Genomic DNA, 144,179 nt, shown 5'->3' on the forward strand with positions numbered 1-144,179 from the left:
GAAATTATGAGAATTGATTAAAAAGGCTGGCGAGGAGGCAGGTGACTACCTCTGGTTTAGCATAGGTTGCATCAAGCACTGGGTCCCTCAGAGGTGTCTGTTCAGCCCACAGGTAAGGGTAAGGGATGTCACCTGGAGTGCTGTGTCCAGATACAGAGTTCTCAGTTGCAGGACAGACATGGACCTGTTGGAATGCGTCCAGAGGAGGGCCACAAAAATGACCCAAGGTATGGAAACATCTCCTATGAGGACGGGCTGAGATAGCTGAGGCTGTTCAGCATGGAGAGGGCTCCAGGGATATCTTATAGACCCCCCCAAAGGGGTCTATAAGAAAGAAGAGGACAGACTCCTTAGCAGGGTCCGTTGTGAAAGGGCAAGGGGAAATGGTTTCAAACTAAAGAGGGGAGATTGAGACTGGATATTAGGAAGAAGTTTCTTACAGAAAGGGTAGTGAGGCACTGGAACGTTGTCCAGAGAAGTGGTGGATGCCTCATCCCTGAAGACACTCAAGGTCAGGCTGGATGGGGCTCTGAGCAGCCTGGTCTATCTATAGTGTCCCTGTACATTGCAGGGGTGTTGGACCAGATGACACTTAAGAGTCCCTTCCAACTCAAATGATGTTCTAATTCTGTGATTCTATTTATGGCCAACCATGAGCATCAGTGTTTCATTCCAGTAAGGTGCACTGGGAGAATGCACAATCCCAGCACCCCATGGTGGGAAGGGCACTGTCCCCAAGGACAGGAGGTAGTGTCACCACCTCCATTTGAAGATGAGTGTCGTGGGTATCTGCTCAAGGCCAAAATGCTGGTGAAGTAAGGGGCCAGCAGGAGGCGCGGTCCCTCTGCACCATCAAATGGAAGCAATCCCCCAGTCTACATGGAGTGCAGGGACATGCTCCCAATCCCACTTTGCAGCATGTCTTCAGAGACAGGAGGAAGAACTCTTCTGACTACTGCTCCAGCAGTGGAGATGGCAGCACATGCCATTGGAGAGCCCACTGTACTTCTGCATGAGCCTTGGAGTGTACCTGAGCATCCACACTGCGAATCTGTGGTGTACTGGAACAGTGTGAGTGCCAGGCAACAGTGATTAAGGCACTAGCCTATTTCTTCATTCATTTTAAAGGGAAATTCGGCCTTAGCCTAGGTCAGGTAGAAATGAGAATCCAGTGATATGGTTAGAACAAATCAACAGAAATTTGGAATGAAAAAAATCAGCTGCAGCATATGAGCTCTATTTCCTTTCTGGTATAATACCTACAGTTTCTGACAGCTAAGTCTTAGTTGAGTCTGTCACTCTAAAAGAGAAGGGGAAACCAAGAGGGCTGCTGCCAGGAGGGACCAGTCGGATCAAGTAATGTAGTATTAGAACGAAAGAAAGGGGCACAACTTGGTGAAACTGGGATCTGGAGTGAAGGAGCAAAGAGAAACCTTCCACGCTTCAGCAGAGGTTCTTTTTTTGTGGTAAACCCTCTTTGTTTGTGTACGGCTTGGAAGGAGAGAAATGCCCCAGGCCTTTCAACTGCAAAAATAGAGCTCTATTTGAACGGAACATATGTTGTACAGAAGCTGTTACTCAATTTGTTCTGAAACAGCATAGTATAGTGAGTGCACAACGAGGCTTAGGGCCCAGCTCCTTGGGCAGCAGCAGCACTGCACACAGAGCAGAGCAGGCTTGGTGCAGGGCAGCCCCTCTCTGAAACCCAGCCACAGAATGATTTCAGTAGTTCATCCTTTGTAAAATACAGTGCTAGCAATGGGAAGCACTTATGGCATGTAGAGCTCCATCTTCCTAACCTGTCGCAGGTCACTTATAATCGAAGCAAGAATGAACAGTGTGCTGGGATGCTGACATCATCCCTTACCTGGAGCACTGCATCCCTTCTACCCACTCGCCGCACAGCTGAAAATGTGCTTTCCTACCTTTACCTTCTTGCTAGCAACAAGTATTTCAAAGGCAATTGCGGTGTTTATTTATTTATTTACAACACAGCATGATAAAAGCATTAGACAAATTTCATTAATAATAGAGGGTAGGACCAATAAATGTAAACACAGGCAAATAAGTTTATTTTCTTAAGTGACTCATTTAAGTGTACTAATATGTCAAGAAATAGCAATATGCCTTTCAAAATGATAAAGTAAGCCCTACTCACAAAAGAAGCGATTTGCTCTGTGTACCTGGTTTACCTTGGAGGGTGTGGTTACTACATTGTGTGCCTGGCTGGCAAGAAGAGCGGCTTTGTTCTGTAGCTGCTTTCAAGTGTGTCCTCCGACTGAGCTGCACCTTTGCACTGCTTTAGCAGGGAATCCAGCCTGTTGCTTTCCTTCTGTTTTTGCTCTTGTAAATGCAGAGTGACTCCACTGATGGGTTTTGATGTACTGTAGGTTTACCCTGCTGTACTGAAAGCAGAGTTCAACCCATAGGCCATAGTAGTGTCGCTCAGGGTAAACACGTGCTGATGACTTCAGCCACTTGTGCCGTGCTGAGCATGGCAGTATCTCACAGACACCCTCTGCTCCAGGTTACCCACTGTTAGTTCATTATCATCTTACAGTAATTCAACCTTTTACATGCTTACATTCCTATACTGCTCTCAAACCTTCTGAGTTCCATGAAGAGAAATCAGACCTTTCCTTCTGTTTTACTTTTCCTTCACACTTTCCATGTCTCTGTGTAGTCCAATGTAGGCCACATGGTAAAACTTTTCACTTCCCACCATGTTTGTTTTATACCTTCAGGCCCAATGTCATTCTTTTTTGTAGTAGTCAGTAGGAGGTGCCAAAAGATTATTGAGGAAAACAATCTTTTCAGGTCAAGACAAAATTAATCACCACCATTTTATACATTGCAACCCTTGTTACACACTGGTGTTTAAGAGCTGGTCAAATTAAGTTGGCAATAACCTTGTGTATCCAAATAATGCTGCGCTCCTTCCTGACTTTCTTGTGCCCCTCAATGCCTCCATCTCGTCCACTTAAGCTTCTTTCGTGTCACACCATCAGCTTTTAAATAAACTTATTGGATCCTAATTAGAAGACTAAGTGTTTGAAGAGGTGATTGCTGTTGTTTTACACAACTTTGAAGCAATTGCTGTGTTGAGTATTTGTGTCCAATATTCTCTGTGTATTTTGCTCAAAAGCACATTCGCAAAATGCTTTTTTTACAGTAACTCTGTGAATTGCTTGCAACATTGCATCTGCATTCATCCACTGGTTTTCCAGTGTTTTAAATGCTTTGGAGACCTGCAGAAATATTTCCTGAGGTTTGCAGTAAATGTTCATTGACCGCACTCAGAAACTTCTGGTGTGAGAGCTCAACCAAATAGGAAAAGGACAGCCAGAAGTATTGAACAGACAGCACACTCAGCTTTTTGAACAGAGAGCACCTGAACAGAGGCTGGGCACTTGTTTTCCTTTAGGGATCTAGCCTTGATTTTGAAAAGGAGTTACTCCAGGGAACCAGTAACATCAGTGAATAGAAAAGCAGGCCTGCTGCAGGACTGCCTTGCTGCAAGTGTTTGTTTTTTGTAGCTCCCTTGCACATAACTACGAAGAGAAATTCTGAAAATGAAAACAGTTTTAGAAGACAGGTGTCAAAATGGAATTTTCTGTGCTTTCCTTTACTTCTCCCTTCAGTGAAGGTTGGTGAGTTATATAGAAAATGATACTTGGAAGATTCTTTCATACATTTTCTTATTTAGATGCCCTAGTCTCTTGCTGTGCACCCTCTCACACGTGTAAGAGAAGACATTAACTTTTGCAGTCACACTTCCAGTGCTTTCATTATACTCATTACTACTGATTGCAATTTCTGGACACACTGGTGTTTGTAGCTCTATTGTTTAATGTTTTATTACTCTTATGTTGTATTTCCCATATGTTTTCGGGGAGAATTCCCTTCTCTCTTTTACTTGTCTTGTTTCTGCTTGCTCTTTCTGTGTATGCCAATTAATAATGAAGGCTGTGTGCGTGCTTCCCCTCCCTATGGCACAACGTGGTTTTCTCTAGCTCTCACTTTTTGTGAAAAGTAGGCCATCTACTGTTGCTTTCTAGTATGGATTATAGATTGCCCAGCACATGGCCGCATTACGCATACAGCTCCAAAATTGTACTTTGGAATTGGAAAGCATATTCTCCTATGTATACACAGTTACTTTTTTCCAGAGATTTTGTGGTGAGAAAATCTCTATAGGAAACTGAAATATGTATTTATTTATTTAGTGGTAACCAATATATTTGGGTTATGTTTTTCACTGGAGTTACAAGGAAGGAGATGACAAGCTAATGATATAGACAAGCATTAGTGATAGTTTTTGTCAGCTTTGCACAACTTTTTTTGTTTGGCTGATTGTTGCTTGGATGTGTTTTGTGTTTTTTTTTTCTTCTTTTTCTTCTTCTTATTTATTTATTTTTTTTCAGTGTGGTTATGAACAGAAAAGTGACTTTAAAAGCTTACTCTTGCAAATACACATATGTATTCTCCATATGTCTTCTGACTCATATCTAGATAGTATATTGACGTATACAAGCTCTAGTGCTGTCAGCACCATCAAGTACAAAGAGCTGTGAAGAGGGAGCTGGACCATCGTCTGCCTCTTGTACCTACCATAAGTTCACCAGTTGGTTTCTGATTTCTCGATTATTTCTGGAGATGCTATGGAAACTCTGGGGTGAACTTGCTTTGGGAAAAATGGTTTGCACATCAGGTTGATGGGGGTATGACTGCTAGATAAGAGTCAGATACAGCCATGCAGTTTTTCTGATCCATATATTCGAGTTGAAGGAAGATTTTTCTTCCTTCCCTTCCTGTGAAAACTGGTGGAGGGACTTGTTGTGCAACATTGTTATTGGAAAAAATTTCCTTTACTTAGTCACCTATTAGTCTTAAGTCTGTAATAAAATATTTACTACTTTGCTCATTAAGAATAAAGCATGAATGTATTAACTTTATTATGCTGAGTCCATTTCTTTGTTTGCTTGCAATCATATATTATTTCCTAATGCCTTGCTTCTTTTTATGTTTTCACATGGAACTTTCTCTAAAATTCTTTATCCCAGTTTCAGGAAATCACAGTTTTCAGGGATATTCCCTTTTCTCAGTGAGAAATGCAAGTATGATGGTAGCTCCTCTGAAGAGTGTTTTTTTTTTTTTTTTTTTTTTTTAATACACCTACTTTGCATAAACAAAAATTGCAGAACAATTCCATCTTCTTGAGAATCTGATTATTTTTAAATTGGTCATGAAAAGAGAGGCAGTCTTGCATTGAGTGCCATTTCTGTGGAAAAGAAAATGAGAAAGGAAGTAGGGAAAAGTAACTTTTGTAGCTCTGTAAATGCTACGATGAAGTGGATCCTTAGAATTTGTGGTTAGAAATGGGGCAAGTAGAGGCAACTTGCTTGTCTTAACCAAGACAATTAGGGAACCAGCTGAATTGCTGAGAGGTGCATATGAATAAATAAAACATCTCTCCTAACTATCTGTAGCTTGTCAGATGTTGCTTTAATTTGATGAGAAGGCCAATGTCTGTTTACACTCCTGCTCTCTGTCCAAACAGACAACTAGATAGGAGGACAACTCTTAGAAAGAAAGCCCTAGAAATACACTGTGGCAACCCTTCAACTAGGTGTTGTTATGGATCTATGACAAATAGACGTGTTTGTTAGACATGTAGGAACTGCATGATTATACTGTAATGTTTCAGGAATTAACCTCAGATGTCCTAAATCCCAGTGTAGTAGGCTAATGCACACACACACCCCCTGGGCTGGAAGTGTGATTCTTGAAGAGTCTGGACAGAACCAAGAAAGATTTTGAATGCTCCTAATGTAAATGATGAGGCAGTCAACAGTGACAATGTTTAAATGGCCTATCCCTAGCTTTCAAACTTGGCTGAATGAATGTCATGAGCAGATTGCACTGCTTAGAGCTGATGTTTTGGGATGCTTTAAACATGGGCACATTTCACAAGTTTCTTTGATTGCACAGCTGTGGGGAATAAAAACATTCCACTGAATTCATACACGTTATGTATATTTTCACATTTTTTCCCTACCAGAGGCTGCTCTTGCAGCAAGTCATGTAATTTTTTTACCTCAGACACCTCTAGGCTTTGCACTGTTTAAATGTGCAATTGTAGGCACTCTCAACAAAACCTGTAGTATTTTGTGTAGAAACATTATTATGTGGAGATAAATTTTCTTATGATTTTGCAGAAGGACTTTTACTCCTCATCCAAATTTCCATCTAAATCTAAATGGTTCAGAGACCACTGGATATCATAATATAGACTATGCAATCTCTATCTTCTATAAATAAATAGGTGGATGGATGGACTGACACATGACAGTTTTTCAAGAGTCAGTAACTGAGAACGCCAGTGCATCCCTATGGAGTCTGTTTTATTTAGCTGACATAAAAGGAGCTGATCAGTACATAACTGTGCCAAGGAAGGATCATCTTGTCTACACATTTCTTCCAGTCTCTGCCTTTGCTTCAGGACATTGAGGGCTGGTGATAATGCATTGGAAATTAAATCTTGCCAAAAAAGCTTTGAAACCTTGCTCTATAAAGCATGGTCCATTTTTTTTTTTTTTTTTTTTTTAGTAATAGTTCCTTTGGAATTCCCCTGTAAGAAAGCAGACTCTTAACCTTTCCAGTGACATTTTAGTTGTACTTTGGAACCACACAGTTCCAAAGTATTTTGGCTAATACTGTAGCCCAATTGGCTATTTCTCTCCCTCCTGTGCACAGAGATTGACAGCCACTTTTCTAGTCTTCCTCAAACAAAGCTGGCATTATCGGAAAATCACCCTTTTTGTACTGCTGTACTCATGTGTCAGTATTCAGAAGTTGTCTGGCTTTTTCATGTGTTCCAACCTTCTATGGAAATATGTTTGCTTTTTTTTCCAGCAGTTTCTAAAAGCCTCAGGGCCTTCCTGTCTTCTGTTTTCAGTTTCCTTTCCAGGTTATAGGGATTACCCAAACCCTTGAGAGGAATATGAATTTTGTTTGTATTTAGTAATTCTCTACTAAAAAGGCATAATGTTTTGTGACTTTGTACTCTATTGGGTTTTTATTGGTCAGATAATTGTGTTTTATTTGTTTTGACTTTCCCAAAGAACAATGGACTGTAGATTTCCCTGACCCTGTGGTGGCTTTGCTTTCAGCCGTGGGATAAATATATTTAGATTTTTGTTTCTGTAACAATACCCATTGTTATGAAAACTTTCTGTAGGACAATGTCACGCCTGATTTTGCAGGCCCAAATAGCCTATTAGTGGAAATCTTGTGTTAGAAACTACTCATGAAACTTTATGTGATTTCATATTAGATAGGAAAGAAAGAGAACTCTTCTACTCTTACGTGGAAAGGAGCAACATCAGGAATACTTATTCCTTTATAAGAAACATCTTTAGGCTATTTGGTTGATGAAACATTACTCTTCTTGTAGAGAGTTGGAAAAAACCAAACACTCTGTATTCCTTTATTTTTTTATACAAATGAGCTGATTGCAGAGAATGACCTCAGAGTTGCTACAGACAACAGTGAAACTCACAAAAGATTCATTTGTAGAATATTTGTCTTCATCTGTTCTCATTTCACAGGAGAGCAGCATGAAACCCACCAGGCTTTTTGCAGGCGGAAGATATTCTCCCTTAGTAGCTGTCTCCTGCTCTCTCTGAATTAGTAATGATGATGTAGGTCCTGGTTCAAAGAAACACTTTTGCACTTGCTAACCTTAAGGAAACACTCAAACCTCCATGACCTCCTTTTATAATTTATCATACATAGTATAGGAATACCTAAGACTTGAGCCTTCCTGAATTACCTTCTTGCCAGTAGCAGGAGAATAATTACATAATTAAAAGTATTTGCCAAACGGAGAAATTTGAAAGTAATTTTGAAAATTTGCAAATTGCAAGTTCTACCCAAGTCTACTTGAGATACTGTATCTTGGGGAAAAACATTTATCTGCCTGATTGCTTTGGGAGAGTGGTTACCTGAATGCATTGCATTCCTCTGAGGATTTAGCCAGTTTGACCTTAGTTTATACACATGCTATGTTGCTTCACCCTGCAGGACCTGCTACTGTGATGCTCAGATCTCTTGGCTGTCATTTTCCATGACCTTGTCAGGAAATGAGCTTTCATGCTCTGCATCACTGCTATCAGGACATTGCTACCTCTCCAGCATTTTGTCTTTCTTGCCTCACATGTCAAGAGACTCACATTCCTCCAGTGAACCCTTTGAACTTCTGCATCAGTAATATTGGCCTGCCATTACATGTTGGCTGAATATTAGCCTGTGACCACATACTAATCCCAGCAAATGAGGTGCGCATTATCTCCTCTGGCAAATGCACTTTCAAGGCCAGTTCTTGCCACTGATGTAACAAAGACGATGCTTGTGAATTTTAGCTTGGATTGGTAATGAAGATTCTTGTATACTAGCCCTGACAATAGATTTTAGTTTTAAAGCCTGATTAAAGCTCATATGCTTACCATGAGTCAGAAAATCCACTTTCTGGAGTTCATCAGAGCTACCAACACAAGCACGAGAGCCTAAGAATGGCCTGCATGCTCCTTCTTATTGCCTTTGGTTCAGCATACAACTGAAAAATGACCTTTCCTCTGGCATTTCCTACATCTTGATTTCTTGCACATCTATGGTCAAGATCAGTCTTTAAGTACTGCCTACTGCTTTGATTACATATGGTTGCAATGCTTTTCTGTGGCCTGCCGTTAGCTGGGAATACTTTTGCAATATCTATGCCTGACTTATTAGGGACATCTCTGTGAGGTTCTTCAGAGTGCCAGTGGTGTAGGACTAGAAAACCATTCATCAATCCTTCTAAGGGATAATAATTACCAGGTTCTCTTACATCTTGGCAAATACTTTACAGAGTCTCTCTTTGGCTACATTGCCAATTCTTGGAGTTTTATTTGGGCATAAAGTTATAGTTAAATTTCCTGAGGTTTTTAAGGGTTTCATCTTATTTTTTTCCTCCTTGAACAGGAAAACTATAATCAGCAAAAAAATGCTCTGTGTTTCCTATTCAATTGCAGTGTAGGGAATCTCTCCTTTACCTTTAACTGAGCTAAAACTTGGTAGCTACTTGTAAAAATTCCTTTTAGTCTGGCTATCTGTTAACTATGTCAGCATTTTAGTCCTTTGAAGTGCTAAGACCAGACTTAATTTTTTTGTCTTTACAAAGTTAAATCTGTAGAAATTGTTTAACTTGAAATCATTACTGGAAAACACATTAGTGAAAATAGTGTAAAACATAATATGAATTGAATTCATTTTATTTAATGCAGCTCAAATTAATTTATCTTATCTGGGATAAAATCTATATGAATTGCACATGATTTGAATAGATTTTACGACATCAGTTTAACTGAAAATTGTGTTAAAAAACTACATATACAAACTATATATAAAAACTGTATATATGAAACTATATAACTTTTCATACAGACGAGCCTCATTGGTAGTAGTAATTTAAATACACTTACATTTATATTTAAATACTGAGTTATTACTGATTTAGTAAAAGCTAAAGGCCAAACTACATGGGGAAAGTATAATATAAAGAGAAAAAAAGTAGGTGACTTCTTCTTCCTGTACTGGGGTTTTGGCATAAAAAGCTACAATTTAAAAGGCTCTCTTTAACTTCAGTATGGCAGTTTCAGAGGTGGTAGGTGAGGATACATAAAAAATCACGGAGAGGAGGCAAAAGGTATAATAACCAGGTTAGTAGAAAAAAAAAATGTGCACTTGTGTGTATCTATAAGTATATACATTAGTTAAGACAAACAGAATTGAGACACAGATGCAAAACTGAATTTAGTTCTCTGTTCTTTAACAGGCCCCTTTCATAATGTCATATGCCTGCTTCTGTTCATAGCAGCATCAAAAGGACTTCTCTAATAGTCTAAATGAGGGCAGGACAAAGCCCAGGACATGAAGCATGAAGCTCAGCCACGGACAGGATGATTTCAAGAGCAACAACCAGCAGCAAAGCACACAGGTACAACTTCATCAGGTGATCAAGGGTCCTCTTGGAATTGCTGAGGTCACCGTGAGGCTGAGTTTCAGTGCAGAGGACTGCATGCTACCATTGGCCTGCTGTGTGACCCAAAGCACATCATTTAGCTTAACCATGTCCAGCTTTCGGACTGTTACAAGAGGTAATATTTCCACTCCTTAGAGGGTGTTGCAAAAATTAGTCCATTAATGTTCATGAGAGACACTAAGACGATTGTGATATAAATCAAATGGAAAGTTACTGAAGCAAAAAGCTCTCAGAGAGATCTTTCTTTTAGAACAGTTTCTCCTACTCCACTTCCTTCTCTCCACACAGTGGGGGTCGGCAGGCTCAGACACAGCTGTATTGACTTTTCTCATCTCTACAGATTTTTATTAAATAGCAGTGAGGCAACTTTCTAAAAGGGGAGTCATACTTACGCCTTTTTTAAAGCCCTCTTCATCTTCAGCCTGAGAAAGTTCAACTTGGGTTTTTATATCAGATATTTAGGTCTGTTTCTTCCTGGAACACAATGAAACATGGAGGATAATGGTATCAGTGTCACCCATGCAAGTGAGATCCGATTAAAAAAGGTTCACCTTGTTTTTCATCTGAATTATTCTAAAGTCTTTTCTTCTGTCACACTTAATCACCACAAATGCCTAGACTACTTGTTGATTTTTAATATTCTTGTCTTTCTGTTGAGGCTTGAGATCTCTGAATACAGGGAGGGTTGCTAACAGGGGAACATCTGATATATAAAAGCAGAAAGAAAACAAAGTGAACAGAAATTTGAATGAAGTTTATGTTCTTTTAAAACAGCAGAGATAAACATACCATGCCATATTTGTTTTTTATTCTCACAAAACATGTTGTACAGCAATACTTAGAGCCTCTGTTGCAAACGACAGCAGTTGTAATATTAATATGGGACTTTATCTGAGACCTACTGAAGTCAGTTGAAGACTTCCATTGATTGCAGTGGATATTAGATCAGGCCCTTTCAGAACACATTCTGGTCAACTCTGGCCCAACCGTTATTTCATAGAGGAGAAATGAGTTTTATCTCCTTTGTGCACTCCAGGCTTCTATCAGCAGAATGCCATCCAAGCAGGGGATCCAAGCACAGAAGCCCACACTGCTCCCCTGGTGAAGTGCATGGGGTGGGACAGCCTTCAGGGAGCATCAACATGATACGTGAAAGAGAAAGGGAGGGCAGAAAGAGAGAGTGAGGGAAAATAAATCACAGAGAAGGACTGGAAAGTGAAGAGGTAGAGAGGTATGAAAACAGCTCTTCAGTTTTTCTAAAAGAAAAATAGCCCAGTCATGTTAAGACTTGAGCAGATGGGAAAGTACAGCTTCACAGCTTTAAAATTTCATATTGTCATACAGCTGTAACACAAAAGAGAGGCTGAAAAAAGTGAAAAATGTCCCAGCAAGTTTTGGAACAGGAAGGAGGGCATGCCAAATTATTAGTGATGTTCAGTCCTTACAGGTGTGCTTTCTTCCTCACTTTGGTGGGAAATCCCCACATTTAATCTCACAAAAAGCAGCAGAGTGATTGTAAGCACTCCTACCTGGTGTCCTTTTCTTCTGCTTTTCAAGCTGCAGTGAGGAAGCAGGAGTTAAGAGCCTGCGGGTTACGGCAGGTGGATGCAGTCACCCAGCCTCATGGAGCACCGGTGGCAGAGGGACGCAGGCTGCTTCAGTTTTACTTCATTCATATCTTTACTTTTTAAAGCTCTTAAATTAGCACTAGTATGATGTCTGTATTGTGTTTGACATTAGAAGAATAATAACACCTTGTACTGTCAAGCTGACATCGTGTAGCAGAAACATTCCAATATTTACTGTGTCAATACAGTTGTTTGGATGTTTCCACGCAAACCTGTAATACAGCAAATCTCAATATTTTGACTACTTGCTCCAAACTTGGAAATGTAATTTCTTCTTACTTGGTGAGCTTCTTGTCATGTTTTCTCTTACCTGTTTGTTCCCATTGTAATACTACAGCTGTAAAACCAAGATCAGCTCAGTCCTGTGTACTTGCTCTGTAGTATGAAATAAGAGCAGAAGTATTTTTTCTCCTTCTGTAGAAATTCAGCCAGGAATCTGACATAAAAAGAACCTTAGATAACTGGAAAAATACAGGGCCACATCTTACTCACATCTTACTTTTGTGAGATTGTACCTTTTCCCCCCTCCTCCTTTTTTTTTTTTTTTTTTGTTTGTTTGTTTAACAGAAAGAATGAAAGATGAATAATTCAACGAAATCTGGTAGTAATTATGCCAACGTACTGCAAGAAAATCTATACTTCACAATATTTGGTAGTAAGTGACATACACACTGCTACTCCTGCATGTGCAATGAAAACATAAAACATATTCCTTCAGCTCTGTAGTTAGAAAATGTGAATTCTCAAAGAGCTTTTTCCAAATACTAAGTAAAAAAATCCACGCATTTTAATTTATTTTCCATTGTTATTGTTTTTCACCATTTTTACACCAAATAAAGCATTACAGATGAAACGTTTGATGATAATGATCAAAAAAAAAAAACAAGCTAGAAAATGCCTTGAGAAAAAAAAATATCTATTAATTACTTTTTATTAATTTACACCTCTTTAGATTTTTACTGTGATTAAAGATATAGCTACAGATTTTTCAGTAAGGGCCTGATCCAAGGCTTGGGAAAGATAATAGGTGATATCACATTTCTAATAAAACTAATTGGCAAGGTTTCTCCATCAGGAATAGCAAGATTTTGAGCCTTATATTTTAAGATTGAAATTCCAGTTCATGCAAGTACAGCTTGTTAAAAATAATGAATGGAAAGTTGGGTGGAAATCTTGGAGTACTTGTTCAATTAAATAAAACTGTTTTTATGTGAATATACGAATTTTTGAAAAAATTTTGCAAGAAGTTATCAAAATAGTTTCTCATTTCAATAGTCATATTCTATATATTGATTGTATGAAATACACAGGGCTTTCAGTAGTTACTATTTTAGCTTTTTCTATCATAACATAAGCCAAAATCTTAAGGTCTGAAGTGATTATATTGACTTAACCAAAATAAGCATTTACATCATGTTCTAATCTGAAAAAAATCTAGTATTGAACATTTCCTCTCACTTTGGGAGGAAACAAAACATTGGCATCTCAGAGCCTTGTAGTAGGTGACAGCACTAACTTGCACATTGGCATCCTACTCTCTTTAGTCATACATCTGGTTAATAAGTTGTCTTATTGAATCCATTGGAAATTCTACCATTGTGTGAAATAAGATGATAGCTATGAATCTTACCTTCTTTTACTTTCAAATAGATACACACCTTCCTTAGCTGTTCTTTTTACCTTTCTGTCTCCCCTCCATTTGCATCTCCACAGAAATCTTGTCTTTCACAGGGCTATGGCCATTTCATATTTGACAGACCTTGTGCCACACAGTAACCAAAGTGTCTGGCTCCCAGCAAATTCTATCTCATTGCTTTGCCTCTTGGGATGTCATCTCTCTGTGATAAAAAATGTCCCTGTTGTTTTAATGTAAGCTGATTCTGACTAGCTGGGAGGAAGGACAAAAGAGGAAGGATGCTTGTGTGGTTGTGGTGTTAGCCAGAGCCTCTGGGGATGAAGGTGTATTTCCTTCTTCTGCCACAAATGGCTGTAATAAACTGGAGGAAATTACTTAAAATGCTGTACAAGCCCCTAAAATGGAACATAGGCAGCAGAAACACCTCAAAACCCCTGCTTCAGATGGTGATGGCTTGAGATTCATTAGTCCCTTGAACTTTTCTTTCCATCTATGTGAAAAAATACTATGGTGTGGACAAAAACAAACAGCTCAAAGCCTGGCTTGTATCTGAGCCTGCCTGGTCAAAAAAGCCTTGTCCTTTCTCCACCTACCATTCCCTGGCCAGGGACACAGCCTACTTGGCCAGCTTGCCTGTCACAGGACCATCAGGCTGAGTCCCATGCAAGGGCTGCTTGCTGCTGTTCCACAGGGCTGGAGGTGGTATATCCCCATGCCTGTGGAACTGATCCAGCCCTGTCCTGCCCAGTGATGGCCGCTAAATGATCTCATGCACTGCTTTCTCTGGCAGTGCATTTTGAAATGAAAGCTGTAAATGGGGGTTAAGGAGTACCTTCCTGAAGTCCACAGTTCAGCACATAGGTCTCTGGTTTCTGGGGACTGAACAGGAGGTATACTTCTTGACTTTAGCACTTGTCACCCAACCATCCCATAAGAGGATGTGCCCCCCATATCAATCATTCCATGCAGTGAATCCATTCCCTCTGAGCTGCTCTACTTGGCAATGTAAATACAGTGGTATGGGAATTAGATGCTCAGTTATGACCCTTTGTGTACCTAACTTTCAAGTGCTCTTTAACTCAGCTCTCCATTGAGAAGTGAAGATGACAGAACTTTTCTGTTTTATAGCATTTAGTTACTGGATTTCATCTTATGGTGTTATCTCCCTGGAGATTTGATGAAAATAAGATCTTCTGTCTCCTATGAAGGTAAACTTCAGGCCACATTCTGCGCTTAGTTAAATGCATAAAATAACCAAGATCTTAGAGTTCTCTTTCTCTGCTTTGCAAAAAGAGACAGAAAACCAGTTGATTTGTCCCAGATTTCCTTTAGTTAAAGGAAGACAAATACTGTCCTTTTTTTATGCAACAAGATGTCTGAAGAAAGATGGGAGCTCCACATTCTGTTTTTGGTGTTTTATGGACTTCTGCTGTTTCTTAAGTGATCTATTCTCTACACCTCCCTTTTCACAGGTGTATTTAACTGATGCACATTTGACCTTCTTTCTCACTCTCTTTGCCACTGTCAGGTGGTTAGTCCAACTTCTCCAAAACTGTATTTCTGTCTACACCATTAAAATCTTTTATTTTCATATCCTGAATCTCTTTGTGATCACTTTAAAAAAATACAGCTTTTCTTTTGTTAAGAAAATGGATATATTTCAAGCCATGTTAGTTAATCTTTGATAAAATTTTGAGAAGGAAAGAGAATTGGAGTTTTTAAGCCTTTGTAGCAAGTCAGGGGGAGCTAGGGATTTTGACAGAGCTGTAAATACAAAAATAGTTTAAGATGTTTTGAGTATTTAAATCATTTGAAATAAGTCTCTGTCAGAGCTGAAAACTGAGGTAGAAGTCTAGCATCAGAATACCTAAATGGCTGGTATCCAAGTGACAGTGATTTGTCAGATACTGTTTTGGCGTATGAAAACTCAAAACACCTTCCAGATACCAGTATATGATTATAGTTGGTTCCTTGGACATTTGTTGACTGAGACAGATTGAAGATTATACTTCCCTTAGTTTCAGGACTGTAGCATAAATCATGAATAAATTAGATTAAAAACAGCCTTTTTCTTTTCTTTTTTTTTTTCTTTTTTGTCTATTCCTTTTTAGAGAAGATGAGGTCTGTATACTAAGTAACTAGGCAGGTGCATTGAAAAGCAATATATAGTTTCAGTATGAAAGTGATCATCTCTCTTCAACAGCACCCTATAATACAAGCTTCATCTGGAAGTACACAACAATTTGGAATATGTTGTGATTGTCACTTCCACAGACTTTGGAGTCATACAAGCCTATCATGCCCTTCAGTAAATTTTGGATCAGGCTTTGGTTTCCTTTTCTGAACTGAGGACTGGCTCACTCAAAATCCTTGACCTCATCACCTGGGGAAATCTTTTCTGAAAAGTCCCCCACATTTTGGGTTCTTCTTTTTTTAGACAGCCTAATTTAGACACCTGCTGGTAAGTGTTTAAAGCCAGACAACCGTAAACAGAGGCATGCAAAGTCAGTGAATACTTTTGAGACCTTTCAGCCTTAACTCTGTATGGCTGATTAATTTCTGGTATGATTTGGGAGGCCCAGATGAGTTACATCAGGGCTAAATTATGAAATACATGTTAATATTTGGAATTGTTTAATTTTTTCTAGAAAAGCTGATCAAGGATTTCAGACTGTAAAGGCTAAAGGTAAGCTCTCAAAAGTTATCTATCTGCCTATGAGATGTGGCCTGCTTAGACAAGGTTCTGTGTCTGTGTTGACTAAAGGTGAACAAGACGTGTATCTGTTAGCTTTCATAACTTCAGGCACTTAAGACTGAACTGAATTGGTCACTTCCAACTGGTATTAGCAACAAGGAGTCCTGAACTGAAGCTTATATCAAAATTACCAGGACTGATATGATGAAGAGAAAGCATATTTGGTGGTTATCTTTTCAGTGCTAAGCTTGTCACTGTCACATGGAATTAAAAGCAAAATCAAGAAACAAAACATTGAAAACAGAAATCCACAAGATAAAGAATCTGACTCATGAAAGGGATGCCCTTACTTTCCCTACTGGTAAAAATGAATCACTTCTGTGTTTGAGCTAAGTGAAAAAAAAAAAAAGTAAAAAAAGTTCAACTCTAAATACTGCTTTCTTTTTCCTCCCTTTTACCCTGTCCTTGCACCTACAAGCTGTGGTTGCTATGAGAAATATATTACACTAGCTGAAATAATAGGTACAGAGGCAGAGTCACCATGACACTCACCAGCTAACCTGGATGTTAATCTAGCTTCCTTTATTTTGTTCAGTCATCCATGCTTTGGGTGGGATAATATGAGACCAATTTTTATGATTCAGTTCATCTGTCTATGAGTTTAAAGCCAGTATCTCACTGTTTGGGTATGTTTTGTACACAGCTAAGATGTAGGAGTGTTTTGCCTGAGCAGGCTTTTGAGACTTTGATGCAGAAACTTTGTTTGCCATTTTAGTTTATTGTGTTTGATCAATCTTTATGGTACCTTGGTCCCTGTGAATAAGCCTAACCTTTCTCTGTGCAGTCTGTAATAGTAAAATAAAGAGTTGCAGAACTAAGATAATTTGATTGCGCTGTTAACAAAAAAGTATGTGTATGATCCAGTGCATAATGGAGATCCTGCTCCTGATCTTGACTTCATTGGATGTTGTCTATGATATAAAGGCCTAAAATGGGCTATGTGCTCATGTTTTGTAAAACAAAAACCCAAGCAACACTATTGACTAGAAGATTTTTTTTTTTTCAGTAAAAGATCCCATATAATCCAGGAATATATATTTTTCTTTTTTTAAGAGATCACAGTAAAACTAAAAAACACTCCAAATAAAAGAGCACCAAAAATTCATTGACATAATATGGGCTGACACATTAATACTTGAACAGCTGGGGCCAGACCACTTATAAATCTGGCTAACTTATTTTTCCTAAGCAGGGCTATAGACAGGTTTCCCTATCTGAGAATCCTGCTTCTAAACAATCAGAGTGTATACGAGTGACGGAAGTGCAGCAACCTCCCCAGAAGACTATTGCCTCTGCAGCAAAAACAAATGTAATTGTCAGGTTATTGTCCAACCTGTACTTGAAATATATCCTTGAATCACCCTGACAGTGAAGTGACTAACGTCTTCCAGAATACGTTCAAAAGACTTCATCACTCACCTTCATACCAGCACATTGTCACTTGTATGAAGTGAAGTGGCCTTTGAGTCAGATACATAGCATTTGCTTTCTTCATAATACAATATGCCTCACCAAAGCTCTCCAGCACAGGCAATACCCTTCAATTCTCAGGATTTGCAAGAGGATTGAGACACAGAGTACATCTACTATTGCTATGGATGTGACTAGGATATTTCTGGGGGCCCTGTCTGAAATCTTCCCAGCAGAGAGTAAACTAAATTTTGCTTTCTGTCTCATCCAGTTTCTGATCTGCCACACTGCCCAGATAGTTTCTCCTTTTGTGTTGTTGAGTTCTGCTTCTATGTAGCTTTGGATGGGTTTCATCACTGAATTTCCGTTTGCAAATTTTTCACCATTCTTCCCATTTAAAAAGATTAATGTGAACTGTAATCCTTTTCACCAGAGTACTTGTGCCTGCCCACAAGATTTTTTTTCAAGTAGGATTTCTATTGTGCTGTGTAAATGATTATGGAAATATTAAATACAACTAGATTTGTGAGAATCCTGGCAGAATCTACTTGAGTTTTTTGTTTGTTTGTTTCTTGGGGAAACTGATAACTGATAAGTAGGTTTGAAAATGATTTTTTTCACCTTATCTACCTGATGGTGACCATACCTAGATTCTGCTTCAAAAACACCACGTAGACAATGACGAAATTACTGTGGTTGACATACAGTATATCTTCTCTTTCACCTTTATGTGTTAAACCTGGAAGCTATCAAAGAAATAAGTTACTTTGGTTTCATACTCCCTTGTTGCCTTTTGTTTAATCACTTTATCACCATCAAGATGATGGTGATAATTTTTCAGTAATTTGTTCAGGATTTTTATAGACTGATTAGTTTATAACGATTGACATCTTCACATCTTCTCTCCCTCTTCAAAAAGTATATGCCTTTCTTCATTTTCTGGGTCTTCCTTTGTCCTCTCCAGGTTCTCAAAGATTCATTTCTAGGGAAGTATCTTTGTAAATTCCAAAATCAGCTAGCCTGGCTACTTCCAAATTTTTCTCATATCTTTCTAAAGAAATTTTCATCGAGCTCTGCCAGCTAGAACATAAATCACTTACCTAAATCTTCTTCAAAAAGTAGAAACTCACTTCTTCTGTGCTTTGCCCAGTACTCTTCTATTTTTGTTAATGTGTTTCCCTTTAAATAGCTTGACTGCAATTTATCTTGAGTGTGTGAAAGCATGTTTGCTTTTGTCTTACATATAGAATTAATACATCGCTTGCCTCTCTTTCTAATACACTAATAGTTTGTTGGGTTTTTTGTTTGTTTGTTTGTTTTTTGCATTTTATGCTTTATGATAATTTAAGTCTGTTTTTCATCCAAGCTTTTCTGATTTTTCCCCTTAAACATGTTTGTAAATAATATTTGTTAAATATCATGCCTCTCAAGACTACTTGCTACAACTGTGGAAATCCTAATCTGAAGGCCAGGAAATAAAACTTTAAGTACTACTTACCTTGCAGAATAAAGTTTCAAAATCAATGAGAATTAAAGTGAATAAGAAACAGATTACAATCACTCTTCAGAAAGAAGATGACTTCTTCATCTGAATCAAAATTGAAAAACAGTAACTATATACTTTGTGGCATTATGAACTAACTCAAAGATACTGCAGGAATACTGGTTTTTGCCTTTCTCATCTAATATAAGAAAATTCTAGAAAAAAAAAATAGTGACTTACTAGGAAAACTGTGTTAAGTTATGGTATGTAGATATATTTTTAATACAATTATTCAGCTATAGAACATCTTATTGTAGATTCAACATGGGAAAACCATGGCAATATTATGAGATGGGTTTTTTCTAATCATATAGCTGACCTGAAAAGTTTGAAAAATATTGTATGTACTTTACATACATAGCTTCTGTTAATACTTGTCCCTTGAATGATCATGCACCTCTCTCTCATCTTTAGAAGCCTGTTTTTTTTTTTCCTGAAGAGGCTGTGTTTTCTTTTAAAAGCTGCTGTGATATACCTTTGAGCAAATTTTATTTGCTGTTTTGACTGGCTTGACTTTTCACTTCAACAATGCAGCTGAATTACAAGTCTTGCATTGATTTTAATTCATCCTTTTGATAACATTAATAAAAAAGAATTCACTCTTATCAGGGGTAAGAATCAAGGAGGATTAAGAAGCTAAAGCAAGTGGAACAGAATAGGGTGTGAATGAGGTTTCCAGATGGGAAATGAAAAGATGAAGAGAGAAGAGTATGGAGAAACTCATGAACTAGAGGAGGAGGATAAAATTTGGAGCAGAATGTTACTGTGAAAATTCAGGACTTGTGGGCTATTGGACTTGCCTTCAAATATCTGAGACTTTTCTTAGAAGCACTATGATAATAGGCACCAGAGTTCCGATGAGTTCCAATACTAATTACAACAGAATAGGGTAGCTAACTTTGTTAGTGTACTGCATGAAGTTGGGAGCAGATCACACATGGCTGCTATGGCGAGATCCTGCAAAATGAGTCTGTGTGGGGATTTGAATTGATTGGATTAAAAAAAAAAAGGCAGAGGAGGTTCAGATGCAGACTGCCCATGACTGAGTTCCATGCCCTTTCCCACCCATTCCACAGAGCTACAGTAGTATACCTGAAGGAGAAGTTGCCTCAGCTCACACCTGTCATCATAACCTCCTTCAAGATCCCCCCAACTATTCTTTGGGAATATGTACCGAGGCTTCTTACTCTTGTCCACACGCAGATTATTTTATGTCACCTGAAGGAGCAGAAAAATTGGCTGCTATACATGAGTATTAGAAAAGGCAGGGAGCAGATGGGTCATGAAATACTGAATGCAACTGCGACCATGTTACTTTAAAATAAAGAGACTGAGTTATTAATGTATTACTATTCACAAGAGAATTTCCAAACACTGAGGGGTACTTGGTGCATTGTTTGTAATGAAGTCAGTGAGGGCTGGGCATCTTATTCTCAGCTGTATCTTCCTTCTAAATCACCAATTAGGGTTGAGAGGAAATAAAATTAGGAAAGAGAGAGCCTATGAAGTGTTGTATGAACAACTGGAAATGAGGAAGGAAAGAAAGGAAACAACAAAATTTACCCACATCTTGGTCTTAAGGGAGTAGTGCATTGATGGATTGGCAATCAGCAATGGGAAGTATGTGAGGCAGGAAAATACACCTGCTTACATCTGTAGAGAGAAGTATGCATCTATCTAGCTATCTATTTTTTTAATTTTTTTTTAACAAAAGAGAATTTCATGTAATTGCAGGTTTTGTGTGTTAAAATCAGTCGTTTCTTTGTTAGAGCATTTGCAGTGTGGCTGGTCAATTTGTATATATATATATAGATATCCTCTGGAATTCAAAAAGCTTTTCTCTGACTTTCAGTGCTCTGTTTTAAATAGAACTATGGCTGTTACTATAACACAGCTTTATCATATGCACTACTTAAGTCTGCCAAAATAAATAGGGATGTAAAGGAAAGAGAGGGACAGTGGCTGACAGAGTGATGTTCAAGCTGTCAGACTCCTTATAAACAAATTAGCTAATCCTAATCTAGTTGACATTGGGAAACTGTCCAGAATTTTTTTTAATATAAGATGACTTTTTATTGGAACTGAGACAACTGCTTCATTGACTCTCATTACATCCTTCCTCATCAGAGTGCTTAGTATGGATAGCAGAGAGAAGTCTTAATCCTTGTCTTATCCTTCCTGCATGTATATCAATGCAAAGGGTTGGGGAAGGGGATAAGGAAAACTTCTTTGTTGAAGACAACCTGGAGAAGAAACCTTCAATAGGCTGCTGTTGATGTGAGAATGCTGAGGCATGGCTAGAAGGATAAAGCAGAGCTGAGCCATTCCACCATAGCATACCAGGAAGGCCTTTGTTGTGGTCATTCGCAAATGAGGCCTTTCCTTTTCCAGCTACTTGAAATAATTATATGCTTGTAATTTTTCCTCCTTGAACCCCCCTCTTGGAATTGAGCCCCCAACAACAAATGCAAAGATGTGAAAGACTTCTGTTGTTGAGTTATGCAGGTGAACTGTGCCAGTTTTCAGCTGTCATGGGAAATCTTTTGCTGCATGTATGATGTGCTTAAATGTTGTGCTTGGGAGAGCTCTTCAGAAGTCTGTTCTTCAAGTTCTGTTCCAGTTCCAGCAGGCTGGTCCACCAGCTCAGCTTTCTGCTTGAAGAATGAACAATTTGTTACTTCAAATACCTTTGGATTATAGATTAAAAGTGAGGTTTGGCTAAGTATCAGTGGATGGTTGCTGGATACTGGGGAACTAAAAGGCCACAACCAGAGGGAAGAGAAGGAATTTCACATCTTCTGTGCAGAAACAAAGACACAGGAAAAGAAAACCCTTGAAAGGGGAAAATTAAGAGTTACAGCAACCACATATTAGAGCTAATTGCCCGGACACTTTACAAAATTTTATTTCAGTAAGGGGGGAACTTAATTTGCTCTTGGCAACAGGGCAGAATGCTTAATTCAACTTAACAAAAACACGTTTTTTGAAAGAGGAAACAAGACTGACAGAATTTTGGCATGTCAACAAAAGGCACAAATACAAAAAGAAAAGGATTAGTGAAAACGAAGATCAAGAAAAGATCAAAAATATATTGGCTGGAGTCCAGGAAACATTTGTTACATTTTATAAGCAATGCTATTCTTCCCAAGTGTGTAGAACAGAGGAACTAGCTGATCTTTACCTAAAGCGATATTGGCCTCCCTGCGTGCTAATGAACAGATGTCCCCATAGGAATCAGAAAAGCGTTGATCAACATACTGTAACTGAAATGGAGTAAACTGCCAGGTCCGTGTGCACTAAAAACAAATTGAAAATTCAGTAGAGACTTGCACAGCTATACTGATTTCTATGTAAATATTAATGCCTAATACAATATGACACAATAAAGTGGTTTTACACTTAGTCGAATCTTTTCTTGTGTTCTATTTCTTATAACACAAGGACTTGAGCCATGCTAAAAAATTATCAAGCAGCAGGCTTAAGTGATGGAGGATATTTTTTTCCAGGTGATGACCAAGTGCTATGGGATAGTAAGAATGCCAAAGTATGGATAAATTAAATGAGATCAGACAAATCAGTATAGAACATCTCCATCAGGAGGTTTCAGTTTTCACCAAAATTTCTTATAGCTGAATGCTAATAAATACAATCATCATTCAGTACTTGGCTTTGTTCCTTTAGCGTTTTTGCTCATGGCTGATGCATGTGTCAAATACTGAGCTAGATCAGTATTAGGTCTGATCCAATATCAATATTTGTGCGGTCTTACAGTCCAGCCTTGTATTCTGCCCTGTTTTTCTGAAAAATAATTTAGGAAAATCTCACTCCCAGCTGAGATTTCTGGCTGAGACTTGGTAAGCCTTCCTTTAAGAAATCAAAATAGCTCAAATCAAGCTGAGAGAGGTTTAGTTGGCCTCTGCAATATTGCACTGAAATGAACTAGGAGCATTCACATGGTGATCAAGGATGTCTCAACACAGTGCTCAGTGATTAACACAAGACCAGCTTTTAGTTCATGTGGTTGCAATCACTGATGTATGCCTTGGAGTAGAACAAAAATTTGGAGCAAAATTATTGAAAGAATTATCTGACTATTGATGTTTCCCATCTGAAATTTTCACATTATTTCTATGTAATAAGATGCAGTAGAATGAACAGAATCAAGAAATTTTTCCTGCAGTCTTAAGTATGAAATGTATCAATAATTTATTTAAATAATTTATCTGATAAGCAGATTTAACTTGAACCACTTTTCAAAACTATTCAAAGCTATTCCAAAGCTGTATAATGTCAATTTTCAAAGCTGTTGCCTGCCCAAATTGTCGGATACTGTGATTGCTGGGAGAGTTTTTAACATGCCTAAATTCATATCAAGCAACTGAATAGGTTCAGGACAGAACACTGTGAAGACTGTCAGGTGCACCAGTACTAACAGAGCTGAATCTTTCACTGCTAAACTCTGTTCACGTGGTCTTTGCTGAATCTTTGCTGAATGTGTTAATTTACTTCAATTTAGTTTGACTGTCATTTTCTGATATGGAAAAAGACTTTTTTTTTTCAGTTTATGTTGTGTCATTTGGAAAGGGATTTATGCTTGACTGGAAGAAACATTCTCATACCTGACAGAATGTCCATGGTTTTATTTCTATCTGTGAAATGATACTGGTGTAAGCAAGTGATTAAACATTCCTGCATAAATAAAGTATGAGTCATTAGCTCAAACAGAGGCCATGTCAGCAACCAAAAGATAAAATAAGATGGCATTCCAGTGGTCTACCAGCATGAGCTCTGTTTCTTTGTTCCTGTTTGTAGGAAATGACCATCAACATCAGAATTAAGAGTAATTTACAACTGGAATTGCGGCAGTCAAGTTCTTAATGCACTACACTAGAAATGGACTTCCAAGATGCAAAGAGCAAGAAATGTAAGCAATCTTAACCTACTACACCCACTAATATGACTAAAAGAAGAAAACTAAATTGCAGTTTTGTGATATGAAAGGCTGCCAAAGCTATTTGTTTGGGAAACTAAAAAAAAAAGTTTTTGGAAACAACTAGAGATTGTTATCAGAGTTTTAGAAAATGGCAGTGAATCATCAGAAGTCACTTGCAATGACTCATAATGTGGTCAGAATTTTCACATGCCAAGCAGGTATTTTTCTTAAACAATACCTTTTGGTTTTTCTTTCTTTCTCCCTCTCTCTCTCCCTCTTTCTTTCTTTCTTTGTTATTGGTTTTGTTGGCGTTTTTTTCCCAGTAATTCTCAATATCATTTAGTATTTCATCTTCTACAGCAGTTCATGCTACCAGGATGGTAGCATTGGTTCATTGTGCAATACTATGTTCTCTACCCATTCTAGTTCAACTCTTACATACACTGAGTAGTCAGAGTAAAGAGCTGAACTTACCTTTGGATTACAGCAATTTGAGAGAGCAATGTGCAGGTACTGATGACTGTCCATTGCCACAAGAAAGCTTCTGTGGGCTTCTCCCCCCAGGCCCCTAGTGCAGCTTCTGTACCCTGTGCAACCAGGACCTAATCCACAGCCCAGAGAAGCCCACTGACCTTTGGATCTGGGTTCTTTGTATTGTTCATTGACATTCTTGCCAGGATGATTTTACTTGTCATCTGGAGCAGTGTTAAATGTCTCAGAGGGATGTAGTTGTGCTCCAGACTGCTTTCTTAACTCCTGACTTGTTAAGCACCTGTGCAATGACAGTTCTTAGAGGTTCAACAGCAGCTAGGTGGGTAGGATTTCATTTTCCTGTAATGCATGATTTAGTATGTACCATGTACTTCCTTCAGGATATTAGCCTAAAACCACTTCACCCCATTTTCAAAAGCACCTGTTAATTATTCAGTCTATTTTTTTATTTTGACTGTACTCAGTCTCTGGGGAAGATTTGTGCTGCAGGTTTTGTAGGTGTTTTTCCATTTGGCCTGTTATATAATCTTTTATATCATGTATGGCATGCTTATCTTTGGAATTCTCCATTTTTTTTTAACAATTAGTGCAGAACTGTACCTAATAAATACGATCTATGTATGTTATTCCTGATACCTGCAGTTATATCTAAAAGATGTGAAGATGTGTAATTGCTTTTCTCCACATTTATTTATTTACTAATTAAAATAAAAACAAACACGTGTAAAGACGCTGAGCATAATTTCAAAGATATTCATTGTGTGTTAATTTTAAGGTACCTCATTTTAGAGTGGGAGAAATATTCTTCACTGTCAATATATATTTTTTTTAAATACAAAGACTCATCCTTTATGCAGGTTCAATTTAAAATCAGTAAGATTAAAGCTGTAATGCAGTTTTGCCAGTAGGAGACCCCACGCTTCTCCCTCTTGGCATTCTTGGAGTGAAATCCAAGGATTTGCTGTAGGTGGAATAAGAACATCTTGGGGAACAGTTCCTGGGGGCACCATTGCATCTCTGCTGGGCAGAGCGGCTGAGAGCACGAGCTGATCTGCAGCAGTGACCAAGCCAACTCCCTGCTGCCCTTGTTAATGCTAATCTCATTTGCAGACAGTTTGCCCTTTTGTCCATTTCAACAAGGCCGGCACTGAGCGGCACGTGGCTGGATTTGAGAAAGCAGTCATTTTGATTCTCCTCTTCTGGCATACCGAAATAAAGCTGTGGAGGCATGTGTGGAATAGTGTGGTCTATGAATGTGTTATCTCCTTTCTGTTGTTTGACAGACTTTTGATCTCCTGCTGACTCATACGAAAAAGAGTTGGCAGAGAAGACAGGGGGCCATGTGCCCCTCTGGTGATAGCAATGAAAAAACAATGTCTTGGCCTGAAAGTTTGTTTCAGCTCTTGTTTCAGAAGATATTTCTCATTATCAGTCTTTGCTTTGAAACATATACTCTTCCAATTAATTATATTCAGTTTTGGTTTTGTACTGGTTTTAAAATTATTGTTTTGGCAAATAAAAAATTCTATACACAATATGCTTATTGCATAAATAATTGCATAATTTGACTTACTGCTCTAGTCAAATTTCTTAATTTGACTTGATTTTTTTTGTCAGCATTCTTTGAAGAAAGTGTTAATGAAAATGAAATTATAATCAAATTTTTGGGTGCTTATATTACCGCTGCACTTATACATTGTATTTGCATATTCAAGAAAACATTTGACTGTTTAGAATTGATGCATAAATGTATTAAAATATTCCTTAGCTACTTTGTGTGTAGATATAATGACATTTAAAGATGCATTTGAGATACTTCTTAATGAATACACTCATTGAAAAAAGTACAGCATGCTGAATTTTTTTTTATGTGTAATTAATAGGTGGTTCTAAGCAGAGGAGTTGCTGGCTTTTTACAGATTTTGATCCCTTTTCTCTTCAACCCTTTCCACCACAATAGCCTCTGCTCTACAATAATTCCCTCAAAGGGAATTATAAAAAAATTTCTCTAGTGAGGAAATATTGGTTCTGTGCTTGTCTTGATTGCTATGCTTGTTAGCCAGCCACTTACATCTGGGCTCACTGGCCAACGAGGCAAATGTTTTTTGTAACTGCTGAGTTCTCCTATCTTGTGCTCTATTTGAGTATTGTGGGATAATATTTCATCTAGGAGATAAGTTCTATGAGACACTTAGGATTGTTAGTATCATTGAATGCTGGCCACACTTAGAAATCTATAGAAACTGGTCAGAAAGAAACTGGGACAGAAAGATGTCTGTACAGCACAAAGTGCTGTTTTCTTAGGAAACCAAGCTAAAACAAACAAACAACAACAACAATCAACCAGAGAATATATGGTATCTGACTTAGAGTACTTTCCCCAATATTTCAATAATTCTGAGACCAAGTTTGCAACAGACAGCTGTACAGCTGCCCTGGAACTCAGATACTGAAAAAAATTTTCACTGAAAAAGCAACAAATTACAGTTTTGTGCAGACTTAGTATTGTAAGAGAAATCTCCAAAGAAAGAACAGTACATAAAGCTTTTTCTACTGACTTCCATAAGGTCTGGTATAATAGAGTAGGGAAATCCTACAACCACGTGAAGTGGCCACAAATATAATGTAGCATCTTACCTATTGGTACTTCTGATCTAGCCAGAGTGACCTATAATTCTCTTGGCTTTGGTTCTTTCTATCTTGAAAACAATTTTCAAAATTTTTAGTGCTTTTCTAGTCTCTTGGCATAACTTTAGTCTTTTTTTTTTTTTCTTGTTTCTAGTCTTCAAGGTCTCTTAGCACCTGTCGAATGTCTCATTTCCCACACTTTGTGTCATCATGTGATAACACCAGCTGAAGGGCTTCTTCTAAAACAACAACTACAGAGGCAGTCTGTGGTTTAGAGAAAGGCACATCTTGCAGAGGGTGATATCCACCACTGTTGTGATGCCACCTGCAACTATGTTTGAAGCAGACTCAAAAGAAACATGAATCATGTGTTACCGTATAAGTTCCAGAGGTCCAGTGTAGGACCTTGAAAATAAAATTAGAAACAAGGAATCATAAATCATTTGAGTTGGAACAGTCCTTAAGGGTCATCCAGCCCAATTCCCCTGTAATGAACAGGGACACCTACAGCTAGATCAGGTTGCTCAAAGCCCCTCCCGTCTGACCTTGAATATCTCCAGGGATGGGGCTTCTACTATCTCTCTAGGCAATCTGCTTCAGTGCCTTAATACCCTTATTGTAAAAAAAAAAACTTATATCCAATCTAAATCTCTTCTCTCTTAGTTTGAAACCATTTCCCCTTGTCCTAACACAAGAAGACATATCTCAAAAAGGAGGCAGAACAAAGTGGCCAGGGATTTTTTGGTACAGGCTTTAAGCTTTTTTTCTGACTTTGAACTATTTATTCATGAGATTAGGATAAAAAATTGCAGTCTAAATGCCATGCATGAATTCATGTAAGAGCTCATTTGAATAGTCTATGTAGGAGGTCAAGTTATGTGATAACAGCAGACTCTTCCTGATTTATAATCTTCAAAATGATCAGTATTCCTCGATGAGACAGGAAAGTTTGTCAGAAAGAAGTAATAAACTTGCAGAGAAAACATGTATGTGTAGGTTTCATTAACATGAAGATGATAGTTGCCTCAAGTTTAAAGATAGTTCTAGTATTGCTGAAAGTGATAGCTGAGTAGAATATCAACAAGAACTTATCCATGGATCATAAAACATAACACAGGCATCAAATATTGTCTTCTAGCTCTTACTGATGTTACCAGGAAAATATCACTGTCTTCGCTGGCTGGTGAATGAAACCAAGTGCAATATTTCTAGTAAAATATATTGCACATATTATTCTTGATATGTTGCCTTCTGTCTTTTGTATGTAAACCAGAGATTTAATTAATTATTATGTAGAAGTTTTCTTGCTTTTACAGAGATCAGTGTTTCCTTTTTGGATTTTCTTTGAGAGGAGACCTTTTGATTTTGCAGAATCAGGTGGGATGTGAGAGCAGAGATGGAAATACTGAAATAATCTCATTTCTATTTCTTATTGAGAGGCCCACAGGGAACAGTAAACACAAATTTGCTCAGCCCAGACAAGCTTAGCAAGATAATGTGAGGTGAGGGTTGAAAAATTTTCTCTGACCATCTGCAGGCCAGGGATCTGATGAGCACAGAGTAAATCGATGCTGTACAAATTCTGCAAGAACGATCACACGCAAATTGCATATCTAACCATTCATTGTTGAGAACAGATGAATGGGGAATCTCTTTAAGAAAATATTGTTATGTGAGTTCTCACATTCATGAACCAAACAGCTAAATAATGTTTATTATATACAGCTATACATTTAGCTTTTTTTCATTGATGGTGGCTTAGTTGCAATTCCTGTTTCGAAGGGAACGCCAAGAGTCATGGTTGCTGTCTCCAGGTCACCTTACAGCCACTAAAACCAGCATCTGACCTTAACTTCTTCCTCTGATCCCTCTTTGACGCTCCCACTGGTGAGTCACAGAACTGTTTTGTTCTACCTCGAACCACTTTACCACTTGAAAAGCTCTGTGCAGGCTTCACTTCCTGGTTTTCCGGGCTAAGTTTAGTTCACGAGAAGCTGCTGAGCTGCTACACACAGGTAATGTTGAGTTGGAGTTCACCACAGTTGCTAAGGGTGAAGATAAGGTCACCAACAAACAGGAGAAAATCACCAGCTGAGAGAGCTAATGGTATTGACAGAAGACCTGTTCAACACATGGGAATGTACCTGTAGCTATACACATTCACAGGACATGGATTCTACATGTGCAGTCTGCACAGTGCTCTCCTTGCTGTCCTAGCACAATATGAGCCTTTTCCCTGCTGAAGACATCCAACTCTGACCAGCAGAAAGCCTAATAGGGAGTAATTGCAAGCTAATATTTGCACACACTGACAATAGAGGTCTATATTTAGAAATATATTCTCTACTCATCTGCTGAGCTATGGTTGTACAAATGTCCATAGTTTTACACTGGACATTTATTCCTTTTCTCAAGTCAAGAATAAACAGTAAAAGAACACTGGCTACATATGTACTGCAGAGAACTGGTAGAAATTATTGATTTTTTTGTAATGATTTAATCAGGTGGTTTTTAAAAGGCAATTATTTAAAGATTTGGAATCTTTGTTAATACAGATGTCCTTTTTCCTTGGAGATTTCGTCATGGGGAAAATGATAGAAGCATCCATTATTCCCTCCTTCCCTGGGGCTGCAATTATTATGTTAGGCCAGATAGTAACTATTACCTGCCTGCTTCCTGTTATTTTTGGAAAGATCTTCAACGGGGTGAAAGTGCTTATTTAGGGTGTGGGAATAGGAAGGTTTTATTTCACTTCTCTGAATATAAACTCTGTATTGAGCCTGTATTTTACATGACAAGCTAAGGACCAAAATCCATTGAAGTGAGTCTTACGATAAGATCAAATAGATTTGGAAGGGATCCTGAAATAACAATACATATCCTGTGAGGATCTGGAGAACACGTTGCATTATCATTCTCAGAAAATGCCGTACACCATGTGTCAGACCCTGCAAACAGCATTTTTTTTGCATAACATCACAGAGTACTGTTCACGCAGTCAGGAGTGTTAGGTCTGTATCAGGCTTAGTCTATAAATAATCACATTTGCTTCTACCTTGAACAGATTGTTTGTTTGAGCATTCTCAAATTCTCAAATGAGAATAAATCTCATTACATCAAAGCAACACTTTCCTGCACTCATCAGCCAAAACAGAGTAACTTTCTCTTAACCTTGCTGATGTTGAGATCGAATTTAAACTATATTAAAAAGTCTGTCTGTGTTCTACTTTTTGCTACTAATACAAAGACATGTTTAGCTTCCAGAAAGATAGGATAGCATAAAGACTGGCAATTTTGGTAAAACTTGCACAGACCTGGTTTTCCATATTTTGCCTGTTCTGGAGGAAATATATGCAATCATTTTGACTTCACTCAATTATTATTTTCTTTTCTTGATACATACATCTATTTTGTGGCTACAGTTTTGCTTTCCATTCTCATTTGTTTATTTCCCCGTTTATCCCCAAGAGAATCTAAGACTTCATCTTGTACTTTGGCACAGCTCATAAATCCACTGTATTTAAGGCTTCTTTAACTTACATTGGTGAGCAGTTTGCTTTTCTACCACTTCACACATAGCTTTGGATACTTTTGGAATTGTTACCTGCCAACTTACAAAACACTCTTAAAAAAAAAAAATTCAAACTCATGGATCGTAAACAATCTTTTTCTTCTCTTGGAAAAGTTAAAATTTTTCATGATATGCACTCAAAGGCAATTTGCAAGTCTGCTTTAAAATACTGAAAAGCATCATGTCTTTATTCCAGGGTAAAGGAAGTCCTGTACAAGCACACAGTATGTGCTAAGCTCCTGCATTTTTATAAACTGGCAGGCTGCCTCATCAGCCAGGTAAAAATCCAGCACCACACCCAAACCTCTTTTCAGCCCTTTCCTCAGGCACAGTTTATTATCTGAAATGCAAACTTTACCAAGCAGTACAACACAAGGTTATTTCCCCTGACTAAAACTACACCCAAAGGGCCCCCTGACCAGTAGTCATTGGGTCCAGCCAGGTTTCTTGGGTCTTGTCAGGACCCACTTTATGCCTTTCCTTGCATCGCTCAGGACTGGCTGATTCCAGGGCTCATTTACCATTCTTCTCTGACTCATAGGGACAGCCTCCATTGTTTGCCTCCTCTTTGCTATCTTCTACTTTTTCTTTTTTTTTTTTTTTTTTTCACTCAATCTTGTGTTTTCACAGATAACATCCATTGACATTTTCTCACTGCCTGAGAACACAGATAAGAAATTTTCTATACCTATTATTATCTTTTGTTGCTCAGCTCATGGTTCCCTTAGCAGTAATAGGGGCCTCTCTAAAACAATGTACTCCACTGGAACTCGATGTACAATTTTGCAGTTTTGTTCTACCAAAATCCTTTCCTTTATATGTTTTATTGGTCTTTTAATGTCAAAATAATTCATGAAAGCCAATGCAATTATCTCAATTGACTTTCATGAGGTTTGGACCAGGCCCCAAATGCATTTCTATAAAAAGATGGCCAGATTCTTTTAGTTGGAGAGTATTAGTAGAATTCTGCTGTGACATTTATTGAGAACAAAATTTAGATTTCCACATAAGCATAGCTGAATTAAAATGAAGTAGAAATATTTTTTTGTTTCTTCTGCTAATAAAGCTTGTACTGATCTGATCCTCCTTGTAACATTGCAGATCATTCTAAACTTTAACAAAGTTAAGCTATGAATACAGAATGCTGGCATTGCATCCCAGCTATGAACTATGATATCAAAATTATGTTCTGTAATCCAGCAAAACACTTATGCATCTCTCTAATATTTCAGCAGAATAAGGTTTCTGAATGGCAAGTAGGTACTAAAATTTATTGCCATGGTATTAAATTTGTACCTGATTGACTTTTATTGAAGTCAATACTTCCATCTGCCTTGCAATATAAATTACCCTGCCTCAATTCCTCCACTTATCATACTGCTAAGTATAATTATTAAACACTGAATAGAGGTAATTTCATTATTTCCTGAATATCCTATCATCAACTTAGGTAATGTGGATAGACTGTGACTATTTATATTAAATACTTCACACTCCAGGAACAGTTTCTGCCAAATGAGACAAGTACTCAACAAACAAAGAAATGACGAAACGCAGATTCTTCTGCACTGTGTATGTTGTAACCCCGCTGCCCTTCACAGCCATAACTGTGGAGTCTCTGCATCTCTGTAACACCATCATAAGGCTCACAATGCTGCTAACTTGAAACTTTACATGTATAGAATAGGTAGCAATTCAATTCTGTATAATTTTCTGTGTGTTTGAGTGAGCACTAATTTGTGTCTCTCTCTTGTATCTTGCCACAGCATTTTATGAAGATGGGAGGATCATATGATAACTCTTTTTCTATAAGCCTTCCTAAGGTTGTGAAAAACAAACAAACAAAAAAACAAAACCAACCCAGCCAGATTACTGACACAAAACTTAATGGACTTAATTCTTGATTGTCAAGAGTGAAGAGCAAAGAGAGACTTTGTTGCTTCATGGATCAGCTCTGTTCAAAGGTGACGGTGTTATCGATGTGTTAGTCCCTTCAGGGGCTGTCTACAAGAACAATTGGTGCAAGTTATGCTTGATTCAGCATGAAGTCTTGTGGGGAATTATTTTATCCACAAAAGAGAGATATAAAGAACTATTTATTTCCATTGTGTCAATGCATTTTTTGAGAAGATGACTTTAGCTTTTAAGGAATTTAGCTTACACTACAACAATGTTGTGTCTTTCAGCATTCACTGCATGAATACAAACATTAAAAATATGAGGACTTCAATGCAGTGGTGGAAGTTCACATCTTTTATCAGCAACAAAATCACATAAAGCAAATTATATTAAGAAAAATTTACATGTAGTTAATCTATGCCCAGCAATGGCTTAGAAAGTGAGAAAATAACCTTTTCAGAACAGAATACTTTGGAGGTAGAGCAAGATGCATCAGTTAAATATTTGACACCAGCATTAAAATATTGATTCATTAAGCCTAAACCATGTCTGTTTTTATAAACAGTGTGGGTATAAAACTGGAGAGATGAGTAAGACATCTCCAGTTAAACTGCCATTGCACATGAAATAGTTGCTGTAGCAATTTAATACCAAAGGTTTATATGCTCCTTTTTGTAATATACAATGCACAGACTAGAGAACTTCGTACTGGTACAGTTGTTTTCAATTAGTGTTTCTCCTTTACACTTTGTGGCTAATGTTTTCCTATTATCAAGGTCTTGCATATTTTCAGCACCCACCCAACTCTGTGGTATTATATGTAATTTTTTAAAGGTCTGAGTGACAAGTACATTGATATAAGTGAATCATCATTTTGCAGGCATAAAATTTTATCAGATTGGTTTTCAAGTAGATTTATGTATTTGAGAGTCTGCATCTGCCATACAAGATTAGTGCATGGAAGATAGGACATTTGTTGCAATAGTGAGCGATAGAATTTTATATTTTAAACATGTGAAGCAAACTTGATAGTAAATTAGCATCTTGTTAAGTCGTTCCTGTTTATCAGATACAGTAACAAGAGCTGAACAAAAAGGATATTATTGTGCAAGATCAGGACAAGTTTCCATTCCCCACTAATGTCACTGCTTTACATTCAAGGATGAACAAAATATCCTAGGCTGGTAACCAGATGACAAAACAAGAAAAGTAAAATAAAAGACCAGCTGAAGTACAGTATTTCCTTTGAGTGTGTGATGAATTTGCAATATGTGCTATAGGATACTAGAGACTGCAGCACATGAGAATTAATTGAGAGAGAAAAAGGCAATTTCATACAGAAGTACTTTAAAATGAAGCTTTTTGGGGGGCAGAAAAATCAAGACTTTAGGCAAAGACTAGAGTATATTATCAATTTGAATGTCTTGCTTGTCTAGTGATGCCCTCTATCACAAACCATAACACTATGTAACTCTTTTCAGCCTGAGATACCCAAATTATACAGATTTAGCAACATGGACACATGCCAATGCTTCGTGGTACAGAGGGTAGCAGACAGTGCAGGGTCTGCTGTGCTTGCCACCCCACACTGCTGGTACTTGAAATGAGCCTAACGACATTGTGTAGCTGAAGTTTCACTTTCAGGATACCCTATGACTTGCCTAGAGCCCTTGTATGAGTCTGCACTTCAATTAAAACTGATGTATACTCAATGACTTTGCCAGAGCCACAATTAATCTATGACTATCAAATAGTAATTCTTCTGTATATCTTCTAGAAGTCTGAAATTATTCTTCTGCTGGAAGTCTTTGTTACATTTTCCATGTGTTAGCCAACATTTTTTCCCTTCTCAGACAGCTTATTCGTTTCAGGACAATAGCAAGAAAGGACAAAAATTAAGTCTCTGAGAGATTGTTGTATGGACTTTCCTTAACAACACAATCAATCTGTGCTGGTTGGGTTTGTATAGTTGTGATTTCCAAAGACAGGTCCCAAAAATTCAGAAGTGCACAAAAAACACATAAACACAGAAAACAAATTCAGAGTGATTATAAGACAATGACAGGCCATCCTCCCAACAATCCAGCTATAATTATGCCTCTCACAAGCACGCAAGTGTCAACATTTCTTTTCAATTTAATGTATATATGTCTATAAGAAGAGATCAGTAGTGGAACGTCCTGGTAAGATTTGTACGATCAATGGTTCTATCAAGAAAAGTGAGGTACTTTTCAAACTGTATTAATCCTACTTTGATTTTACAACTATGCTACTTTATCTAATTTCCTTATTCTTTTGAGGCAACAGAATAAGATTCCACTGGTTTTACTGGAATTTAGACTGCATCCCTACATTTAAGAAATATATTGTACCACATATGTATTGGTGAAGACATACCGTTTATAATAGCAACCAAGACCCACAATAAACTTTGTTAAGTGCTTGCTAAATTAATGTATGCAGTCACATACAAGAGAATGCTGCTACTACGTATTTGTGTGAATCATTATAATATGCCTTATCGCAGACATGCATCTTATTTAACCTTGAGTCATGACAGCCCTCTGTTTCATCTCTTCCGTACGTCTGTAGCTCTCATTAATTTATCCTGTCAGTTCCCTCTAACAATTAAAAGTGGATTGAATCATTAGCATGAAGATTTCCATCCCTTCCAGAACTTTTATATAGGTTTTAAATATTTCCTGTGAACATGACTAAATATTTATATCATCTACATAATTATCTAAACTTTTTGAATTGATAACTTTTTGGTCTTGAACATTTCTTCTGGAAGTGAATTTTACAGTCTGGTTCTGTGGTGAATGAAAATTGTTTGCTTTTATAAGTTCAAATTTTGCCTCCTTTAAGCTTCAAGAATTCCTTCTTCTATCGTGAGTGAAAAACAAAACAAAAACAATGGCTATTCTGAGCCATTGCCTACTATATATTTTGCTCCCATTTTATGCATCTTCTCTGTAAGACAAAGTCTTAATCCTTTTAATCTTCATGTAAGAATTTGCCCGTGTGCCTGATGATTTTTATCACCTATCTCACTCTGTAAGGACAGTACACTTTGTAAAATTCATAAAGAAGTGAATACAACTCTCTGTTGCAATCATGTCATATTTTTATTTGCATTCAGTGTTAAAAACAATTAAGCTGAGATTTTCAGTGAGTGCTTCACAGTGCCTAGATTTACTATGTTTGCAGCAACTGTGCTTGAATTCAAACTCCTGCCTTTGTAGCTGTATGGTTCAACAAGAGCCCCCTTCTTGAGAGGCTGAACTTCCGTTTCTGGGCCATTGGACTCTTCCTACATGAGAACCAGAAGAGTGGCAGATGATTACAGGGAAATTTAGGATTGAGCCCAAAGTACTTAGAGAAGTACAGGCATAGCTAAAGTCACTTAAATAATAGAATCATAGAATCGTAGAATGGCCTAGATTGAAAAGGACCACAATGATCATCTAGTTCCAACCAACCTGCTATGTGAAGGGTCGCCAACCACTAGACCAGGTTGATCAGAACAACATCCAACCTGGCCTTGAATGCCTGCAGGGATGGGGCATTCATCATTCATTATTCCTTACTACAAAACTAACTTTATGTATTTGTGAAGAACACAAAATGTTGGTTTTTTTGTTTGTTTGTTTTTTGTTAACCCATTTGAACAGTCAGCACTTCCACATCAGATTGACATTATATAACTTACTTGTCTAATTTTGCTGGACCTGTTGAAATTGTATAACATCTGGACTAATGTATATCATATCATCTCGCATGCAAAACTTGCTGTTCCCCACATTGATAAATTCTAAAAAAAAATAATATGTTTAATAAGTTCATCATACTGTGGAAAACTGGAGACACTTGCTATTTACCACATAAACAAAATGATCTTTTATTAATACTCATTGCATTCTTAGTCATCTCCTGATCTACATAGCATCATTTCAAAAATTAGACTTATTTGTTGTTTGCAGTTCTTTTGCTTTAGTTAAATCATTTATCAGCTGGAAAAGTACACAGTGATATTGATAATATCTATACTTTAAAACTTACCCACATACTGCATAGTATGGCATGATATCTGGAATTAAGCTGCTCTTTTCCAAACCATGTACTGCTTAACTTTGGTTGAAGAGGAAGCAATATTGAAATAGACAAAATATATTTCTTTTAACTAAGAGCACTGCAACTACTAAAAATCTGGGTAACTTCACATTAAGAAGAAATAACACTATTCACAAGATTTTCTGCTAAGCAAAAGTATATGATTAAAGTTATTTTATTATGGAATAGCATGAACATCCACCTCTGACGTTCATACAGTTTCAGTGGGCAGGAAGGAAATAAACGCTCATAGTGCTTACCAGAAGTGACCTGGTTAGTCATTTCTCTATCAGAATTACTGGAGGCAGACTGATATGGTCCCCTGCTAGAGAAGTAATTGCTGCTGAAGGAGTAATATGTAGTCAGACTGCTTTGCTATTGAGTGAATACCTTTCATGAACCTTGCATTCACTTCCAAATAGTAGTAACTGCTAGAGGTGGGATTGAGAACTAAAGCTTATTTTTTCTTGAACGCTTAAACAGTTGGTCACTTTCCCTAAAATTAGAAATAGAAGAAATGATCATGATGTGTTTATGACTTCTCAGAGACAGCGCTATAATATAAAACAAGTGCATTTCTGTATCAAATTATTGTTCCTGGCTGTTTTTTTTTGTTTGTTTGTTTTGGTGTTGGCTTTTTTGTTGTTGTTGTTTTTTGGTTTGTTTTTTTTTTGGGGGGGGGGGTATTTTTGTAGGTCTTTATATTATATTATATTATATTACTGAACTTCCAAATTTAATGTTAATGCTGTGGAAAGGCTATACAGCATATTATGTGCAACATTAGATAATCTTTGTAATTTTTAATGCTATTATCTTTTTTTCCTTCTTTTAAATATTATTTTTGAGCTACTGTGAATAACTTTACATTTGAATATCAAGCAAATGAAATGTAGGTCATATCTGCAGAGGTCACAGTAGCTGGAAATCCAAACTGATAACATAATGAACATGAACATAAAATTCAAAAATGAAAAATAATTATTTGATAAGCAGCTGGAGATTTGTGTAAAAGGCATGATGAGGAAGACTAAAAGAAACATCTTTGCAATTCGATGATCTGGTTTGAAAAGAGAAATGCTACTATTTGAAAAAGGAAAATATGTTAAATTTACATGATTAATACTCACTGCACATTCTAACATTTCAAAAATGGGAATAATTCTGGAGGTTGAAAAAAGTGCAGTTTCCAAGTTAAAGCTGCTGGAGGCAGACTGGCAGAATGTTATGAGGGTTGTAGTGGTAAAGGGTTCTAATTTACAGTGCTAATTTACTTCACTAGAGGACCAGATTGCACACAGTACAATCAGTTTTGAATTTAGAATTGTATCGCCCAACAGAAGATACTACCACAGCTCTACATGATGTTACACAACTTTACAGCATGCCCTGTTCGGCCCTGCATTTAGGAGTTTTCTACAAGCACATCCACTGCAAACTTATTTTGAATTTATCAGTCTGACTTCTGCTGTTAGAAGCAATGGGAATCAGCTGTTTAGAAATTTCATACATTTCTGCAGGGAATCGCTACGGTTACAAATGGTTTGGGTACATACTTGTCATAATCCTTCAAAAACTGCACTTGAAGACACTCAAGAGCTTCTAAAGACTGTTTCGTGCCATGTGGCACTTAACATTTAGCAAGGCTGTAATATTAAATCATAAAGCATGACAGCAGTTCTGCATCTTTGACCCATATCAAGAGACTGGGACAGATAGTGATCAATACAATTTCAGTCAAACTCCGCGGCGGAGAACATTTATTTATTTCTGTCAGTGAAGGTCAACAGTACATCAACGTTAATTAGATATTTTTGTTTCCAGTTCTAATTTAATTCTAGCACCATATGAAAGACATCATATAGATCATAAGTTTGTGCAGCTGAGTGTGCCATTCTGTACAAACTGATTAGAAATATGCAAATAACACAAGGAAACAATCTGCACATTTGCATACAATTTGTACATGAACACAAACTCTGGCTTATGTTTAACACACCCTGCCTCTGGCAGTAGTCAGGAAGGATATGTAGTTGCAGATAGAGACAGTTTTTGCTTTACCAGCCAGGACAAGACAATAGGTAAACACCTTTTCGACAACCAGGCTCTGTACGCTTGATGGGATGCATGGCTGGAAGTGAGCTGAGGACAAGTGGGCTATGCAGGTTGCTGGAGGAAGCTGGATTTGTGACTGTGTCTGGACAGGACACAGAGAAGATAAAGAAACTATTAAAGGTCTTGAATGGAAGATAGAGACATCTGACTTGAGAAATACCGGAGGGGCCACCTGCCTAGCAATCCCTGAACAACTGCAAATGTCTGGGGAAGAACTAAGTCTTTTGAGCTGAACTCCAGCGCAGGGAAACCTGTAGCACTGAGGCCCTGGAGCACCAGTGGGCCTATGAATAGAGTTGTCACACTTCTCTCTGCTGCTGCAGCTTTCCAGCTTGCCCTACTCCCTGACCCAGCACGATATGAGCTGCAGGCACATTTCTTCATGACCAGGCTTTCAGGTGGTTCTCACCTTAGCATGGCACTTAAGTGAAAGCAAGACCTCCACGAAGCTTAATAATTCAAAGCCTGAGCATTTAACACTGCCAACAGCCGTGCTAATCAGTACAGCCCATTTATCAGCCACCAGCCGCAATGGCTACGGGTCACCAGCAGCCCGGTCACACCGAGCTGCTACAGTCCAATTGCTGCAAGTTTGCAGGGTTCTTCAAATGCCTTTCTGACATTACTGCTGTCATACCACACAAATACAGAAGGCATTTTCGAGTCAGTGTTCCTTTCAGCAAACTTAGGCCAACTCAGAACGCCATGCTGTCTTAACAGATGTGATCACTCTGAGATTCAGTCAGGTTAAATACAGACGTTTATACATGCGAACATGGTTGTAGCAGTTCTGTAATTTATTCACTTTGGGCTGCGCTCAATGGCTTATATACACAGGATTACACTTCAAGTGCCATGAGGACGCCTCAAGCCCGACGGGCCGCCCAGCACCCCTCCCGCCCGGCTGAGCTCCTCCTGCTGTGAGGGCGGATTCGCCGCTACCCCGGCGCCACGGCTGCCGATCAGCACGCGCCGCATCTCCCGGGTCGCGCTGCGCATGCGCGAAGCCGCGGCGCGGCCGGAAGTGCGCTCGGTGCGCTTGCGCACAGGGCTTCTGCGCGACCCGACGGAGACCAACATGGCGTCCTAGGCCCACCGTCCCACCGTCAGCGGGCGAGCGACGCGGCCGCCGCCATCATGTCCCGGCACAGGAACGTCCGAGGCTACAACTACGACGAAGGTAGTGGCGAGCGGGAGTCGGCGGCCGTGTCTGACGCCGTTCCCGCTTCGGGCGTGCCAACGGCCCCTCCCTTCGCGGCCCGTCACCCCTTTCCCGGCGGGTCCCTGAGGAGACCGCCCGGCTCGAGGCGAGGGCGCGGGGGATCGTCGGGCCGGTGGGAGGGGAAAAGCGGCTCGCTCCCTTCCCCTCCCCTCCGCGGGGGTTGGACGACGCGCCGTGGGAGGCCTCGCCCCGCTCCCCCCGGCCCCCCCGCCGCTTCCCGCCCGTGGCCGCGCTGCCGCCCGCCGCCGACGTGCTGCCTCGTGGTCAGCGTGGGAACGCGGCCCTGGCAAGCCGAGCTGCCCGGCCCGGGGCTGCCAAGGCTGAGTGCCTTTCAGAGGCGTGGGACTCGCTTAAAGCCAGTTTGGGTGTGACTGAGCCTCTCTTGAGTCTTTTGGAAGTTTGTGGGCCCAGTCTCAGTGCAGCAAGTTGGTATAATGTGGATAAGCGACAACATCTGTGGAGTGGCAGCACTTCTGTGTAGGAGAGGCATAGTTCTGGAAGATAGAGTTGAGCATCTAAGGAGGAATCAGATATTTCTGTTATATTGTACTAAAGTTTGCATGGAGTGAATGAGATCTCATGTAAGAATTTGGCTCATGCTTACAGTAAAGTGGCTTTCTTTATGTCCTGTCCCATTAATACAGGCAAACTGTCCTTTGTGCTTTTTTCTTCAAGGGTTTTATTTGTGTTGGCTTGCCTTGTGAAAAAATGGGCACACTTCTACTTTATACTGGTGTTTTAGATAACACTTTAGCATAGAAGCAGCTACTTTGTTGCCTAACTTTTTGTCGGATACAAAAAAATGCAGGAAATATTTCTGCCTGTCTCTGCTCTTCCTGTTGAGTGAACAAAGTTCAAAGATAGGGTTTTGTGCCATGAATTTGGAATTTTGAGAGAAATCATTTAAATCTATGCGCACTGTTACCTTTGTGTGATCTGTCTTGCTCTTCAAGTTTACGTATAGAAGCCCAACCTTAGACTCTGTTGGGAATTTTTGTGCTGATTTTTTCAGCCTTTATAGGCATTGACTTCATTGAAGATGTTGGCTGTAATCTTGGTCTTCACTGAACCTCTGTCCTCTGTGAGTAGAACTGTAGAACTCACTTTAGTGCTTGTACTTAGATCAGGAGTTCTTTTAACTGAGTTTGCTGAGATGCATTGTAAATTGATGTAACCATATGAGGCCTATGTTGCTGTTGCTACTCTGAAATTCTACTGCTGCATTACACATCAGATTTAATTATAGGTATGTATAAGTGTGGTCTGTATACTTCCGCCATATATTACTTTTGTAGTCACGTGCAATCTTGCTACATTACTTAGAATATATATATAGCTTTTTTAGGCTCAATTATTGGTTTTCTAAAGTAAATATCTGCAGTGGTCTCTTTTCATAGGAAGGCTTCTTCTGAGCCCTGAGGAAGGATTTTCAGCCTTCATGTAACTGTATTCTGTTTCTGAGCTCTTTTTGAGGTAGTGTGTTCAGAGCTGAATGAGTTCAGAACTGAAATCTGCTGAATTCCTGCAGAGAGTATGTTGGCAAAATAACTGTTGATGCTGTGGAATGCACCTCTGGTCTCTAGACTGTTTTCTGTCAGATTTTAAAAACTAATTAATTATTATTTTTTTAATAAAATAGTTTAATAGTTTATTAAATTCATTATTAGTTTAGTAATTGCAAGTTAAGTTGACATTGATTTTTTTTTTCCAGTTTTGTATTGAGAGTAAAACTAACCTTTCACACCTCAAATAATTGTTTTTTGGATGGATACATTGTTTATAATATTCTAGTTCTGCGGCCTTTAAGATGGTATCGGAGTATCAGATTTCTGTGTAGCTGCCAGCTACTTTTTTCTCTTGCTCTTGGAAAAAGAAGCAAACAATATTTGTGAACTTGTTAAGCATATGCAACAACATCTTTAAAAATATTTCATTATTCTATTATGTATTTCATTATTCTTGGTGAAAAGTGCAAGTTTATTTTTAAGACCTGTGTAATGCTGGGGTATGCGTTTATTTTTAATTGAGAATAATTTACTTTCTAATTATGTTTCCTGATGATTGATTCTTGATATGTTTTTTAAAATTTGAATTGATAAGGTCTATGGGTGTCTTTGAGTAACTGTATAGGATTCTTGTTTTTTGGCTGAAACTGCTTCAAACTTCAGTTGAAGGAAATTTTGCCTTGCTGAACTTTGAATTGTGGAAGGTGGGTGGGTAAAGAATAGATCAGAGAAAAGAAAGCTGAGAAGTAGGTAAGTATAGAGTAGAAATCCCAATCTGAGCTACAGGAGTGAGGATTGTAATAGAACAGTCTGTGGTTAAGGCTATCGAGAGTCAGGCAGAAATATCAAGAGAATCATTAAGGATAGAAGTTGCTAGAACTGAAGAAAGTTAAATGATGAGGGCAGCATTGCAGAGGAGATGGTGAAGAATTGCAACTCCTGAAATTTTTCTGCTGAGAAATAAAGTTCTGTATTATTTTAATATTTAATAGTTACTACTAGGTAAATGAACAGAACTTATTGTACTTCTGGAATACTGGAGATGTAGAAGATCTTAATACCCTACAAAAAAAAAAAAAAAAAGAAAAAAAAACCACAAACAAAACAAAAAAAAAAAACCCAAAAAACTGTCCTTTGAATGATTTTATGATTCTATTTAAAAGTTGTGCAAACTAACTTTTTTTCTTTTCACTTCATAGATTTTGAAGATGATGATGTGTATGGCCAGTCAGTAGAAGATGATTATTGCATTTCTCCTTCCACGGGTTAGTTCAAATAATTACATGTAAACATGGTTAACGTGTTCAGTCATGCCAACTACATTACTTTGGGGAACAGATGGTCAGAATGTGCTTCATATGAATATCTGATTTATAGATATACGTTGATGGTGTTAAAATGTTGGCTGTCTTTAAAAAAGTATTAGTAAGATCCATATGTGTGCAACAATTGTGATTCTGGGTCGGGTTTTTGATATCTTTTACAAAACTGAATGTACATGGGGTAGAGAGTCTTTGTGGGATGTGCCACTGGCCCTTGCTTGCAGCTGTTCCTCATGCAAGTTGATGTGAAGTTAATAAGCTTCTGATTATTTGGAACATGGCAAAATAGGTGCAAAAATTGTGATGCTGTGTGCTCAGGTAAGATGCCATTGGAGTCGCTTGGCCTAGCTGAATTCAGCTTAGCTGTAATACTACTAGCTTGTATTCATCTCTGAAAGATGATTAATTCAGGGTTTGCCTGGATTTGGTGGCGGTGTTTTTAGAGCCAGGTAGACCCTAAAAATAGTATAGCTGATGTTCTGCAGCTGTGCTACTGTGGATGACTTGTCTGGTTCTAAATCCAAAACATCTGTGATGTAGTTTGTAGCATCTGGCCATGGTAACTGAGTTAATTGGATCCTTAAAACTCTGGTTCTCTGTCATTCTTTTTAGATAAGCTAATCTAGATATGTATTTTTACTAATTGTAGTCACGTTCCCTGATTTAAATGTTAACATTTTGAATTTTTAAGTTTAATTGCTAGTCTTTTTTTGACATTTTCTAAGGAATAAGGTATTTTTTCATTTAGTGATGAAACTTGTGTGTACTTGAAAAATAGTTAATAGTTAATGGTGTGACAGTGCAATACTGTAAAAGCAGTATTTATTTGCATGCTAATTTTTTTTGTCACTGAAGTTTAAAAAAAAAAAAGCGTGGAATAAGATTATGAAGACATCAGGCCATAGGAGGTAATTCAGTATAGAAAGTAACTTTTTCAGACCTGGAATATTTTTTTTCTGTTTGAGTACTGAACTTGTAAAATACTTAGGTGTGATAGACAGATACAAAAAAATATTTCCCAATTTGTCTTTTCACTGTGGTGAAAACAGTTCAGCATCCTAACTTTTTTTTCTTGTCATTTTTGTTTTTAATACTTACATATATATATATATATATATTTAATACTTTAATTTTTACCTAATGTAGCAGCTCAGTTTATCTACTCAAGACGAGACAAACCAGCAACATTTGCCGAGCCATTGGAAGAGGAATATGACTATGAGGATACAGAAGATACTGCTGATTACTTTACGCCCAATCATCAGTTGACTGAAGTTGATAGAGGTAATGATAGAAAAATAATAATACTCAGACCTACCCCATGTGATTCAAAGTAGTAGACTAAATAGTCTGAACTGAGTATTATACAACTGACTTACCACTTGATATTCTGAAATCTTGTATTAGAACTACATGTTTCATGGGCAGTAGCATCCGTGGTGACCTTTTGTATAATACTTGCATCTTGCTTGCTTACATTGGAATATAATATATATAATATATACAAAATACTTTTGTAGCAGTTTCAAGAGTGATAGGGTAGAGGGGCCCCTTTCTTCCCTTTTGGTGTGAAGGAAAGAAAAATGACCCAATTAGGGTAGGGAGAGATAACAAATTCACTACAAATAGTAGAAGAATGTAAGATAATAATAAGAAAAGAGAGTTACAATTAGTAATTCATAGGAGAGAGAGGAAGGCCAGAACTGTGTTGCTGCTGGCTCCCAGAAGAAGCCCCCATCCCTGTCACCTGGAATTGGAGATCATGTGAAGGCTTTTGGGAAATGCAGTACATCTTAGTGATCTTCCTCTTGGGGAGTCAGAACTCACGTGAGACTGCTAGACAAAATCAGAAAGTACAGCTCCGCAGTGCACTGTGCTTCTGCATCCACCAGCCTGTTGCTTGATGTTGTGATATGGAATAGTGAAATAACCAGGGAAGCTTTCTTACTGGAAATATTTAGATTTGATATGAAATATAAACAAAAGAATGTCTGTGCTGTTTTAGATCAAACATCTGTGTAGCTTAGTATCTTTACTCCACAAATGGAACAGTCTTTTGCTTATATTGCATTCCAAAAATGGTAGGTAGTAGTATTTGGGAGTTAAGAAGTGATGCATTTCCTTGAAATGATGTCATTAGCTACCTATATCCTCTGCAGTTTAATGGATTCAGTACAGCATTTGATAAGTCTTTGATTTCCACTTGATCCTGTAGCTGTAAGTTCAATGAAAAAAGCCCAGTTCCCTGTGCTGAATGGTGGGGGAGAGAATACTTGCTTTTGTTTTTCAAACTTGCTACCTAATATCTTAAATGTTCTGTGAAAAAGATTTACAAGTTTCTTTCCTAAATACTAATAGCTAACTTTTTGTTTGTAACTTTTTTGTAATATTGTTATTTGAGTTATTTTTATGCTAGTAAACACAAAATATATTGTTGAATGAATAGAAAATAGAAAGTATAAATGAAATTTGGTACTCAAAACATTCATTGCAGAAAATTCTGGAACAGTAGACAAATCTAATCAGTTAATATCAGTTGAATGTGTAGAATTGATGATAATGCATATACATGGCTAAATATGATAAATTGGGGGTGTAATATGCTTGGTAGCAGGAAGTGATGCTGTAGAAGGTAATTGGAAAGAGCCAGTCTGTAGATGCAGTTATCTCAGGGCTGGAGCACCTTTCCTATGAGGAAGGGTTGAGGGAACTGTGCTTCTTTAGCTTGGAGAAGAGAAGACTCTGGCATGACCTCATTGTGGCCTTCCAGTATTTGAAGGGAGTGTATAAACAGGAGGGGGAATAACTGTTTATGAGGGTGGATAGTGATAGGACAAGGGGGAATGGTCTTAAACTGAGACAGGGGAGGCTTAGGTTAGATATTAGGAGGAAGTTTTTCACTCCAAGGGTGGTGACACACTGGAACAGGTTGCCCAAGGAGGTTGTGGTGCCCCATCCCTGAAGGCATTCAAGGCCAGGCTGGATGTGGCTCTGGCCAGCCTGGTCTGGTGGTTGGCAACCCTGCACATAGCAGGGAGGCTGAAACTAGATGATCATTGTGGTCCTTTTCAACACAGGCCATTCTATGGTGATCTAGACAGTGCCGTAAACTGAGTTTTGATAATACTTTTGACAAGGTCCATCAGTTATTAAGAAGTGATGTGAAGGAGGAAACTCATTCTGGGCATAAAGGAAAAAGATGGAAGGGAAAAGTAGCAATAACCATTTCCACTGTGAATTCAGCAGTGGTTTTTTCATAAGACCTGTTTTATTTTGGTATTGTCATAGAGCACTTGGAAAAGTGTGACAAGTTGGCCATTAATATAAGAGTACTGATTGTAATCAAGCTAGGAGATTATTCATCCTAATTGACAGGTAATTAAATGTTCAACTAAGAGATTGTCCAGGGCTCTACCAGTACTTGTTCTGCGTCAAGACAGCTGATGTAAGTAACCATGTTGAGTTCTGTAGTGTTGGATTTGCTTAGCAGAGTTCTTTCAGTGTTGCCATCTTGGAGGAGTTGTTCAAATAAGGAATTTGCAGTTTTCTTACCGTTGTTTTAATGGTCTTCCTGAAACTGGCAGTAACAGTGATATTCAAGATATTCTTCTGTTCTGTTAGGTTTTTGTCTTTGAGATCAGCACGTTACTTCCATTGAAGTGATGTCTTGTTAAATTTTTTGTCTCTAGCTTGTGGGATGTCAGAACTTAAGAAACTTATCTTAGTCAAGATATGTATTGTTGTCAGCTTTATTGGCTACTCTAACTTGAGGAAGTTTGCTTACTAAGTTACAAAAATATTTATAAAATAAAAAAAAAGTCTGGTGAGAGTGATGGTAATTGTGTCATTGGACTTAAATTGAAAAGTGAAAGATGTCTGAGGAAAAAACACTTTTTTTTTCTGAACTATTGTGAGTGAATCTTTAGTGTAATTTTTGAACTGTGCTCAAATCCTGGAAAGTGAAAATAACTTCTTCATATTTTTTAACTTTAGGATTTGATTTTGTAAGTTTTCCTTTCATTTCCCTGTATGTTTTGTAGTGTTTTTCACAGGAGTGTAGGAATATATTATAAATAAAATGGATTTTATGAACCAAAAAATATTTTTTGATTCTAGGAGAGGTAGTTTGAAAGCTTCTGCATTCATCCAGATTTACTAGTATTTAAACTTTTTCATTTTTTAGGGCCTGAGTGTACCAAAAACACTGCTTTACTTTTGATACAAGTTGTAGCTCCTGTAAACACTAGCACAGAAACCCATTTAACAGCATTTTAACTTACTAAACAATTTTGAGTAATTTTAAGGTGATTACTTGTATTTCTACTCTGCATTTAGTTTTATAACGTTGAAGTATTACAATGTTGAGACTTTATTATAGACTAATAAATACATAGTAGTCAGTGATGTGTTCCCTATTGCAATATTTGAAACGAATTAAATATTCGCCAGGCTTTCAGGGATAAAATTTTACTCTGAAAAGAAATGAGATTAAAATTAATTTGTGAAGGTTTTATCTCTTACGGTGATATTTCTCTCCTGTTTTTGTTAATCAGATGTGTGGTGTTTGTAGTTAGGCTGATTTGTTAAAACTTTAGTTTGTGTCGGTTTGTAACAGTAATTTGTTTTTTATAGCTCGTCTTAGTTCATGCCTTGATCAAATGAGAGAAGTTTTGGCAGAGTCTGTACCAGACCAAGCAATGGTGCAAGCAGTACTGGATAGTAAATTTGATGTACAGAAGGCTTTGGATCTTGTGCTTTCACAAGACAGTAAGCAAAATGTGAAGACCAAGGATGAGGATGCTGTGGTTGTAAGAAAGACAACAAAAGGTATGCTACTATTTAATTGTTTGGATTCAAGATGTTTCATTTGTATATACGGTTTAATTTTGGCTTTACAGGCTATGAGGATGATTATTGTAGCATTAGCAATTTATTGGAAATCATAAAGATGCCAACTGCTATTTCTTTGTCCTGAAAATGTTTAAAGGAAGCAGTATATTTCACTGGTGTAACAGTCAGCTTAAATTCAGGATGTAAGCAACCATCTGCACTTCATAGTAAATTTCTGAATTTTCATGTAAGACTTAATTAATAAAAATATGTCCTAACTTGTACTTTCAATCTTTGTTTAGTAAACTGACATTTCACAGTGATATCTTTTGTGTGTGTGTGTATAATTTGTACAGTAACTTTCTTGTTTTGATTTCTACTTGAATCTTTATAGTCCTTACTGGCATTTCTTTGCTGATTTGTGAAGTTGTGTAGGGATTTCAGTAGATAACAATAATTTAGTTGTAGAACAGCAGATATCTTTGAGTAACACTTTGTAATTAAATGCCTTTTCATGTTTCTTCTTGATTTTTTTTTTTTTTTTTTGATGCTGCTCTCTACTTACTTCATTGTGGCTGTTCCATCTGAAAATTTTTGGCTATTGTAAGGTAAGGAGACTTACTTTGTTTTCCAGAATTACTTACTAATAAAAACTGTTTCTCTTGTGCAGTAGAAAATGTTGACAGCTCCAACAAACCAGAGCTTGGAAATTTGACAGCCAAAACTGATTCAGCTTGTTATTCCTTAATTGCAAATGATAAAATGCTCCTTAATATTGCAAAAACTGGTATATATTCATCTGGAAAGAAAGGATCAGAATCCTCTTCATTTGCTCTGTCTTCTTCCAGCGATGATATCTGTAAAGGATCATTTTGTGAGCCTATGAATGAGACAGAGAATCAGCTATCAGAAAGTGCAAATGTAGTAGGTTCAATTCCTGACAGTGAAGATGCTTGCTATAGGATAGGAAATAACCCATCTGGAAATTCTTCATTTAAGAAGTTGAAATGCAAGGAAGCACAGGACTTGAAATCCTTGCTGATGCAGAATGTGGCTTGTGATTCTCTGAGTCTTAAAGACAGTATTCCATTTATTTCCTCAGAAACTTTTGATGGCAGTAGTAATGAAAATTTTTGCAGCCCTTGTGTAACGAGAGCTTTAGGAGAACTGGCTCTTGATAATGAAGTCAGTCATACTGCAAATAGAAAGAATGAACTTGAAAATTTTTCTTCACTTGTGCAAAGTAGAAAGCAAGAAAGCCCCTCGTCAGAGATGGCTGCATTGCCATTGTTAAGGTCTGGAAATACATCATTGGCTGACTTACTTCAGGAGCACCAGGAAAGTGGTGCAAGCCACTGTTATTCTTTGGCTGATCTTTATAGCCAGGCAGCAGCAAGTATCACAGATGAGAATTTGGGAACCTCATCGTTATCACAACTAGTAAGTCAACCACAAACTTCAAGTCTGATGCCAGAGTTAACAGGATCTTTGTCTTCTCTAGCCCTCTCTTCAGTTTCTCCACTAAAGGAGGTTGAGAACTTAACGCTCTCTGATTTAATAGCAGAGGCTATTGAAGTAGATGATGCTCAACAAAAACCAGACTTTTCTGTATTCAGTGTAACTGAATTGAGGCCCTCTAAAAGAACAAACATTGATTTAAGTGTCCTTTTAAAAAATGCGAATGCACCTGCAGAGCAAAATGTGATAGAACAGTCAAATGTCTTAATTCCCGAAACAAAGCTTTTAAAGGCAAAGCAGGGAAAATGTTCTGGCTTAGGTAAAACAAATAAGAACAGAAGAGGGCTTACTTCTAAGAGGCAGGACTTGTCCCATTCATGGATGAAGGCTCTGCGTGCAAGACCTTCAGCTTTTGCTTTAACTCTGTGTCTTCCATATCCTCCAAAAGGTTATAAGCGACACACAGTTGGTATGCATAAAGCTTTCCTGTACAGTAGACAAGTACAAGACGTAAAACCTAAGGAAATTGCTCCTAAAACAGCCATAACGCCATTTGACTTCAAAACAGCATCTCCTGATGATATTGTAAAAGCTAATCAACAGAAAGCTTTTACAAGAAAGTAGCACAAGGAAAAGGAAAAGAATCAATATTTTTATCTTGGTATGTTGGAAAAAGAAATACATAGGACCTATTTACAGTCCAGAATTGAGTTTTTAAATTTTTTTAATTGATGTGACAATTCTCACTGTAAGATTGGTAACAAATTTGTATGTGAACTTTTTAACTGTTGCACTGAGTATCTTTATTTTTGCTTAATTTTCACTTACAATTTAACTTTTTTAACTTTTATGAAGTCTCAAACTTTAGTATATTGATATGACATATACAGTATCTTATAAACCTCTTTGGACTTCTTGAAACACCTGTCTAGGGGTATGTGTATATATGTTTCATTGGGAAGAACACTGAAGTATTATTTTTTGAAATAACTCAGTTTTGCTATTTAGTATGTAGTTTGGGGTGTGGGAACCTCAGTTTAGATTGCATCTGTTTTATTTAATGCTCTTAAAGCTTAATCTCCTGGTAAGGTATGCTGTTAAACTGCCCCTCTGTAATCCATTATTTCTCCTCAGTGTCACTATTCTCTTTATTGTACTTAGACCGAAAATCCTTCATTTTTAAAAAGCCTCACTAACCTCAGGTTTTGATTGAAAGTTGTAATAGGACATGTATAGTTTTCAATAGGACCAAATTTGTTTGGGAGCAAGCGCTTACATTTGAAATTGCATTCCCTTTCTTCCATTCTCCAGTCATCAGTCAATGTGGTTTTCAGGATTTTACTGTAGCTGTTTTGTAGATAAATATGTGGCACATGTTTCACGAGAAGTTTTAGTAGAATTCTATCATTTGTTTTCAAGTATTTTAGAAGAGCATTGGATTAACTTCTAACTTTAGCATGGGTGTCTTTTCATAGTGGAAGAAAATGTTTCAGATAAAAAGCATAGGTGCTGTTTATATCTGCCTCTTGTCTGTTTTGAATATAGCTTCCATAGTGGTGTACACATACTGTTTCTACTATTGCCACCCATCACTGTTATTTCAAAGCTTTACACTGAAGATCGGAATTGGGACATCTAGAACTGACTTTTTTTAGCTGATGACCAGATTCTGGTGCCCTTGTTAGTCAAGTTAGTGACGCATGTATCTTTATGTTGGTATACATTAGTATACATTAATTTTTTTGTTATACTTCCAGTGTCAGTGTTTTAGATTCCAATCAGCAAAATGTGCAATAAAGGTACTGCTGCAATTAAAAAAAAATACATTTGTTCGGGTACTGTAATACGTTTATTCGTAAGAAACTTGGCAGCTAGTATAGAAAAGTAGATACAGTTTTAATCCAGTTTTAGTCTGTTTTTCATTTACATGTTATATCAAAAGATACGACAAAAACTTAAGTTGATTCCTGACTTCAGGTTGCACTATAATTTTGTTTCTAAATAAAAACAGGATGAGTTCCAGTGTGCTCAGGTATAAATTTCATATTCTGTATGTTTACTTGTTTGTCTTGTTGATGCTAGCTGTTGTTTTGTAGGACTGTCAGCAATTTGACCTCTGACCTCTCGAATGACATTCATATTTCTAATTCTTACTAATAAAAGTTATATTTAATAACAGTGCTGACGTGTTTATATTCTAGATTACATGTTAAATTTAGTCGTCTGTATCCTTGTTTCAAGTGCCTTAAAACATTGAAGTATAAGCAATACAATCCAGCATTCACACGGTGTTCTTGTAAGCTCATTAGCAGGAACAGAATTGTTGTACTTCCTTTGCCTTTAGGTTGAGGATCTACCTTTCTTCAATAAATTAACATCCATGTAGTTTCTTAATCCTTCTTAGATTCGTATTCTTGAGGAAATTAGGTCCTAGAAGTCTATACAGATTGTACACTATTTCACTGATCAGTTTTAATAGCAAATTGTACTTTTTGAGCCGCATTAAATACTTTTTATAGCTGTCCGTTTCTCTGTAGTTAGTATTAACTTCTCACTGCTACAAAGTTCAGATGTATTTCTCCCACTGAGGCAAAATGTCCTATTCGGAGAATTTATTGCTAAAATTAGCAAGTTTTTTTAAATGGTTTGTATTCTTCTAGTAGATAAATTTTAATTTCTCTATGTGAAGTAAAAGTGGAAAGCTTGCTAAAGACGTGCCTGGCTATATATTGGAGATCTTTTTGTTTTCTTATGTTCCATATACTCTTGGGGCTCTAATTAATGTTTCTATAGGTAGAGATTTCTAACATGTATATTTCTAAACTTTTCTTGTAACATTTTTTTTTTCCCTCTAAATCTTTGTTGTGTTGAACTTTTCATTATTTTTGGTCTGCTTTCTCAGTTTCTTGTCCACTGTTCTTTGCCTGAAATTTCTTAGCATTTGTAATAAACTTAGAGCCAAGTACTAGGACATACATGGGAATATATATCTATGGATGCATTTGGAAAGCATGTGCAAGAAGTAGGTGGCATTGTGTAGTACTTAGAACAGTTTTGCCATGGGTTTCATGCAGATGAAACTTTGAATAAGTGACTGAAGCCCAAGGCCAGTATCATATGTTTATTGGGGTTCTTACTATGGAATTGATATCTTAATTAAAAAAACTTTGGATCTTGTTTGGTAGCTAAATTTTCATGTATAAATATTTTTTCATTTGCATGTATCTCAGTATTGCCAGTGATCTTGAAGAAACAATGCATGCTTTTCTGTGTACAAGGAGTGGGGGAGGGATTTTTCCTCAGTCTGTATTCTGAATCCTGAAATGAGGCTTGAATTAATACAAATTAGTAGGCTGGGCACTAAAAGGATGCCTAAATGAAGAATAAATCTGATTTCCAATTAATTTTCAGCAGAGGCTATTTCAACACTTGCAAAATTTTACTTTTTTTTTTTTTTTAAACCAAAGGTGTTACTGTGTATGCTTTGATGTTACTCCTTAATTTCTTTAATCTCGTTAATGAGAACCAGGTTTCTTTCATCAGTGATGGATTTAATTGTCTTAGAATACTCCATAAATGTAATGGTATATGGCATTTTTGTATAACAACTCTGTTTCTGCCTGTTTTATGCTTAAAATAATCTTATTTTATTGGTGTGTATATATAACTTTTCCCTTCAGATTGCAGCTACTGTGTATTTTTGTCTAATATGGGTTAGTTGTATTTGTTTTGGAATACACATTAACATTGTAAAGTACTTGTGTCTATGTTGACGTATGGACATGTAAAGATAGCGTCAAGCTACATAGACATATGGCTTCTGGTATTTGGACTGTATAATACTAAAGTACTGCCTACATTAAATTTATTTTGCACGTTATTCTTAATTAAGTGGATACTGATTTTTTTTACATGAAATTATGTTTTGGATATTGCTTTATATGCTTAAATAAAATGCATATTTGAAAATGCAGTGTTAATTACAGTTTCTTGTTAATTTCTTCATACAATTAGAGTTGTGATTAAATGTTCTGTAATTGCTTCTGTTGTGGGAACACTGAAATTCATGCCTAGATTTGCACAGGAATCATTTTTTCAATGGAAGATTGCCTTGGAGAAAGTAGGGTGGAAACTGGCACATGCTAACACAGCTTCAGGTCTTATGTTCAGGCTCCAATTTGCTTTTGGTTTGAAATGGGTGTTTGAAGTTATGCTGATAATTTTGATAGCATTTTAAAACCATATTAGGGTCTTAAAAATGAAAGGATATCAGTGAAAGAAGAAAAAGGCACAAAATAATACTAGCTTTCTAGATCTTTGTTATGGTAGAAGGTACTACAGTAGACTAGTAAATAAAGATTCTGAGCATTTCTTCCATTTACCTCTTTTAGGCTTGTTTTTCTAGCTGATTTTTACCAGAACGTGTTTTGGAAAATGAGTGTGAATTGACTTTGATTTCTATTAGAACCTGTTTTGGAAAATCAGGGCAAATTAAAAATAAAAATAAAATATGAGAAGAATATGAAAATAACTCCCAGTAGGATTTCTAAAATGATTGCTTCTGCATACTCTTTAATGTAATAATATTTACCTGTTTTTTTAAATCACGTCAGAAAATTTCGTGCTTTTTTTCCCTCCAAGCTTATAGGATGTTAGGAGCAGAAAATTCCAATTTTAAAACAGAGAGATCAAAACTTCACATAACTGTTATTTGTTTTTTTAATTCAGAAATAGCTATTTGAGTAATTTCTGATTGAATTGTTCAGACAATTCTTGGGATCTTAAGAAGCAGCAAGGTACTTCAGTTTCTGGAACTGCTGTACAATAATATTTTGAAGAGATCAGTTGGTGCAGAGGGGTGGAGTTAGCAGTTTTTGTTCTGACATTTTCCTCCAGTCATGTGATTTGAATTCATTTTTCATTAATCAACGATTTCTAAAAATCAACACTTATGCAGAAAGTTTCAGAGCAGTTTCTGCAGAAATGAATAGCTATTCAAAATAGTTCTAAGATGATAGGATATGAATTCTTTTTATGGAGTATGTACAGTTAATGACAGTATATTTTATATAGACAGTAGCTTAGTTATATACACAGTCAGTCATGTCTGAAATCTAAAGTGCCCAGTTTTCTAAAATTGTTGTAAAAACAGTCTTTATATTAAACATTGATTGAGTTGTGGTATGGAGGGGAAAAAGAAAAAACAACAAAGCCCACCAAATTTGATCAGTTCAATAATTTTTTTTTTATTCTATGAATTACAAAGTACTGAAAAGGTGAGGGTTTGCTGCTTTTTTTTTTCTTTGAAAACGGAGATAGTTCTTATTGGTAACTCTTATTTACAAGAAATACAGCTGGCAATCTCTGAAATAGATTTTATGTTCAATTCATGAAGTTCAGTCTTATGTTCAGGTGATGAGGAAGTGTCACTGCTTTAAGTTGTATATACTTTTGTGTGTCCTAATGGTTTTGACCTTACAGCATTTTCTGTAGGGAAGTTAAGAGAATCATTTTTTGTGTGAAACAGATGTGTTTTATTCTATACTAGAAAACAGATGAAATAAAATCCAAAGCCAATGATGTATTGTTTATTTTCAGGGTGCTTTCCCCTGCTTCACAGACTGCTGTCTTAATGGGGCAGTTCAGAGGGAATGGGGTCTGTATTTTAATATTACCGTGCTGTACAACCAAATTACTCTTTTATCTACACATTTGTTGAAGTACTTTTTTTCCCCATTACCAAAAGTCAAAGCTAATTCAGTTTGTGTGATTTTTAGGTGATTGTTGAAATGAATGATTCTTATGAAGGTCTTTGTAAGTTTCTGGTGTCTGTCATTAGAGGAAGTATACATTATTTAGTTTGTGGAAACATTACATTGTATACTTAAAAATGGCCTGTTAAAATTAAGCCTCTGACTTCTTAGGTATGTTTGTAGTCTGTTGGCATCATTATTCCTTTACGGAATAACTCATTGTCCTGCTCTACAGCTTTCTGGTAGTAAAGTGACTAGAACATGTAAAATGATTGTGAACTGAAAAGATTAAAATGATGTCTTTTTAATGAGAATTCATCTTCGTGAACAGTTTGTTAAAAATTTCAGATTTGTAAAGAGTCTTTTTCTTTCCTATTACAGTAGGAATATGGATGTTCTGGAGGAGAGTTTTACTAGTGAAGTATTTATTCATTGTCATGTTAGCAGTAGATGAAGATGGATCAGTATTTAATTTGGCCATATTGAGTCTGTGGATCTATAAAATCAAAGAATGAAATCTTAATATATTTTTTTAAAGCAGTGACATTCGTCATATATGTAGCACTGCTCAGGTGTCCACTTTTTTCTAAGCAGTGGCTGTTAGTGCTGCTCAGATTGCACTGTGAAAGTGCACTGTTGCAGTATGATTGCTCTCACTGTTGTCAGAGTGGCTTCTCTAGAAGTTCAAATTTCTGAAAAATATTTATGTAAAAATGGTGCCTTAGTCAAAAAAGATCTGCATTCTGTACATACTCATTTCATTTCTATTTGCTTTTTCTGTCTAAACTACATTTTCATCTCTTGTTACCCTTGTTAGTATTACAGAACAAATACAGATACTGGTGAGCGAGCAAGATTCTATTCCATTTCAGGCGCTGTTAACGGAATTGTTAACCACTTTATGACACTAAGATTTTTGGTTTTAGTGATGTGTGAGCAAGAAGGAGGTCAAATCTCTGTAAATGTGCACTCCTTGCAGGAAATAAAAAAAATACTGTGAACTGAGCATGTTTGGTTTGGCATTGAGGTAGAAAGGAAGAATCTTTTTCAAATGAGTGCCACTGTCATAGTTGAACTGTCTGTGTGGGAGACTGGCTATTTTGTATTATGTTAGAACAGGGCCTTCATAGTGTTATATGTATAAATATTTGGTGAAACACAGTAAAAAGGCTAAATAGGAAGTGAAGCACAGGAAGTTGAAAAGCCTTACTCATGATGTGCCAGATAATCTAGGAATAGAATGTAGGTCTGTTTTTCCAGATGTTGAACTGTATTGCTTTTCTTGTGTCTGTTAATAGTATATTTATCATACTATATTATAGCAAGTATTTTTATTATTTAGGTATTATTATATACTACATTATAGCAAGTATTTATTCACTGACATTTACTGTTGATTTCTGATTTTTATTAATAATGCAGGTACTCAGGTTGTTGATATGAAGGCAGGACATTTTCAAGAATATGACCCACAAGCAAAACAAGTAGATGCTTAGCTTGCGTTTACTTAACATTATTTATGTTACCAATTTTCTAGAATTCATTCTTTGCCTCTTCTGTGTAAATACCTTCTTTCAATTTTGCCTTACGCCAGAAGCAAATGGAAATCTCAAAAGCATTACCACAAAGTGAGTTAATGTAATTAGCTTTTTCTTATCACTCAATTGAATGCAGCAACGCTTTTTTTTGATTCTTAACTGTGCTTTTTCAGTCCAAGCATATCTGATTGTTTTTTGTTGGCTTCATATGATGCAACTGGGCACCAATATAAACAGGTAACTTTGGCCATTTCTGCTTTGTTATTGTGATTAGGTGATCTTGGAAGTCTTAACTGAAAAAAAAAAACATGAACTGATATCTTAGGGAGAATTCCGAAGAAATCTCAGAAGAAAACATTGTGAAGTTTGATCGTGATGTCCAGTATGCTTTCATTAGCCGAGAAGTTTTTACTTCCACTTACCGTACTCAGCTCTAATCCCTTGATTTTGCCCATTACAAAATCAGTAATTTATACCTGGATACTGAAAATAAATATTTTTCCCAACTTCAGTTGGCTTTGGTCATTATCCAGTAGCAGAATTTCTCAAATGCCTGGTAAGAGCCCATTACATCTAGTGATATTTGGGTACAACATATATATTCAGCCTGTGGCAAGGGGAATGCATTCTTTATTGAATGGAAATGTATGAAATCTGACATAACTAGCAATACTACTTTCCATGATTTAAGATATAACTGATAATGTAAGACTTCAGTGTTTTAGGTAAGAAAAATGTATTCACATACTTCAGGAGAAGCAATTCAGTCTTGACACTAAGGTACTGTGTGGGTTTTAGAAAGGAAGTGGCTTATTTCAGGGAAAAATGTGTCATCAGTATTGAAAAGCTTCTTAAAATCCTTTGAGATATCTCTTTGAGCTTCTCCTTATACATACCATACACCTACAATGGAAAAAGTGACACTCCAAGTGTTTTTAGAGTTTTCTTTTGTAGTCCTTTAACACTAGTACGATTTGTCTTTTTCAGACAACATATAATCCGATACAAAGTCAATCATTTTCATAGTTGCTGCATTGTGTGTGAAAGTTGAATGCTTTGCTTGGAAACTAAGAGATCTTATATAAATAACCATTTTTAGTTTTATCTATTTTAGAAGCTTAAGATTCCAGAAAAAAAGCAGTGATCTTGGGGAAACAGTAGCTCTGCTTGTTCAGTGATGTTGTATATCAGTCCTTCTCAGGTCATGGTAAAGATGGTCATTGTTCCCTTTTCTTTGTGTCCTTAAAAGGTAATGTGAAACATTTTCAGAAATCTCAGATGTGATTGCTGGAGTGCTGGGAAGGTTTGGTTGAGAGTCATAGTTTTTAAAAATCTTCTTAAATTGAAAATTTGGTAATCCATTCTCCATTGCCAGTTTCGGTAAAACATGTATTTTTCTGTTTTGTGTGGCAGATTCTTATGTGATTTTTCTTTGCTAATGTGAGAATTATCTATCTGTAGATTTACTACTAGTACTGAATGGCAGTTTTCTTCCCTTAAGATTGTCATTTGAAGTCAGTGTAGCAAAAATGGCCCAGTACATCTGTTTGTTTTTTTTTCCTCCTTATATTACATTTTCTCTGTGTGAACCAAGTGTTTAAGGTTGCTTGATTAACACTTAACAGTCAGTGTTGAATGTCCTTTATCAGTATGTCACACTCAGGTTTGGATAAATATGGTGCTGAGAACAGGAGTCTTAATACTAGTTCAGCATGAGCATTCTGAATCAAAATCATCAAGCAGATTGGTAGGAGAAATGCATATTGTAATGGTTGTAAGATCTGAAATGCTAGAGAAGTCATGAAAAAGTTATTGTCATGATAGATTTTCAAAGCTCTGAAAAATTGTTCTAGAATTGCTTGTGACCTTGTAAAATAAACTTGTAAATAAAGGAAGAATATCTTATTTGAAAACATTAAGGAGGTACTCTTTCCGTAACTAAGACTACAGTAAAGTTATTTTACAAGTTTTTATCAAGTCATCTTTCTTAGGTTTTTGTTTGCACTGTCTATGGGAAAAGATTTTTTTTCTAAGTTACTGAATTGATAGGCTGAGTTCTTCAATAATAGAGTGATCACTTCACCATTCCTAGCCAGCACTTTCCCTGCAGAAGGAAGCAAAATTCAATTACATTTGCATTAGTGGTTCTTTTAATTTAGAAGCAGTTTAATGCTGGCTGTTAGCGTTTTATCTCTGTTTTCTGAGGACAAATACTGTTTTTTCAGAGACAATCTGTCCTTTGCAGCATGTATTATTTAGCAATTTTACGGAGAAGTAATTGCTGCTGTAGTGCTAATGTATTATCAATCTAGAAGCTGTAACTTGTCCCTGACGTTTGCATTTGAGTGCTCAAAGCGAGGATGTTGACTAGACTTAAGCCAGTGATATTTCACACTTGTGCACTTCAGCTTCAGAAGTTAGTGTGTCACCTGAATGTTAGAAGTATGGGTATATCAAATTCAAAATTGTGGGAGTTAAACAACAACAACAACATCGAAAGTAATTTAAAATATATCTGTTACCAATGAAAAAGTAGCTTGAGCTGCAGTACAGAACATGTAGAAGTTCAGGAATGAAGTTAAAAAGCAAAAGCCAGGGTGATGTTAAAATACAAGAAGAAAATACAAAATTACTTTATACTGTCTTTTTTTTTATTCTAGGTAACTTAAATTGCAGATAATTTTATTTCTGGTAAAATTTGTGTTATCAGTACCTACCTTATCTCTGTACTGTCTTCTGAATGTGCTTTTGCAGTATCATGCATTTTTTACTCTGTGTGGTTCAGTATTGCTACAAGACTTGTCAGTTGTGTGCTGTACTGTTACGTCATACAAATGCCAACAGAAATGTTGCCCACTGGCTACTTGTATACCTCTGTACCCAAAATGTTTTGTCCTTTGGTGACAAAATATTATCCATTTTTTTTAATCATCTCAACTCCCTTCTATTTCCTTTCATGATAAGTGATATGTTTTAGTGTTTAGAGTTGAAATTACAAATAACGTAAGTACCAGATTCCTCCTATCTTCTGTTAGACCTGTGCTATGAAGCTTAAAACTCTTGAGGTTCCTGTCAAAACTCTACAGTATTACAGTAGAAATTCACACATAAAAAGCCAAAACCTTTGAAAAATAATGTTGCTAGTAATTTCAGTGTGGAGGAAAGCCGTGTCTGTGGAACATGTGATGCCCGGGTGACAAACAGGGAGGAACTGTGACTGGTTGTTGCTTCAGTCATTCGTCCATGTTTTTACTGCATTTAAAAATCCAGGTTAAATGGAAACTTTATATCTAATTAATTCCAAAATATAAGTTGAAGTTGTTTTGAGTACTCCTTGAGTCCTCGTTACTACCTTTTTGTGGTTTTAGAATCACATTTTCCTATTTTTAATGTTTTCCTCTTCCCTGTTGCAGGCTTACATAAATAGGAAAATGACTAACTTTGCTTGTCAGCTAAGCAGGAGGGTGAAAGTGGGTATACGCAAAGAGCAATTCAATGCCTAAGTCAAAGAAAAGAGGAAAATTGCTTCTTGAAGATCTTAAGTAAATGTTTTTCAAGGCAAAAATGTGATTTATTGTATGATTTTAATTGTATTTTTTGATATATGTATTCTAAGAAACTTGTAAGGTTGTGGTTGTGATCTGTGTGCATGCAGTTAATGCTATATATATGTCTTAACTTTTCTTTCAATGCAACAAGGAAGAAGAAAACATGGAAAAAAAAGAACTTCAGACTGCACAGGTTTCTCTCTGAAGTCTGGGTAGAATGAAATGCACTTCTTCAGACTGGCAAATGAACTTTTCTCTTCCTGGTATTCATCATCATTCATATCCTGCATCTGATAAATCTTGCAAACTTACTTGAAACCACATTGTGTTTTACTATATTCAGGTTTTATTCTAGACTAGGGTACACAGCTCTTTATAAACCAGTTTTGATCTCTCGAATAGTTTCATCAATGAACAGTAGAGCCTCCTATGCTGGGCTTCATGTCCTATCTATACACAGGATGTTTTCTAGATAATGTATCTCCCCTGTTCAGAGTATGGTAATGTTCGGTCTCCCTTTTTTTCTAGACTTAATCAAATTTATGTTTGATAACTCTGGGATCTTTATATATTTGGCTTGGGGCAGAGGAGTTCTTAGGAAACTGGAGAATAGTTAAATTCTCAGAGGGATGATGTACATAAATTGTGCAGACGTAACGTAGATAATGTAAAACAGGCTTCAATTACAAAGGGAAATCTTTATGTAAATTAGGAAGTTTCTTATACTGAAAAGTAGGACAGTTTTTATAATATTTTCCTAAATTTTAATGCAGAACAGATTTTAATGTATCTTTTGCCTCTTAGATCTATGTTACTATATGTGTCAAGTAGATTTTGCCTTGCTTGCATTTTGTTTTGATTTTTGCATGACCTGGACCTCTTCTTATTGCAACAGTTCTCTTGATAAATAGAATTACTACCTAATACTAGGATTTTATCAGTTAGCTAGTGAAAGCCTTACTGTCAGCTTAATATTCTCATGTTAGGTTCACTGACTTGCTAATAAATATTCAATGGTAGCATCCACAATGTATTCCTCATGAAATTACATCTTCATTATCTGTATATTGTAGCAACATTTGTACAGTGTGGTATATAATGGCTTGATATTTGTCTCTGAAGTTGTAGAGATAGATGTGTGAACGTGTCTTTTTTTTTAAAAAAAAAAAAACTTCTGTCAGTTCTTTTTTCTAATACTTGTTATGACACTGTGGGAGGTTCTTGACTTCAGATAAATTCAGTGTGCTTGATCAGCCAGCTTCTTTGATGGAGCCTGTGTTTGTTTTGCAAGTTAAATTCTGAGATCTTTAGCAGTTTTACACCTAGCTTTCAAAGATCCTTTCTCTGTAAATGTGTTGCCACTAACACATTTGTGTAGTAAAGAACACTAAAGTTTTTATTTTTCAGTACTCTTTGTCTTTTTTAATAACCGTTGCATCCTTTGCGTTTTGTCCTGTCTCAAATTTTTGCCATATATGAACAAGGCAAGACAGCACTGTGGCAAACTGATTGTGTTTGCTTTGGGAATGTGTAGGATGCTAAATTAGAATTAAAGGAAGCAACAGGAGTAGATGTTGAAGCCTGCTGACTTGACGGTTGAGGCAACAGAAAAATTAACAAAACCTGGAAGAACTCCTTTGTAAAATATACATCAGTAATAACAGCTTGCTTCTCATTTTATGCCTGGAGAAAATGTGATTGGCCTTCAGTAGGAATGTTTTTACTAATTTTTTTGTCTTTGTTAACAGTTGCTGTTTAGTAGGTATGTGTGCAGTGTATTGAACTTTCATCTCTGTAGCTCTGAGGACAAAATTGAGATTGTACTACTTTTTTTCCCAAATGAATGGAGTTGCTAGGGTTTAGGAAGTACGTGTATGAACAAAGTTCTTTACAGCACTGAAGTATCTGGAAAATGTACCAGAAGAGAAGTGATAGTGATGAACCTATATCAGACGAGTTGTGTCTTGAGCTTTAAACCCCAGTATAAAGAATAGAAATGCAAATTTGCTAGTATAATTTTATAGCCAAGGACTCATTCAATAGAAGAAATTGAGGTGGAATAACGCTTTTGTATCCTCATTGATAGGTTGTTCTACCAAGTAACGAATAGGTAAGAATCAGGCTGGAAGGGCCCTAAAAGATTATCTAGTTCCAACCCACCTGCCATGAGTTTTCATTCAGTCTGGCTTCAACACTTTCAGGGATGGGGAATCCACAGCTTTTCTTGACATCTTGGCAGTGTCTCACATCACCATCACCATGACTATTTTAGGCTTTTTTTGTTTTGTCTCTTTTTGCTTTTCCAATATGGTTAGAAAATAGCATTAAGGAAAGGAATGAGACTCTGGGTAATAACAGAAAGCTGTTCTGGCTTAGTGTTACTTAATATAAATATAGGGAGAGTGCATCCCTGTTAATCCCTAATATTAATCATCAATTGATAAATGTAATCTATAGTACTAAATTAATAGGCATGAATGTATTGTAGAAACTTCTTGTTTCATACACATATGGCCCTTGTTTTATTTTTCATACGGCATAACAAAATTCAGTTAGTATGAGGAAACATTAAGTGTTTTCTCTTGGTGTTATATTTTTAAAATTGATGTTGGATGTCTTCACAGAATACTCAAACTGTTCCAAAACTTTTTAAAAGCCGTAATTCTTTTTTAATTGTTCTAAGTTGAATAATGTATAAGATAATAGAATATCCTGAGTTGGAAGGGATTCCGCAAGGATTATTAAAGTATTGTTTATTAATTTCAACTTAAAAATTGTAATGCAGTAACTTTTTATTTTTATTATTTAAAACTGCTTAATATTTTGCAGTTAAGGAATAATGACATAAACCACCTCCCCTTAACCTAAAATCGTGGACTAATGAAGGGGTGCAAAGAATAGGTACTTGATTAACATCAGCCTCTAATTTGGAGTTTAAAAAGAAAAAAACAAAAACAACCATACAAAACACCTTGTTAATTACTTGATTTTAAAAAGCATGTGTGTTTTGCATCATTCTTTTACATTTAGTCCAAGTAAAGTGAGTACTCTAAGAGGTGTATGTTCACTCAGCAAATTTCATTTGAACAGATTTTGTGTGAAATGTTTAAATTTTACCTAATTTGCATGTGCAAAGGAGAACAGTGCATTTTTAATGTGTTTTGTTTCCCACTCATCCTTTCTTAACATTTATTCTGTTATATGAAGAATGATAAAAATTTCAACCTGTTAAACATTTTTCACTTCAGAATAATTGCTTTAAAGTAACTTCTAAATGTGTATATTAAAGTGTTCCATTCACAGCTTTTTACAATCAACTTAGTACATCATTTCTTACAAGGTTGTACATTTCCTGTATCATCTTAAGTTTGGGGTATAAGAGAGTGGTTGCAATTACAGAAGAGGCAGGATTTTCAAGTTACAATTCTATCTTTGAGCTGTGCTGTTTTGTAAAATCCTGTAAAATACCATGTATGAAGTACTTCTATTCAATCCTTATTCTTTCAGTATGGTTCTTTCATCATCAGGGGCTTATCAGTGCTAGGTCTGGAAGTTGTGTGGCTTGAGATAATCACCTGTGAGGACACTTTTGCATTATTCGTCTATATGCATCATTTCATCAGCAGTATCATTATTTCATGTAAGCATTTTTATTTTTTTCTCTAAAAATTCTATTTACTGTAAGTGGCATCCAGAAATAATACTTGTTCTGAAAGAAATGACCACTGTCTTAAATGCTACTCTGCAAGATTGCCTTAACATCAGAGCACCTGCCTTGAGTGGTAGCATGTCTCCTATTTCCCTTCTCATTTTTGTGCCTTTGGGAGCTTTCTTCCATCCGGATTAGCAGGCATATCTTACTCACTGAGCTGAAGGCCTCGCATAGAACTTTTATTTTCACAAAACAGGCAGATTTTTAGAAGTTCAGTTTTACCTTTTACTGCTTTCATCTTCATGTGGCCATGTCTTCCTGAATCCTGGTTGTCATTCTTGTGGATGCTGTCAGCTTCTTCTGTGTCAGTTTCCTCAATTAGTTAAAATAGTGAAGAAATGGATGCAGTAAGCATACCTTTTTTTCCAGTTTCTGTTTTGCAATAATTGAGAAAATGACCGTGTCTAATTTATTAATTAATGGTGTCTTTTACTGATCCTTATTTTGGGGCTTACGGTAGCACAGTAGTTTCCACCATGTCATTGTTCTTGTTTTTCTTTTTTGTTTCCATTAACTATTCTTGTTTATGTTCTCTTGTCTAGCTATAGTTTTCATCATAGAGTTGCTTTACTACTTGGTGAAAGTATTTAATGTTTGTGTATATGGGTTGCTCCAAAAGCATTGTTTCCTATTTATTTCCATGGAAACTACAAGAGATACAAAGATAACACAATAACACTACTTGTTAAACAAATTCCCAGCAACAAAACACTCTCAGCACAGCCACCATGAGCTATGCGCTTTTTCTAATGGTGAACAAGAGCCTGTGTGCTGTGCTCATAAAAATCTGTACCAGCGGAGGTGACCCAGTGTTGCTGTTGTCACTGCTGAAATGCACCACCCGCTGCCTTACTGTGCTCACATCCACTGGTTAGTCTCCATCAGCGCTTAGCAAATGTCAATGAATGTCAATAGGTGCAATTTTTTTCCACATGGAAGATGCAGTGGAATTGCCACGTCACAGCCTGAACCAATGGTTGAGCACCAGGTGAGAAGACATGGCTAACCTAGTGAGCTCAGGTGCAAGCTGTGCACCTGAGTGACTGGAAGGGATGGAGCCTGTGTCTGCCTCCTCTCACCCTCACTTAAGGGTTAGCAACAGTGGGAGCAATATCTTTTCTGATGGAGACTGTGCTCCTCTTGAGCCATCACTGGTCATTGGAAGGGGTGAGATGATGTTACTCCTTGTCATCTTCTATTGTTCCATAGTGCTTATATCTCAGCAGAAGGCAACCATCATCTTCTTTTGCTATAGTAATACAGTTCCACACATCTGCCTCATACACACTTCTGTGTCAGATGCCATTGTGTCTGACTGCTGCTCTGCTGCCATCTGTTGCACAGCGAAAAAAATTAATGGAATATTGGCAAGAAGGTTCAACTTCTACTGCCATACCACTGACACTGTGGGCTGTAATCTGTAATTTTGTTAGTCTTTGAGCCATAGTATTTTCAGTAGCAGTTTTCTGCCTTAGGTAAAGCAGTAAAATGTTGAGCCCTTCAGGCCTTTCCTATGGTTATGGAGGGAGGAGTTTATTTAGCTTTTAAATATTTGTACCAAAAATTTGATGTTAGTTACAAATATAAATAAATACTGAGCTTCTCCCACAAAGATGGTCTTCTTTTCCTTTGAGGCTTATGTCCAAATCTGTTTAGGAGTTCATAGTAGAATAATTTATTGATTAGAAGATTGTAGCTTGCCAAAGTGAAGGGAAAAAGAAGTCAGTCAGTGTTCTGAACACATACTATATTGTTGATGGATTGGTATGTAGTAAGTTTCTGTCAATTACTAGCTGCTGACTTTGCAACTAGTTTTACCCAATTCCAGAGATAATGCCCAAATTACAGGTTTGGGAAGGTTCAATCTGTCTGTGGAGTGGTGGTAGCATGATGAGGATATTCAAGAAATCAGTTTTGTCACAACACAAAAATTGTTGAAATACCTTTATTCCACACACTGTTCTCCTATCTTCTTAGCTCCATTCCTATAGACAAACCCATATCACCATTTCTACCATCTCTGAGTTAACCTTTAGTGAAATTCTAATAAATTCTATCATTTCCTTTCATCTTCATTTTAGGTAAGCTTTAAGAATTGGAGTCTGTTGCTGACTTTTTGTAAAATATGTGAGTACCTCTGTCTTTTGCCTTTAAAAATACAAATAAAAAAAGGCACATTTGTGAGGATTTACTGTTAAATTAGCATAGCCTTGCAAGCACAAATACAAAAGTCATTGTCAGTGAGTTATTGCTCTTGTATGCAGTAACTGTTTGTGTGATTAAATGCATTTGTGTGTCAGTTTGCTGTGGACACTGTATATGTTTGTTTATATATATGGTTTTCTGTAGTTGATGAACTATTTCACCTTTATATATTGAACATTTAGATTTTTTTACAGTAGTGTCTTAGAAGCTGTTAAACTGCTTTTCTTTCAGATGATGTTGGTATATAATTAAGTTATTCTTTTGGTCTTCTGAAGCCAGCAATTTTTCACTCTGTAATATACTAATGAGACTTATACTGTGACCTTGTGTAGTCTCTGCTGCCATCCTTTACACTATGCAATGAGGTCAAGTAAGAGTATTTTCCTCATACAGGGCTGACTTGCAGAGAAATAGAAATGTGTATGTGTAAACTAAAATCTCAAATTTTCTCATAAGAAAGTATTAATTCTCCCATATGTCATCTTTCTGGCCCAGTCACGGTCTAATATGGTTGCTAAGTCACCAAAAGAGTAGTAGAGTTGAAAATTCAAAGGACATAAATTGAAAAAAGGTTTTAGCTAATCCTACTTTGAAAGTTTACACTGCACTAGAATTTGACAAAACAGTTTTCTGAAACTTAGTGAAAATGGTTGCAGCTTCAGCATGCTCAGTTGTGAAGGACTACTGTGCATATGTTTCTCTTCTGATGCTTTGAAAGGACACATTATTAAATTCTGGGGAAAGTTTGTAGAGTAGCTGTGGAAGATCTGAACAGATACAAGATGATTCTACTTTTTGTGTACTGTCAATTTGTCTGTATTGTTCTCTTGTTATTATTCTCCTTATAGTTAACTTCTGCTTCTCACTGAGGATATTTAGTGCATAAACAGAAGTTGTGGATTGGGAAAGTTTTCCTTAGTAAAATCTTGACAGTCCTGTGCAATCATTGAGAATGTCAGTGTGTGTGAAAGGCATGACGTTTTTTTCTGAATTAACTGGAGGATGTGCAAGCAAATAGCACCATCCTCTGGCATTATAATATTAATTAAGAATTAAACCTTGAAGTTGCTGTCTGTAATTTTGGGAAAATTAATTATAACTTCAATAGAATGTACATATTGTACTTTCAGTTTTACATACTCATTTTGGGCCAAGCTTTTAACAGAAATTCTGTTCATTTGCATGGCCTATGTGTATTCTACTCAATTAACTGAGTAGCAATAGATAATATCTTTTTAGGGTTATCCTACACATGGTGCTGACTCTGCTCTTTACATGACCATTTATGGTAGGAAGTTGCACTTCAGAAATATCGATCTGAGCGTTTTCTAAATCACAGTGAAAGACAATTCACAGTCATTTAAGAAAAATTCGTTGAATTAGAAGACACCACCAACGATTTAGTTGTTTGTGTGGGAGAGTAAAGGTGCTGGTACGGAGCAACTGCAAATGTCTAATACGTAAATTATTTTTACAGCAAATTGTAGCTTTGGTTATGGATTAAGAAGGGATGTCATTGGCATTACTCGAGAGTAGTGCAAGAAATACACCTACCAAAAATATGGTTTCAGTAGTTACAGGATGAGTTGCAGTGAGTTACAATTATGTGAAGGATTGAGTTTTAGCCCATTTAGCTATAAGTAATAGGTACAATAGACATGAGAAATACTGCAGAGACATTGCTATCTAGAACTTGACGGATGAGTAAGTCACTGTTTTAATAGTTGTGAATTTCTATTGGACCTTTAAATGTTTACGTATTGAAAACATCAAAAGGAGGCAGCTGATATTTGTGTAATCTCTAGAAGACAGACATCCCCCCACAGGTCTGCTTTTCCGTATGGTAGACCTCTGCTCCTTTTGCTCCGGAGGTGCTGGCTTAATGAAACTGGAAATCTTGAAATGAGAGTTTTACTCCAGTGACAATGTTTTCCTTTCATCTAGTCTGGTTTACATTCACAGTTTGCAGACTAAACAGCCGTGTCTGTGAAAAGGCTTAATCAATGGTCTGCATATAGAACTGAACTATGGGTTCCGTTGTTGAAGTGCATTGCTTAAACACTACTTCAGGGTACTCCACTTGCTGATTGGGGTGTCACATTAAACATCTGGAAACAGGGAAGAGTTTAATCTACCAAAGCTCTGAATATTCACAGCTGTGATAGAGGTCAGTAAGAAATCTGACATATAAAATACATTATCCCATTCTGAGACGTTAGGTTTTTCTGGGATGTCAGATATTCCAAGTTGCTTTCTCAAGTGGAATAATGACATTGTGAATAAAAAAACCTATTAAGGTGGTGAAAGGAAGTTGCTTGTGAAGCCTGCAGATACAATGGCAGTGGGTACAAAAAAAAACCAAACACATAATTTTTTTTTTTTTTTTTTTTTTTGGTCAATTTAGCAATACTTGAGTATTTGAATGCACACAATTTGAATATAAAATTCACAGTTAGTAAAGTTCCACTAGAAGGTACTTCTTTCTGGTAAGAAGGGCAAAAGAATATATCAGTAACTGACTGCTATATTCTTCATCATTTGGGTTCAGTTAGAGAGAAAATATTGATGGCAAGGCTACAGTGAGACTCCAGAAATTCCGGCTAAGGTCCAGACAGGAAGGATAATATGTTATTGCCTAGTTAGAAACCATTCTACTCCATCCACTTCAACTCGATCTAATTTCAGTGTGTGTGTTGTTCTCTAATTTGTTAAGTCATGTTCAAAATTTTTTTGTTTGAATCCTATTTCTGTTTTAAACACGTTTCCTCATGTTACTCTGAGTTTTTCATATTTTCCATTTTTTACACTTCATCACGCAGAGGGTGGTGATGCGTTGGAACTGGTTGTCCAGAGAGGTTGTGGATGCCTCATCCCTGGATGCATTCAAGGCCAGTCTAAATGTGGCTCTGGACAGCCTGGTCTAGTGCCTGGCGACCCTGCAGGAAGGTTGAAACTAGATGATCTTTGAGGTCCTTTTCAATCCAAGCCATTCTATAATCTCTACAATATCTGGCTGTTCATAGTCCCCCTATTTTTCCAGTCATTGCCGTGTTTTTTTTTCCCCCCCATAGCTTGCATCACTTTTCTGTTCTGATCCTCATCTGCTCCTGCTGTTCTGTGTGTGATCTGTCACCCAGTATGTTTCCTCTTGCATTCTCTGCTTCCAGTACAAGTTTTCCACAATTTAGGTTTCTAAATCTCAAATTTTTCTTTTTCACTGTTGCTCTCCTCTGTTTTATTAATGTTTGATTCTTTTAATCCTTGTTTTTCAGGAAGTAAAAAGATCTCTTGAATGGTTTAATTTTGGCAAATTATATTTTTTTGGCTGCCCTTTTTGAAAGTAAACTTGTGGCCGCTCTTTTCCAGTTTCCTCGTTCTACCTGTATCTGGAAGGAGAGGGAAAAAACTGACCTCAGGAAGATACTTTATTTGAACTCATAGTTGCAAAAACTCATTTGTTCAATTAGCCAGAAGCTGTTAGCTTTGAAAGCGAGCCTTGAGCAATGTCTAGTGCCAGCTAACTGTTGCAAGAGAAACTGCTAGCCCCTCTGATAGTGCCTGGTGCATATGCAGAAGTGGCAACTGGCTGTAGCAAGGCAAGCTGTTTCTGCACCTTCAGGGTTGGGCTGGTAAATTGTAGCAGGTCTGTTTTTTTGTTGGGGCTGCAAAGAATTGGCCCATGTTGGAGGTAGAGCAAGCTACTGATACTCCTGAGTATGTCCTCCCCCTCCCCACACGCTATCAAAGCTTAAAAATGAAGCAATTATTATAGTCAGACATAAGTAAATATTTTTATTTTCAGCATTTTTCAGTGAAAATTCCTACTACCAGTTTCATGAAAAAAGTCATATTCACCATCTGAAACTTTACAGAGAAGGCAGTACTTGTAACAGCTAGACAAAGTTACCTGGAAACCCTGACTGTGGTTTCTATTAGGAAGTAACCTTTCTTTTAAAGAGAAAATGTTAAATGTTCTTGTTTGAGGAATTGTTTTCAGTATTGGCTTCAGAATGGATGTGTTTAAGTACTGTAAAAGGTAACTTAGCATATTGCCTTTTTTATTTTTGTAGATCGTATTATTTTCATGAGAGTGAGAAGTTTGTTAACATCTGTTGTTCATTGCAGTTTATAATAGTATAATGTCATACTTTTCCCTAAAATAAGTATCTGAGCTGATATAACTTAAATACAGTGGAGTGACATTTTCTTTTGAGGTTTTGACAAATGGCAGTTTTATTTCAGTCTCAGACTGTTCCTTAAAGGCAACTGAATAATAGAGGAGGAGAAAAGACTTCCCTAAATCATTGTTTGTTTGTTTTTTTTTCCTTTCCTTATTACTCTTTGTTGCTTCAGATGCTTGCTTGCGTAAGTAGTAGGAACACGGACAGAGTCCTGGAGTTCTGGTACTGTTCCCAGTGCTATGATATGTTGATAATACTCTGTACCACTGCCACCAAAGATCCAGTGCATGCTTTGGCAAGCTGACCTATGCTGCAAATTCTAGGTCATTTTATAGAATTTATGAATTTCGAATAGTTTAGGTAATTATAAAAAAAAAAAAAAAAAAAATTACTTTCAGTACTATGCAGCTCTCTAATGACATTTAATATATATATATTTTATCATGTTATGTGCTGTGGAATTTGAATGGAGAAAAATACAGTTATTCTGTTTTTAAGGAAACTTAAAGGCTAGCAGCCGCTGAGGTTTTATGGTGTCCATGAAGGAATAGAAAAAAATTCAAGCATGTTGTAATCAGTATTTTGAAATAGATTATTACAGTGATGTTTGTATGTATTAAATGTTAATGTAAGTCTGTATATGTGTGGGCAAATGGATGATAGATTCTTCAGAGCAGGAGATTATATGTAATCACACTGGCATCTCTTCATCAGCTGTCTCATGGAAAACCCACAGTTGGAATTTTTTTTTTTTTCAATCTTAGGGCCTTAAATTTAGTTTTAAATTGTAGCATATAGGAAGGAAAGTGTTATTGTGATGGAGATCTCAGTTATTAAATCTGTTTTTCAGACAGAACTGTGTCCTGTCTGTACTGGTGTTACTGCTAATAAACTCAGGTGTACCACCAGTTAAAAAATAAATTGTTTTCATGACTCACTGAGTCATGAAACACTTGGAACAATCTCTTGATGTGATGGTACAAAGCACAATGCCAGTGTACTGTCTTTTCTCCTTTATGAAATTATTGAATGTTGCTGTATAATTGGTAGGTGAAGGTTAAGTGACTTGCTTGTGGTTATATAGAAAGTCTGTGGCAGAGGGAGGGATGCAAACCATATCTCCCTAGATCAGAAGACATGGTTACATGTACGTTTTTCCATGCTACTGCTGGTTTACACAGTACTTAACCCCTTCCCCCACTATTGCTTAATGTTTTTGTGTTTTGTCTCTTTGTGTGTTTATCTGGAGTGGAAATAATGCAGGTTACTGCAGTTTATTGGGAAGTTTGCAGGTAGAATCTCTAATTTGCTGGATAAATACTAGAATTTAATACACTTTTTTAATACATATCATACTAAGAAAAATGTTTTGAAATACCTTCATACAGAAAAGTCGTTTTCTGATTCTGACTGGTACTGCACAGAAATAGGAAAACTGGATTTTCTTTAGTATTAGAAATATTCATTTTTTGTGACAAAAAAAATACATGTGAATTTATTGGGATTCTTAAGAACATGTAGTGTTCAGTATAGGGAGCGCTCAGCTTTTATGTAGAAGTGTATATCAGAATCAGTAGTTTTAGTAATTTCATGAGACGTGCAAAAACCTGAGTTTTAGACCCTTGTTCAAGGAAAAAAAAAAAAGCAGGCTATCAGTAAAAGAAGAGGATTGCATGGATGCTGCATTTATTATGTGAATAAGCTAGATCTGCACTTTCAGAATGACCTTCATATAAATGTGTAGCACTTCTGCTCATAAAGTTGGATGACTGAGGGAGGATGTGCTTAAGTAAGTTAATTTTGTTTTTCCTGGCAAAGTGAAGTTCAAAGGTTCCTGTCTCTTGGTGCTAAAAAAAAAAAAAACAAAAATAAGCCCCAAAGCAAAATAAGCAAAAGGCACAAAATATTTTCTTTTAATCTGCAGGTGGTTGAGTGTACCTGGATTTATTTAAATAAAGTTACCATCTGAGAACCATGGATGTGAGACGTGCTTGACACCTTGATATACTTCCTATCTTCTTTTTTTATTTTAGTTCAAGCATCATAAAGATTAAAGTTCATCTTCTCAGAAGTGGGGTTCACAGTGGAATGATACAGTGTAGTGTAAGGTCTCAGTGCAGTTACCCAATTTAATGGAGGGAAGCAAATTGGGAGGAGCAGTCTCTGTGCACAGGATTTGCAAAAGGTGACATTTTGTTTCTGTTGTTAAAAAGATCCAGTCATCTGGATCATAGGAGCATTACTAGTGCTAGTGCTCATTTCTACAGTATCAGTGCAAACACTTTTTCTTCCATATTTCACTTCTTTCTTATGTTTCTTGAGATAGCAGATGTTTAGCAGACTTATGTTGTTTATATATCTCTAATCTACCTGGGAACAGAGCAGACTGACATTTGATGTTCCAAGTGCTAAAAAATAACTCTTCCATGCCTCCAACAGAATTAAAGATCAATTTTTACTTTCATTGAAACTAACAGAATGGTAAATACACTAAAAAAATAAATTCTCAAATCTTTTTTATTTGGTAAAGAAGGTAAAATAATCTTTCGGTTTGTTTGTTTAAATCTTTTCCAGGTAATCCTTTGAGCCATTTTTACAGAGGAAACCCAAAATCTGGGAAGTTGATTATGGTAAAGGAAGATGGTTGACTTGTCAGTGCACTTCTGCTGTTCCGCCATGAACACCCTGAGAGGCTGTTTTCAGTTTTAAAAACTGCTCTGATGTTCTTCTAGTTGGTTGCTGTGTGTGTATGTCTGTCTCCTGTTTTTCAGTCTGCAAGTACTCCGTTATGCCATCAGATTTCAGGGTTGTACTACTAATAATTTTCAAGTTGCAGCGGATGTCTCTGGTAAGACTTCTTGACCAAATCAAAAGGCTTGTCAGCTGGAAGACCATAGGGCAGTCACAGGATAGGGAAAAGCAAAGAGCATAAAGGGAAGAGATGTTTGTTAGTTTTGTCACATACTGTCACAGTTGTACTTGAGTAATGTCAGTGCAGGTCTCCCTGTTCCCTTTGGTATTGGCTCATCCTAATGTAAAACTGAAGCAAGGTGCATCAATGCACGTTTTACCTTGTAATACTGTTTGACCCATAGTTATGGTTTACTTGTAATGCAGGTTCAGAGACATCAGTGTAGTCTTCAGTAGTTAGTATCTGAAAATTACTTTGCTTAAAAAAATGAAACTGTTCTAATATTTTAAAACATTCTTGTGATGACTATCATATTGACAAGCCTTTATATTTTTCTAATTTATAAATGACTCTCATTTTTGCTTTTCGTATAGCTAGAGTGAGTGAAATATTGGAGCTACTTTAGGACTTCAATAAAGAGTCATTATTAATCTCTATTTCATATACACTCTTGGTGTTAGGAGAAACATTGTCACTGAGTTGCTTGGGTTTGCATTTAAGAATGTCTAAGTGGCATATGTTTAGAAGAATGTTTATCAAGCTTTTCTTGGCAAGAAGTTTATCTCCTTTTCCTTTGGAGGTCAATTTTCTTGCATCTGCTTTTATCCTAATCAGATTGGGATTACTGCACCTACACTTTTTCCAGGGTTGTAGCACATTTACTTGCCTTAGGATACTTGTTGATTCAGAAGTCTTTCTTTTGGGAATTATATCAGCATTGCGCACTGACTTCCTTTTAGTTCCAAGGTACAATTTAAGGATTTCCATTTGATCTGTTAAGTGTTGAATAGCTTTTGCTTTGTCTGCTAAAGTGGATAAGGGTTTATGGTGCAGTTCTCTGTAATACTCGATAGATTAGATAGTAAAGTATGCTCTGTTCCTAGGCTTCTGTCCTTCGTACTGAAGCCTGTAACTATTAATCTGTAATGGCACCTGCAATGCACAAAATCAGACTTGATCCTTATCTTAAATGAGCTGTTTGATTTTATTGTACTTAATTGTGAAAACAGTGGAGTGAAAAAATGGTGTTTGACATTTCTACCAGTGGTATTACTAATAGTTCTTGTGTGATTATTGCATTTATTTGAATGTTGCCTTTACAAGGTGGTCCTTTATGGTTTGGTTCAGCCTTGTATGTGATCCTGGTCTCCTTCCTTACTCCAGCTATGTTGAAATAACAGTGCTTTTTTTTTTTTTAGTGACAACAGAATCTGTCTGCTGTCAGTGAACAATTATTTTACTTTCTCTTGCTCTTTGCAATTTTTTTTTTTAATCTTTGTTCACCTTTTAATGTTTCTAATGTCTAGCTTTAGATTTCAGTCTTTGTTGCATCAGTGTTTGTTTGTGAATGCTTCAGGCTTTAATTCTTTTTATTCAGCCCTGTTTTCTTAGCTGTGTTTCAGTGCTAAGTGTTCTGCGTATGGAACCTTTTCTCCTAACATAATCACTTGATTGGTGTGACATGTTTCTTCTAGGTGCATAATTTAATGCTTCAGTTTGCAGTAAATATTTTAAGTTGTGTATGGCAGTGAGGTAGTTCTAGTGAATTTTGTTTAGTCTTTTAGATTTTGTCTAGAGAGTGAGTAGCATAGTGCTTTTGAAGGTGATTATTTAACTTCCTTGAAATTAATGCTAAATTCTAGATTTGTGGAATATATTTCATCTCCTGGTACCTTTAACTTTGGATAAATCTAAAACACACTAACAGCTGTACAGATTGAAGCTTAATTTATAAATTGATTAGAGAATATAACTTTCTTTTTTAAATCTGGTGACTTTTGGTATTGTATCAAATTTAACAACTATTCCTAATGGATTGTAAGTGATATGCAAGGTACACAATAACAAATATTTTCTTTTATTGATTTCTTTCAACTGATCTCATTTCTTTTTCATTGTGGTTCTAGTCATTCTTAGTTCCCAGCAGCCTGATTTCAAACATGATGTTTCCTGAGAATTAACTATAATTCACCTTTCAAATGACCTGTAAAACATTCATGTCTAACCGGGAGCTGAAGGCGACTGAAAATTGTTTCAGTTGAAATGGGGAAAAAATACATAACTTTTCTGAAAAAAATTTTACTGTAACTCAAATAATTAAGTTCTCATTAAAAATAAAATAGTGCAAGGGAACTGTGTAAGTGCTTGAATATGAGAGAAAATCTTTGTGATTATCTGTTAGTCCTTGCCCATTATTTATGAGAACTTTTTCTCTGCTTTACTATTTGTCAGTTTTAAAATTTTTAGTTTTTGTGAATCGTAATTTGTGCTGTTGCCTTTATTTCTCTTGATAATGTTTTTCCTTATTTGGTGCAATTGGTTTGCAGTTAGTAATAGATACGCATGCAGGCTGCTTCTTCCAGAGATCTCCAGGCTACATATAACAAAAATAAGTATCAACAGATAAGGTAAATGAGGGAGATGAAGTTACATAAGAATTCCTCAATCAACAGTTGTTCTTTTGCTTTAAAAAAAAATTCTGAAAGGTTGTGCAACAGCTTTTATGGTGTGCTATTACAGACGTGTCTGTGGTATTCCTTTTCTGTACCTGAAACAAACCTTCAACAGGCTTGACCACAACTTTACATACAACTTGTACAGAGCTATGATCGTGTGGTTTTAGAGGTGTAGCTGTCATACTTCAGGATGCAATAAAGAATTAATCTGAATGAACAGGACCAAATGGCTCCAATAGTTCATTTTACAATAGTAACCTAAAATACTTAAAAATTAATTTCTTATTCAGAGTGTTCACTTGATTGTGCCTGTCAGAATTTGAGTATTATTTGAAGACTAATGGCATTTTTCCAGTTTTCAGATTATTGTTTTTCTGCCCGTGTATATAACATCTTTGAAGAGATGTAGTCATTGTCACTCCAACTGTAAAGCTGAAAGTCTTTTCTCTAAAAAGAGGGAGGAGGGAGTTACTTAGCATGTTAAACAGGGAATTGTGGAAAGAAAAGAACTAGTTTATTATTCTATTTATGCTGCTCATCCCCAAGGTAAATAACTTCTTTAACAGCTTCCCAAGGAACTGTGCTTTTAGGTCTGTTGAATGTAGTTTCACAGAATTCAAAATCAATCTTACTGTATCTGTGTTTTCATGTAAATTATGGTAAAAATGGATACCTTTAAGAGGGAGTAGGTTGTTCAATTCTGGTTTTCATTCCATAATTACCTTTAAGTTAGCTAGCCTGAATGTTGCTTGGCTTCTTTGATGAAGCTTAGTTTGAGCCTGCAATCTTTACAGGTATGTGGGAAGGCCAAGTAACCCATCTGTATTTTCTGCTGCTGTTAGCAGTATCTGAGGTAGACACCTTTTTTTTTTTTCTACCTTGTACCTAAAGGTTCAACACTATTGAGACGAAAGAAAAATTGTAAGAAAGAATTAATCTGATTGATTAATGAGCAGTTGCAAAGTATTTTCTTCATCCTTGTGTTTTCTGTTGTGTTTCTGTCATTCTGCAGAACTACCGCCAAAATAGCAAAGCTCTTAAATGGTGTGGCTGTCACATCAGTGCTTGGAGATGCAGATTAGGTATTCAAAATAGAAATGTCTGTAGATCAGTTTCTTACTTATATGACACATCTATTCAAATTGAAATGTGAAATTCCATAATTATCACGGACTGGTAATTTTGGGTGAAAGAGAAGGATTGTAACCTGTTAAACTTCGTATGTAACACCTGTTAGTCATGACTTTAAGTTCAAACCTACTTTTTGTCTATTACCAGGAAAATCAAGGGATTCCCAGTCAGCCAGAATGGAATCTGAAATTGTGCCGAAAATTACCAAAATGACAGTGTCTGGAAAGAAACAGTCGATGGGATTTGAGGTTCCATGGTAAGCCAAGCCCACTTATATCAAGGTACATCAGTAGCTCTTCTTTCAGACTGATGCACCTGTAGCAAGCTTTCTTCTTCTTTTATTTCTATTTTTACAGCAGTTTTAGTGTCACTCTCCAGAACAAACCATTTCAGCTTCTTGTTTGACTCACAATTACTTTCAGAAGATGGTACCTCACGTTTTGAGTTTAACAAATCCTTTCACTATGAATAGTGTAGAGAGATATCAGCTATTCAGATTATTTAAACATCCGCTTCATAGAATACTGAACATTCTTGGGGTTCGTTTATTTTAAATTTAGTTCGCTAAGTGGAATTATGAAATCAATAAATCTTAACTGTAATTGCTTGTTCTTCAAAGGAAGTAATACATTTAAGAATGATTTATGGGGAAAATAATCACTTAAGACTAAATTGTCTTCCTCTGCAGCTTTTATTAACTTTAACAGGTGTTCAGGGTACAACTGTTGTAGAGAAGAAATCAGTCCTCCTTATGCTGAAATAATGTTGTTGAGTGGTAATTCTAATTTTACCCTAACTTGGAACTGCTGGGGAGATCTCTTGTTAAGAGTGCAAAAACATACATGCTGAATCAGAGTCCACCTACCTACAACAGTAGCCAGCAGTAAATACTTTAATGTAAGGACAGGTCAAGCATGTTGGGAATATGTTCTATGAAATGTAACATTCTGTGGCTCCTCCATCACCTGCTTTTCCTTTTGGATCCGACTGGTTTCTATTAACAATATTTAATGCAGTTTTTGTGTTTGGTTATGCTTATTGTGATTTTGAATTCAATCTTATTGTAGTCACATACTCTGTGCCAAGAAATAGCATGGTTATCCTCAGGAAGATAGTTCACAGGCATAAGCAGTGCCAACATCCCCACCTCAGCTGCAGTATTTGCAGTTCTGATCTGGAAAGCATTTTGAGGAGCAAGAAGATAGCACGGTTTTTATTTTACAGTACCTTGAGCATGTTTGGTGTAACTGTGTAGAAAGTAACCAGATGGTTTTACCTAGTTTCTTAAGTGCATTTAATACAGGGATTCAAGGCTGATATCATTATATCCTTAAAACTGTTACATGCCATTGCTGAATGAAATTGATGTCTTTCAGCTACTTAGATACAATAAAATGTAAACTAAAAATTCCTGGGATTTCAAAATCCTCTTTCTGTGCTGTTTGGGATTTGCAATACATAAGAGGAAACACTTTTCTTCCTCTCATCTTTGCTGATTAGTGACTGTAATGACTGATTCGTATTAACTCAATGGAATCTTCATCTTTGGTGTTTCTATTTCACTGCTTAAATAGCAGTTCTTCATAAGAAGAAGATGACGTAGATATAATTTTGTAAAAAGTAATCATAAAGAAGTGAAAAAAATCAAAAGATCTGCCATTTAATCTTTCAGCAGCTGAGTAGGGATAGTAGTGATTGCATTTTTAGCTGTAATAAAATAATGGCTATATGAAATGTCTATTAATAAGAATAAATACAGAATTCAGTCTCTCTTATTTAATGACTGCCCCACCTTGTGTAAGTGTATCTACTTTGTAGGGAAGGATGAAGTAGGAACGTTTTCTCATGTGTAGGCTGGAGAAATTCTTGGATAGGCTAATGGTGACTCAGTCTCAGAGGAAAAATAGTTGTCTCTGCATGGTTCTTAGCTGCTCTGCTTCTCTTTAGGGACTCTGACATAGTTTGTATTGTGCTTCCTTGCATTATAGTAGCATACTTTTTTGTGACAGAAAAAAAGAAACTAACCTACTACTGATATCTTCAGGTATAAACATCTTCACATTACCAAAGATTTATTTAATTCACTTAACTTGATCAGTATTTCAGCAATGCTGCTAAATAAGAACAAGCCTCTTTTTCTCCACCCTTTTCAGAGGGTGGTGGGTACAGTCTGCCTGGAGAAGCTGTGGGTACCTCTTCCCTGTAGGGATTCAAGACCAGGTTGGATGGGGTCCTGGGAAGTCTGATCTGGTGGTTGGCAGCCCTGCCTGTGGCAGGAGGGTTGGATCTGGGTGTGCTTTAAGGTCTCTTTCAACTCTAATCATTCTGTGACTCTATGATTCCTATAGAAATTGTATGGATGTTAGGCATTTACTTTTAAGCTAGGATAAATAGGAATGAAGTGGTTTATTGAAGAATAGAATGAGATTTTGAGAAGAACCAATCAACAAATATGGCAGAAAGTCCGATTGAAATTGCAATGTTATCTGCATGTTGTAGGAATCACGCTTGTAGGAACCTGCGATGACCTCCTTTGTTGTCTATGGACCACTGGAGCAGTTTGACATGCAGAACTGTGGGAGGTGGCCTTGACCATATCTTTTCTTCTCTACTTAGGACAGTGTAGCTTACTCTGATTCCTAACAGATGGAGCCTGACTTCCACTTTTCCATGGTTTCTGTGTAAGATCTATGCTAAATATATTGAAGTTACCTGAAGCACTAGTGTTGCCTTGCAAGCTTGTAATGACTTTGTAGCTTTTGTGTGTCCACTTCTAAACTTGGAAAACAAAGGAAAACCTTCCCTGTCTCAACTCCTTAAGTATGGGAGTTTTTTTTCTTACACAAAATCTGCTGGTTTCTTGATAATTTATATAAAGATGAATTCTTGGGGAAAGCAATAGATTTATGCTTATTAATGGCTAAGAAGGGTTTTAACATTATTTTTCAGATTCTCTTTGCTACTTATGCACTAATAAATGTGCTACAGAGCGCTTATAGTAATGCATATTTCTAAGTGCATAGTTTGTATCTCTGACTGAAAGCACTCTATTAGAAATTGTTCATGGGAGTTTTGATAAACTTGAATTCTAAACCAAGTGTGATTTGTTAGCCTTTGCAGTTTGCACTTCATGCTCTCATTGCTAAATATTTGTATGCTGTTGGTGCAGTCACCATTCCAAGGTGATTCTACAGTATGCTAGTTATTATTGTCAACTTTTATGGAATTTTAAAGATAATTCATGGGCCATGTTTTTTAAAAAACAGTGGTCTAGCATTAACAAAACTGACTATTCTTTGAATAGCTACTCAGTCTTTATGGTACCAATTTTGTTATGATGCATGACCTCATAATAATAAACAAACCTTCATTAAAATGTGAATAGAGTCTTAGAAGGCATGAATTACTCTGAGCATTGATTGCCTTAGAAATTGTCTATGGAAAATGGAGTTTGCTCACTTCTGACAAGCTGTTTTTCTGGTGCTTTAGCAAGATTAATTACTGGGCTTTCTCTTGTCAAATCGTGAAGGAAAACAGAAAAAATTGTGAGCAAAAAAGGGTGATTATTTTAACCAGCCTGACCAATATTGTGTAATTAATAATTTTGAAAGGGGAAATAAATGTAGACGTTCCTGTAATGACTCTGTGTACTCCGAAAGAGTCGGTTGTATAAAAATAGTTAATGAAGCATCCAGACTTGAAGATTGAAAATAATACTTAAAAGCTGAATCTTCAGCAGGTAAACTTTCAGGTTCTTCTTTGAATGTCGGTAGTGTGAACCTCAGTAAACACAGTTGAAGATGAGTGTCTTTTAGCATGTTTTATAACAGCATATGTTGTATTTCAGAATTTCTTGTTGTTTTCAGAAAACAGTGATGTAACCATAACATTTTACTCAATTTAATCTTACGGTCTGTGTTGGCAAGACAACATAGGAAGTGTCTTACCTGGCAGTCCTGGTTTCTACTAAATGTTGAACTTTGCCAGGCATTTGTCTTCTGATTGCTAAGAAAAAGCTGTGGTAAGAGCTTTGGACATCTGTGGCTGAATTGATGGAGGTCAAGCCTGTTTTTAACAAGTTCTTATGCAGTGGTGCAGGCAAATGGTTAGGAAGTGCTCTTCCTCCAAATAGAAATGGCAAATCTTCCGTTACCATGGAAAAGGATGTTTTCAGATTTCCAGAACGTGGTAGTATCTGAAACCTTTAGAAGTCTAGATGGAGTAGTCTACTAACAGTTTCAAATATTTTACCCCTGAAATAATAGCAAGGCCTAGTGGCTAGAGTCATGTTTCACTCATTATTTCACTAGTACATTATCTAGAGCCTTTTCCTTGAACCACCCAAATACATACTCATTTTGGCATCCCAGAGCAGTGGTAGTCACACCAGAAGGTACTTAATCATGAGGGAGTAATTGTTTAGTTTTGTCTCGATTCTTTGAGGAGTTGTAAGTGGTTTGAATTCTGCCATTCCACATTTTGAATTTGTACTGACATAGCCTTTGGCTTAAGGGAAAATCTGAGCTTCTGAGATTAGAAAATAAAATTATTACTTAATCAAGTAAGTAGAATTTAGAAACTTACTAATAAATTGTCTTTCAAAATATGTTTTTGTTTTTTAAAAGGCTTTGGAAAGCTATAGGATAACATGTTTTTGGATCAAAACCTCAAGTTTTATCTAAATGTTTTCTTTTTAATGTTTTTCATTTTTGAAAAAAATGCTTTTGGAAGTAATGCAGACACTGCAAAGGAGAGAATACTGGATTGCTGAATGCAAAGGCTGTTTTTGTCTGCCTGCTTCTTTCTAGAAATCCAAGTGTTAGGATGCTAAGAAAAAATAATGACACCAATGTGAAATACCATATTTGTGTTGTACTGTAACTTAATATTAGCAACTGTCATAATGCTTCGGTGTGAAAGTGATAGATGTTGAGCTGACACTGAATTGAACTTCATCTTGGGGGAGAAAAAAAGATAAGAATCGTAATCTTGTTGGAAGGCATCTAATACAAATAAGTTTTAAATAGGTTGATATATGATTCATGCCAAACTGGTCTGGTGTGCTTTGTATAATTAAGGTGTTTTAAATATGTTGTTAGAATCTGTACAAAACTTTGTCTCTGCAATTCTGCAGTCCTATGAATTTTTGCTGTTTTGATTGTTTTTCAGTCAGTTTTAATAAAGTATCTCTGAAGAGAAATTAGAGTAAATACTTGTGCCATTGCAAACTAGACTTTTCAGTTTGAACTTAATGTACTATTTAAGGAATTTTAAAAGCAAACAAACAAATCCAAATAAACAAGTATTTTGTTCAGACTGATAGAAATGCATTTTTCTTTTACCAGCAAAAGAAAGCACAAATAACTGTAGTGACTTATTTTTCTATGCGATAGCTCACTCCCTTTTCTATAACTGATGAATCATTAGTTTTTAGAGTTTAGTAAATTAAGTGCATCTTTTTATAAAGAATATTTGGCTTATCACTGTACGATGTTACATACTGTAGCTCATCTAAGGCCATAGTTGATGACATATTATGGCTAGTTTCCAGGTGTCATAGGATCAAAGGATCATAGAATTGTTTGGGTTGGAAGAGACCTTTAATATCATCTAGTTCCAACCCTCCTGCTATAGGCAGTGACACCTCCCTCTAGACCAGGTTGCTCAGAGCCCCATCCAGCCAGGCCTTGAATACTTACAGGGAGGAAGACATCCACAGCCTCTTTGATCAACCTGTTCCAGTGTCTCACCACCTTCACAGTAAAAAAATTTTTTTCCTGATACCTAGCCTAAATCTACCCTCTTCCAGTTTAAAGCCCCTCATCCTGTTGCTTTGTGCTCTTATAAAAAGTCTCTGCCCAGCTTTCCTGTAGGCCCCCTTCAGGTACTGGAATGCAGCTATAAGGTCCCCCTGGAGCCTTTTCTTCTCCAGGCTGAAGAGCCCCAGCCCTCCCACCCTGTCCCTGCAGGGAAGATGCTCCACCCCTCTGATCATCTTTCTGGTCTTCCTCTGGACTTGCTCCAACAGCTCCATGTCCTTGTGTAGGAGGCTCCAGAACAGTATGTAATTCTCTGGGTGGGGTCTCACAAGAGCAGAGGGACAGAATCACTTCCTTCAACTTGCTGGTCATGCTTCTCTTGATGCTACCCAGGATACTGTTGGCTGCCCGGGTTGCAAGCACACATTGCTAGCTCATGTCAACCAACACCCCTAAATCCTTCTCTTTAGGGCTGCTCGCAAGCCATTCTCCACCTACCCATATTTGTGCTTGGGATTGCCCTGACCCAGTAGCAGGACCTTGTACTTGGCCTTGTTTAACTTCATGAGGTTGGCCTGGACCCACCTCTAAAGCCTGTCCAGGTCCTTCTGTATGGCATGCCTTCCCTCTAATGTGTCAACTGCACTACTGAGCTTGGTGTTGTCTGCAAACTTGCTGAGAATGCCCTCGATCCTACTGTGCATGTCTCCTATAAAGATGTTAAGTAACACCAATCCCTGAGGAACAAATCAAAAAATGTCATGAATGTGTGACCAAGAGCAGTATACTGATATTGTTTTCCTTTAAATGGTTTACAAAATTTTAATAGGATAACTTCATGTAAATAGACTTTCAAAAGAGTTGTATATCCATTTTGCAGCAGCATAGATACTATCCAACTCCTGCTACCCGCATGACATAAATCACATTAGGTGCTTAGCTAATTGGAGAAAATGGTGACTGTCTATCAAGTCTTGATGCAGCATCCCACCTTTAAGTTTTGGATTAGTAGCCAAGAAACAAGTATACATATTTTTGCTTTGGGATCCTCACAATAAAGAGCAAGAACTTGGCTTTGGCCCTTATAAAAAGGTGTCAAAACAAATCATTCTGATATAGTCCTTGTAGCTAGACTCTGAGTTAAAAAAAAAAAAAGGGGGGGCTATAAAATGGCCATCGTAGCTTATGGCTATAATTAGAGGCTAAATTTCCATTCATTCTGAACGTTTACTAGGCTTAACAGTTTAGGTTGTAATGCTTGAATTGCTCTGTTGAGTAGACTAGTTTGGCTGGACTATGTTGTTTCCTGAGAGGAAATGGAAAGGAACTAATACAATGCAAATACTCTTATGAGTGCTGATACAGACAGAAAACGAGAAGTAACGTTGCACTGAATTATCAAAAAAAAAACAAAAAAAAACAGAGATACTGTGACATGGGATTCTGAAGTACCATACCAAAATATGTACTTTGAATTATAAAAATTGAAAAGAGGAAAACTGAAGTTTCCTTCTTGCTGATATATAAATGAGATGTGGAGAGTGAAAGATTAACTCTGGAAATGATGATAGTTGTGTTAGCTTTTGGTAGCACTTCTGAAAACCTGCTAGGATCAGTTCTACAGTAAGTAGCCTGCACCACAGTAGATCCTCATTGGAAAGGATTTCCAGTTTTCCAGGGGAAGAAGCCCCTTTTCCTTGTAGGAGCAAACAAAAACAACTTTTTCAATATTGATAAATGTGACTTCACATAATCACAGAATTTCAGGAGTTGGAAGAGACCTCAAAAGATTAAGTCCAACACCCTGCTAAAACAGGTTCCCTACTAATCATGCAGGTAGGCATCCAGATGGGTCTTGAATATCTCCATAAAAGGAGTCTCCACAAGCTCTCTGGACAACGTGTTCCAGAGCTCCATCACCCTTACTGTGAAGTTCTTCTGCATGTTTGTATGGAACTTTCTGTGTTCAAGTTTTAGGCCATTGCTCCTTGTCCTATCAGAATACACGACTGAGAAGAGCCTGGCCTCATCCGTTTGCCTCCTACCTCCCTTTAGATATTTATAAACGTTAATCAGATACCCTGTCAGTCTTCTTTTGCCCAGGATGAACATATCCAGGTTACTCAGCCTTTCCTCATACAGGAGGTGTTCCAAGCCCTTTATTACATTTGTGGTCCTCCACTGGATTCCTTCTAGAAGATACCTGTCTTTTTTGAACTGGGGAGCCCAGATCTGGGCACAGTATTCTAAATGTGGCCTCACCAGGGCAGAGTAGAAGGGGAGGATAACCTCCCTCAACCTACTGACTGTACTCTTTAATGCACCCTATGATACCATTGGCCTTCTTGCCCATAAGAGCGCATTACTGGCTCACTGGCAGCCTGTTGTTCACCAGAACGCCCAGGTCCTTCTCTGCAGAGGTGCTCTCCAGCATGTTATCTCTTAACCTAGGCTGATGCATGTGGTTATTCCTTGCCAGATGCAAGACTCTATACTTGTGCTTGTTAAACCTCATCATGTTCCTTCCTGCCCAACACTCAGTCTGTCCAGGTCCTGTTGAACGGTAGTACAGCCTTCTGGTGTGTCAGCCATTCCTCCCAGCTTTGTATCATCAGCAAACTTGCTGAGGGTGGACTCTACCCTTCATCCAGGTCAGTGATGAAGGTATTGAAAAAGATGTTGACTTACCAGTTATGATTCTGTGTAAACATTGCACCTTAAATTGCAGCTCTGATATGCTTTATTTCTACACTCTCTATATTTGGCTAATGTTCTCACAATGGAACATCACTCCATTCAGCTGTACTTGTACTGTAAATGAAAGCTAATTTAGGATGCCTCAAAGCTCATTTAGGTAGCAGTCTCAGTTGTAGTCCATGTTAAAAGTCCTCCATGTTAAAAGTGGCTGTGAGAAGCTTTTGTTTACCAGAGTTTCATGAGTTTTACAAGATTATTTATCTTGCTTTTGTGTATAGTACTTATCTGACAAGATGTTCAGAGCTGGTATTGTGAAGTTTGTATCCAGTTGCTTATTACTTCCACCTTAGTGGACTTGTTATGACTTACCAGATAGTCTTCCCTTCCTTATTATATAAGCCTCAGAAAAATACTATTTTTCTCCTATATTTCTATATTTTCTTGGACATTTGCATTCCCTGTGTTTTCTTTTTCTTTTTTTTTTTCCCCTATATAGTATGGTTACTGAAGAAAATGGCCATGTTAACACACCTCAGAAAGGACTGCCAATTGAAGAAGCCAGTGTAACTCCTGGGGTTCTTGAGGCAGTATCAAAACCTGCTCTTTCATCCCATGTAGTGCAGGTTTCAGAAGAGCAGAATACCGTGCCTACTCCAGTAAAAAAATCAAGCAAGACAAAACCACAAATAGATGTGAAAGCAGAGTTGGAGAAGAGACAAGGAGGAAAACAACTACTTAATTTGGTGGTAATAGGTAATAATGTTACGTTACAGATATAGAGGTCTAAAACTCTGTTGATTGAATCGGGAAGTGATAAAGAATGAAAATTGTCGTCTCTTTATCATCATACACTTTCAGTTGTATCTGCTTGACCACTGCTATTGGGAGAAAGTACATTCAGACTTCCTTGGCTAGACCATGAGGTTGAGTTAACTTGCGTTTGACAGACTAGTAAGATCTACTTTCATTTTGTTTTGTTCTTGGCAGTGTTTTCTTTTTGTACTAATATGGAGATACTAGTTGGCTGTCAACATTAAGTACCTATTCCATTATAGTGTCTGCCAGTACTGCTAAAATCCTGTGGATTGCATGAAGGTTATCAGTGTATGGGATTTTCATATATTTTTATCTATTTCATGTTGTACTATATTTAAAATTTGTAAATCAATAAAACTGGTGTTTTTCCTCCATAGGACATGTTGATGCAGGTAAAAGTACTTTAATGGGTCACCTACTCTACCTCTTGGGAAATGTGAACAAAAGAACTATGCACAAATATGAACAGGAATCAAAGAAGGCTGGCAAAGCTTCATTTGCATATGCGTGGGTCTTGGATGAAACTGGGGAAGAAAGAGAAAGGTAGAGTTATCAATTTAATGGGAAATTAATAACATTTTTCTGAAATAGCAACATTTGTTAGGAGATCTACTAATAAGGCTTTGATAGAAGCATTCTAAATGCTTACAGATATTTACTCAGTGCTTACAAGTAAATCTTTTGCTTTGTTGAAGTACATATCAAGAGAGAATTAATATACTGGTATGATTTCAAAAATGTGAACAGGAAGTTCAGTGTTTCTTCACATCTATCTATGCTAAGGATTGTAGAGTGGGACCAAAATGTACAATGCTAAAAGCCAGTTTTCTTTAAAGCTGCCTTACTGGTTTATTACTGCAAATTTTCTCTCAACTTGATTATTGTTGTGTGGGAAAGCTCTAGGTTAAATTGTTTGTATGAAAGGGAATCAGAACAGTAAACTAAGCACTAAAATTTTGGTTCACACCTGACTTACATTACATTGAATATCAAGTTTATCCTAAGAAATATGTATTTATTTTACAGAAATTTAAAATTAAATCTACCATATTAAAAAAGCATGTAATAGTGAAGCAGTGAAGCTAATTAAAATATATATATATGGCCTTTAAGAAAACTGAATAGAAAGTGACATATTATGTTCAAAAAAAAAAAAAAAAACTTTCCTGTGTATGTGTGTCTATATCTATCTATCAGGTTGCTCCCAAAGTAATGCCTCATATTTATTTCCATGTAAATGATTGCAGATGCAAATTTAATAGAACAAATTTTCAGCTACAAAACACTGTTTTTCAACATAGTCACCACCATTAGCTATATGGTTTTTCCAGTGATGAGCAAGAGCCTGTGTGCTGTGCTTGTAAAGATCTGCACCTGTGGAGGTGGCCCACTATTTCACACTTTCTTTGAATGGGAAATTCACATTACCACTCACTGGACTGCCATTTTGACTCTGGCTTGTAGTAGTGACAGTGTGTCTTGCCACTTGTAATGGTGTGATTCAGGAGGCTTTCACCTTGAGCCTGGTGTTTGTTCAGTAGGTACTGACAAACTTGCACATGGTGTTCTTTGTTCCTGCGCATACATTCATGGCAGCCATCTGACACAAGCTTTATGACTTTTTAGCGTCACCACCATCATTTCCAAAGCATTGAATCTGATACTCAGTTCTTTTCAACTCTGTACACAGTCCCCTGGTTGTCATCTGTTCTGGATGAGCTGATTGAGACGCTCTTCATTTTGTGGTGTGACAAATGTGCATGGCTATCACACACAGAATATGGTTTGTCTTTCACACTGTTGTTGCTACCACTGTAATGCACCACCTGCCACCTCACTGTGCTCACATCCACTCTTCGTTTTCCTTCGGTGTTCAGCAAGCATCAGTGAATGTCAGTGAGTGCCGTTTTTTTTTCTGTGGAGGAATTCAGGGACACACATTTGCTTCATACGCACTTCCATGTCAGATGGCATTCTGTCAGTCTGCCCCTCTGCTGCCATGTGTCACACAGCAACAACATGTAACAGATTGTTGGTGGGAAGGTACAGCATTTTACTGCTGCCTTTGACTTTGTGGACCAGTGGAATAACACAGGAGGCATTACTTTTGGAACAGCCCTCATATTTTCCTTATAATCATTAATCCATTGTTCTACAATATATAAACTCCTCTGGTTGCAAAGATAAACGTAACAGAGTAAACTGCTGCTGTAGAACATCAATTAGACTGATGGCTGTAGTGTGTTTACCTTTGTTTTAAAGGCAGATACACATCTGCAACCACTCTGTATATAACTAAACTTTTGCATATGCAACTCCTTTCAGTTATGAAATGAACGTAGAAACCTGAGTAGGAGTGGGAACAGGGAACTGGGGGAGAATATCCAGAAGCAACTGAACTTGATTTTCAGAAGAAGCCTGATGTGAGGGTTTCTAATCTGTATGGTATTGGTAGTATTGTTGTAATATTCATCAAAGTACGTAAGAGAGAAAAAGCTGATGGGGAGAAAATGTTAATGCTTGTAGATGTAACTGGATTAGAACAGTAATTATTTTCACTGCTCTGTAAAAGAAAAATTAACAAGTTAACTATATTATGAATATAAGCTGCTTGTGGTGCAGTGTGGTCAAGATGATAAACTAGAAATATGGTCAGGTATTTATTATCTATGAAAAGTAAAATGTTAACAGCAATTAAACTCTTCTGGAAAAATTGTTATGAGCCCTAAACTTGCATCCCTGATTCTATTTTTTTTTAAAATGTTCTTTTTTCCACTTTCTAACCTTTATTCACTTAGGTATCAGACATTTCTTCAGAAGATAAATTGTAATTATTAAGGGAAAATATCTCTAAACTGGTATTTTTGCTTGATTTTTGTTTCTTATTGACAAGACTTACATAAAGATAGCTCTAGAGTCTGCTTTTCCAGCAAGCAAATTTCTTTCAATTTTTTAATGCAGAGTGATTCAAATGAAATTTATTACCTATATAATTTCATGATTGTGCTTGTAATAGCTTACTTTATACCTCTGTGAAGCTTTCAAAATGGTTTTAATGATCTGTTCCATGTATGTCTTGTTTAAGGGGAGTAACAATGGATGTGGGTATGACCAAATTTGAGACGAAGACTAAAGTAATTACTCTGATGGATGCTCCAGGCCACAAAGACTTTATTCCAAATATGATCACAGGAGCTGCACAGGTAGAGATGGTTTAAAAGTTCTTTTCCAATAGTGTTATTTATAACTTTTTAAAATTAAATTGGCTTTCTTCTTATAAAAACTAAGATGAAACGGAATCATTGATGATGCTAAAATAGCTTACAAATTTTCTAAACTTTAAGATGGAGTATATTTGTTTTAATGTTAAAGGCAGCTTTTTTTTTTTAATTAACTTTTTGTTATTAGGGAAGTAGATTGAATACTGAGCTGCAGTTAAATGGAATCAGTTTTTCAAATGTGTCATTTATCTACTCAGGAATCTCTGTGAATGTAGTTTTGTAGATAAAGATTTTTAAGTGGTTTTGAGCTTAAAGAAAAAGTTTGGTTAGGCCAGCAAAAGGCATTCATGTGTTTAATGCATTTCATAATGTATGACTAAGCACAGATAAGAGTCCATGTGCAATGTATCTGTTTTATTCACTGGAAGCTTTGTGCGGACTGCATGACTCTGTGGCTTCGGAAGCAGTAGGTAAAATCCAAAAGCAGTGGGCATTATCATTCAATTTGGTATTATACCTCCCATTCTCTTGTAGGCTAGTTAGTTAATTTATGATAGTTAAATAGGGGAGAATAGTATGCTGTTAAATGAAATAAAACGGGTGATTTTTTTCCACTTGAAAATGCACCTTTTTTTTTTTTTAATAGTAGGACTGATTCCTTGAATTACAAGAGTTAAAGTACTGTGACACATACTGTGTAGAGGTTTGTGTTTTGTGTATTGCATTATTACGACCTGAAATATGAGTTTTATTTTATTATCTCAGTAAGGATAGGTACTATTACTATGGTTTTATAGAGAGTGTAACTCTGCTGTAGGAAAGCTGTTTGCTCCAAATCTAGCTCTGTAGCAGGGGCTGGGTAAGAATTCAGGTATTGTGACTCAGTGGTTAGGCTACAGGACAGGCAAAGTTCTCAAAGTGTGGTGAAGGGCATGTATAGTTATATCGCGAGACATACACTGCAGAAAGATCAGGATTTTTGAAACCAGAATTACTTCTTTAGTTTTAGATCACTAGAAAATGTTGACTCAACCACGTTATTTTCTTTCAAATTTTGATTTAAAGTGCTTTGTCATCTTTGAAAAAAGTAATGCAAACACAAAGTGTTAAGATACAACTTGCAGACCTACTAGAGGTTGCCTTAGTTCAGCAGAAGACAAGGCTTGCCAGCTAAGGCTTGATGCATTTCTCTGTTCCCTCAGGGCAATTGTGTTCTGAAGCCTATTAAGGAAATCACTGAAACTATAAGCTTTTGATGCCCAAGTAGCCTCAGCAGAGAAGAAATGGGTTGAAGAAAGCAAGTATAGCCCCAATGCCTTCATATCAGGGGAAATTTTGTTAGTGTGAATCCCCAACTGCTGTTGCACAAAATGAAATGAGTCTTATCAGAACCAGGATCTGGCCTTAAATACATAGTTAATTCACTTAAATTCCAAGGCCATTTTTTTCTATGTAACTTTTTTTAAAAAAAAGAAGAAGATACATTTTTCTGTAGGGAGATGTCTACCACTATGCACTTCTGAGGCTCCGAGCAGTGGGGAAATTCATCCTCCTCTCCCTTTCATCATACTCATGCATGCACAAGCCTCCCTATGTGAGATGTGGGGAATTTGCATCTGGGTCAGTGGGAGAGGTATTTTGGACTAGGGCACCGTGATGCTGGCTTTGTTTCTTCTGCTATCCTGGAAGCTTACATATGTAAAGAATATGAGAAAGCACGTCTTTTCTCTCTTTCTGTTGTCTAACTGGCTGTTACTTCTGAAAGAAGTGAAAGTTGTTTTTTGATTGCTTTCGTTATCTGATTTTTTTAATAGGCATGTTATATAGCAACATGTAAGGTTGACAGCTAAATCCATCCGTTTTCCTTGTGTGCTGTTTTTTCTGCAGTGCTATAGACTGCGATAACTACTTGTCTTTAGTGTCATGGCAGAGCGTTTGCCTAGATGATAAAATATGCAGTAGAGTACTTGGTCTTTTCCAGTTCCTGAGTCTGGCATGCTCCTTTGTGCTGAACAGATTGTGAAACATCAACACGCAACGTGCAGCAGTTGTCTCTGGTTGAATAATACTTTCGTTAGTTGAGGTCCATTCAACAAAGTGGGTGCTTTGAAGAAGACAGGTTCCTCAGCCAAGTGTTGGCTTGTGTTTAACATAAAATAACGGTGGACGACATGAGGTGGTGTAATGCCACGATACGTCAGTGAAATGGGCACGAAGCAAATCAAATAAACAGTTTCAGTTGCGTTTGAAGCACGTCCCTTCTCTGTAAAGTGCACTTGTGTGGGGTATTGCTGATGAACGTGTTTAGTCAGATTATTACCATCTCATAAGCAGTTTTAATTGTTTGGGATATGTTTTTTTGCTTTTCTTTTTATAATCCAGGCTGATGTGGCTATTTTGGTTGTGGATGCCAGCAGAGGAGAATTTGAAGCGGGATTTGAGACAGGTGGACAAACTCGAGAACATGGATTATTAGTGCGCTCTCTTGGAGTCACGCAGTTAGCTGTTGCAGTCAATAAAATGGACCAGGTACTTGCTTAACTTTCTCAGTTAAATGAATGGGTTTCAGCTAGGACTGTGGATCGTAAATTTAAGGATCAGTATTGTGAAACTAATAATAAAATTGCTTCTTTCTTTGTTTGATTTTCAGCCCTTAGTCTTTTATTTAGGCTATACACTAATTTTCTGTTTGATTATATTTTCAAAGCACACTAGAAAGATAGAGTATTTAAATTTAAATTTAAAATGAGTAGAGGTGTGAAAATTTGGACTAAGGTGCTAATCCAGTGGCATCTGTAAGGGCACCTTGGTGGTCAGTCAGGTCAAGTCCAAGAGCTTTATTTAAATCTATAAAGTGTGTTACATATTACTTGCTGTGTTTTAGGTTATTGCTGTGATATATGATCTTCATGAATCTAAATTTTGTCTGAACATTTAAAAAAAAGAAAAGCAAAAAAGGAAGAATGAGATGCTGTTCAAGGACTAATCAAACTAGAGTCGCATACAAATTTGTGTTGACTGTTGTCATTATTTGTTAAAGTGTTTGTTTGCTCTTATGTATTCAACTAGTAACCCACCTGGAAATCTTGTATTTACATCTGCAGGTGCTGTGTCTGAGAAGCCCAATTGGTACTACAGACTTAATGATATGCAACTGTAGATTTCTAACACCTTAAACAACAATTTACTATCACAGTCTGTTTCTATTTTAGGTCAATTGGCAACAAGAAAGATTCCAGGAAATTACCAGTAAGCTTGGCCAGTTTCTTAAACAAGCTGGCTTCAAGGTAACATAGACTTCTGAAGTCTTCATTGATTTGTTCAGGCATTTGGATAGGATCAGTGGTTGTTGTGGTCAGGTTATTTTATATCACTTTTTTGCTGGTCATATGTGCATGAATTACTGCAGATTCCTTTTCTTACTGCTAGAGTGTTCTCTGACCCTTATGTAAGGTTAATCAGTTCTTTAATGCTCTTTTTGTCATCATCTGTTCTTAGGTCTGTTGAATCTTTGGGGCATTCGTATTGTAGTCTCTTGGAATTGTTTTCTAAAACCAGAATAGACGAAGGATTGCTGAAATGTTCAGTGTTATATGAATTACAGTAGATGCTTTTATATTGGAGCAGGTCTTAGTAAGGATTATGAACTAAAAGAACACTCTATTTGCCATTCTCAATTCTATTTCTCCCATTTTCTTAGTTCAAACTACTATCTATTTGAACTGGTTGCAGCCTTCCTGAAATCGTTATGCATAGAACAGCAGCTCAGACTAAAGCATGCCTGTCTGATACGGAGTTTGTTACCTGAAATCAGTTTCTAGTTGTTAATGTTGTTATCTTAACTCCTTGCTGGAGCACTGTGACTAGGAAAGATAAACAGAAAGGAAATGGATTCACCAAGTAGCCTGCCTTCTCTAGGGGAAATACAAAATAAAGCTTAGAGGTGTAAAATTGAAAAATGCACCCTTTGCTTTTGCTAGAAGGGTCTTTTAACAATGTCTGATTAACTTCTGTTTATTTTCATAATTAGGAATCTGATGTGGCTTATATTCCAACAAGTGGTCTTGGTGGTGAAAATCTAGTCACAAGAAGTCAGTCAAGTGACCTCACAAAATGGTATCAAGGGAAGTGTTTGTTAGAGCAAATTGGTGAGTGCAGCTTTTCTCATTTAGAAACAAATATGACTCAGTCTTGTGCGTGTCAAAATATTTACTTTGAGGAAGATGTGAGACAAAGTCTTTGGAATGCAATGTGGTTGATTAATTCCCAAGTGAGAAATTGTTGAGAGAGTTTTTTAAATACAGATATTCTAAAAGGTCTTACCATTTTTTTTGCAGATTCTTTCAAGCCACCGCAAAGATCAGTGGACAAACCATTTAGATTGTGTGTTGCTGATGTTTTTAAAGGTTGGTTATTTTTCTAACGTTTTCACCAGAGTGACACCATTATTTTAAACTAATGTTGAAAAGATGTAAAAACAGGTGTTAAAATAGGAGCTTTATGTCTATCAGGACATTGAACAGGAATAGTAATCTAAGTACTGTTCCTTTTAGACACTTTGGAATTTTAGACACCATCACTGAAGGAGAAACCTATTGGAAAAAAATTGAAGAAGAATCTAGGTGATTTCCTACCTAGTTATGTAATGAGTTGAGGGTTCTGTGGGACAGTATCTGGGAGTCTTTCTTTTCCAAACCGGTTTTTGTTACCTAGAGTACTGCTTCTCTGTCTTTGCAAGTGCAATTTCTAGGCCTTTTACCTTTTAGTCCTAGATTTAATTTAAATTTAAAAAAAAAAAAAAAGTGTGACTTGTTTATTTTATGTTCATTTTTTATTTTCATATAAAGCCTGGGGAGGGAGTAGAAGAAAGGCGGTGGCTTGGTGAAGCTGTGTAGCCAGCCAAGGATAAACTGAAAGGCTCCAAGCTGCTCCTTAGTGCTAGTATAAATATGGACAGCCAGTAACTATTATCTGTTTTTGTTGCCATGGCCTGAAGAAAATGGAATGCTGTGAGCGGCTAAGATTTTTGTGAGAAACTTGATATTTTCAGAGTTAAATGCATTTACATTTAGAAATAATTTAGAAAATGCTTTAAAAATAAGGTAAATAACATACCTAATTTAAAACTCTGAACAGTTTCCTTTAGAAATGTTGTAAACCAAATTGCGGCATGAAAAAATCTTTTAAATCGCTTATTATTTAGATCAGTATTTTAAAAGAAATTTGAATTTAGGTATAGGCTGTTTGTAGGGGACATATGAACGAACCAGATTGAAATACTGACTGTAATTGGAAAAATCTATTCTGAGGCGTTCTGATTTGGGTCTTCAAGAAAATACTACTTGTTACAAATGCCCTGGGATAGCCTACTTAGCATGCTGAAGCCGTAATACTAAATATTGAAACACTGCATGAGAATTTGCCCTGGTGCATTACCACAGATTTCATATTTAAGGTTTTTTGCTATACTTACTTTCAGTTTGTGAGCTGTGGAAAGTTTTTTGGAATTTTTGATTGAGATCTTTCAAAATAGTATTTTTTGTTGCAATAATCATTTTTGTGTTGAGTGATGTTTCACTAAATGAACAATTTAGATTAAATCTGCTCTCTGGAAGAAAGATTGATTTTTGCTAAACTAAGCAAACCAACAATGGTTTTGGAAAGAAACTCAATTTACAAATACAGGGTTCATTTATGAATGTGGCCTTTTAGGTGCTTTTTAGGTTGTGGGTTTTTTTTTTTTTTAAACATGAGATATCAGAACTTAATTAACTTGGATGCCATTAGAGGAAGTAACTGCAGATACCACTACAGAAGCAACAGTTATTCTCAGCTCTATTCCAACGTGCATGCATATGCAGGAGAAGCAGGACTGCTTCTCCTGCACTTTGAACTGAGCAGAACTGTGTAAAAAGTGAGAGCGCTGCGTTTACTCTTATGCAGCTTGGAAATCCCCTTTCTTTATTGAGGTTGTAATGCGTGTGTTTCATCTACCTCGGCCTGGTTTTACTGACCTCCATAGGCCTCCTAATGTTCTCTCCAGGCAAGCTATCTCCTGACAAGAGCTGTCTGGAAACACATTTGCCTTCACTGCAGCATCAGTCCCCACTGAGCTCCTTATAGGATATGACTTGACCTGACTTGAGAAAAGCATTGATTGCCAAGAGGCCTAATCCTGTGAATGGTAACTGTGACCTGGCAGAACCGAACTAGCATGATGTGTAGAAATCAAGCCCTTTTTTATGGCCCAATTCTGACCACCACTATGCATTTTTGTATTTGCACTGATCTCATGGGGAAGTGAAGGAATTTGGCACTTTTCAGAAAGAAGTCAGCATGCATGAGGCTTCGAACAGTATACTGGCCTACCAAGGCAGGGAAGGTGATGTAGTGAAAGAGTTGTTTTTTGATTATGCTTGGAGATGGCTGGGAACCAGGAACCAGTTCATGATTGTGGTTGTCTGCGTGTGCTTACAGAGCTAGCTTTAGGTTCTTTTTGGTACAGCGTTGAGATATCATGGTACATAATCTATGTGGATGCTTTTCTAGCAGTGATCTACTTCTCCAGGTTTCATTTCTTTTGACATCCTGTGTCATCTGTTAATTGACTGTGTTCATCTTGTTTGCCAGAATGAGTAGAGGGGAGATTAGCTCACAGACATACTGGTAATAATTTTCCAGCTAGCTAGATGGAAACATTCATCAATAACAGTTATGAATGCAAAAAGAAGTGTTGGAGGTATAAGACTCAAGATTAATGTGGTAGAAAAAATACTAATATGTTTGCTGATTACTGCCTTCTAATATTCACCAAAATGTATGTTTGTTATTTGTGTTGTCTATGTAGAATCACCTCAGATGATTCTTTTTAAATATCTCCATAAGCATTTGCTGTGGGAGAGAGGCATTTCTTAAGGTGTATATTTGTAAATGTGCATGTGTGGCATCTCTTTTAAAAATAATTGATGAATTGTCCAAGTAATGAGCAGGGTATCAGTTAAGGATGTGGGCATTCAAGAATTAAAACAAATTCCATATTGTCTAGTTAGAAATAGTTAAGTCATTTGCAGTTATAAGAACTCCTCATGTTAAATAGGACCAAATCATTTATTGATTTTTTTTCTAGGAGTAAATGAAATATGCAAACGGAGCATGTAGAGCTCTGACTCAGTTAAACAGTAAATGACATAGGAAGTTGCACCTGCGTGTATGAAAATTGTTATGACTGTGGTATATTTTTTATCTGTAATTAGAAAATCATTAATTAAATAAAATCCCTAGAAATGAAGGGGCTTAATCTAATACTGCAAAACTAAAAAAATATTTCTTCATGCTCCTACGGTTGTTTAAAGAAGGATATTTCTCCTTAGTTCTGAAAAACATAAGATCTAGAGGTTTTGAATTGAACGTTTCATTTTCACAATGATGCACAGCTGGCTGTCTTGCAAGTACTGAATTCTCTACTGGGGAAAAAGTCTTTATTACATTACAGACTTATCTGTGTGTTTCTGAAGGGCTAACTTGTGATGGGAAATTGACTTTATGAAGTTGTTTCAAATTATTACTATGTTTATTGCAGACCAAGGATCAGGATTCTGTGTGACTGGAAAAATAGAAGCTGGCTATATTCAAGTTGGAGAACGACTTCTGGCAATGCCTCCCAATGAAACTTGCACTGCAAAAGGTACAATCTTCAGAAGTGTGTTTACTTTCAGGTCAATACTGGGCTTAGAAGCAGTTACTGAAATGGTAACAGACTGTCAAACTGATACTAACTGTCAAACATAAAATGTGAAAGCATAAAACGAATTTCTTTAGATGTGACTGTATCTGTATAAATATGTCTGTGAAGAGTATGTGAAATCTTACTTTTTTTTTTTTTTTTTACCTTTTTTTGCTATATCAGATATTCCAAGTGTTATGGCCTCTTGACTTTGTTTTATGAACTACCTATTAAAAGAGAACCTTCTGAATTGCAACAATACATATATATCTATTTTAAAATGCAGTACAATAATCATTAATATTCAGGTTTGCTGTGCAATGTAACTGCTGTTAGGAATGATTAAGATGTGAAAAAGCTTGAGAATTATGTCTGTGCTGTTTTTTCATGAGATTTATCATTGATCCTTTCATTAATACACAGACTTTCAGGATATAAATGTCCTGAGCACCAACAAAATACAAGAAAATTGGATTTAATATTGAATACATTTCATTTCTGAAAGAAAGAATTGATAAATCAAGACATTGAGTATTTAGCTGTTTTAGTATTCTGTTCTTGAAACAGGATTGTTGAGCTTACACCAGCGAGTTAAAAAATATGACCTTGAAATAAATAGGTTTCAGTATCTAACTATTTAATCTGAATTCAGCAACATATCAGTACGACTGTTGTGCTCTGTTCCAAAACCAGATTTCTCTTACTTTGAGAGGCTCTTTAGTGTGCATGTTTGTACTGTTGTACATGCGTTGTTAGCAGTGCACAAGAACATTACAGTAACATGGATGATAATGGATGATGAACTGCTGCAGTCAATCCTTTGTTTTGAGAGAGGCTGGGAAAAAGATGGTTTTTTTTTGTCACATTCAGTTTGAGAATACCTAATTCTATGTACAATTCTGTGGTTCCCTTGTGTACTATCTCTCATATGTCTGAAACACTGAGTGAAAATTGAGAGTATTAGTTCATTAATCATGGAATCAGAGAATGACTTGGGTTGGAAGGGTCCTTAAAGACCACCCAGTTCCAACTTCCTGCTGTGGGCTGCCACCCACCAGTTCAGGCTGCCCAGGGCTCCATCTGACCTGATCTTGAGCACCTCCAAGGGTGAGAAAGCCCACCGCTTCTCTGGGCAGCAGTGCCAGTGCCTCACCACCCTCTGAGTAAAAGAATCTCTTCCTAACATCTAATCTGAATGTATAATTTACATTTAATGTGAAGAAAAGATTATGTAATTCACTATAATATATTAATTGTATGTAGTGTGCGCAATAGAATGAGTTTTTCATTTTTGAAAGGCTGATTTTGATTTAATCATTTTGTGAGAATGGCACATACATAGGTGTAATTATAAAACTGTTTAAAAAGCAGTATTTAACGTGCTTGTAGCTGAATGATAACTTTCTGACATGACTTTGACAAATGGTTTGGGAACAGATTTGCAAATATATAAACACAGTCTGAAGTGAAATAGAAGTAGATGCTATAAATGTATGCAGTAATTATTAAAACTGTTTTTTTCTGAGAAATACAATTCTCGGTGTCCACTGGAAAGTTCAGAATTTTAAGTTGGAGAAAAATCAATCTTATACTCACCTACTTAGCAGGATAACTTTTAAAGCATTTAGAATACATGAAGATAGGAATAAAATTACTTCTAACGATGCTTTCTGATAGATGCGATGTTGTGAATGAAAGGCATCCGTTACGCTTTTTTATGAAAGAGTTAGCAAACCCACTTAAGGTAAATGAAAGTTGACATAGTACCATTAAAGTATATGAAAGATGCGGTCTAGGGTGTGCATGTGCCTCAAAGGATGGGTGGGGCAGACACGGAGATTTTCAGTACTACAGCATTTTCAGGACTGCGTCATCTGCACTATGTGACAAGTGCCAGGGCCTCTCTTATGGCTTATACAAAGCCATGTTATTGTGCAGGGTGGGGTTAGAGAATAGTGAGTCCTTAGCAAGAGGGAAAAAAAAAAAAAAAAAAGCTTCCTCAGTGTTCTCAGTTAAAAAGCTTTTACTCTCAACCCATTCATACTGAAAATTGATGAGTAATGGTTGATGAAGCACAAATGGCCCAAACAGAGGTGTTTGTTTGTAACTCAGAACCTAGGTACTTCACTGTGCGGTTCTGTTCTTACTCATTTCCAGGAATCACACTTCACGATGAACCGGTTGATTGGGCTGCAGCAGGAGATCACGTTAGTCTCACTTTGACCGGCATGGATATCATCAAAATCAAGTGAGCAGAACTAAGTTTCAGTCTAAGTAACGGTTTGTTTTTAATGAAAAGCTTTATAACTATTACACTTAACAATCAGTGGTTTACTTGAAGAATGATGTGGCTACCAGGATATTTAAAACCGAAGTGATGCCTATCACCTGGCTTGCATGTACAAACGTTGGAAACATCTGCTTTAAGTACAACGGCAGCCTCAGAAGAATACGGTTAGCTGTTGTGCTTCGTGCTGACACTAGCAACCTTCTAATCTTTTTTCCTGAAGACTTCTCCTTAGATATCCTAATTACTGAATTAAGTAAATTCTTTCTGCTAAATGAAAAAAAAAAAAAGATGTTTTTGAAGAGCTTGTCAAAATTTTTCTAACAAGATGCATCCAAACAACTGCCACTGCATGCCAATAAGTAAAGCTGGATGAGAGAAATTGATGTTGAACTTCTTGTTCAACATGTTCAGTCACTTTATCTCATGACAAATGCTTTGCTGACCCTTTTTATTTTTTTCTTTTGATGTATTCAAGGAGACAGAGCAAATGGCTTTGTGTCTATTTCAGTATATAGGTTTTGTGCTGAGCATTAGCCTCAAGCTTTTAGGGAAGTAACAATTGTTATTCAAGCTAGATAATTGGGTCTGTAATCTGTACAGCTCTATTACATTGAAAAGACATGAACTTTCCAAACTACTGCTTGGAAAATGCCTTGATAATTTTGCAAATTTATGCTTAGTTTCTAAAGAAAAAAACACATTTATCTGTGGTATGTAGCTATTAAATGGAGAATAAAATTTACTTATTGAATGAAGGCTTGATGCAGTTCATCACTTTGATGTCATTTTTCTTCTGAAGATGTACTAGATTTGTCAAGAAGGGGTGCTGGTTTTAAGTCTTCTTGATTTTGATGAAATTTAATTACTTCTTATGTGTAGGTTTAATCACTCTTTCTGGTCTTTTTTTGGGGGGGAGGGATTAACTTTCATTTTAGATGTCTGAAATTAGCTGCTCGAGAAAGCTGTCTGGTCTGCCTTAATGACTTGTAATGAGCATTGGCTTTCTTGTGACTCAGTTTTATTATATTATAAGTTGAGCTTTTTGGATAGAAGTGTTCCTGAGAGAGTTTTGAGACTCCTGATCACTGTGTTAATCTGTCCACAAATTGGTTAAATTACAGAGGCACTGCCTGCTGTTTTGGATGCCCTGCAGTATTTCGTGCTGTTGATTTGGAACGATCTCTGAATGAAAGTCTAATTCTTCAAAGTACCTACACACAGGAAACGATGACATTTTTAGAAACTGATTAGCAGTGGATGTAATTGTTCATTGAACTAGACAGATCTCGTCATGCATATCCATTAAGCAGCGTAGACATCGTATGGAAATTACTTGGGTTTTAGGTTTTAATAAGATATTCCTGATTTTTTTTTTTTCTAGAATGGCAATTAAGCTTTTTATATCGTTTATATGACATATCATATTACACATATGTGTGAAAATAAGAACTTTTGTTCTCCTTTTTTTTTAGTGTTGGCTGTGTATTTTGTGATCCCAAGGAACCTGTTAAAGTTTGCACTCGATTCAGAGCTCGGATTCTCATCTTCAATATTGAGATTCCAGTCACCAAAGGATTCCCTGTAAGTCTCTCTGAAAGTCATTTTCATTTCAAGTTGCTCAGGGTTTTTCTTCTCCATATGGTTTCCCACATGTCTAATGTAAAGAGTCATTTAGTATCCAGATGTTTTTCCCTCCCTCCAAGGGAAACTAATTCTCCTGCAACTTGAAGAGGATGTAAGATGCTGCTGTGGTGACTTGTGCATCTTGCTGACTTCTGATGCCTAGCTAGGCCATTTCTGAGAATGCATTTCAGCGTGGGGTCAGGCTAGGCTGTTATTTTGAAAGCCCATACCCTGTTAGGAATATAATGATGCACTTATAATGATACCTTGAAAACAACAACAACAAAAAAATGGTTAATACTACAGAATTACATAGACATGACACAAACTAAACACTTAAGAGTGAAAAATGTATTTGGAATTAAATAATACGTGAACTTTTTGTTATATTGGCAGAGATCACAAAGCTTAGGAAATAAAAACAGTTACTAAATGTGAAGTGGGGACTCTTAGGAGAGAAGTTTTAGAAGCATTTGTTTAAAAAAATCAATCTTAAAAGGACTATGTGTTCTTGGGTACTAACACCTCGGGTTTCTGATTATTTTATAAGATTTAATAAAAGAAAACTGTATTTTAGGTACTTTTACACTATCAAACAGTAAGTGAACCTGCTACTATTAGAAGATTGTTGAGCGTCCTGCACAAAAGCACTGGTGAAGTGACAAAGAAAAAACCTAAGTAAGTGTTCTGAATACTTAATGATTATGTAAAAAAAAAAAAAAAGCGGGCTGAGTTTAAAGTGTGCTTTATCAAGCAAGTTCTATTATGAAACAGTAATATGTTTATAAGGACATAAAAAAAAAAACTTCCATTATTTTAGCTGGTTTCATGTGTAGATTTCAGAATGCTTTATGAATTAAAAAACTGTCTTCCACTTAATGAGGACTGAGCACCTGAAAAGTAAGATGACTTCTGTAAGATCAGTTGCAGAAGTGAGAGTGAATCCCAAATTACTAGCCCTGTGCTTAAAAGATATATCTATTTTTTACATTATCTCCTTTCTTCTTATGAAATGGGCGTAATCATGGAAATGGGTTAATGTGAATTCTGCTACACAGTTGGTCAGAGTCAAACAGAACCATCTCATACAAGTTAACCAATAGGAATGTCCCTCTTGTTATTTGAAACATGTATTTGGATAGAGATGATATTTGGCAAACAAGTAATTAAAATAATCATTTTCCAGAAATGGCATGACTGAGACTTATTGAAAGGTAATGGGATAGGGTTAGGGTTAGGGAAAGGTGTCTATGGAGTAATGAATTTGCTCCTAAGTTACGGGGACTTGGGTTTGAAACAAGACTGATTTTTGTTAGATGTGAAAGCTGGGTGTTAATGGGATAATTCATTTGTAAACAATTTTCTAGGTATTGTGGTGGATGACCACCTGTGGAAGTTTGTAAAGAAAAGTCAGATGCCTTTAGAAAGCTGTGGTCCAGGCAAATGAGTTTTCAGTCTGGTGCCTTGGGTTATACTTTAAATCAAACTTGATCATCATACTTTGAGCTTTATAAGTTTTTTTTTTTTCCAATTACTCACTGTTCTCTTTTTCATTTGTATATGTATACATTTGTAATATTTTTCTGCTTATTTACTTTCAGGTTCCTTTCTAAAGGACAGAATGCTTTAATAGAACTAGAAACTCAAAGGCCAGTTGCTGTAGAGTTGTATAAAGACTTTAAAGAGCTAGGGAGGTTTATGTTACGCTACGGTGGTTCCACTATTGCTGCAGGAGTTATCACAGAGGTATGGTGTTGTTATAGTGGAATTTCTATAATGTAAAGGAATGGTGTTTACTTTCACATAGCGTTTAGTTTTTATGTTTGATTTTATGCCTTTTAGCCTAAAAATGGAATTTATTTTGCTGAAAAAGAGACAATGCTTTAGCAAGCTGCAAGGCAAATGCTAACTTTTGAAAGTTATACATCTTGTCCCCTCTCACCAGTTAAAAATAACTTTGTTTTTAATATTGGTCTTTCTGAAACTTAATTGACTGTATAAATATACTGGAAATAGTTTTTATTTAAAAATAAGAATAATAGATTTTTAAATAAGAAGTACTGGCCATTTTTACTGTGGTGAGTTTGTGTCTCTTGTCTTAGTCTGTTAGCACTGAAGGTAGTTGTATGTTACTATTCTTATCAATGCCTATAGATTTTTTCCAATCAAGTGTAAGTGAAGGCACAGGGTTAAATATAAATGCTTTACTTTCTATTAAGAGCAAAAAAAATACAAATGACCCTTTATCTGACATTTTAAAAGTATTGCTGTGATCTTTGATTTAGAATTTAAGCTCTAATTCTAGACATGAGGGAGAGAAATTAAGAAATATTAACAAAGTTACTGAGAATTAACAAAGGTACTGAGATGTGAAGCTGAGTGGCTTAATGTCAAAACTTGTTATTAGAGCTTGAAAATTTCTGGCTTCTCTCTGGTCTGCCAAAGGCTCTGTGAATTATGATGCTTTAATGCTATTGGTTGTAAATGGGATCCAGATTTAGGGCTTTGATCTTTCTGCTTAAATGTAACTTGAAGTGAGTGAGGTTGTTTAGACCTATGATGTCCAGTATTTGTAGAATTAGGAACTACTAAACTCTTCATTCTTTGAATATTACTGTTTTAGTCCTCGTAATCTTTTTCCAGAGAATTTCAGAGCAAAAGGAAAAGGAGTCTTTTTTTTTTTTTTTTTTTTCCCATGGGTAATCACACTGGAAAAAGCTGTGATCATTTTACAGTTACTACTTCGTTTTTCACCATTTTTTTCTATTTGATTTTTAGATTAAAGAATGACAGCGGTGCCTGGACTTCCACAATCCAACCAAAATGCAATCAGATATCCAGACTTCTGTTTAAGAATCCAGTTACTTCAGCTGAAGGAACAAGTGCAATTTATTGGGGGGAAGAAGATGGTCACAAAAGTTAGTTTGAATTAGACTTCTGAGGGAACCTTTCATCAGTCTCTCCCACTGCAGAACAGGATGCCAACTGACAAGAAATTGCTGATGTTGCACTCACTGATCAGAAGACTCCAAGTATTGCTCCATGTGGAATTTACCCGTTAAAGAGCCTGATGGAAAAATATTAGAAAGTTGAATTGGGGGGAAAAAAGTGATGAATCATCATGAAGCAAACTCCTTCTAGACATAAATTTGTTTACATATTTTCTTTGATCTGCTTTTTTTGCTGCACATTACTTCAGTAAAATAACTTTATTGGTCTAATATATTTTGAGGTGTGAGTTGAATGCATATTCAGGGTAAAACGAACTATTTACTTTGGGTTCAAAAGAATGGCATGTAGTGTTGTACCAGGATTTTTTTTCCTGTCCCTAAATTTATTTAAAAGAAAAAAGAAGTTTCTTTTGCTGTGTTGTAGAAGTTGTGCCAACTCTGGCTAATTTTATTTTTTAAAATGTAAGAATAATAAAATAACTTAGAGCATAATTTTTGACTCTCTGATCTTTATTTTATTTAAACACCTCTAAGTTATAATTTTTTCCTTGCTTTCTGTGATTCATAAGTTTGTCTGAACTTACAAACATAAAATGCAAAACGGACACATGACTTCTCCATTCTATGAAAATAATTTTCTCTCATATGTTGCTCCTTGGTGCAGTTACTGTGCACATGGACCCAGATGCAGTGTTTTTCTGAACAAAAGCTGGCAGATTAATCTTGGGATGTGTTGATGAAGCCAGATTGTTTTATTTACTAAAGCCTGTAGCTGACCAGTCCAGTTGGTTGATGAACAAATAGCCTATATTGAGCAATGAAGCCATATCAACTTTATTCAATCAAAATTTGTTTGTACCTTGGTTCACAAGAAATTTTAAGGCTTAGCAGTAGTCTAGTGTTCAAAAGCTAGGTGTTTGAAACTAGCTCTTTTCTAGCTTTCTAAATGGAGATTTTGACAGTCTCCTGGTGATAATACAATGCTCTTTAGCACAGATGTAGCAGTTTGATTAAGGGTAGAGTGCAAGGAGATGGCATGCGGTCTCAGAGCCCTTTGGTAGTCTAAGTGTTCTCTCAGAGAAAGATGTATTTTAAACAGTTGTTACTGGGAAGTTGAGTCAAAGCTTAATTATATGTAACAGGTTTGTCTGTAATAAAATATTTCCACTGGAAGATTTAAGAAAGAAAACATGAAAGTAGATGTCTTGCTGCTTGTCTAAAAAAAAGTGGATTTCTGACAACATGTCACAGAGTGCCTGTGCTGGGCAGGATCATGCTTCCCAATGTTTGTGGGTTTTTTTTAAACTGAAGGGCCTCTTGCTCGTATTGCTTGGTTTGAGGATACTGGTAGAAAAAAGATAAGTGTAAAAAACATGGCAGAACCATTGTTATGGAGGTTACAAGGGCAAACATTGATGATGAAACAAATGAGCTGCAGACAAATTAGTCCAAGACTTTTTTCTCTGTGCTTACCGATAGTAAGGAATAGGTCCCTGGTGAGGTTTTTAGGTCTGGAATTATTTTGTGCAGTTGTTGCAAAAAGAATTTCTGCAGACTGAAGCCTGAAAAACTGATAGAGGGAAAATTTTTCTTCAGCAGTTTATTTCCTATAGAGATAAATGAACTCTCCTCGTAGATATTAGCTGATCCAGCGTCCCTGCTTTAATTCCTGCAGCAAGGGGAAAGTAAGTCACAGAAATGGTCACTTTTCCACCTTTTCTTCTTTGTTCCTGCTGCTGTTGCAGTAATTCCCTCTGACTTGCAAGTGAGCGATGCAGGGAAGGCAGAGAGAGGGGGGAGGAGTTCAGACTTGCTGTGCAAATACGCACTGAACTATGAATCTAAACTGGCACCTCTTAGGAAAAAAATCACTGATGAAGCAAGCTGCTAACAATGGCTCACTCAGAGGATCTCTTAGTGCTGAAAAACTTTATAGCTGGCAAATTTGTTCCTTGTTCCTCCTACATAGATTCCTATAACCCATCCACAGGAGATGTCTATTGCAGGGTGCCAGACAGTGGCATAGAAGAGGTGAGTACTATCCAAGTGCACGAAGAGATGAAAATGTGAAATGCATGTTGTGAGTGGGAGAGGTTGGAAGGCAAGAGATCAGAAAAATGATAGACTTTTAAGACTTAAATGAGTAAGGTCTTGATTGTGTTGTAGCATTGTGTAATATATTGCTGCTGCAGCAAATAGTTATTATTTATTTTTACATTTTGCAGTTAGAAACTTAAAGACTGAGTTATAAACTAGTGTAAATCAAACAAGATTCAGTTCCTTCAGTAGAGCTGTTTCAGCTCACACAGGGGTGTCTTGTATGTAAATTAACAGTAACGCTCAGGCTGGCACTAAGTGTAAACACTTGAAGAGAGAGAAAAGGGTTATTGACCTCTTATAGAATAAACTTAGTGGCACTGTGTAGAGGTAAATGTGTTCTGCCACTTTGTCTTGATCATTTACAGTTGTCATTTAAAAGGATTGGGCACTCTGGCCCTTTCCTTGCGATATGGTAAAAAGATTCAGTCCCTCTGGTTGTGATATTAGCAGCTGGATATGAAATAAAGGTGGTGAGGAGGCTGCACTGAGTATACATTTCCTCATGAAGCAGTCTGTCTTCTGCATCAATGTAATGTTTCCTAGTCCTGTGCTCTCTGGTGGGATGAATGTTCCTTGTATGTCAACGTAACGTTCATCAGGCGTGCTGCAGCTTCACTGATGCCTCTATAAAGGGCCTAGAAGTGCTTAGCATACTGCTTCAGGTTTGGCAGGGAGGAAAGCGACTAGAAAATGTTAGATGATGTAAAAGGCTTGGAAAACATCCACTAGGAGAGTATAGTAACTTTATTATTCCAAATGATTTTTTTTTTTTTCTAAATGAAGTGCTATTGCTATGTAGCTATTCATTTGCATTTCAGTCAGTCCTGCAGACATTTCTTTGCTTCTTCCATCAGAAACCTTTGCACTGTAATTTCAATTGGGTAAATATTTGCTAGAAGTCGATGACCAAGGGTTAAAGTATAACAAGTTCAGTTTGCTAGAATACATCTGTGTAAGTTTGCTCCAGCCAGCCCTAACTATGCCTGGAAAGACTTCTCTTTGATGTGCAGGTGCAAATCTTCCTGTTCATTCACTTGCAGAATCATAAAATTGAGAAAGACGTGAGAATGCCTGAATAACTTAACAAAATTAGGCTATTGACCATGCTGTAGATATGGGAGAAGAGTTCAGATATGTGTGAGGAACAATGGTTTCTCTCTTCTCAGCTTTGGGGTCATGCCGTGCATAATGCTTGGGTTGTGTGAAGTTGACAAGTCCTTTGCTCTTGCCTTTGGTCAGCTATATCAAAGACTGGACTTTGCAAAGCTGGCATCCACTGATGACTATTGGAATATGCTGCAGGAGAAAGTGAAGTCAAACTACTTAGAGGTTATTTGGAGATTGTAAAACAAGCATCAAGGTCCAGGTTCAGTGAAGAGCTTGATGCTATTTTCTAACAAGGCTAAACGTCTTGTTGGTGTTTTTGGTTGGTTTCATTGGAAACTTAAAACAATGGAAACAAAAGGCAAACCTGTTTCTGATATTGGAATTCAACACCAGGCCAACTGCAAGGGCCGTTTCAGCCAGTTTTTATCAAAAAATGCGGTGCAGGCTTGAGCAGGTGCCCTACGTCCCCAAAAGACAAGATGGTGGGAGCTAATAGGACCTGGCAAAAAATTTCTTCTAAAAAAAGGGAATCTCTTTTCAAAGAATCTTGATCTTTTCCATCATCCACTGGGAATGCAGGTGTTGTGTCACAAGGGCTATTTTACGTATTTTGGTATCAATCTTTTATGATAGCTCTGGATTGTGTGTTCTTTCTCTGTGTCATTCTTGTGCAGAAGAGGAAAGCAGAAGGAAGTGTTTCAGACACAAATTCATAGTTGAATTTTTATGCATGTCTTCTTCATGGCTCAACTTGTTTTTGCTAGTTAAACTTGTTCCCTTTTACTACTTCTGTATTAATTCTGTATTAGGGAGACCTCAGAGCAGCCTTTCAGTATCTAAAGGGGGGCTATAAGAAAGGGAACAGACTCTTTAGCAGATACTGTTGTGATAAGTCAAGAAGAAATGGTTTCAAACTAAAAGAAAAGAGATTTAGACTGGGTATAAGGAAAAAGTTTTTTACAAACGTGGTGAGACACTGGCATGGGTTGCCTGGTGAGGTGATGGAAGCCCCATCCCTGGAGACATTCAGGGTGAGGCAGGAGGGGATCTACTTGTCAGTGTTCTTTCCAAGGAAACTGGAGCAGATGGTCATTAAGAGGCACTTCCAACTCAAATGATTCTATGATCATCTTGTTTGTTTTCCTCATGCTTTTTTAAACCAGTCCACTGACGATTCATTCCTTCCTTTGCCAATTTTCTGTTTGTCCATGAAGATGCAACCTCTTCTTCCTACTAAACTTGCTGGAGGGTTAAAAGTGCAGATGACTCAAACTTCGTATCAACCCTCTTAGGGCACAGCAGCACCAGGTGGTACAGGCAACAAAAGAAGGGACAGATGAGAAGCAGCACCACAATGGCACCTAATGTCGAGAGGGTGGAAGAACAAGTTACTTAATGTCAGTGGTTTTGTTTCAAAGGGGATGAATCTTTACAGGGTAGGTGCCCTCCTCACCCAACTCACTCAAGAAGCTGCAGTTCCCCTTTCCCAGACCTGTTTTGTCTTTCCTCCAGCTGCTTGGTTGTTGTACTCCACCAAAAGGCCAGAGTCTAGGTTTGTGGGCTTGGCAGTGATCTGTGTGACTTTGTGAGCTGGTTTATTTCCCACTGGCCTCCATACCACTATCACCCTGTCCCTCAAGCTCTGGCCCTCATTTAAGGAGACTGTAAACTCTCTTGTGAATGCGGGGATAGGAGGGGGAAGGAAAAAAAAAAAAAGGGAACAGGATTTCCCTGTGTTTGAACTTCTGTATGCTCTTTTGTAAAAACATCATTGGAGCGTTGATAAATTACTTTATGATTTTTGTAACACCCATCATTATCTGAAGGAGCAAATTTGAAAATCAATTATGTGGAATTGATAGAAAGAAATCCTCAGTGATTGCACAGGAGCCAGTGCTGCATTAGTAGAGCCGGAATCATTTGATTTATGTTCCATCAACATTTTTCTAGTTATTGACTTGGGTACATTTCCCAAAGCTGAAGAAATTTTTGAGCAAAAATGATGGGAAACCAACCAAGACAGATTTGTCTAAAAGCCCACTTTGGTGCATATATTAGACAATACAACCAATGAAATGATACATAAGAAGGAAAAATGGGAAATAATGCTGTTAACTAAAATACAGAAAAGTGTTGGTAACCATCCTAGTAACCTTGAGAGACTGGTGAACAGCATCCAGAAGGAACTGATTATCAACCAATAGACCCAGGTAATTCCCCTTCAGGTGCCCGGAGGAAGAGATTGATGGAGGAGAGATCTTTCTATTTAATTTTAATCCTTTGAAGCCTAGTCTGCTTTTAGAAAAGTGCTGGTATTCTACAAGTATTCAGAAAAGTCAGGCTGAAGGAAGGCAAATGGGATCCTGGGCTCCATCAGAAGAGGGGTGGCCAGCAGGGACAGAGAGGTGATTGTTCCCCTCTACTCTGCTCTTGTGAGGCCCCATCTGGAGTACTGTGTCCAGGTCTGGAGCCCCCAGTACAAGAAAGACAGGGAGCTGTTGGAGAGGGTCCAGAGGAGGGCCACAAAGATGATCAGGGGACTAGAGCACCTCCCCTATGAGGACAGGCTGAGGGAGCTGGGCTTGTTCAGCCTGGAGAAAAGAAGGCTGCGGGGTGACCTCATTGCAGCCTTTCAGTACATAAAGGGAGCCTACAAAGAGGAGGGGAATCAACTCTTTGAAAGGGTGAGTGACAGCAGGACAAGGGGAAATGGTTTTAAGCTGAGGGAAGGGAGATATAGGTTGGATGTCAGGGGGAAATTCTTTACGGAGAGAGTGGTGAGGTACTGGAACAGGCTGCCCAGGGAGGTTGTGGATGCCCCGTCCCTGGAGGTGTTCAAAGCCAGATTGGATGGGGCCCTGGGCAGTCTGGTCTAGCATTAGGTGGAATGGTGGTGGCCCTGCATGTGGCAGGGGGGTTGGAGATTCATGATCCTTGAGGTCCCTTCCAACCCTGGCAATTCTGTGATTCTGTGATTCTGTGAAGGACCATGCAGAAGTTACATGCATCTCTGGCAAAATGCTGGTAAAAAAGGTATGCATCAGTATAAACACATATAGTGATTTTTAATATCTGTGGACTTTGTTAGATAGCTGCAATCTGGTAAGACATTTTTTTTTCCTCTGAGCAACTCTTCTATATACATATTCTCAATCCTTGCTTGAATGAACTGGGAGAGATGAGAAAGGAAATCACAGGTTAGTAGAGCATGCAGTCCGTTCCTTCCCAGACCCATTATTTTCATCACTGATGTCCTTTCTGGCAAGACCAAACTGTGGACATTAGGCTGAACTGCATTTGTTCTGGGAGATTTTTGCACTTCCCACATGAGAAACAAGGTTCTGCGTGGGCTGGACCAGAGCATTTGCTGGCACTGATTGACTTGTCTAGCATTTCCTGCAGGCCTGGAGCATTGCCCACCAATTGAGGAGAAATGCAAGAGTTACAGTGAAATTCCATATCAAGAACAGAAACTATCTATAGCATTTCTTGAATTAAAGGATGGTGTCATGAGAAGATGAAAATGAAGAAGTCATATCTCTGAAGAGATTCAATGGTTCCAAAAATGTGGTTTGAATTATTATCTCTCAAATTTAAGCAGGTCTGCTGATCATTTGACATCCTTTCTGAGGTATTTCATTAATATTTAATGCTGATCTTTTGCTTTTTTTAGGTGGAAGCTGCAGTCAGAGCTGCCAAAGACGCATTCCCAATTTGGTCCTCAAAAAGCCCATGGGAAAGATCTCAGATCTTGAACAAATTGGCAGACATGATTGAAGATGACCTGGAAGCATTTGCCCAAGCAGAGTCAAAGGATCAGGGTAAAAATATAAACTACTAATGTCAAATATAATATCCCGATGTGTATTCGAGTGGAAGATATGGTCAAGATATTTTTTATATGTGAGCTTTTGGCGAGTGGTGTTTAGATGAGCTGTTTTCTGCCCCTGATATCACAGCAGTTTGTTTGATTTTGTTTCAGGCAAAACAATTACATTTGCTAGAACTGTGGACATCCCTCGGGCAGTATACAACTTCCGATTCTTTGCCTCTTCCATCCTTCATCACACGACAGAGTGCACCGAGATGGCAAGCATGGGTTGTGTTCATTACACCTCACGGACACCTGTGGGAGTTGGTACAGTGTTCCTGGAGAATGGAAAACTGGGCAGTGTCTGCCTGAGGCAATAGAGAGGAGTTTTTCCAAACCTAGCATTTATTTTTCCTGGGTCATGTACTACACATGGCTGGTCTGCTAAATCACGATAAACTTCATGTGAATTCACTTATGCTGCTTTTCCTTAGAAAGAAAGTTTATATGATGCCTTAAAATGTGCCTAGAATCACAGAAGAATAATTTAGTCCAATGCAGGGCCCACACAGGACCACCCAAAATCCAAACCCTATTCTGAGAGCACTGTCTGAATGCTCCTTTGAACTCCAGCAGCTTGAGGCCGTGCCCTGGGCAGCCTGTTGCATGCTCACTGTCCTCTGGTGAAGAACTTTTCCCTGACAGGCATCAGGCATCAATTTACCTAAGACCAAGCAGCAGCAGCTCACAGATCAGCATTTTGGCTGAGGCACCCAGCTGCATTTTAGCCGAGGAATTGCTGAACTGTGCCACTAGATGCTGCTCTTGCTTCAGATATAAAGCAACTGTGCTGAATTTATGAGGGATGGAGCCGTAAGGATACTACTATTATATAGTTCATATCATTATGTATAAATGCTTCGAATTCAAGCCTGAATTATTAAAAAAGGTAAAACTGGTGAGGTTAGTGGACCTTTTTAAAAGTTTTTGTGACCAATGGAGATCATGAGTACTTCTGATAAAATTACTCACAGAAGTTCTTCAAGGTCCAAAGCTCCATTCCTACATGTGATGTGTCAAGCAGCAAGAAATTCTGTGGCTTTTTATGAACAGTCACATCTAACAACTACAAATTTCTTTTTGCTGTTTTCAATCAATGTGTAAAGGAAAAGTATTCCCAAAGGCAGTTACTGAAAAACAAAACAAACAACTAGTAATTCAGCAATTTGTGGAAACAGCAGCTTTGTTTTTTTTGTTGTTGTTGTTGTTTGTTTGTTTGTTTGTTTGTTTGTTGTTGTTGTTGTAGAAACAGAAAAATAAGCACTGTGTGCTGTGCATGCTCTTTTTAATAGTAAAATTGGGAAGAAATCTCTGGACGGTATCATAAAGCGAGTGATTTGGGCTAACTGAGGTTACTTTGGATTGCTGACACAGAAAATTACCACAGAGCAGTTGATGTGAACAGTTTTTATGGCCAGCCTTGCCTCAGTGTTCCTAGAAAACCATGAAAAGCATGCTGTGAATATAAGCTTCTGCCCCAAAGAAGCAGTGTTGAGCAGGTCAGCTTTAGCATTGTTTGTGCAGATCTTTTAAAATGATCTGCCTGTGAAGAAGACTTCTAGCTGCAAATTCTTGTACAGTTGTCTAGAAATACAAACCAAATTCCCTTCCAAAATTTGAACTGATATGTAAATGTTGAAGAGAGGACTGAGTTTTGTATTCCAGTGAACTGTGCTCCTGTCTTTTGTGATTTTCCCTTGTAGCTGGTTTAATCAGTCCTTGGAATTTGCCACTTTATTTGTTGACCTGGAAAATAGCTCCTGCCATTGCATGTGGAAATACCATAGTTGCCAAGCCAAGTGAGATGACATCTGTCACAGCCTGGATGATGTGCAAACTCTTGGAGAAAGCAGGTAAATCCCCGAGCATATTAGGTGGATGAATGGGGTGGACTTGCTGCAACGTTTTCATTGCAGAAATCAGAATGCTCAAAAAACTTGGGTGAGATGGTTTATTGTAACTGAATATCACACTAGAGAGTAAAAAGCTCTCCCTGTGACCATATTGTTCCATCTCCCTAACTCCGGCTATTTTGCTGTTTGATTTTTTTCACTGTCTCCTCATGAAAAGTCTTCCTGTATCTCTCTCCCCTCCCCGTGGGGGTTTCCTATGTCCACAATGCCAGCAAAGGAATCATGAAAGCATAAAAGGGTGAGATCCAGTTCTTGTTTCATTTGGAAAATGAGAAGATAACTGTTTTTTCCCTGTTACAGAATGACTGAAAACTGGGTCACTGATGGTGGATGTTGGGCAAGACTGACTGATGGGTAGAATTGGTTTTATTGTTTAACCTTAATGCTACTTAAGTTGAGGGTCACTCTTCATCTCTAGTAATTTTCTAAGCCCAGAGATAAAATGTTGACAACTGAAACCTGAGGCTCACTTTGTGCCTCTCTTTCCATGAGGGATGCCCCCTGGCGTGGTGAATGTGGTGTTTGGGACAGGCACCAAGGCAGGAGAAGCCCTCGTCTGCCATCCTGACGTGCCCCTCATCTCCTTCACGGGAAGCACACTCACAGCCCAGCGGATCACAGAGAAGAGTGCTCCGCACTGCAAAAAGCTTTCTCTGGAGCTGGGAGGCAAAAACCCTGCAATCATCTTCGATGATGCTGACTTGAGCCAGTGCATCCCAACAACCCTGCGGTCCAGCTTTGCCAACCAGGTGCCTCTCGCCTCTGCAGTGTGTGCTTGCAGCAGGAGGTGTGCATGTGGTAGTGTAGGCACACATGTCCGTACCTTTGATTCCAAATCCTAAACTGGCAAGGTCTGTTTCTAGGCTCTGTTTAGCGAGCAAACTCCAAGTAGAAAAAATATGAGAATATGCACATTATTCCGGAGTCAGGGAAGTAAAATAAGAAAGTGCTCTTTCTATAGCTCTCTATCAGAAGTTAGGGGAAAAAAAAAGTATCTTTATCCTTCTTACAATAGATATATCCTTTATTTCTCCAGGAAGCAATTGCTTTAAATTCCTCCCTGCAATTAAGTGGAAAACTTGATTTGCTGAAAATAAATTAGGAAATGCCCCCAAATTCTATCAGTGTTACTGTTCCCATCCTTTGGAGATATTGCCAAAGCCATGAAACTGTATCGGGACAAGGGTTCAGAAAAATAGCATGGCATCAGCATGGCATTTTAAGGAAATGAAGAGAGGCATCAGTCCAAAATGGAAATCTTATTTCCTATGAAAAATGTTGGAGAAGGTAGAACGTTATTAATGAAAAAAAAAAAAAAAAAAAGCTTACATTAGTGATTGACTGTTCAATAATGTTATTACTGTATTTTCTTCTCTCTTCCTTTTGATTTGGGAAAAATCCTGCTTTGCTGTGTAGGTGAATGTTGTTTCTGCTCCTCAGGATGCAGGGACACAAGTCTCATCCTGGGAAGCAAGTCTTAATACAGGAGAGTAGTACAATGTAATACAAACTGATTTTGTTTGTTTTGGTAGGGTGAGATCTGCCTTTGCACCTCCAGAATCTTTGTTCAGAGGGGTATATACAGTGAGTTTGTGAAGAGGTTTGTAGCAGAGACTAAGAAGTGGAAAGTTGGGAACCCCTCAGATCCTACTGTCGACGTGGGAGCACTAATAAGTAAAGAGCATCTAGAAAAGGTGGTATTACATTAAGTTTATCTGATCTTATCTTTTGTTGAGTTACAAAAAATGTTTTTAGATGTATATACTGGGTGGAATTAAGATTCAAAGCCATTATTATATTTTCATTAGGTAAAGTTTCTGTTGCCTGTGGCCTGGGATCACGTGATTACTCTGGAAGAATCAACTCCATGCAGGAAATAATTCACAAAAGCTATTTTTTTCCCATTTGAAGTGAAAAAACTCAAAGTGGACAGGTCTAAATCCTGAATTTATTCTGACTAATCTTACAGCTTAACAACATTCTCACTTATGTTAGTATTGCATTTGCTGAAATCATTTATTTGCCTAATAAGAAAATCTTATTTTTATATGTCTCTTAGCACACCCTGCTAGCAGGAATTTGAAATGGCATGAGTGTAGGTTACAGCTGAGACAGTGCACAGTGATGTCTGCTTCAATGACTTTTTGTGGTTCAGGAGGGCAGATGCTCGGACCCCAAAACTGATACAATAGGTGTAAATAAAAAGCAACCAGAAAACTACAAACTGAGGGAGAAAGCCAAGCCTCTTGAGGCCTCAGCAAGTTCTCCAGCCTGTTCCTATTGTAGAATGGTAGAAACACCCACTGCTTGAGGTCGTATTGGGCACAATAGACAACTTCTGTGTCTAGAATACAAATGTGTCTAAAAAAACAATGAGAAAGAAGCACAGTGCTATCTCTGTGGTATTTCTATAGAGAGAGAAACAGAAGAAAGATTCTGGACCAGCAGAAGATCCAACAGCATGTCCTATGTATAGCATATGATAGCAGCAGCCATGGGGAGCAGCTTTAATTAGTTATTGATGAGATTTTCTATAGACTTCATGGCTTCATCATCCTAGTGCCATGTAAATGTCCAACAAGCCTGCCCATGGGGCAGGAAAATGTTACTGATCCCTTGAAGTAATGAGTGAACCATGGCATGGAAGATATGTCAAATTGCCTAAGCTCCTGGAAAAAGGAAGGAGTGCTTTGGGACCACTTGTGATTTTACCACAGATCCTACCATTTTGAGATTGATTGCTGGCAAGGGTCAATACTGAAGCCCACTAGGCTTTTTACAGAAATGGATCAATAAAAGCTGGGGAATACTCTTCTTCCATTAGAAGGAAAGTAACAGCAGTGTGATGCTGTTGGAGGTATTCCTGGACTCCTGGGGATTTATCCAGACAGGAAAAGTGGGCTCTCTGAATGTTGTCCTTTAGAAATGATGTTCTGCTGCTTTTTCCTCAGGTGAGAAGCTATGTGAAGAAAGCAAAGGCTGAAGGAGCCAGAATTCTGTGTGGAGAGGGAGTGGATTCCTTAGCTCTCCCAGCTGGCAACCAGAAAGGATATTTCATGTTGCCCACCGTTATTGCCGAAATCAAAGATGAATCTTGCTGCATGCAAGAAGAGATTTTTGGTCCTGTGACATGTGTGGTAGCATTTGATACAGAAGATGAAGTGATCAAAAGAGCCAATGGTGTGAAATATGGCCTTGCAGCCACTGTGTGGTCCAGCAACGTGGGACGCGTTCATCGAGTGGCACGAAGGCTGCAGTCTGGCTTGGTGTGGACCAATTGCTGGCTTGTTAGAGATCTGAACCTGCCGTTTGGTGGGGTGAAAGCCTCAGGTATAGGAAGGGAGGGAGCAAAGGATTCCTATGAGTTCTTTACTGAAGTCAAAACCATCACAATAAAGCACTGAAATAAATAAATTGAAAAATGTCAGGATAAAATAAATTACTAATTTGTGTTACCTTAAATGGCTTTCTGGAATACAATACATCTGTCAAGAAACATCAATGACAGCTGCAAACAGACACTCCAAATGCTAATATTGAATTTAGCCTTTCATTAGATGAGATGATTGGTGTGATCTCCACAATTAACCCATCTTAAATCAGATTGCTCGTGTATCTTACCCTTGTGTATGATTTTTTTTTAGAGTATTCTGTTCTCAAAAATCTGCTTTATAGAGAAAGACTGGAGAAAAAATGATGTACAACTGTACATGTAGCTGGTGAGTTACTGTGAGAACAAGATAAAAGTACATCGAGAAGCTGATATAGTAATGAGAATCAGCCTATTTCCATTATAAGTAGCACGTTCTGTGTACCACTTTGTTTTATGCTTCATCGATGTCAGACAAGGACTGATGCTATAGCACACCAAATGCCTGAGGCACTACCTTTAATCTCTTAAGTGGCATTGAACTAGGGGGTCATGAGATTCTCATGATATACAGAGGCAATAAGCATTGTAATTATAACATGGTTTACCTTATGTTGCTGAAAAGTCCTGACATTTGTTCCCTAACTCTTCTGAAATTACAGCCTTTTGTCACTTCTAGGACTCAGTGATGATGTTTTTCACATCCTTGAACACTTGTCTAGAACAGAGATTATTCTTCATTAGGAGAGGCTGGAAGTGACTTTTAAGAGAACTAGCAGTTGGAATGATAGGCTTAGTGAAGCAATGTATTCTGAAGAAGCACTGTTTCATTTTATAACTCTGTTTAGGCATTCTCATGACCATATGATGGCAGTAGAACACCTGCTTTGTTTTTTAAACCCTCAGTCACACATTTTGCTAGGCTGTGGATGAACCATTATATTAGTGCTTATGTTACTCTGCTTTTGTTTTATCTGCAAATCCTGCTTGAAAGAGCAAAAGAAACTTTGAAACGCTTCATTAGTTTGGGGGGCAGGAATTTTCAGCAGGAGCAGCTGGGTTTTACACAATTTGTAGATCTAGGTGGATTCCTTCCCCCACCTGAATCTGGTCTGGGGTCAGTTTTAATGAGCTGATTTTTTCATTCAGGAGTTAATTTTGGCTTGGAGTTAGATAAAATAGGAGATTTCCATGTATATATTTGATGTACAGGAGATAAAAGCTTGTGTATCATTTGTGTATTTCTGGCTCAAGATGTCTTACAGTGTGGTGGAACATACTCTTACAGTGAATATGGGAGTGGTGGCTTTGTGTTCAGCATGACTGCGTGGATTCCCTGCAGTGAACTCCTGGAGTGCCCCATTTTATCATCCCTGTGGCCAGTAACACAGAGTGGTAAGGGAGGCCTGCTGGTGCTGGTGCTTACATGCTAAGTTTTAAGAACTTTCCTATATTTTCTTTATTCAGACTGAATTCTAGCATAGCAAGTTGTGTGCCTGCCTCTCTTCTGTCCTACAAAGTTGCCAAAGAATTTTGTCTTGCAGATGATGAAAGCCACGTCTGCAGCTGCTCTGCTTCAGGGTTTCTACTTTCAGAGCCGGAGGGCAGCAGGGAGAAAATCCCAAAGGATGAGGCAGGCGCATCCCAAGTGCACGTCTGACAGGCTCGTGGACCTGGCTGTGCTGCATGACCTGGAATTTTCCAACCCAGCAGTAAAGCTTTTTTTTTTTTTTTTTTTTTTTTTTAATGCTCTGCTCTGGCTTGTATGTGAAATCATGTGGCCATTTTGAGGATTTGTTTAATTACTGTTATGTAAAGCCTGAACAGTTGCTCCATCTGTTAATTCTTACAAATGGAGCGAGTACAGTTCTGTTTTGCACTGGATTATCTCACTGGTGTGAGATGATTTCTTTGCATGGGTAGATAGTTAGACTTTACCCAAAGTTTGCTTCTCTCAATTAGCATAATGTGTTGGGTTTTTTTTTGTCTTTTTCTTAGCATGAAACATGTTATTGTACAATGCTTGAAAACAGCTTTGCTTAAGGGGAGACCCTGGGCGTGTTCTGGAGAGGAGGCAGATCAGTTCTAATGTTTATATTTAAATGAAATTAAGTCCCTGTTCCCACAGTGTTTGTAATTTTTACAAATACTTCTTGTTTTGCCTAACTCCCAGTGATGAAAATGGAATTCGGACTCTTGCCTTATTGGGTCAAAAGAAGTTTCATGAGTGACTTAGGTAAAACATGTGGAACTCAAATGTAAACTAGGCTAGTTGTAAAATCTTACCTTTGAATTTCCGTACTTAAAAAAATATGTATCTTAAGATTCAGCTTAGCAAGTATAGCCACATCTCTTATCTCTAAAGCATTCTTCTTCCAACTGCAGGGAAAAAAAAAAAAAAAGGTTGGGGGGAAGAAAAGGTGCAGAGAGACCCTGAGTACTTTCCTGCCAGGCTTGTTTCCACGGTTCAGGCATTTTTGCCCCGTGTGGCAGCATGTTTGCTCAGCATTGGCCTCAGCTCTACCAGGGATGTAATCTGAAGTGTCTGAGTACTTGATTTCAAGTTTCTTGTGAAGCCTATGGATTTTTCTGTGTGTCAAGACAGTGAAAAATTAAAAACAAGTGTAATTTTCCTGGGCTGTGGAAAGACCTGAGTCCCATTCTCTATCTTAGTTAGTAGTTAGGTATGCTATGAATGTAAGGACTAAGTGGGGCTCACAATATTCCTAGAAAGTCCTGGTGGCTGGTTGATCTCCTTGGTTGAATTCTCTTTCCTTCCATTTCAAACATTTTGCAATACAAGAGTGATGCTTGTGCTTAGGAACACCAATGCACTGGCTTTGTTGATCTAGAATGTGTAAAATCCCCACTGGCAACAGTTGGAGATTATGTGGAGAGTGGTGAATAGTGAGAAAAAAAGGAAATTCTGCAATATTATTGGATAACTGAGTTAACTGGGTGCATATTACTGCTGCTGACAGTAAAGCTATGGAACCAGAAACTGTACGTGGAGAGTGTTGTCTCCTGAAAAGTAGCAGTTGAAAAGGGTTTGGAGATCATGAGAGGACCTCGGTTTGCATGAGAACAACAGCTCAGTTGAAACTGTTCTGCTACAACACTGCTGGGCTGGTATTTCAAAGAGCAAGTTTTCTCTCTGAAACAGGTGAGGTGATGGAGCACATCTTGCAGACTTCCTCTCTCTTCAACAAGTGAATTAACCAGAGCAGAGTCTGGCTAATGATGACTCTTTCTTACATGGGGTGGCTTAATCATTTCAGAGAATGCACACATGCTTCCATGGAAGGAGGCACAAGGCTGTCTCAGCCTTGAATGTGCTATGACCTCTTAGGAGCATGCTGTTTAGAGAGATGAAGAGATGCTAAACTGCACATACACAAGATGTAAGTACTTGTGCAACTTCACTGCAGATGTGTAGGCGTGTGGAGCTCTTCAAAGTTATGTGCAAGTTGAAAGAAGAACATTTCTCTATGTATGAGAGGTGCTGTGAAGCACTCAATTACTATAATGATGCGGCCTATGCAAGTCCCCATGGGAGCAAAAGGCATCTGTCAGAGTAAGGCTAAGAAGAGCTATCTCCTGGTTTCAGAGAAATGAAAGTAATTACAGATCATTTACTATGGAGAAGTAAGGGCACATTCATTCATAAAGCACTAAACTTGTCCAAATAACTCCAAGTTCCTAAGATAATAATATAAAAATTATACTGCCATTTTAGTAATTGAATTTTCTTCTCCTTTGGGAACATTGCATATTACAGTGCCAGCCTACCCTCTGCTACAGAGAGATTTGGTTTTTTTCGTCAGTTTTGGCTCCCTCAATGCAGAAGTCAGGCAGAAGCAGCATTTTCTGCAGCTGCAAAATAACATTTTCAAGTGTTTATTTAATAAAACGGAAATTAAAAAAAACATTTCCTAATCTGGCCTTAAATTTTAAAAATGAACTTCTCTCTACTGACTTGGCTTCAGTGAGTTTACCTGCTGAAAATGCAAGCTTTTGTCCTCAGGAGGAATGCCAAAATATTTGTTGATAGAAACAGCTGAATGTAAACTTTGGATTCTTTTTGGGATTCTTGTGCTGAAATATCCGTTTTCACATGACTACTTGTTAGTTGAGGGTGGATAATTTCAGTCCTTCTTAACAGCTGTATTCAGCCATATTTTTACACAGAGATACTGGAGCCATGTAGAGGACATCGAGTAACTATGATAAGATAGTAGTGGAAATTTGATTAGGAAGTTGTCTCCTTCCTGCGCTGTTTTCTTACCAGAATTGCAAGCCCTCTGAGAGGAGGAGAAAGGATAGTTTTGTAGTCCATAAATATATTCCTACGGTAAGGTAACAATTTTTTTTCAGATCACAGAATCACAGAATGGCTTGTGTTGGAAGGGAACTCAAGGATCATGAAGTTCCAACCCCCCCACCACAGGCAGGGCCACCAACCTCCATATCTAATGCTAGACCAGGCTGCCCAGGGCCCCATCCAACCTGGCCTTGAACACCTCCAGGGACGGGGCATTCACAATTTCTCTGGGCAGCCTGTTCCAGCACCTCACCTCTGTCATAGTAAAGAACTTCCTCCTGACAAGCAACCTAAATCTTCCCTCCTTCAACCATTTCCTCTTGTCCTGCCATTATCTACCCTTGTAAAGTTGACTCTCCTCCTGTTTATAGGCTCCATTTAGGTATTGAAAGGCTGCAATCAAGTCACCCTACAGCCTTCTTTTCTCCAGGCTGAACAAGCCCAGCTCCCTCAGCCTGTCTTCATAGGGGAGGTGCTCCAGCCCTCTAATCATCTTTGTGGCCCTTTTCTGGACCCTCTCCAAAAGCTTCCTGTCTTTCTTGTACTGGGGACACGAGACCTGGACGCAGTATTCCAGATGGGAGCTCAGTACTCAGATGTCAGCTCTCCTTCTTCACATGCACAGTGCAGATTTCTTTTGTGCATCACGTTTGTCTTTTCCACTTATTTATGACTTGAATCATATGGCATGAGTGAAAAGCAGTATCCTGCAACAGCCATGTGCACACATTTTTCGACTGTTCAAACAGGAATTTGTTCTATTAGTGCTCTGTAATTCTTCTCAATCACTTCATTCCTGTGGGAGGCTTCAGACTGCTTTCTTTCTTGGTAGAATGTTTTGAAATCTTTGCTTTGCTTTTAAACAATAAATGTGTGTGTATGTATGAGCCTTTAGATATGTAGCATTTGTACAGTAGTGCTTTGGTAAGAAGGGTGAGCAGGTTGATTCATGTGCTGCTAAAGAGAATCTTGCCCTGGTCTGAGACTTTGCCTTCCTGGTCAAGTTCTTTCCATGAACAACCCAAAAGAAAAATAGTTTTGATTCGTGAGCTCTTTTAGAGCACAACATGTTTATTTGTAGTGCTTAGTACTGCAAGCTCATCTAAATAATTCATTTCCCTTACTTTAAGAATAAGGGTCAGAGGAGGTCACATTCTCTCAGCTGAGATACACTGATGTCCACTCGTGATCAGTTGATGTTTCAGTCCTGTTTTTCAGTATTCCTCCCTATGATTCCCTTTTCTTTTCCTTCCAGGGTCTAATCAGTATCACTGTCCCTGGTGGGATCAGAACCAGGTCAGTAGTAATAAGAGGTAGTGAAGGTAGGCACATGCTTTGCTAATCATTGTATCTTGCACTTTGCCTGAGGGGCATGGTTTTTGATCACTGAGCAGAAAAGTACATCTCCACTTGGTCTTTGTGAAGTTTGGCTAGATTACTGCAGTTTATGAAGTTTGAACATGAAGGTTAGAATGTTCCATACAAGATAAAAAAAAAAAAAAAAAAAAAATCAGCAAGAGGTTGCATTTCTATTTTTAACATGTGCTTAATCTTTCTCTTGCTCTTAATATTTGGTAATGAGCAGTGCACTTAGATTCACTTGCTGTTTTTCTACAAGGTATGATTTCTCACTAGTGTTAGTTACTGATATAAATTATTTAATGGATATAGTTGTGCTTCAGAAACATTTTTAGCTGAGCTTTTATGTTCTTGGACAGACAAAAGATCACTTTCTGAGGAAGATGTTGGAAATATTCTATATTTAAACATCAAAATTGTAAGACTTGAATGTGGAAGAAAATGTCATTGTATTCTAGCAATATTTACTCTAATGTCCCATTTGAATTGCCTGTCAATGATACATAGAGAAATCTCATCTCCAACTGAGATACAGCTTGGAAATACCAGTTTCTAAAGAATCCCTGAGGTTTCAAGTAAAACTCTGATGAATAATCCTATGATTGGACTTTTTTTTTTTTCTGGCATACTTTTTCTCTGCAAGATCTATCTGCTTTTATATCAGAAAAGATGAATACTGGTTATCTGCTTTTTGAACTTCATTCAGAGGTCTTCCCGTCTTCAAAGCAGTATATCAAATTTAGCTAATTAAGCCTCTTTGCACATTTTACATCTAGAAGTGTGAAGCACTTTTCAGTTTGCTGCCAAGGCAATTTACAGGCAGAATATAATTTAATACTTGCAAGACATACTCTTCAAAGTCTAAGAAGGCTGGTCTTTTGACTTGTTCAGCCATATCCTGAAGGGCTTGGGTAGTCTCATCAGGGAAGACAATCTCTTTGGAGGGGGAGGCTGAAACTTTCCATCTTAAATAATCCTGCTTATTCTTTCCTTTGGTTGTAATGTGATTTATGTGCTCACCAAGCGTCCTGGAAAATGCTTACTGCTGGAACTCAGGGCTGAGTGTTACCCTGGCTGCTGTGTCCCTGATATGCATGAGTTGGAGCAGAGCTGAAATATGAAAAGCAAGAGTGAAAGCTTTCAGTGTGTATTACTGGGAGGACAAACTTCTTTAATTTAGGCTCTATCTGGGTAGCTCTTGTTTTGCTACAGGTGGTTCTTGTAGGTCCATTTGTATACCACAAAACCATAAAGCACAGGTAACAGTATTTATGCACATTCATAGATGTAAAGAAGACTGAATTTAAGTGAGAGTTAGACTGTGAGGAAACTCAGAAAAAAAAATGACAAAAAAAAAAAAAGGAAGGAAGGAAATAAAGATTTTGCAGGTTTTGGTAATTTTTGCCTTTGAAAGTGTTCAAATCAGCAGTAAAGTATTACCTGAATACAGAGAAAAAGTAACATAACAGCTGACTTAATTCCATGCCTCGGACAGAAAAATCTCTGAAATCCACTGCAAAATAACAATATTCCGAGGTGTATTGAATTTTCAGTTGAACTTCACTGCCTTTAGCGTGCTGTTTATTTTGCTTAAGGAAGCAGCCACTAAGAGCTGGACTTATACTTCACAGAACTGCCAGAGTGATACTGCCAGATTTTGATTACTTTTGAAAAAGCTCTTTTCCTTGAATCAAAGTCAGATAATTTTGGTGATTAATTCATAATATTATACTACTTAGCTGTTCTCCTGGTTAAATTTAAGAAATGAGATTGTCCTCAAAGCAGTGACTGTGCATGGACGAATCCCTTCCTGGTTAGAACAGCAGGAGCTTTAGGCATGCCAAATCAGGATCGTGCTCTCTTATCTAGCCTGGAAGTTGCTCAGGATTTCACAGACCTTGTGTGAAATCTGTTTTCCTTTTGTAGGTAGCACTAAGCAGTTTGTCATGTTTTGATAATAGGATAGAATCAGAATATCCCAAGTCAGAAGCAACCCACATGGATCACTGAGTCCTGGCTCCACACGTGGCCACCCGACACATACAGGTTTCATTTCTGAGCCTGCAGTCCATACAAAATGGAAAAGACCTCCATCTGAAATGACAGGAACAAGAGTAACTCTTATTTCTATGTATGGGAGTCTGCATTTATACATTGTTAATGAGTAAGTGTAAAGGAGGAAAGTATTCTCCAGTCCTAGGAAGGACTTTGCAGACTTGTTTTCTGCCAGCATTAACGGATGTCTTTCTATTGCTAGGGACAGTGCTGCTCTGATTGAAGGAACAGAATCCCATAGCTCAGTCTGACCCCGCAGAACTGGAGGCACTCAGCCCATTCTCATTACTTTTCCTTTGATCATCACTATAGGAAGTTTGGCTGAGCACAGGTTAAATCTACAGCTCCAGCTCTTGTGATAATTATCCACTGTAGGTGAGTGGGGACAAAGGTATAAAGACAGTCATTGGATGTTGTGACCAAAGTATTGCTTAAAGGTGACAGTATTTGCATGATCTGTGTCCGCCTCATTTTTCCCTTTGCTTCCACAAGCCCCCAGAAGGTTAATGCAGTTCATGTTTTCAGACAACGACCAGAAAGCACAGCTCTGCAGGCTTTCCTCAGGATATATCCAGTGCAGGGTAATCTTCATAAATACTTTGTCTGAACTGGGAGGTGAGGGTCACATTGCCACACATGGAAATGAGAAACCTTTCCTTGCACTTCTTGTAAACGTCAAAACTAAGTGATGAGCTTTGCAAGAGATGAGGGGAATCTCCCCATCCTGCCCCTGGACCTTTTGGCACCTCATTGTGCAGCGCAAAGCCCATTCTGCTTCTTGTGATAAAACGAATACTTCTATTTCTGCCTCTTGGCACCACTGTCCCCCTGTCACAGGTTCACAGTGATAAAAGGGCTGTCAGCTCCTTAAACTGGGTGGCTGTGGCCACAACTGCTCTTTGTCCCATTGTTGTAAGGCAGAGGTGGCAGTCCGGGAATGAGGAGTGGCTCTACTTGGTAGCAACTTATTCGTGATATGTTCCCATCTGTTCTTGAGAAGAAATGTGAGTAGGGTCATAGACTCCTTCCTCAACAACACCCTAATTACCTTGAAATTACAGTTTCCAAAGGGGCACTGCTCTTGTTCTGTGTAATTCAAAATGTATTGCTCTATGCTATTTTTAGGGTGGTACTTTCTATTGTAAAATGTTTCCTCCACCCATAATTCTGAGCAAGATGTGGCGTGGTTACAAAGAAATGCTGGCAGAGCTAACATCCTGGGGGATCTGAATGTGCTCTCTTGCAAATGGAGGCAGATCAGGGCATAACTTCAACTGTAGGTCCTCCTCTCTTCCATGCTAGGGCTGGGGAGAAGAAATTCATTCTCAGTGTGGACAGAAACTGCCAGAAAAACAACAGCAGTTGTGTTGTTGCCACAAACCAGTTGTCTACCTTATCCACTTTGTGTCATTTGAGAAAAAAGTATCAGGCAGCACCAGTTTTTGGCTTACAATGCTTCTGTGGTCCAGGCCTGCTGCAATAGCATGGCCAACAGAAGGCTCTGCAGCTTGTGACTGGCTCTGAGGTACCTGGGAAGGCAAAAGAAAATCACTTTTGTCACTGTGACAGGAATTAGATGGACACACAGGCAATCATTCTATACAGCACGAAAGTACCAGGGTCTTTGCAGTCTACATTTTGACAAGGAAACTGCTTTAACACTTGAAAAACTGTATGTTTTGCTAGAGCTTGTGATGGTGGTTAACCACTGAAGTGTGTGTATAAACACTTGTACTTTTTCCCAAATCCCATTATCTGACAATTTTCCAGAGTACTCTGGACCTCATTTCATGCTGCTTTAGCTCCTCTGAGAGTTCAGAGGTAGCAGCTTGTAAGTAAATAAAATCCCTGATTTTTTCCACCCTATTGAGAAGTTCCCTGGGAATGCAAGCCTGTCTCATAATAAGCATGTTTCTCTTATAATCCAGTAAAGAAAACCCAGTAAATATGAAGATTGCTTTCCTATAAGCCCATCATACTTTACTGTGTCCCCATCTACTTTCAATCATAGTTGGGGTGGTAGAACTTTGAACCACAGATGTACCTTGTGGCAGAGTTTCCTTGGCTTACACTGCCATGCTGGCTTCTCTATGTTCCTTGGAGTAGAACAGAAAGGGTCCAACCAGGATGCAAGCACTCCTTTCAATGTCCTGACTTAGAATTTTGTGCCTGCTGGCACTTTTGAAGCTGAATGGATTCACAGGTTCATTTTCATCAAAGGCTTTAGATGGACAAGGCAAGATGTTAATTCTAGCAGCTTCTTACATCACCATTTGCAAATACCTGCTTAGCCACCATGTAAACCTGTAGTCTCCAAAGGCTCACTGTCCTCCCTGCATTTAACTCCGAAGTATTCCAGGTCCCTCAAACCTTCAATGTGTACCTAGAAGTACTTCTACTTTATACTTATATTTTAAAAGAGAGTTGTACAAAAATGGTATGAATGTCCCTGACAAAATTTTAATTTACTCGTGTTTCCTAGAGGTAAATTGTGACAGAGCAGTACAGCTCAGTGCACAGAACTCTGATTTTCATGCTCCTAGACTGCACATATCTAACTGGACGTAAATGCACTTTTTAATAGAAATCTCTGCAGTTGTCAGAATAGGAATCCAGACTGGCTCCTCTCCTGTGCTGAGTAGCTTTGTTCAGTTGCTCTGGACTGTTAACACGTACTCAGGACCACAGGTTTTGCTTAGAGAGTAGGCATCTAGGAGCAGGGAGTTACTATGCCTCCATTGCGCAGGACTGTAGGTCTTTGCGTGACTTCTTGAATGTTTCTTTGAAAGGTTAAAGCTGAAAGGAGAAAATGCTGTTATTATCAAGGGAAGGGAAGATCACACTTTTCCTATCACTGTGTATCTGATTGCCTGCTCTCTTCTTCCTCTGCCCTGCCCAGACTATGAATAGGGAGTTCGGAGGTGTTTCCTGCAGGCCAGCTACAGCATCACTACTGGAAAGTCTCAGCCACAGGCAAAGAACACAGGCCAGATTGAAAGCAATGACTTGCTGGTGACTGATCTCAGCTGATGGGGGAAAAAATGACTCCTCGGTGAACTGGGCTAGCTCCCAGAAAAAGAATTCATTGCTTTGGAAAAGAGATTAATGAAGTACATTCAGCAGATCTGCTGGCCACTGGACAGCAGTTTGTACTGCAGCCACCGGATGAGGCGTTTTGTTGTGTCACCAGATTATTTATACCTTCCGTTGACTAGCACATTGGTTTCCCTAAAGCAGAGCGAGTGTATAATTTGCTATTTTTTATTCTTTGTTAACTTCTAAATATAAATTCAGCCATGAAGGACCCATATCGCTGACTGATTTGTGTGGGATGGAAGGAGGCTGGGAGAGCTCCCCAGCAGAGATCTCCTCTACATCCCAACTTTCACAGACTTCTGAGCCAAGCAATGAATTTTTCTTTCTGCCTGGTTGATGTTTATTCAAGGAATACTTTCCCTTAGCTTGCAGAATTTAGACCATTTAATATCTCTTCTCTCAAACACCACAAAAATTTTTACCCATAAAAGTGTTTGCAGTGTTGTGTGTGTTCCAGATTTTTGCTTGAGCAAGCATATATTCTGATATTTATAAGCCTCTTTGGCAGTAAGTAAGTGAGAGGGGAGACCTAAGATTATGGGATATTTTAGTAGTGTTGAACTGCAAAGTGAAAACTTCTTGAACAAAATGTGTTGACAGTTAAATAAAACTTATTGGAAGAGGGAAGATATCATAGTTCTTTTCTTTCTTCTCTTTACAATTTTCTTTCGGTCTTGTATTAAGTTGTATTTTGTTCTTATTCAATTTTCTTTGCCTGATCGAATTTACATGTGTTTAAATATAGTGTTCATACAAAAAAAAAAAAAAAAAAAAAAGGATGAAACAGTTCTGCTACTTCTGTAGAAGTTGATTAATGTCAAAACAAAAGGGAACATTAGGTTTTCATTGTAGTTGTATATACACATTTAAAAGTGCTAAGTGTATGGCTGGAGAGCCCCCTTAATTTTAATCCATGATCTATGAAAAATTATGTTCTGAGTCTTTCCTGTGCTGCTATGAAAGATGTTTTCAACCAAGGAATTCTCTGATTTTTATCTGGACAGGTTTCCATCTCGTATCCCACTGATCTTCATCACTGGAATCAGTGTCCTCTGCTAAAGACAGTGAAAGACAATGTTTTAAAATCATAAATAATTAGGAATTTAAAATAGTTACCTAAAACTCAACAATTTCTTGAACCATATTCTAGTATCTAAAAGTTTTCTTCTTAGATTTTTATCACATTATTCCTGTACCCTTTACTTTTCCTCTGCAAATTTGAAATAGAAGTATAGAAACTCTAGCAGGAAAGTTGCTTCCATGGGGGACTATGTCCCTGAAGTTTTAGTTTGGTTTTAGAACAGATCCAGATGTGATATAATTTGAAACACCATAGTTTCGGAAAATTGCCTGTAATTGATATGAATCTGTGCCTGTCCAAATGTTCAGCCACCTTGAAGTGACAAATTATTATTTTATTATATGGTGGCTTTTTTTTTTTTTTTTTTTTTTTTTTTTACCCCAGCCTCCCCTGGATGGGATGAGAATTAAACTAGTGTCATTTAAATGGAAGATATATGATACTAACAGTCATATAAGACTTGATTAGTATAGAATTGGACTATGGACTATCAGGCTTACAGATTGGCTGGAGAAAGGCAAGCTTAGATACTGCAATAAAAGAAGCACAGCAGTATGAAAGAAGAATGTAGGGAAAAGCAGTAAACATTTTATCTGCTGAAAACAGAGGAAGACTACAAGTTACAATTGATTTAACAGAAAATGTTTCGTTAGCAGAGCCAAAAGTTTTCTACTCATGTGTGCCTATTTGAAAGCTTTCAAAGATAGCTTAGTTCAGCAGAGTTAAACCGATGTTTTGGAACCACTGTGGAGTAGCAGTTATTAAAATGGTTCAGTCTTTTTACTTATTTTATATTATTAAAAATGATATTTTCTTCTACATGGAAGAAGATACTGATCTACCTAGGAAAATACTATATGCAGTGCATACTATTTTTTCCAGCTATACTCTTGGATACTTAGAGTATACTTCTTGCTGTTGGGTGTCAAGGAAAGACATCTGACACTCTCCTACCAGGCATGGTCACTGAAAGGGATGAGATAGTTGGAAGGTGCAAAAGCCCAAACACACTCCAGCTCAGTCATGGGGACACTCTATTGAGGAAGAGTTTTCCTTCCAAATTCCAAAAATGTAGTCCAGGACCAGCCTTCAGAGCATTTCTAAAGGAAGCAATTTAGAAAGTCTGAAATTTCTGAATACAGTGAAATCATCTTTGTATGATGTAAGCTTGCCTGTGACATTCAAGCCAGACAATAATTTCTCCTCTCCTATTCTGTCTTCAACAATATTTTTTATTTATTCTTTCCCACGTATCTTTTTTTTTTTTTTTTTTTTTTTTTTTTTTTTTTTTCTGGCTAGCTGAGGTTACTTCTCTGTTTTCATTGGACAAGGTGATGCTATATTTATTCTTTACTCCACAGGGCTCTGATAGAAACTGAATTCATGTTTTGCACACACAGTAAACTATAGTCTTATGAGGATGAATTAGATAACCTGATTGTCATTAACATTTGCACAATACAATCTATTAGGTGTTAAGTTTTGAAGGGGATTAGATTTCCTTACCAAGGTAAAAATGGTAGATTTGTATCATAAGTATCTGCCCCATTGTGTCATCTTTGGGCTAGTGTACAGGAAGGCAATCTCTTGTTTATTCTGCAATGCTAAGCTGTTTGTTAGAGCATGCTGTAGACTCGCTGCCTTTGTGCTGCTTATCAGAGCTAATAAAGACTCCGTGCGGTCTGCTGAGCAAACAGAAGGAGCATTAGCTCTTAGTAAAACAATTTAATTCTGAAGCTTTGAATCTTCATTTAACAATCAAAGCACGCCGCCTTTCACCATGAGCACTGTGCTACTGATTGTTGCCATAGCAGCTATATTGTATTAGAAAAATAAGTTTGTATACTGGGTTAACCACAAATTTATTTTTAAACAATATTCTGACTGACCTCAGAGGACAGCTTGAATGTTTTAATTCAAGTATATGCCTAAATATCTCATTGCAGTCAAACAATGAAGTCTCAGAGATACTCCTATGCCTTAAGAAAAAATCTTTAATTTTGCTGAGTTGAGGTGCCTCTTCAATTGCCTGTGGCAATGAAGAATGAGAATCATCACCTGGCATACAAAGATAATATCCTGAAGTTAATGAATTCTTATTTTGGTATTGCATATAGAAACAGTATAAAATCAGGAGACGTGCTAGAATACAAATATAAAGTCACAGTTGCCATGCATTATATGAAAAATAGTGAAATATTGCACAGTTCAAGAAAGAGCATGACAGTTGTTTTCATAGAAAAGTCTTTTTTGTCCTCATCAACTTTGGGCATATGAATAGCTTCACCATGGTAAGTAATGTTGTCCTGGTTTAAGCCATTGGTAGTTTGAAAATAATAAAACCCTGTCAGATGGCCCTGATGAATTAGTGGTCATTGCCTCACATTTTCAAATACCTTTTCCCTAGTACACAGGGTATAAGCAAGTATTACCAGTTAATTTGTTCATTATTTGAACCTAGGCTTTCACTGTCTATTACTTCAGATGTCTCAGTTCATCTTGGCCTTGTCTTCATGCTGAGCTGAATAAGCATTTCTTTATTAGTTCCTGACTTATCTTTTTCCTGCTCTGTTCACCTGGATCCAACATTTTTCTTAAAAGTGGATTAAACAGGAATATACCACTGTTTCTTCTAGGGTAAAAGTGTTAAATGTAGGCACTACCAAGTGTAGTACTCTGTGACATTTATGCAGATTGGTAGCCTGTGCATTCTCATTTTCCCTTGGGTAGAGTTGATATATACTGAGCAATAGATGGTCCTTCTCAATATGTAAATTGACTTAAAGCTGGTGTTCTACTGCCTGCCTTATAAATGTCTAAATGTTCCTGTACACAAAAAAGATGTTAAGAGATGTACAAATGGGCAGCCTGGCTTTTTGGAAAGTGTTGGGTAAGCAGTTTCCCTCAAGATAGGATGCAAGTGCAGAAATAAAGGTAACCTATTGGAAGGTGTCTGTTGTGTTGGTAAGAGTCAGGCAATCCAGAGACAAGGAGAGAAAGTGGAAGCTGATCCTGCTCCTGCTGAGACTTCTGGGAGAAATGTAGCTGGATTTCAGCAAGGACAGTTGTGCTGGATGAATATGCTTATCTAGAAATAAAACCCAGTTTTCCAAGTAATTTTTTTTCTTTTCTATCAAAAGTCCAATATGTGGGAATTAATTTCTAAAATAAGGAATGGAATATCAGCTATGATCTAATTTAATAACTTGAGGATATGCAAAACACCCTACAAATGTTAATGTACTAATCACCCAGCAGACTTCTGGGGTGAGAAAATTGTGATCTCTGTGTTACAAATGGGAAACTGGGACACAGAGAAGATCAAAGATTTAGATTAGCCCTTTGGTTCTGTTCATAATTAATACAATTATCATGTACAAAATTAGCCAGTTAAAAAAAGAAAATGATGTAGAACTGTTAGTTATAGAAGTCAGAGAAACTGTTTTATTAATCAATTATATAGATCTCCAAACCTTTCACCTGTGACTATAAATCATGATTTCGGGGCATCAAATCAACATTTTATTCTCATGGCTAATATTATTTTCCATCCTCTTACACTTCTCAGGTGCCAAAATAATGAAGTGATTATACTGTTTTTGTTACAAAATCCTGAAGAAAACAGAACAAAGAAACTGATGTACTCAAAAGAAATCTTGACATCACCATGCTGGCCAGAGAGGTTGTGGATGCCCTGTCCCTGGAGGTGTTCAAGGCCAGATTGGATGGGGCCCTGGGCAGTCTGGTCTAGCATTAGGTGGAATGGTTGGTAGCCCTGCGTGTGGCAGGGGGGTTGGAGATTCATGATCCTTGAGGTCCCTTCCAACCCTGGCAATTCTGTAGTTTTTCTGTAGTTTTATGTGTTATATTAAAATTGATTAGATTAAGGATCTTGCACATCATTTTTATGGGCTTTACAGCAGCATAATTCCATTGCCTTTAGAATAGTACCTCCTGATTTATACTAGTGTGTGTGAAGTTGGACTGTACTTGTAATGTGATTCCATGTATGCAGCTTTCAGCTGGAATTTTTCACACCCTTCATGAAGGTTACACGTAATCCTGGCTGCCACCATCCAAGCAGGAGCTTAGCAGGATGGAATAGGGCGAAGAATGACTTTGTATACCTCATGTAATCCAGTCTGTAGTTAGTACAATATTTTTCTTTATGATGATTACATGACTATGCTGAACAAAGATTAGATCTGAAATATTTCAGCCTTCAGGGTCCATTTCTTTGTTGTTTGAGAAGCCTTTTCCTCCTTGTTCTCAAAAGACCTTCCAGATACTCTGTGACCACACAGTTATTATGGCCCTGTATACAAACTATAGCTTTCCAGAAAGAATTTGCAGTTGAATGGAAAAATGTTTAGTAAAGGGATAAAATTAATGTTGCATCAGTGAGGAAAAATGAGATCAAACACAAATGTGTGTTTGTTCCTACCTTGTTATGCATTAGCAATTTTATTTGTCCTGAGATATGTTTTCATTTCTTGCTAAAAGAATGTGGAGTAACAGTTGCTGCTAATTCTTTCAAAAATATATTCCTTCCTCATCAGCACTCTCTTTACAATGAAAATTTCCCTGTTAGAGATTCTCCTCTCATACATGCTGTGGGGTTAATCCTGGAGTCCTCATTCAGACAAAAAAAAAAAAAAAAAATTGCATTAACCTTCCTGGAATATTTCCCTAGGCGTTGAGAAAAGCCTGAGGTTCTAGCTTTTAAGTTTATAGGGAGTCTTTCCTCTTTCATTTACAATGGTGCAGTATTAGCAAGTCTTAGTAATGCTTAACTTCAATAATTTGACTTTTAATTTGAAACATGGCTTTTAAGGTGATAAAGAAAGGTACTGCTAGTGTGCTGGAATGGCCTCAGTAGTTTTGAGAGGTATTACATTTCTCCAGTGTTGAGTATTTTAGTGCTCTCCCGTTAGTTTTTATCTCCAAACATAAAAACTAACTCTTTCTGATGTGAATCATGAAGTCTTTAACATGGATATTATATGCTCTTTATACATTAATTTTCAGTTTCTGTTCAGTTATCAGGATATTTCTGTTACCCATTTTGGTTTTATGGCACTATTTTTGAAGCTATGACTTTATCATTGTAATTTCAAATGGTAGATTCAGCACAACTGAGCAAAAATAAACAATCCTGTGCTGATCCTGATTGCATCCAAATCTGCTGCAGTCTCTGATTCTTGGGGGCTGGCAGTACGTTCCTTCGTGTGCAGGTTGCATGCTTAGTACATCTTTGTGGGATTCATGACTGATAGGACCAGTTCTCAACATCTTCTGTTATTCACAGATGGAAACCCACAGGGAAGATCTAGTTATGTATTTCTTGCATTTCAAGTAGGTGGGAACACCCTGGTTAAAGGCATGTTTTTCACTCAAGTTATTATTTTATATATTAGACGTATCCAGCATATCAGATTATCTGTGTAAGTATCAGGTAACTACTCCTGCTCTGCTGGTGGAACAACTTATTTGCCATGGCAAGCACAGCTGTTTTCCAGCTTTTGAACCAGATTAGGACCTCAGTGCCTTGGTTGCTATTTGGTTATCTTATTCCCTTGGCTGGCTGTTTTTTCATTCTGGTCCTCATTTTTCCTGCCTGTAAAGGACGACGATATCAAGACAGACTTGCCTTGAGATAAGAGATATTAAAACTGAAGTCTACATTAGAAACCTCAACCTTGGAATTTGTCTACTTTCTTTGCTGATAGTCCTCACCATATTTGTGGAAGGTTATTTACTTCAGTTTCAAGATTAATGCACTTTAACCCAGACAAAACAAACCAAAACTCACTCTCACACAAACACACAAAACAAACCTTGTCTGCTCTGCTATAGGAATACTTGCCTCCTTGTACATTCCAGTCCCCTGTTCTTGACCCTCTAAGGTGCCATGGACTTTCTTTGTGGAAGAATGGGGAACAAGGGCAAAAGAAAGAGTATGACTTACTTCTTCTGGGTTGTACCTTGGAGCAGAAACTGGATGGGCCAAGGAGTGCATTCATATGTGAAAGCTGGGCAGTGCTCCTGTGCCCAGGGAAACATAGATTCAATGTGGTCTATTGTGGCAATCCCAGATTTGGCATTGTCAAACCTTACTCTTCTTCTTCTCAGTTGGTAATAACAATTTACTGATGAGGGAAAGGTTGTAGTCCTCATCAACATCTGCTGACAAAATGACTTGGTCATGTGCTGAACCGTAGCTCATAAGGACAGGTGTAAATCAGCTTTTGAGTTACCATCAGCACCAAGAGATCAGTTTGTTCATAAAGTCATCTATGCTGAGAAATTTTGCTTTTACTTTGCATTAAAAAAAGATAATTTCTGCCCACTTTTGTAGCTTTCTATACTTGTAGAACAGATATTTTGGAATAAAATACCTCTTTGCTATAATTAGTTGAGACAGGTATGCTTCAGTATTGTAAATCTGATGATAAACATGAGGATAATTGGTGATATTTGATATTATTCTCTAGGACGTTGGGATCATCCAGTAACTTCTGAGTCACTGTTGCTTTTGTGTTGGTATTTTTTAAATTTTTTTCACGACTGGACAGAAAAAAATCTGAGTCCACGAATGAAACGAGCACCAAGGTCTAGGAGGCAAAGGATAAGAGCTCAGCTGCCACTTGCTGAAAAAATACATGCCTTCCACCCCAGCTGGCAGCCCAGAGGCAGCAGGTGGGAAGTGAAGAGGGACAGGGGGCCCACTGACTGTTTTGGGATGGCAATGCTTCTTCTGGTGCTGAGCTGCAGCTTTCCTCCACACTCACTCATGCACCAGCTATTAACAGTGCTGATGTACTGCAGCCTCTTGGGAGCTGTTATTTAGTGCAGCAGCAGCTAATTAAACCCTGGGAAGCAAAGTGCTGGAAAAGTGAACCTCAGCTACATCTGTTGAAAATGCACTGACATCTTTTTTTTTTTCTTTCTTTTTTTTTCTATTTTCTTTTCTTTTCTTTTTTTTTTTTTTTTTTTTAAGGGTTCCCAAGGCCTATATAAGTGTCCTTACCTGCTGTCTTGCCAGAAGCTGGCAAGCTGATGATGAGTCTTGCTCCCCTCCAGCTTGCTGGGGCCAGGCACTGAGGCCTGATGTTGTTCTTTGATCCCCATCCCTGCACTGGGTAGTGGAGGTGTGATGGCTTTCATCCCCAAACTCCTGGTGGCTACTGTCTGCTAAGACCCATAGCCTGCGGTGGGAACAGGCTGCCTGCCAGACTTTCCCCATTATCCCGAGATATAATATAGAGTTTTCTTATCTCGAGATATGATTTCGTGTTTTTTTTCTTCTTCGGGGAAGGGCTCACTAGATGGCACTGTGTCACTGCGGGACAAGTCACCTCCCTCTGCTTCTAGGGTAGGTGAAAGACATCATTGCCTATGTCTTATTTTCATCTGTCTGCTTTCAGTCTTTTCCAACGGGAGGGGGGAAAATGGGTATTCATTAATAAAATGTGCTTTAGCACAGTTTCCCATTCCAGCTTCAGGAGCCCTGAATCATTTGCCCAAGGGAATCTCTAGTTACTAGAGTATTACACTTCATATGACCTGATTTTCTGCTTCGTTCTTTCAGTGTGCTTCTCTCTTCCTGTTACTGCCCATCTAGCAGGCTTGGAAGGCATAGAGAAAAGTGGGACTGCAAGTTTAGCTCAAGACTAAACTTTCCCAAATGTGGATGTTGCTTTGCAAGTCTGGAAAACAAATCAAAATAGTAAGTGTATATGTTTGGCTACATGCACGTAAATGGCTAAAACACAGCTATCCAATGACATGAGCTCAGATAATGTTGTTCACCAAGTTATAGTTACAAGAAATTCTTGCTGTAAATGTTGTAGTAGAAATATCTTTAAAAAGCTTGACCAAAATTGACTTCAGCCACTAATCCTACAACACTGGGCTGAAAGTCTCATGATAAGAGAGTTGCTAGGGGTAGTTAAATGTTTCTATACCTTTTTAGGATCCATAAATCCACATTTTGGCAGAAAAAGAGAATAAAGTGATGGAAAAAAAAGGACTAAAAATGCTAAAGGACAAAAACTTAAATGTTTACCTTGGGCTGAAGCCTGAAAGAAAAGCTTTTGGTCATTTCCTATTGACTCCATGAACCTTAATATACTACTGTTTCTTTCTGCAAGAAGTGTTGCCAAGCAGAAGCACTTGGAAGAAGTGGGTGTTTGAGCTCTTCTTTGCAGTGTCAGAGAATTCCTCACAACTGTGCTGTTTTGATTAGTAGCTGACTTAGATGCAGAACGATTTCCAAGGACAAGAATTCCACTGTTGGTGGAGAGACCAATTTATTCACAAAATTTGTGCAAAACAACACTGCTCAAAAAATGTGATTTGTGGCTTAATGCTATTTAAGTCCATTTTTGGGTTGAACACCATACAAAAAAAAGTATTTGAGTTTTAAAATTGAACGGCTTGAAAGGAGAGGGGTGCAATATTTCCTCTCTTTGATTAAGGAGGTTCATTATGAAGCCTACAGATAATGAAGGTTGATAGCTGAGCTCTAACAGATCGTGTTTTCTACCAGTCACTAGCCACGGATTTCTATAGTTACTGTATTTCCCTCTTAAGTTAACAAAAGGATATTCAGTTCTGTGAGATCTTGCTGCAACTGGAGGATGTAGTAATTCTACAGGCTTCATTCTCTCCATAGCAATTGGAGTCAAGCACTGGTGCAGCTGTGCACACAGTAGCTATGAGAAGACAGATGTGGAAGTTGGCCCTGTACAATGCCTAATGTTATTCTCTCCTGAAGCCCCTATACAAGATGCCTCCTAGGACAGCAGAGTGCTGCAGCAACAAGGTTCTGTGAAGAAAGTGACTTGGTGGTCTCTAAACCTTGAGCATCTCTTGCATCTGCAATGACTTTTAGTGAAGTTCTATCTAGTGTTGCACAGACCCATATTTCAAGTCCATATAGTTATTGCAGTTCATTTTCCATGTCAGTGCAGATCTTGTATAGAACTATGCTCCAGACTCACAAACAAGAGAGTCTGGACTAAGGTGGCCTGAGGAAAACACTAGAAGGAAAGAGTAAATGTCATATTGTGAGCTGGGCTAGATACAGGCAGAATGAATACTGGTTCTGCTCAGTTGAAAATAAACTCATTTTCAGTGAGTTTGTATATAGAACACATGGTGAGTAGAAACTCAGGGTAGCAGTATGTGAAGGAGGGGCCTTAGATACCTTGGTGCAGTCATACTAGATGATCCCAATTGGATTCCATGTTATATAGCTTGTGAAGACACTTATCTTCCTTGTGGATAAGCAGTTACATGGTTCGAAGTTAACATGATCCAATGATGTAATTAAAATGGACAACACAAAACAAGAATTGGAACTGACCAAAATTAGCAATGTGAGAGTAATTCTAGACTGATTATTGAGGGAGAAAACCCAGAGATGTTTAGCCATAAATTATATTAGTGCTAGACAGGTGAAATTGAAGTGTGCATTAGGGTTTTGCAACTCAAGGACACTAAGGACAATCCTAAAGGTCAAAGTGCAACTTACGTTTCTGAACATCTGCCTGTGGGAACTGAGGTGGGGGACTGTAAACCTAATCCCTGGTGCCTATAAGTCTTGTTACAGGATCTTTTCATTCCTACAGCTGTATGGATCATTGAGCAGTTGGAATGGAGTAATCTTCCTTCTCTGCTGATCTGTGACACAAGATATTGCATTTTCTGAATAACATCTATCATGAAATAGGGTCATAAAATGCAAAAAAAAAAAAAAAATTCTCCAGAACAACCATTTCAATTGCTAGAGGAAGTCTTGTTGTGTTCTCAGTTAATATTTGTCTTTTCAAGGGTAACTTGTACCAACAGTAGAGCACGTAAATGGAATCTGGGTGGCATATACATCTGCTACCAAAAGGAGACATTAATCTTCACTTTGTTGAGGTACAGCTGAGTTCTATTCATCTTTGGAAAACAAAAAATTGCTAACCAATGTTAATCACAGACCTGCTGTAGCTGTTAACACGCAATCTTCACTTGGAGATACAATGTTTCTGTCTCTGTGTACATGATTATGTAGGTGCATAACTCCATGTGACATCAGCAGGTCAGTGGACTGAAGGAGATGAATGGCCACCTGATATATCAACATTATTGGCAGTTTTGGTATTTTATTTTGGATTAGACTTAATCTGTTCCTCTGATGTCTCATATGTTATCTGAAGGACCACTCACCTGTGCAGTCCCTCACTCTCTCCATTATGGACTGGGGTGAGCTGTGTAGAGAGAGGAAACTTTGCATAGAGAGTCTGGTTTGAATGTGCTAAGGCCATTCTCCAAACCAAACCATGGGTGGTAAAATGGAACATTCAGGACAGCACAGTTCTGCTCTGAACCAGACCAGCAATGTGAGCACAACCTAGTGACCTCGTATTTTGGGGTCAAACACTTCTGGTATCTTAGCTAGACTGTTTTGTTCTCAAGTCATTACAAACACAGCAAGGAACTTGTTCTTTTGTCTGCAACATTGTCTAATGGATCACTTAGCTCACCATGGCAGTTAATCTTGTGTTTTTTTCTTTCTAAAATACATGTCATGACACAGTTGTTAGGTCATGTACCCTCAGGATGTTCTTCATGCTGTTTTTCTAACCTGTTAGAACAGAAAAGAAAAAAAAAAAAAGCCATAAAAAAAACAAACCCTTTTCTCTTGAGCCTCTAAACTCACTGGTGAACTTTGAGTCATACATGCTCGCTTGTTCTTCAGCACTATGCACTGATAATAGTTACTCTTTAATTTAAGGATGGCTAACAACCATGATTTCATATGCATATTTTCCCTTTAGGTGCCGAAAATGAGATGCACATTTTGGAGAGGTATGGAGCAGCACTAAGTCAATCCAAAACAGAAGGGTTGTATTGTTTTAGCCCTTTTGACTATTTCAAACTCAGCATCTCTGCTTTTTAAGAACTTAGATGTGCAAATGAAGAAATGGATTTTTATTTTCTTCAGCAGGTCTCACAGTCACACAGTCTGTTTAAGTCTGAGATAAATTAAATTGTATCCTTACAGGTGATGGAAAATGTGAAAAAACAAGCAGCAATTGAAGAGATCAATATCAGTATTTTCAGGTTAGGCTGCAAATTTCTCTTCCTTTTCTCTTCCAGATCACCATATCATAGACTTTTTCACAGATTGTTCAGCCTTTGTCTTAAACTTAGCTGAATATCTTCTTAGTTTCTTCAGAGTTATTCGAATTTTCCAGGACCTCACTGTTCTGCTGGTTAGACAAACTTGTTTTCCAGTTTAAATTTATTCAGAGTTCTTTTCTAACACATAGGTTTTATGTGATTAACTGAGACATCCAGGACTTCTATTCTGTCAGTGGTTTCCAAATATTGTCTCTCCAATTTAGGGGAAGGCTATCATTATTTTATTAATTAATTTATATTTGTCAAGTTGTTTACCCAACTTCTTTCTCTGGAATTCAAGGGCACTCAGTTTCTCTGTGATGATGTTCTGGTCTTCCTCTTTATTAATGATGTCTCCTAGCTTTGTCAGCAGTAAATTTCATTATTATTTTTTGTTATCAAGATCACTGATAAAAACAATGAGGAAATATTAATCAAAGACCAGCGACTAAATTATTAACTCTTCTCTGACTCAACTTGTCTGCCCTGTGCTGGCTGTTGGCACATGCAAGCTTGTTATCAAGGCAGTAATTCTCCTTATCAATGTAGCAATTCTCTTCTCCAGCCAAACCACTGATCTTCTGGACAGTGGTGTATCACACACTTTGCTAAATTAGATCCAATGTATTTACACAGAATCAATTGCTGCAGTGGGAAGGAACCTCTGAAGATTGTCTAGTTTAAATCTCTCTTCAATGCTGGGTTATCTCACGCTTAGAGAAAAAATTCTAGTCTGATGTGCACTTGCCAAACGAAAGTTGCACTTTATCCAGGTTTGGTTTTATCTTTCCATCTTTAACAAGTTTCTGATGGGACCTGTACCTTCACCTTGGTGAAATGCCTTGGTATGTATGTGTTAGGGGAAAAAAAAATGTACTTCTTGTTAGGAGGGAAAAACTCTAGTAGGCTACTGTTGTATCAAATCTGTAGGAAGTGGTACAATTGATAAGAATCTGTCGTATGTTACTGGATTTTTTTTCCCTGCCCATTAGAAGTCAATGGAAAAAAGTATGTATGCTTTTGATGAGTGCTATTCCTTGATATCATTTCCAGTACACAATTTTGTTGTGTTTTAATTTTCCTTTTATACTGCAAATGATAGCTTTGCATTTACAGACCTTGAAGCTCCCCACAGTACTCTCTTGGCAGTCCAGTCTTGATGTAAAAGCATCGAGTAACATACCCAAGATGCAGGATAGGATACTTTCTTCTCTCAGCTGCTCTGGCTCCCACTGTCCCATGGGTGCACTTTAGGGTGTTGGATGTTACACTAAATAGTTTGAGAGCAGAACCACATTTCCGAAGCTGAACCCTTTTCTTGATTCCTCTTCCTTTTTTTTTTTTTTAAAAAAAAAGGGGGGGGGAGGAGAGTAGAGGGAGGAAGAGTGGATAGGGAGCTGTCAGCTATAATACATTTTTTCTGAAATTCATTTTCTACTCTGAACTTGATGCAAATGGGGTTTCCAGCCTTGGCTGTAAGGGTTCTAACACTTCAGGCATCAGCAGTTGCCAGCTTTCAGGGCAGGATGTCCCCCCCTCCTTACTTTCTAAACCAGCACTCCAATCCACCCACCTTCCCCTTCCAGCCTTAGTTTCCTTGCTTCTACACATACATTTTAAGCCACAATTCACTCCCTCACTCCTGTTTCTTCCCCCCTCATTTCCTGTTTGGCAAAATGGGGATCCAAGTCCTATCCCTCTTCTTTCTTAATTGCTCTTCTTTTTTGACCTCTGGGGTAAACATCCTAGGACTAGTCCTTTTTCTATCCAAGCCCAGTGCTCCCTTCCTCATCCTACAGAGATCCATTCACACTGGAATTACAGGTATAGTTGTGTTGAGTGCTAATCGTATCAGCTTCTCATCACCCTCTGGGAACCATGAGGGATTCACCCACACAGACATTATCAAGAATATCTGCTGCCACCTGCCATGCAAATTCACCTGGAAGAGATTTCTGTATGCCTTGAGGTCAGGAATCTCTGATCTTGACATAGGACTTGTGGGAATGCCATGAAAACTGAAGGACTGAGTTTTTAGGTGTGACAGGTATATGTCATGAGCATACAGTTGGGAGAGGAAGATGCAAGAATGTGAACTGGTCATCCATGGTATTTTAGTATCTATAATGTTTTGCCCCATATCTTATAATAGAATTATAGAATGGCCTGGGTTGAAAAGCACCACAATGATCATCTAGTTTAAGCCCCCTGCTATGTGCAGGGTTGCCAACCAGCAGACCAGGCTGCCCAGAGCCACATCCAGCCTGGCCTTGAATGCCTCCAGGGATGGAGCATCCACAACCTCCTTGGGCAACCTGTTCCAGTGCATCACCACCCTCTGTGTGAAAAACTTCCTCCTAATATCTAACCTAAACCTCCCCTGTCTCAGTTTAAGACCATTCCCCCTTGTCCTATCACTATCCACACTCGTAAACAGTCTTCTTCCCTCCTGTTTATATGCTCCTTATCAATTTTGAGCATGAAGCATTCACTTTTGCTTAAAATTAACTGAGAGCACAAAATAATAAATCGATCATTGTTGATTCTGTTATGTTAGTATGCTCTTTATAGCCATTGCCTACACCCACAGATAAAACTGCTAATGTGCTTCTAACACTCAGGCGGCATGCTTCCGTGATAAGTCAATCCTTTATAAACAAAGCACTGTGCATCATGCAGAAAACTCGTGGAAACCTGTGGCCTGTTGTAGGATAAGATTGACTGGAAAGGCTTTCAGGCACACTGGTAAAACATGCTCAGATAGCAAGGAAACACGATTTTTCAGATCAATCTTTGTAAAAGCTCTATCAGTATGTATTCACAGAGCTTTTTATAATGAGTATGTGTCAGTGCTTTATTTATAGGCACATTTTAAAGGTAAGTACTTGTTTTTCCCACTGGTAACATTTTCAGCAGGCATGAAAGAAAGAGGCAAAAGCATTTTAAAAGATAAAGCTGGATGATCCAAGCAGCTGGGGTCATATAAACGTTGACCAAGGTGAGCTAAATGAATCTCACCTCTTCTCAGAGCTGTTGTCCTTTGGGAAGGTGGGAAGCACATTTGTTCCTGCTCTTGGCTTTTCATCTTTGTTGATATTATCTATTTACAGTGATGTATCTTTGGAAGAGAGAGGTCTGGGTCCAATACATTAAGATTGCATAAGATCTCAGTTGATGTTCAGAGAGGTAGGGGTAGGCCTTCTTCTCATGCACTGCATCTTTATGAACTGAACATAAAGGAAGTCTAACTTAGATGACACAGTTAATATTTAAGTTTACTTGAGCTGGACAGTCAGTTGCTCTATGTGGAGCACTGAACTCTCTAAGAACATCTGTACCACAAAGTATCATTATGACTGTCTTACCTCCCAGGATACATGCTGGATTTACTTTATTTTAGACTTCACTGTTGATTAAAGGCCTTAGATGATATAAATACATTTGAATTGAGTATATTGGTTCAGAAGTGAAATCTCTCCCTGCCTTTCTGCTGTACTCTTTGTGAGCCTGACACTGCAACAGAAAGAAGTGTTACCTTTCTTTAATGATACATGTCTCAGAATTGCTTAATAGAAAACAGGGCTTTTTACAATTTTTAATCTCTTTGTTGGTCTAGGATAAAAATCCATGGTACCTAACCACTGCCTGTGACGATTTCTACTCCTTTGGATTAACCTAACCATTTCATTGCCTTATTCAATTCTTATGCCTACCAAATTATATAACTCTTGCAGTCACCTCCTGCTTTAGAGCCAGTTTGGCCAAGCTAAACATATTTAATGATTTTAATCTTTCTGCATAAATCAATCTCTCATTTTGCATACTGAGGTTATATCAGTTGGACAAGGTGAAGGAAGCTCAAGTCACAGATTAACATTCCCACCCTGTGTGTGCTTGCCTTCTTGCCAGATGGCTGAGAAAAGAGATTTTGATCATATTACTCAATAAAAGCAGTCTTGGTTGGTCAGGACAGGAATACTTCTTACTTCCTTTCCAAAATATATAAAGCCCAGCAGTGGGGTAATTCAATTAAAATTTCTCCAGCTGAAATTTATTAATAAAGGCACGAATATCTGAATTTCTGTCCCTGCTTCACATTCTTTCACCCTTATTCCACTACTGTCGGAAAACTACTCAGGATAAGGCACACAAAAGTTCTTGTACCCAGATTTTCTCATCAGCACTGTAAGATCTGACTCCTGCATGGTTGCTCCAGGGAAAGTGTGGGCCTCCAATGGCACGTGCAGAAGCAGTCATCTCCAGAGAGGCAGCCGTGAGGAAATATAAAGAGAAATTTTAAGCACCAGCCAGGTGAGTCTAACGTATTTCATGGGATTGTTATCTGTAGACACTTTCCTCTGAAAGGGTTTAATTTCTCAAATGCAAAGGTGGGGAATTGAAACAGATTTGTGAGTAGCTGAACTGAAAACATCCAAGGTGTTGGAGAGAGGGATTCATTGCTTTTCTCCACTTAATTGGGAACAAAGACTGGAAGGCTTTTCTCATTCCAGGGAGGAACCATAGCCATAGACGATTCTTCCCAACACCTTTATTGGGGCAGGTGCCTGTTGGATTCTTGGTTGCTTAGGGCTTAGCTCTGGTGTAATCACCAGGAACTGCCAGAGCATGAATAGTGCCTTGAGAGTATCCTCAGAATTCCGTGGCCGCCCTGGTATAATTAGATCTTGATTGAACATTACTGATAATCAAGGCAGATATGGGTTTGTGTGAGCCTTTCCTTAGGACAAAGGAGTACCTCTGCAGAATGCACAGGAGAGTGATGGCCCAACCCCTCCGCCTCAGCTCACCTGGCAGATGGTGATAACAGTGCTGGACTGACATGCAGGGTTCTGTAAGGATAAATAGATTAAAAGATTGTACGGTGCTCAGAGGTGTGTGATGGGGACTTTGTAAGAAGTTCAGATCAATAAAGGCTTGGCAGTACAAAACCTGGCTTAAGCAATGCAATATTCATGCTGTACTGAAAGCAGCATCTACCTCTTCATAGCTGAAAAGACCCAAATCATTTTTGTTTTGCAGCTTTTGTAACAAAAGCATTTATATCTAGCTAA

At 37.6% G+C, this 144,179-nt stretch overlaps 2 protein-coding genes and 1 long non-coding RNA gene across 5 annotated transcripts; 2 read left to right on the forward strand and 1 right to left on the reverse strand.

Moving 5' to 3' along the window:
- The first annotated feature begins 39,778 nt into the window (after positions 1-39,778).
- On the forward strand, positions 39,779-104,148 carry HBS1L (HBS1 like translational GTPase). Of its 3 annotated transcripts, XM_031610743.2 has the most exons (18): positions 39,806-39,984; positions 42,731-42,796; positions 44,000-44,137; positions 47,486-47,680; positions 76,724-76,832; positions 85,529-85,785; positions 86,226-86,391; positions 88,934-89,051; positions 91,452-91,598; positions 92,282-92,356; positions 93,100-93,217; positions 93,407-93,475; positions 96,649-96,753; positions 98,950-99,040; positions 100,555-100,663; positions 101,283-101,383; positions 102,307-102,451; positions 103,484-104,148. In XM_031610743.2, the coding sequence occupies exons 1-18, from the start codon at positions 39,942-39,944 to the stop codon at positions 103,493-103,495; spliced, it is 2,064 nt and encodes a 687-aa protein (XP_031466603.1). In that variant the 5' UTR covers positions 39,806-39,941; the 3' UTR covers positions 103,496-104,148. The 3 variants fall into 3 exon arrangements, with proteins under 3 accessions (XP_089991885.1, XP_089991886.1, XP_031466603.1); XM_090135759.1 differs by lacking the exons at positions 76,724-76,832; positions 85,529-85,785; positions 86,226-86,391; ... (9 more) ...; positions 102,307-102,451; positions 103,484-104,148 and adding an exon at positions 48,297-56,301 and having other exon boundaries at positions 39,779-39,984; XM_090135760.1 differs by lacking the exons at positions 76,724-76,832; positions 85,529-85,785; positions 86,226-86,391; ... (9 more) ...; positions 102,307-102,451; positions 103,484-104,148 and adding an exon at positions 48,354-56,301 and having other exon boundaries at positions 39,780-39,984.
- LOC149919037 (uncharacterized) lies at positions 48,476-60,122 on the reverse strand. The gene is made up of 3 exons (XR_016464350.1): positions 59,150-60,122; positions 49,492-49,627; positions 48,476-48,563 (listed from the first exon to the last, which is right to left on the reverse strand). It is a non-coding gene; the product is annotated as an uncharacterized LOC149919037 (long non-coding RNA).
- Positions 104,149-105,519: 1,371 nt separating the features above from the next.
- Positions 105,520-116,105, forward strand: ALDH8A1 (aldehyde dehydrogenase 8 family member A1). The gene is made up of 7 exons (XM_031613927.2): positions 105,520-105,687; positions 110,537-110,684; positions 110,846-111,001; positions 112,438-112,587; positions 113,140-113,396; positions 114,180-114,341; positions 115,599-116,105. The coding sequence occupies exons 1-7, from the start codon at positions 105,550-105,552 to the stop codon at positions 116,049-116,051; spliced, it is 1,464 nt and encodes a 487-aa protein (XP_031469787.2). The 5' UTR covers positions 105,520-105,549; the 3' UTR covers positions 116,052-116,105.
- Positions 116,106-144,179: the final 28,074 nt, after the last annotated feature.

This window comes from Phasianus colchicus, chromosome 2 (assembly GCF_987193195.1).
Source record: "Phasianus colchicus chromosome 2, bPhaCol1.hap1.1, whole genome shotgun sequence".
NCBI lineage: Eukaryota > Metazoa > Chordata > Aves > Galliformes > Phasianidae > Phasianus > Phasianus colchicus.

Coding starts and splice junctions, on each gene's coding strand:
- HBS1L (XM_031610743.2), top strand. CDS start 39,942: ATGTCCCGGCACAGGAACGTCCGAGGCTACAACTACGACGAAG. Junction 42,797..43,999: donor TTGCATTTCTCCTTCCACGG/GTTAGTTCAAAT, acceptor TACCTAATGTAG/CAGCTCAGTTTATCTACTCA. Junction 89,052..91,451: donor TGATCACAGGAGCTGCACAG/GTAGAGATGGTT, acceptor TTTATAATCCAG/GCTGATGTGGCTATTTTGGT.
- ALDH8A1 (XM_031613927.2), top strand. CDS start 105,550: ATGGCTCACTCAGAGGATCTCTTAGTGCTGAAAAACTTTATAGCTGGC. Junction 105,688..110,536: donor CAGACAGTGGCATAGAAGAG/GTGAGTACTATC, acceptor TGCTTTTTTTAG/GTGGAAGCTGCAGTCAGAGC. Junction 114,342..115,598: donor GTAAAGAGCATCTAGAAAAG/GTGGTATTACAT, acceptor CTTTTTCCTCAG/GTGAGAAGCTATGTGAAGAA.